Raw genomic sequence first — 144,179 nt, forward strand, 5'->3', positions numbered from 1 at the left:
TAATTTCTGAAGGAAGTCCAGGGACTGAAAGAAGTCCAAGGGGCTTATTTTTAAGTCCATGTGAAAAGTAGGTATGATTTACTAGCATGGGCTCTTGAATCAAATGGGCAGACTAAAATCTGTGTTGTACTTCCTATCTTTCAGAGAAAGGGAGGTAATAACCTCTAGTTTGTGGGTTAAGAATCGAATTAGAACAAACTATAAATACCTAGCCTAGCTTCTTCCTCATGGAAGATATTCAACGAATGTTTATTCTATTCCTTTTCAATGCCAATGGATTATGAAGCAACCCACAGCCAACCGGAAGAGAAACTATCTGGGAAAGAGGAGAAAGGGTAGAAAACACACTTGGATAGTTGGTTGAATTTGCCAGCTTATCTGGAAGATAAGTCAACTCATTAAACATTAAACATTCACCAAGTACCTATTAAATTTCTAGAAGGATCTTAGACACAAGAGACACATTAGAAATAAATGAACAGATCCTTGCTTCCCTGAAGCAGAGAGTCAAGTTAAAGAGACAGAACTAAAACTCGGGACCTATATAACTTGAAAACAATTTATGAAGAACTTGTCAGAGCACACAAAATAGTATATGGACTAAAAGCCCAAGTATAGGAAGAGTCTGGTACATTCCAGGAAATCCAGGAGATGAGGTAACAATGACTTATCTTCAGACTGAGGTCTACACCAGACAGAAATAGGCCACTTCCTGATAGAATCTGGAACCCCTTGGAGGGGGTGTCACTGCATGTTCACAAGGGGTGGAGTTCTGTTGACTGGGGGCTAAAATTCTGCCTCCTAATCAATCACAGTGGCAGGGAAAGCATGGCAACATGAGCAATGCTGGTGAGTATCTAAAAGGGATGTTTCTGAGGCTTTTAGCTCCCCCTACTTAAGGCAAACCTCTCACCTTCCCAGTCTTACACCACATATGGCTTTTATGTTTCATGCCCTTTCTTTCCTTTTTTCCCTCTTCTCCTCCCCAACTCCTACCCCCACTTTATGCCACCTGATCTTTAAGAATAGGACAGAGCCCCAATCATAGAAGAGTAAAGCAACTAAGAAGGAGGAAGAAAAACATGGATTGGGCTATCACGTGCCATGTCTCCTCCAGGGAGAAAACTAGCTTGAGGTTTGGGATTACCCAATGATCTCATTTGTTCCCGAGTCAGTATTACTGTATGGAATGAATGTTGAAGGCCTGTCCAAATTACTAGGAAGTTTCAAGGCAGAACAGGTGAAAATAGAAACACAGGAATGAAGACATAGTAGGATAAGGAAGGGAAAGATGTGGAAAACCTAGTTTCTATACCCTATTAAGACTATTAAGACAGTCTTATTAGTGGCAAATTCCGTCATAGTCAAGCCCCTTGTCACCAACAGCATGTATAGCTATGGAACACAATCAATTGGGAAATTTCTGCCAAACCCCACTTTCCTGCATTCAGATTGTCTCAATAATCTTATTAAAAAATCCATGCCAGGCTCTCTGAATGATAAATCAACAGTTGAACAAAAGCTCAAAAGACTGAAGAACTCTTGAAAGAACAGTTCATTCAACTTTTATAAAGCTTAGATATTAATGTAAGCACTTTAGTGCCTAGGAGAAGAATATTAAAAGACAGAGCTCCTCATCTCATTGAGCTCAGTCTATTGAGGAAGACAGATGATGCATCAATGGAAGAAAGCAGTGACTTGTTAATTATAATAATGGGAGATATAAATAATGGTGCAGGGGGTAGTGATTGACTTTACAATTGTGGTAGATTCTACCATGATTGGTTCACCAAGAAGATCATATGTAAACCAGTTCTTGATGACTAGTGATTTGCAAACACATGGGTTGAGAAGACATTTTAAGTGATAGGAATATGGGAACAAAGATATGGAGATTGAAAGTGAGAGTGCATAGCACATGTAGGAAAGAGCAATATCTTGGCTGGCAAACAGGAGGAAGCACGGTATGGTGCTGGCACATAACCCAAAGGCCAGATCTGGTGAAGCCTCAGATTTGTAGGACACTGAATAGTTTTGGAAGGGCTTTAACAACCACAGCATTAGAAGACTATAGTGGCAGTATGTGGAAAGCGCTTGGAAGGGAAAGTTAGGGAGACCATTAGGTGAGAGATGATAGGACCTGAAAAAAGGATAGTGACTTAATGGATGGAGAGGAGAGGATAGATTCCAGAGATATGTAGGAGAGACCACATAACACGGTCCTCCATTTCTTAGGGGAGTATTTGAGAGGAAGAGAAACAGAACAAGGGGGTAATCAAAGATGATTTTCAGGATTCTGATTTAGACAATTGAAAGAGTGGCGGTTCTAGTGATTGAGATTGAGAATACAGGGAAAAAGATCAGGTTAGGAAACAAAATGATCAGATCAGCTTTGAAAATGTTGAGATGGAAGTGCTGGTAGACGTCCATGGAGAGATGTCCTATAGCTCATTGGATATTTAGAACTAGAGCCAAGGAAAGAAGTCTGGAGTAAAAACATGTGTTTTGGAATCATTCATGTGGACTACATAAAATAGATCAGTGAATGCTTCTAAAAAGAAGAGAAGAGATATCTGTGTAGCAAAGGGCAAACCAGACATCAGCTGTACTGTAACAGAATTTGATTTGGGGTTCCTATTTCTATTACACAAAGACAATAGCGACCATCATCATCATGAAAAATGTTTATTTTTCTTATATTATCACAACTGCACTCTAGCAGCTGTGAGTGGCACTTCCTATTCTCACCAGACATTTAACTAGACTAAGAGACAGGACTAATACAGTATTTATATTGCTCATTTTATACATCATTCATTATAAACTTTGGGTATGATGGGAAAATGCTGGGCATTGATAAAACAACTGGATTATTCACTTGTTGAATATTGGGCATTAAAGAGCAAACACAGTGAGTTAGAGCAAACTTTGAGGGGGCACACAGTCCACCTGTGTTCTCTGTGCTTGGCTTCATGACATTCAACATTCATCCCCTCAGATTAAATTCTGCTACACAATGATCAGCCCTGACAGGAGTAATAAATACTTTGTGTGACCAAATCAGTATTCACAAAAGTTCTTGTTGGGTCTGAATCAACAAGATGAAATTCAAATGGAATAAATGGAAGTTCCTGCCCTTGGTTTCTGAAAAGTGACTGCATGAATAAAGGATAGTGGATAGTGGAGTTAATAGTGTAATATGGCAGCACCCAAAGCTAACCCCATTTGGGGCCACACCAATAGAACATATAAATGGACAAAGCTGTCTCTGCTCTTCCCTGGGAAGCATGCAGAGTGCTTGAGTTGCAGGTGCCACTCTAGTCAGAGAGGGAGGACCCAGGTAGAAAGGAAGCCATTTGAAGAGAGGTTGAGGAATTGTTTAGTGACGGATGAGCCAGAAGGGTTGGAGGTGGACAGAAGGTTGAGATGGTATTATAAATATGGGAGCATCAAACCATTTAAGAGGACTTAGATGAATTCTGTTGAGCTTCAGACGGCAGAATTTCTGCAAATGGAAAGAAAATAATAGAAGACAGTTTATAATAGGAAAGTCTTCCTAACGATTTCATTTCTTCATAAATGGAATGGGTAGCCCTGGGAAGCTGTGAGTGTTTTAGCAGAGCGATATTGCACAGAAGAGTCCTGGAGAGAAGGAAAAATCAAGATAGATGACCCTAAAGGTCATTAAATGCTGATATTTGGCCAAGTGAAATAATCTGTGCTATTTCTTCGTTTTTTCATCCCCAAAGCAACCCTGGTTCATGAAGTTTTATTTGTTTGTTTATTTGTTTGCTTTTTCTCCCCATATAGAGATAATCGGTTCTACAAATCTTATAATTCTCCTAGAGGATGAAATCTTTGCCGACTTTTTCAACACATTTCTTTCTCTTCCGGTAAGTATTCCCAGAATTAAATTCAAATGTTTGCTCAGTAGCCAAATAGTGAATCACACTGAGCTGAGTACATTTAAAAAATAAATAAACTACTAACTCAAGACTATTTAAATTTGAGCAAATAAGTAGGAACCAGAATCTCCTTTAAAATCTCTGGGAGTTTCCCATTACTGATAAATCCCAAACCCTCAGCTTTCTGGGTTGCGTTTGCTTGTCCGGTTATTTCCCATCACATCCTCTGCTGGCACCCAGATCTGCAGGGACAGCAACTGCACCCTCACGGGGTCCAGCCGGCATTCTCTCACCGCTGCACCCCTTCTTGCCTGTGTTGTTAATTTTTATAATTCCGCCTACCAAAGTCTTTCTTTTTTTTTTAAGATTTTATTTATTCAGATGGAGAGAGAGAGGGGGGGGGGAGAGCATAAGCGGGGAGGGACAGAGGGGGAAGAATAAGTCGATTTCCCATGGGCAGGGAGCCCTATGTGGGGATCGATCCCAGCATCATCACCTGAGCCGAAGGCAGCCGCTTAACCGACTGAGCACCCCGGCGCCCCACCACCTACCAAAGTCTTAACCATTTTTCAAATCTCTACTTAAATCCTATTCTTGAGAAATTTCTATCTCCTAATCGGAACTTATTTCTCCCTGCCTTTGAGTCCCATTGGCCTTTTCCAACCCTATTGTATTGTATGGGTGTGTCTCTCCTACTTAGTTGTGAGAATGTGAATTTCTGCAGGACAAGGACCTTGGATTATGTATTTTGCTCTATTTTTCTTACCAGGTGTTTGGCATCTAGCATTTTCTAAGCTGTTGCCTGAAACCGAACACGTATTTCCTTAACCCATGCAACTAAAATCTGAAACATCAAAATATTCTTAGATCCAAACCTAGACTGATCCTATATCTTTTTTGGTTTAAGTTTCTGGTTATATCTTAAAGTTGGTGCCTTATAATTTGTGGCTCAGTGTGTCCTTTCCCATATAACACTACATATTAAAAGGTGAAATTTCATACAACTGGGGAAAAAACATTTTGTGCTACCTCACAAATATTTATTGGATAGTTACTTTGTGCCCACCAGTGGGCTTGGTACTGGGGATACAGATATTAATGATGCCATTGCGGTTCTCAAGGAATTCCCAGTCCAATGAGAATAATATTTAAGGTAAGTGCAAAAAGGGTTCTAAGTGACGTGATAGGAGTGTCTAGAAGGCAGCAAGAGTATAAGTGCATCAGAGCTGTAGTCAGGAAAGGCTTCCGTGAATAGAAGACACAAGCACGTTTTTAAAGACAACATATTTGACAATTGGCTGGGAAAGAAAATGGGGAGCAAAATGTGAATAAAGAGGTAGGAGGAAAAGATGGGGGTGGGGGAGGGGTTGAGTATTAAGAAGCAGAGACCTTACAAACAGAATGGAGTAAGTAGAGGCACCAGGGAGAGCAATCTTGTGGTACTTGGGGAGAAACTCTAAGCAGCTAAGGCAGGCTGAAGAAGTTGTGACAGGCAGGCATAGCAAGACACAAAACAGCACAGATGGACTCTGAGAGCAGGCAGGCATCATCCTGAAGGTACTAGAGAGCCATCAAAGGGTTTCAAGTAAAGAAGTAACATGACCAGACTTTGATTTGGGCAAATTATTTCTGCTGAAGTCTGACCATAGGTTGGGCTGTCTGGGGGACCAAGGTAGAGGCAAGGAGAGCAGTTAAGAGATTATTTCAGTGAGGGAGGTCTAAAGGCAAGAGAATGAAGAGAATGGAACAAATAAGAGATTTTTTAGGAAGAAAAATATTGGACTTGTCACTGTTTCAATGCAGTGAGAGTTGGTACCTAGGGGAGGAGTCAGGTGCTACTGTCTTTTTTTTAAATGAAAGGTTACAGAAGTAATCGTGAGGCATTCTTGTTAATTCATCAACACAATTTATGCAGCCTATACGAATGTTCTAGAAATGGTGAGAATGGTGTGGAAAGTAGAATGCCGGCCAAGAATGTAAGAAAGTCTTGGCCATTTAGGCGGCTGTGGTCTATTTAGAGAGACAGTATTAGTTCCCGTTGAATACCACTGTCAATTTATAATTTGGCCATTTAATTTCTATAATCACCCTGGGTGATGGACACCATTCCCTTCTCACAGATGAATCTCAGAAATTAAATGACTTGCCTAAGAACATATGGCAAGTCTGGGGAAGTTCCAGGACCCGACCAGGTTTTGAGGCTCTATACCTGGCATGTTTTCCACATCAGCCTCATGGGCTCTGTGGTATCAACATCATGTGGTGAGACTGCTTCCGTGCGCTATACCCACAATAACCTCATGACTCCTCAGCCCTACCACACATCTCATTAAGACATTTTCACATGCTGGGCAGGGCGTGTCACGTCAAATCCCAAGTGCAGAGCAGAGAGGGGTCACTAAGGACTGAGCCTCCTTCACAGCCCGATATTTGTAAGGTACAATAGGTACCACTACCTTCCTTTTATATCTCATAGCCAAGAACAAAGGGGAGAGAAGGAGCAGGCCTCAGACTGACAAAATACAGGGCTGATAGTCTTGGGGAGATGGTCAGGCTGACATAAAGTGCTGAGAGTGCAGCCAGGAGTGAGGGCTTTAGACCCTCTAGTTTATCACAGTTGATGTGGGGATACTTCGAGACATGTTAGTACCTATGGTGAGAATGCTAAGCTTAGATACCTGTAAACATAGAACCCCATGCCCATTAGTCTCAAAGCTGGTTGTCCCTTCTCCAGGACAGTAACATAGAATTATCTATCAATTCTGGACACTCTAATTGCCTCCACTAAGTAATTTGTACCCCTAGTCCTCATATTCTTAGGCCTCTCTACTTTCTCCAGTTCAAGAGTTGAGGCAAATCCAAAGCTGTTTCTCTTTATAAAAAAAGCTTCAAGTCTTTGCTCTAACTCTCTAAATCCATGCAGAAATGAATAATGCAGAGTTTCCTGGGTGGCTTATCAGCTGAGTGTCCAACTCCTGGTTTCAGCTCAGGTTATGATCTCAGGGTCCTGGGATTGAGCCCTATATCAGGCTCTGCTCAGAGGGAAGAGGGAAGTCCACTTGAGGATTCTGTCTCTCCCTCTCCCCCTCTACACTTTCCCCCACTTGTGTTTTCTCTCTCTTTCTCTCTCAAATAAATAGATAAATCTTAAAAAAAAAAAAAAGAAATGAATAATTCAATGCAAAAATAATATTATGGGCTTTGGCCTTTGTACACAGACAAGATAACTCCCAGGCTGGGGAAGAACAGACCCAAAAGATCAATGAATCTTTCAGTTTAGTCTATTTTGGGTGCTTTTCTGCAAGGCAAGTTGATTTAGGGGAATGAATTTAAGAGTTAATGTCCCTTGAGATAGGAAATCAATGGAATCCCCTTGCCTTGTGGCTGCAATTGGAGTGTGACATATTTGTGAAGAGAAGCTCTACCTCTTTGGCTGTTTCCTAGCTTTCTTTTGCAGGTCTTTGGTCAGACACCATTTTATACTGTTGAAAATTCACAGTGGAGCTTGTGGCCAGAAATACCTTATAACTTGGTAAGATTCTTGAATGGCAGAGCCTTTGGGATGGGGAGAGAGGGACCTAAATCTGAAGTGTGAATTGAGAGATAGAGAGATAAAAGGAAGAGGAAGTCCAGAGGGTAACTCTGGAAGAAACTCTAAAGCAGGTGAGTAGGACCTTGTAAACAGCATCAAGCCACTTGTAGACTCTTCTCCTTTTTGTGTTTTTACCACTTGGGCAGACAATCGCTGGTGAATTATCCGCTCTGTATTCTAGTCTATGGTCAGCAAATGATATTCATCTTTCATGTCTACTGTTATAATTGGGTAGCAAATGTTTGGAACACCATTTAGAAGAACTCTGGGGCAGCACCTAATCAAGAAAAAGTCTGAGAACTGATTGACAATGCCTGCCATGCGAGCGGTATGGAAGTGTCAGCCTCTTGGCCACATAGTGATTATTTGCATTATAAGTTATAGCTTAAGGTAAGGTGCCACTCTTCAATTCCTAAGACTACCCTATGATTCTCCTTTAGAAACATGTCTTTCTCCCAATCTTTTTTTATCTCTTATATGTTCTCTTTGTCCACTGTCTTTCTTTTCTCCTCTTCTCCCTTCCTGTTCTCCTTTTCCACTACACTCACCTTAGACTTACCAGTGACGTCTGCATGCTGTACCAGTGGCAGGTGGGATCAGAAAGATCACTCTAAACCATACTCATAACAAGGTTTGGTTTTTCTCTGAGACCTGGACAACTTAAAAAGACACTCCCCTCGATTCTTATATCTGATTTCCCTAGAAAACCCCTAAAACTTAAAAAAATCTTTATTTTCTTGAAAGAGAAGAAATAACCACCAACACCACAGAAATATAAAGAATTATGAGAGACTATCATGAAAAATTATATGACAAAAAATTGGACAACCCAGAGGAAATGGATAGATTCATAGAAACATGCAATTTCCAAAAATGAATCAGGAAGGAATAGAAAATCTGAATAGAACAATTACTAGTAATGAAATTGAATTGGTGATCAGAAAATTTCAAATACCAGAACCAGATGGATTCACAGGGGAATGCTACCACATGTTTAAAGAATAATTAATACCTATTCTCCTCAAGCTCTTCTAAAAAATAGAAGATGAAGGAAAATTTCTAAATACTTTCTACAAGGCCAGCATTACCCTCATACCAAAACTAGACAAAGACACTACAAAAAGGGAGAACTACAGGCCAATATCTCTGAAGAACATAAATGCAAAACTCCTCAACAAAATATTAGCAAACTGAAATCAGCAATACATTAGAAGGATCATTTACTATGATCTAGTGGGATTTATTTTATGGATACAAGGACGGTTCAGTGCTTGCAATTCAATCAACATGATATACCACATTAACAAAATGAAGGATAAAAAAATCATACGATAATCTTAATAGATGCAGAAAACATATCTAACAAAATTCAACATCCATTCATGGTAAAAACTCTCAACAAAGTTTGTTGAAAAGGAACATACCTCAGCATAATAAAGGGCATATTTATATGAAAAACCCACAGCTAACATCATACTTGATGATGAAAAATTGAGAGCTTTTCCTCTCAGATCAGAAATAAGACACACATGTCCACTTTACTACTTTTTTTAACGTAGTACAAACCACAGCAATCAGATAAAAAAAAAAAAGCCATCCAAATTGGTAAGGAAGAAATAAAACAGTCACTATTTGCAGATATGATACATATGAAGCACTAAAGATGCCATCAAAAAAGTTAGAAGAAATAAATATAATTTATGTAATTCTGTAAAGTTGTGGGATACAAAATTAATAAACAGAAGTCTGTTGTGTTTCTATATACTAATAATGAAATAGCAGAAAGAGAAACTAAGAAAACAATTGCATTTATAATTATACCAAAAAGGATAAGATACCTAGGAATAAACCTAATCAAGGAGGTGAAAGACCTGTACTCTGAAAACTATAAAACACTGATGAAAGAAATTGAAGATGACACAAACAAATGGAAAGACATACTATGTTCATGAATTGGAAGAGTTAATATTGTTAAAAGGTCTGTACTACCCAAAGCAATATACAGATTCAATTCAATCCCTATCAAAATACCAATAGTATTTTTCACAGAACTAGAACAGATAATCCTGACATTTTTATAGAACCACAAAAGACTCCAGAATACCAAAGCAGTCTTGCAAAAGAAGAACAAAACTGAAGGTATCAGAATCCTGGAGTTTAAAATATACTACAAAACTGTAAAAATCAATATTGCACTGACACAAAAATAGACACATAGATCAATTTGGCTGGATCTGTGAATAAATCTACCCATAGATCTATCCATAGTACGTAGAGTCCAGAAATAAACCCACACTTTTATGGTCAATCTATGATGAAGAAGGGAAGAAAATACAATGGGAGAAAATATAGTCTCTTCAATAATGTTGAAAAAAATGGACAGTTACATGCAAATGAATGAAAGAAACCACTTTCTTTTGCCATACACAAAAATCAACTCAAAATGGATTAGAGACCTAAGTGTGAGACCCGAAACCATAAAAATCCTGAAAAAGGGTGCCTGGGTGGCTCAGTGGGTTAAGCCACTGCCTTCGGCTCAGGTCATGATCTCAGGGTCCTGGGATCGAGTCCCGCATAGGGCTCTCTGCTCAGCAGGGAGCCTGCTTTCCTCTCTCTCTCTCTCTCTGCCTGTCTCTCTGTCTACTTGTGATCTCTCTCTGTCGAATAAATAAATAAAATCTTTTAAAAAATCCTGAAAGAAAGCACAATCAATAATCTCTTTGACATGAACCTTAACAACATATTTGTGGATATGTCTCCTCAGCAAGGGAAACAAAAGCAAAATTAAACTATTGAGACTATACCAAAATAAATACCTTTTGCACAGCAAAGGAAACCATCAGGAAACAAAAAGGCAACCTAGTGAAAGAAGAAAATATTTGCAAGTGATATATATAAGAAAGGGTTAATATCCAAAAAAATATTTAAAAACTATACAACTCAACACCAAAAACAAGTCCAACTAAAAATGGGCATAAGACCTGAATAGACACTTTTTCCAAAAACAGATGTACAGATGGGGCGGCTGGGTGGCTCAGTCAGTTAAATGTTGGACTTAACAATTTCAGTACAGGCCATGATCCTCGGGATCATGAGATGGAGCCCGATGTAGGGCTCGGTACTCAGCAAGTAGTCTGTGTAAGATGGTCTGCCTCCCTCTCTCCCTCTGACCCTCCCCCTGCTTGTGCTCTTTCTCATTAAAATAAATAAATGCAATCTTTAAAAAAAAGGAGGTATAGGTCACCAATGTACATGTGAAAAGATGTTCAATATCATGATTCATCAAGAAAATGTAAATCAAAACCAGAATGAGGTACCACCTTATACCTGTCAGAATGACAAGCAATAACAAGTGTTGGTGAGGATGTCGAGAAAAGGGAACCCTCATTCCCTGTTGGTGAGAATGTAAATTGGTGCCACCACTATGGAAAACAATATGGCAATGCCTCAAAAAATTAAAAAATAGAACTGCCATAAAATCCAGTAATTCCACTACTGGGTATTTACCCAAAGAAAATGAAAATACTAATTTGAAAAGATATATGCACACCTATGTTTATGCCTTATTTACAATATCCAAAATATGGACATACCCTAAGTGTCCATCAATAGAATACTACTCAGCCATTTAAAAAAAAAGAAGAAGAAAGAAAGAAAGAGATCTTGTGATTTGTGACAACATGGATGGGACTAGAGACTATAATGCTAAATGAAATAAAGAAAAGCAAATACTGTATGATTTCACTTATACATGGAATCTAAAAAACAAAACCCCAAAGAACAAATAAAAGCAGAAACAGACCCATAATACAGAGAACAAACTGGTGGTTGCCAGTTAGGAAATGGATGAGGAGGGATGAAAAAAAAAAAAAAAAAAAAAACAGGTGAAGAGAAGTGAGAGGTACAAGTAAAAAGAAAAATTATATTCTTCTTCCTTTTCTGGCGGCTCAGTCCTTCAGGGATCCCACCCATACTCTAAATGACGTGAGTCTTTGTGTCTTTTTGTACATGTCACACATTTGATATGGGTTAGGAACTTGCGAGAAATTGTAAGAGTGCTTACAAAGAAATAAGTTGAATAGCGTTATGACAACATCACAAATCAAAATCTCTTCTGCTTCTCTTCTACCTAACAAGACTTAGATCTTTTCTTAAACAACTTCACTCAGGAATAAGGAAAATTTTTTGAAAAAAGACCAAGGTTTTTCTTGCCTACCAATTCATTCACTCCTTTGGGAGCCTCAGCTCAGTCTTCACTCCCCTTAAATATTTTTAATCAACATACCTCTTTTGTGGGCCAGATACCACAGGATGAAGTTATTTATTTCCCCTTGCTATGCTGCATTTCTTTGCATTCAGTTCCATTTCTCTTTTCTATTCCCATGTTGTTTGGACCCTAGATTGCGAAGTACAAAGGATTATTGACCTGGTTGGAAAAATACCGGTTACCTTTCTTCTGTAAAACCAACTTGTGTTTCCATTACATTCTCTGTCAGGAGCTCATCGGCTTCATTAACTCCCCAGAAGGAGGTAAGCATGAGAGTGTATGTGTGGAGATATATGGGAAACCAGGCTGCATAATGATCCTGTGCCTGTTAGTTCTATAGTAAGGTACAAATACTGGCCAGCTTTGTAGCCTTAGATGGGAGGGTACCTCAGCTTATAATGTAAGGCAGCAGTGGGTGAAATCTTGGGCTGAAATGTTGGTACCTAGAGCAATAAGCAGGGACCAGATAGGTTATGTGCATTAGTTGTTAGATATGAGAGAATTACTGGTGGACACACAACATGGAAACATTGCCTAAAATATATCCAGAATTAAACATAGCTCACTGCCTGGTCTAAGCCTCCATCATTTCTCACCTGGCTACTGAACTCATCTCTTAATTAATCTTCTTGCTTCTTCTCTTGTTCTCCTGTTCTCACAGCCAGAGAGAGCATTTTAAAACTTAATTCAGATCATGTCACTCCTCTTCTCACTGCTCCATACCTGACCAATGGCTCCAGTGTAAAATGGTCTCAGTGTAAAATCCAGTGTCCCTACAATGGCCTCCCGGATCCTACCAATGTGGTCCCAGTACTTTTAGGACCTCATCTGCTCCCACTCCCCCCACCTTGCTTACTCCGTTCCAGTTATACTTGATCTGGTTGCAGTTTCTCAAACATGCTGGATACATTCTCACTTCAAGGTTTTGCAATGACTGTGCACTCTGCCTGGAATGCTCTTTCTCCATATATCCACACTGGCTCTCACTCTCACCTCTTCAGATCTCTGTGGAAATCTCACCTCCTCAGTGGAGAACCACCCTGATGACCCTAAGGTCCACTCATCCAACTCTTGCCCTAGCACTCCCAACCCCCTTTACCCTCTCTTACTTTTCCATTTTTTCCTGTAGTGCTTATGACATTCGACCTCACCAGATAATGTATTTACTATGGTTATTATTTATTATCAGTCTCCTTCACCAGAATGTAAGCTCATTGAGGGCAGGGACTTTGTTTGCCGGTATATCCCAAACACCTAAAACGGTATGGTACTAAGTAGTAGACATGTAATAAATATTTATTGAAAAAATGAATTAATAAAATTTCCATCTAGAGCTGAATTGATCATTTGACTCTCATCTCCACCCCGGGGAAAGTCAAGATTCAGGAGATACGATTGATTAAAATGTAACAAAACACCCAATATACTCATATACTCATCTCCTTCATCCATCCCAGTATATATATATATATTGGAAAAATTGGATTGGCAAAATCACTGTCAGGTGGGGATTACAGAAGGCAAGAGGTCTTGGTCAGAGGGTATTTCTAATCTGTTGATTGTACTGTTTGTGGGTCCTTCATATTATGCATGTCACTAAGAGGGTCTTTTCCTATGTTCAGAAGTACCACATACTTATAACAAGCTCATCCAACTGGCCACTATTTTTCCTCACTCACACTGACTGAATGGGGGTCAGCTGTGCAAGGCTGACAGAGGTGCTGTGGGAAGAGCTCATTCTCTCTCTCATCATGAACTTCTCCTGGCAGCCAAGATGATGAGATGGAGAAAAGCAGACCAGTGGCTACTCCATAAGTGCATTGGTGGGGTCAGAGGGATGTGGCGCTTCTGTACCTACCTCACCAGCAGTACAGGTAGGTTCTTGAGTTGTTTCCGGAGCCTTTGTAAGTTCTCAACAGCTTCCAGAATGCCCCAGAACACTTACGGACAGCAAGGTATGTATATGGGAAATATCGTGTTTTATTATTGTTGTTTGCATGAAAGTCTTTGAAAATGGGTCCACGGTATAGATTAGGGCAAAAGCAATCAGAGTGCCTTTCTTTTATCCATCCATCCACCCATTCATTTAACAGTGTTTGTGGAGCACCACCTGTATGGCAGTCACTGTGAACAGAGCCATAAATCCCCACTTAATAAAGCTGCCACAGTGGTGGGGAAACAGACAAGGAACAAGTAGATAAACAAACATGAAGCACAAGTGTTGGGATGCACAGCTTTCTATTCTGTTGGGTCCAGTGGTTGATGAGTGCTGGGAGGTCAGCTGCCACACTAGCCAGCACTCCAGTTCAGCAGCATTGAGTTTCATCTAAGGACAAGCTCTCGTTTAAGGGTGAAATCCTGTGTTTCCAGGGAGGGGATAGGGAAGAACTAGACAGACCATCTTTTAGTTTGTCACTCAGACTCCAGCCCTGGCAAAGTTGTGAAACAAGGAACGTAATCTTTGACACCTTTGGGCTCCATTATTCTTCTTCTGGCTGCTCTCGGTCCACGTTATAGCAAATGTTCTTTTTTCCTTCGCATCTTCATTTTTTTTTTTTTTTGGATAAAACTCGAATGTCTCATGATCCATCCTTGGAGTCTTGCAGTTTTTCCCTGAAGTGACACTTTTTATCACAACAACAGAAGTCACAAAAGATCCCTACCCATTAAGCCCCTGTTCTCCATCCCTCCATCTGCCCCTACATTATGACACTACTAAAGACCATGCCTTAACCTAAAGAAGTGACTAATGGTGATATTGGTGGTGGGGAGTGGTATGAGTGGTATCAGCTGCTACACCCAGATGCAACCACTGCAGGGGCAAGACGGGGCTGTGGCTCTGGGCTCACCCTTTCTGATCTGTAGGTGAAGAGCTGGTGGACTTCTGGATCCTTGCTGAGGAGATCTTGAGCATAGATGAGATGGACCTGGAGATGAGAGACCACTACCTGTCCCTCCTCCTTGTGCTGAAGGCTACACATCTACAGGAGGGCTCAAGAGTGATAACTCTCTGCAACATGAACATCAGTGAGAATCACAGAGAATTACATCTGAGCTGAAATCACTGGGGGGGTGTGACAAAGAAGTCAATTCGGTGTCTGATAATATTCAGTTTCTCATTTTGCAGACTGCTACCCTCTCCATTTTCTATGTATCAGGGATGCCACTGAGAACCCTGAACAGGAAAGGGTTGCAAGAGACCTGTTATCTTTAAGCTTCTTCCTGAGATACTGATTGCCAGTAAAGGTTGGCTGGAAGGAGTGAGGAGGAATTGGGACAGGGTAATTAAACAGCTCCTGCATCTTCTGAGACTGCATGGCTTGTCTTTCTTTAAACTGAGATTCCCTAGAACAATCTACAGTTCACAGGCCAAACATAGTTCATGTAGCCTATGAACTAAGAATGTTTTTGTATTTGTAAAGGGTGAAGGAAGAAGACTATGCAGCAGAGCCTGAATATGGTTCTCAAAGAATATTTCACTTGATCTTGGCCAAAAGGCTGAGAAGCGAGCAAAGAATAATATTTTATTATCTGGTCCTTTACAGGTTTGCCAGCCTCTTCTCTAGAATATCAGATTCATCTAAATTTATTTGTTTGTTTGTTTGTTTGTTTAGTAAGTAAGGAGACATTCCTAACCCAAATATAAATGTGTTCCAGAATATTTGCTGTGTGGGAAATCAGGGCTAGTAATGACTTCTTCAAATTACCCATCTAAACCCCTTCCTCCAGGCAGATCTGACTCAGAAATCCCATTCTTAAACATGTTTTCATGTACCTTTTGCTTTTCCCTACAAAATATCACCCAGTTATCTAAAAAATAATTCAAGGAATCCATAAACTGGCTTATTGCTATGGTGAGGAAGGGGGGTAATCAGAGAAAGGGGTTACTGTTCCCTGAGAAAATCCTAAACATGTGTTTATTATATATTTGTCCTGTCCATACCCAAAGGTTGTATGAAGAACAAATGAAATGTTATGCACAATGATATTTGGAAAAATTCAAAAAACCACTCCCAACATCATCATCATCACCACCACTACATTATTTTCACCCTTCATGTCTCTTCTCTTTCCAGAGTCCCTCCTGAACCTCTCCATCTGGCATCCCAACCAGTCAACCACCAGGAGGGAGATCTTGAGCCATATGCAGAAAGTGGCTCTGTTCAAAATTCAGAGCTATTGGCTCCCCAACTTTTACACCCATGCCAGGACAATTATGGCCAAGGAGGAAACGTGCCAAGGTCTGATGCAGGAATATGAGACTCGCCTGTACACTATTTGCTGTACTCATGTAGGAGGACTCCCTCTAAACATGAGCATCAAGGAGAGCCACCACCCCCAGAAACAGTACTCGAGCAGGAAGACCAAGAGGAGGATGTGGCAATTGATAGACCATAGCACTACTCTGAAAATGGATACCAAGCCAGACACCAACATTACGCAACCCCAGAAGATGTGTTCTCCAGAGAAGGACAGATACAAATATAAACATATACAAATGCCTTCCCCAAAAGTGACTTCTTCAAAAGAGAAAATAATCAGTTCCCTGGAAAAGGATATTTTCTGTGCCAGGAAGTCTGACATGAAGAAGAAAGCCAAGAGCCACCTCGACATGGAGGGCCTCTTTGAGACAACGTTCTCTACACACCTGAGGACTGTCACCCCTATCATCAATCACTCCCCCCAGATGAAAGTCAAGAAGGCCATCAAGCAAACCATCTCCTTAGGGTACACCCACTGGGCCTTGTGTGCTGATGCCTGTGCAGGGAGTCCCTTCCGGAACCACCTGAAAAAGCAGAATTTGAAAGTGGAGACCCAACTCCTGGACCTCTGGCAAGACCTGCACCATTTTCTCAGTGTCCTGATGAATAACAGGAAGACTGGGAATGCCACCTTTCGGCATATGCTGGGCAACCGAATTTGTGAGCTCTACCTGAATGAACAGATTGGTCCATGCCTACCACTCAAATCACAAACCATTGAAGGCCTAAAGGAGATGCTGCCTTCTGGGGATATAAACCCCTGGATTCCCAGAGCCCAGAAGGAGATCTGCAAGGTAGGAATTGCAAGGTAAAAGTCTGCAATGTAGAAATTGGTTAGTATCTGGAAGATGAGGTCAAGACTGACCAAAAATCCTATCTGGTCATCTAGACTGGTTAAATTAATGATATAATTACCTACATAATTTTTCACATATTGAAGACTTGGATGATCTCTTAGGAAATAGCCATACAAATTCCCAAGAAATAGCCAAAATCCAAAGTAGAATGGAAGTGGGTGATTGGTCAACATCCACTTTTTATTTCTTCTTTAATTTCCCCCTATATGGAATCTCCCAAAACCATGAACCCAAGAGTGTTCTACTGAAGAAAGTTCCAAGAATTCTGTTCCAAACATAATGTATTGAAATGCAGGGTAGACTAGACCACCAAGAAGTAGCCAACCGGTAGGAGTTTATTCTTATCCCAAAACATTAGATAAAAGCATGTGACTATCCTGAAGACTCACAGCCAATGAGGCCCATAGCTTGGATATTTACGGTTAAGATCTTGGCAGAGACAAATGGCAGAATCAAGTTGGGTAGCAGATAAAAGTCTGATACAAGAGACTGCTTACAAAGGAAAGGGCACAGCGTAGGGAAACCATAAGAGATACTGTAACACCTCAGGGTCAGTAAGCGTGGGTCACTTTTTTCTCCCTCTGAAACCTGAAGAATTGAGGAAAGGGAGCAGTTACCAGAACCAGGAGAGAAAGAGCTGTTTGGGGTGCAACAGTTGGCAGGAACTCTGTCAGTAGAAATGTATAGCCAGTCCTTGGTGATCTGGCCAGGAGGGATCATGGGGAATAGCTAATTCCACGCTTACTCTCCTGCTTTCCCATCTCCTGTTAGGACTCCTAACTAGATGAACCCAACGTGAGGTCAAGGGAGCCTGTTGATGTGGTCTATACAGGTTAATTTCCCAAGGCACAAACAGTGAAGAAGAATAGAGAGTAGATCTGGAAGGGCAGGTGGACATAAACAACTTACTTAGTGCATTAAAATGTATATAAATGTATATAAAGTATATATTAAAATGTATTATAAATGTATGTATATACATGTATATGTATATAAATGTATTATAAAGTATGTTTTCACATATTACCTCTTTTAGGCTTCTTAGAACCTCAGAAGTAGTAGACAGGGTAGTGCTATTGCCACTGTTATGTAACTGAGGTAAATGAGACTGACCCTAGAAGGTAGGTGGGTTAGCCCAAAGGCACACAAGAGGCTAGTGGAGTAACCAAGATCAGAACCCAGGAGGTCTAAGCATGCCACCCCTTCCCTGTTACAATTGCTCTTGTCTAAGACCCATCCTGCTCTTGTCTAAGACCCATCCAGTGTCACCTAGAATACTGCAGTGGCCTCCTAACTAACTGATGCCTATGGATTTGTCCTTGGACATGACAAGCAGGCTCATTTCCACACTGGCTGTGGTGATTCTGCAAAAACATAAACTGTGTAATGAAAATTGAAAATAAGTAAAAGGAATTGAGTGGGGACCTTGAAAACAGATGGCTTTCTGTCTTCAGTAAAATCCAAAGACCTTGCCAAAACTGGCAAGGCCAAATAATTTCTATAAATTTCTCTATCTCCCTCTTTGGTTTCATCTTCCACTGCCTCTGGGTACACCACCCCAGCCATGCTAGGCATACTGCCTGCTCAGTGGCAGTGCTCCCACTCTGTGTAAAGTACAGATGCTCACACAGCTTGCCCCCCCTCCTTCAGCTGTTTGCTCAAGTTCTCTCAGCAAAGCTTCCTTACCCACCTCATATAAAATTTCATCCCATCCCCACTTTATTTTTCTCCTTAGCACATATCATCCAGATCCAACCGTCCATTCTTACGTACACCATTCTAACATACATATGTACATACATTCACTCTGTGTGAGTGTGTGTATAGTACACATATATTCCTTACAGTGTTCATGTATGCATATGTGCATACATATATTATATACACTTCTATTATATACACATATACTTGTATTATTTTTCAGATAGATGCATAATATGTATATGTATATATATACATGTGTTTATATGTATGTGTGTATATATACATATATTTATTTATTTAACTTATTTTGCTTATTTCTCCCTATGAGGGCTGGGATTTTCATTGTTTTGTCAGTACTGTCTCACCAAAATTTGGAACACTACTTGGGAGGGGGGGGGTAGAGTATTCAGTGCTTGATAGTGCTAATAGACCTTCATGCTCAATAGATGTCTGTTGAACTGATCAATCCCAGTTAGCAATGGCCCCCCTTTTGGCCTTGCCCAGAGCTCTTTTCTGATTGGAAACAACTAGATTCTTTTTTTCTTTTTTCTTTTTCTTTTCTTTTTTGAGACAACTAGATTCTGTGAGAACTCTGATTTTCATCCATCTCTTCAATCATTCTCCAATTATTTAGTCAACTTTTGTGAATTACCTATAGTATGTCCACTGATGTGTCCATTTCCTGACTTCTGACTCACCAATGTGGAAACATGTCTATGTGGAGTATGGGAAAAGTTTTTAAAGTTCTGGCTGTGTCACTGTTTGGCTATGTGATCTTGAACAACCCAAGTTTGTATAATTCTTGAATTTCCCTAGGTCTCTTTGCCTCATATATAAAATGATAAATGGGACAAAATCATATTTTGTCATTGTATTTGTGGATTTAATAAGTTTATAGATACATTGAAAATACTATACCATAAAAGGAAATGGGTAAAGAGAAGTAGGTGTGAACATGGAGGATAAGCACATCAGCTTAAAAATTGCCTTGGGTTCTAACCAAAGAGGAGAGGATTGAGAGAAGGTACTGAAGATGCTGGAGTAAGGAGTTCCATAGACACTGGAAAATATTTACTATCTGGCCTTTCATGCACTGCTTTCAGGATAGGGCAGGAGAGTTTACCAAGTGATGGGCAAACTGAATTCTGAAGGAAACCCTAATATCTTTTAATGAAAAACAATTATAGAGTGAAACCATGTAATTGTCTTTCTCTGCTTGACTTATGTCACTTAGCATAATCCCCTCCAATTCCATCCATGTTGATGCAAATGGTGGGAATGCATCCTTTCTGAGGGCTGAGTAATATTCCATTGTATATATGGACCACATCTTCTTTATCCATTCATCTGTTGGAGGGCATCTTGGCTCCTTCCACAGTTTGGCTATTGTGGACATTGCTGCTATGAACACTGGAGTGCATATTCCCCTTCTTTTCACTACATCTGTATCTTTGGGGTAAATACATAGTAGTGCAATTGCTGGGTCATAGGGTAGTTCTATTTTTAACTTTTTGAGGAACCTCCATACTGTTCTCCAAAGTGGCTGTACCAACTTGAATTCCCACCAACAGTGTAAGAGGGTTCCCCTTTCTCAACATAAGGAATAGTATGGAGGACATTAGGGGAAGGAAGGGAAAACTGAAGTGGGGGAAATCAGAAGGGGAGATGAACCATGAGAGACTATGGGCTCCATGAAACAATCTGAGGGTTTCAGAGGGGAGGGGAGGTCAGGGGATATGGTAGCCCCATGACAGGTATTAAGGAGAGCACATTGTTATCATAAGCACAACATGTGCTCATGGTGTTATAAACAAATAATGAATCATGGAACAGTACATCAAAAACTAATGATGTACTATATGGTGACTAATGTAACATAATAAAAAAACAATTACAGAAAAAGTACATATATATTAAAAATAGTAGGTCAAATTTTATTTAGATTCAATTAGCCAACATATAGTACATCATTAGTTTCAGATGTAATATTCAATAATTCATTATATAAACCCCTTACTCATGACATCACATGCCCTCCTTGCCCATCACCCAGGTACCCCATCCCCCTCACCTTCCCTCTAGCAATGCTTAGTTTGTTTCCTATAGTTAAGAGTTTCTCACTCTTTTTCTTTCTCCCTAATGACTTCCTATTCAGTTTTTCCTCCCTTCCCCCATGATCCTCTGCACTGTTTCTTATATTCCACATATGAGTGAAATAATATGATTATTGTCTTTCTCTGACTTACTTCGCCTAGCATGATACCCTCTAATCCCATCCCTGTCAATGTAAATATTAAGTATTCACTCTTTCTAATGTCTGAGTAATATTCCATTGTATTTATACACCACATCTTTATCCATTCATCCGGTGATGGACATCTCAGCTCTTTCCACAGTTTGGCTTTTGTGAATATAGCTGCTATAAAAACTGGGATGCAGGTGCCCCTTCAGATCACTGCATTTGTATCCTTTGGGTAAATACCTAGCAGTGTAATGGTTGGGTCATAGGGTAGTTCTATTTTTTTAAAGTTTTTTTTTTTTTTTAGATTTTTAACTTATTATTATGTTCAATTATCCAACATGTAGTACATCATTAGCTTTTAATGTAGTGTTCAACAAGTCATTAGTGCAAACAACACCTCCATTTTTAACTTCTTGAAGTACCTCCATACTGTTTTCCAGAGTGGCTGCACCAGCTCATAGTCCCACCAAGAGTGTAAGAGGTTCCCCTTTTCTCTGCATCCTCACCAACATTTGTTGTTTCCTGTCTTATTAATTTTAGCTACTCTGACTGATGTGAGGTGGTATCTCATGGTGGTTTTGATGTGTATTTCCCTGATGCCAAGTGATGTGGAGCATTTTCTCACGTGTCTTTTGACCATTTGTATGTGTCTTCTTTGCAGAAATGTCTGTTTATGTCCTCTGGCCATTTCTTGACTGGATTCTTTTGGGGGGGGGCGGTGTTGAGTTTGCTAAGTTCTTTAGGGATTTTGGATACTAGCTGTTCATCCAATATGTCATTTATAAATATCTTCTCCCATTCTGTCAGTTGTCTTTTGGTTTTGTCAACTATTTACTTTGCTGTGCAGAAGCTTTTTATCTTGATGAAGTCCCAATAGTTCATTTTTGCTTTTATTTCCCTTGCCTTTGGAGATGTCTAGCAAGAAGCTGTTGTGGCCAACGCCGAAGAGTTGTTGCTAGGATTTTGATGGGTTCCTGTCTCACATTTAGGCCTTTCATCCATTTTGAGTTTATCATTGTGTATGGTATAAGAAAATGGTCGTTTCATTCTTCTACAGGTAGCTGTCTAATTTTCCCAGCACCCTTTATCGAAGAGACTGTCCTTTTTCCATTGGATATTTTTTCTTTCTTCATCAAATATTAGTTAACCATAGAGTGGAGTGTCCATTTCTGGGTTCTCTATTCTGTTACTTTGATTCATGTGTCTGTTTTTGTGCCAGTACCATACTGTCTTGATGATTACAGCTTTGTAATATAGCTTGAAGTCCAGCATTGTGATGCCATCAGCTTTGGTTTTCTTTTTTAACACTCCTCTGGCTATTTAGGGTCTTTTCTAGTTCCATACAAATTTTAAGATTATTTGTTCCAGCTCAGTTGCATTTCTATATACTAACAATGAGACATAAGAAAGAGAAATTAAGGAATCAATCCCATTTACAATTGCACCAAAACCCATAAGATACCTAGGAATAAACCTAACCAAAGGAGTAAAGGATCTATACTCTAAAAACTACAGAACACTTATGAAAGAAATTGAGGAAGACACAAAGAACCAGAAAAACATTCCATGCTCATGGATTGGAAGAATATTGTTAAAATATCTACATTACCCAGAACAATCTACACATTCAATGAAATCCCTATGAAAATACCATTGACATTTTTCATAAGTCAAGTTTTAAAATGTAAGTTTAAGTTTAGATATTGCTTTATTATATTTATTATTTATTACTATTATTTTGCTGCAACTCTATTTCTTCTAATGGGAAATGCTTCATTAAACATTGTTGGTTAAGATACCAATTAGATCACTAGAGTCATAAATCTTTTAAACTAGAAGGAACATTAATAGGGTACTCATGTCACACGTTTATTACTCATATTTAATATATATATATATATTCAGAGATTATCGACTGGTCAATCACATCATATTACATTATATATTGCTAATATTCAATCACTGAGCTTAATTTTCTCAGGAATATACTTCACTCCAGTTCCCTAGGAACCCAGGAGATCTGATGAAGTTACTAAAACTCATACTCTTTAACTCACTCACCTTTTGGCAGCATGACTGAGGTGGTTTGCGGAAACAATCTTACATTCCCTAAAAATTAATGTTGTTGACTCATTCCCAGCAAACTAATGCCTAGACTACATACCAAGGCATTCAAGTCCTTCATGGATAGTCCCAACCAACCTTCACTGCCTCATCTCTTGCTACTACCCCACCCCTCTGCTCTCTGCAGGATGCTACAGCTCACCTCTGCTAGACAGTATTCATCATTCTCAAACCGTCCTTGCCCGTGTCTATGCCTTTGCTTACGTTCTTTCTACTGCCTGGAATGCCCTTTACTCAACTTCCATATGGTGAGCTCCTACTTATCCTGCAAAATGCAAATTCTGGTTAAAATTTCCTTACCTTTTTTAATTCTTTCTGAATCTCCTGGACTCTGCTCCCAGAGGACGTTCTTCACCCTTGTACTGTAGCATGTGCTATCCTATGCTAGTCATCATGCTAGAAGGTGCACTCCTTGAGAACAAGGTTTGTAATATATTATCCGTATATTCCCAGCCGTTTGCATAGTGCCTGGCAGATAGGAGGCCCTCAGAAACTATTTGTCAAATAAATGAATGAACAAAGGTGAGAGTACAGACAAATAAACCGAGCTGAGCACTAACTCTTAAGTGTTTTTGTTGTTATTTTTGGGTTTTGTTTGTTCTAATGTAGTGAAATATCCTTCACAAATGGGTAAGGTCTTCAAGTGGGAAATCTTGAGAGAAGTCACTGCAGAAAAGATCTTTGGTTTTCAGGGCCATTTTGAGGCTCAAATGAGATGGTACTTTATTTAGAAAAAAAAACAAGGAAGTAGGAAGATGCCAAGTTTGTCGTTCGGTAAGTTGTTATTCTTTCCTTAGGTAAATATCAATTACCATTCTCTGAGATTCAGAGAGAGACTGTGCAAGCTGCCATCTTCGGGGAGACAAATGTTGCCTCCTGGTTGGTTATGGCTAATGCTTGCTGTTCCATTGTATCTCCAAAGTAGAGAATGCAGAATCTGCAGCCTGCTCTTCTCCCACATAAACACTAGCACAAGAGATGCAGCAAACTGAGCATCACCTCATAGCGCTTATATCTTGTTTGGATTTCAGATGCTCAGCTCCTGGTATGATGAATTCCTGGAGGAAGAGGACCACTGGTTTCTCATTTTCACAGTAGGAGGGACTTTAAGTTGGGGAGGAATCATGAGGTTGTGGGAAGAAAAAGGAGTAACTGCTCTCTTAGAAGACTTATTTGTCAAAGTAAATGAAACTTTTATTTTTCCCAGAGGCCAGTGGACATTGACATGGTCTCCGATATTCTAAACACAAACCTCGAGGGAAAAGACTCAAGTGCAGTAGCTAATTGTGAAGAAGTCACATTCATATAGAACTCCTCCCTTATAGATATGAGTGTGATTAGAAGAGGGTGGGGGTTGGTGTGGAAAGGAGCAGTGGTTCCTAAGAAAAGCCCATGTGACGAGGAGGCTCAGGAGGACGGGGTGGTTACAAAAATCTTGCTTCTGGTCTAATTCCTATAGCAAATGTTCTTTGACCCCATCCCATTCTCTTAGACTCAGGCCAAGTTCATCAGCAGAAAATGGCATAAAAAGGGATCTATAAGTAAAGAAGAGAACATTCTTCTTTATAAGAGGTGTGAGGAATCCCTGGAGTTAAGCCAGGGGTTGGCTAACATGGAGAAAATGGATTCTATGCAGTGGCAAAAGATAGCAACCGAGGACCTGAAACAAGGCGGGTCTCTCCAGGTAGAACTAAAGTCTCCAGTGTTCCAAGCAGGTAAGGGCAGTCACCATAATTTTTGACCCTAACATATAGGCAATTGGGAAATATTAATATTCAACATTTAGTGATGATTTACTGTATATCAGCACTGTGCAATGCAAAGATTACCTCATCTGATCTTCAAAATAACCTATGAGGTAAGTACTGAGTAACTGAGTAACAGAGAGGTTAAATGACCTTCCCAAAGTCACACAGTAAGTGGCAGAGCCAAGGTCGGACTGACTGGCTATTTAAGTTTGGCCAGACTCCTGCCCATCAAAGCATCTTAGTTACAGAATAATTCTTTGTTGTTCATCTGATAAGCCTATTCCATCTTACCATACCTCCTCCAGAGTCAGGTCCAAAGCATTTCTACGAACATATTTTTAATAGCTACTCCTCTTCCCCAACATAACACAGCAGCTCACTCAGGCAGTAGAGAAGAGTGGTTAGGAGCACAAGGTTGTGCTGTCCCAGAGGACGGGGTTATATCCTAGGTCTGCCAGTGACTGTAAACTTGAGCAATGTATTCGTCCTCTCTGTAAGGCCCCGTTTTTTCATTTTTAAAATGGAACTAATCATGATAGGTTTGTTGCTGTTGTGAAGAAGCTCCAAGGTCACCTATGAAACCTATTACCACAATGTTTGGCAATAATTAAAGTTCAATAATGCTTCTAAATTGAACAAACTGCTTTAATTTTCTGTGCTGAGGCAGTCAGAGCACTGCAGTACTGCAATCCTCAATAAACACATTAGACCTCAGGGAACATGTACTTGTGTATATGTGTGTGTGTATATGTGGAAAAGCATTTTCACAAAGCAATACTTACCTTTACTATATAATATGATTTCCTCTAGTTTCTCTATTCTGTTTTGTTCTATTTCATTTTGTAAAGGCTGGCAACGACAATTTTTCGACATTATTGAGTCATGACCTGCACTTTTAAAAATACAGAAGGGGAATAAGCCAAAGCTTCAAAAATTCAATTTCACTGCTCCCTTGCTCAGTGAGCCTGGGCGAGTTACTTCATCTCTTTGAGCCTCTCATTTCCTCAGCTGTGGAGTGGGGATAATGGCCCCTGCTTGGTAGGATTGTTGAGGGGATTCGAGGCAATGCCTTTACAGAGCCAGCAGGTGCTCAGTAAGTACTTGTTAGATTATACTAAAAAACATTCAGCTTTTTCAAAACTTTGATGTGCACTCCATATACAAAACAAGATGCCTTGAATGCTTGCCTCTCATAGCCATGTTTGGGCATGAGTTATTAAATCTAGCATGAACAAACCCTGTGTTTCATATCAGAATTTCACCTTCTCTTTAACTACCGAACATGCCAGAACCTGTTCCAGAAATCAAGAGAAAAATGGAAGAAAGGATGGCTGGTAAATTTGACTGCCCACACACTTGGCAATAGGCATGGCTTTGGTGGTCTTGGAGTGCCAGGGATGGCCAGGAAGAGTGGGAACCACTCTCCATGAAGATGCTTCTTCCTTCCCTCAGCACACATCATTACTTCCTCCACCACTGCTTTTTGGAAATGCAAGTATGACCTGATAAAGGTCCTCCTGTATATTTGCCCAACCCAAGGCCCTGACTCCCAGGTGGGCTGATCCAGTCAGGGAATACCATAAACTCACAGCACATCAGAGCTAGAAAACCCTCAGCTGTCCTATGGAGAAAACGAGTCTCTGAGAAGTGGAAAGACTTGGTCAAGGTTGCTTAGCAAGGGAGGGTTTGGTCCAGAACTGGAAAACTGGATCTATTGCAGGAATGATCTGCTGCTCTTAACAACTTACAGCCAGATTCCCCTGGCTGAGAGATGATAATGATGATAATGACAATGCTGACATTTGTGGGTCCACACCCCAGCCTTCCTTCTAGACTCCCACCAGTATGATCTTCAGAAAGTACTAGACTGCCTTGGGAGAGTTTCTGGGAAGGAACTGTGCGCAATAAGACTTACTTTAAACCGCAGAACTCACCACATGATTGAGTGTTTTCACCTAGGTAGGAGGCAAGGTGCTGCTAATCTGTTCTATTGTTCAGTACATGACTAAAACTTCCCTTGATGTCTCAGCCGTCCTGTCTCATCGTATTTTGGATGCAAAAATGTATTCCTCTCAATCAACTGTGTATAGCTAGAAATAATGTATGACTTTTTCTAGAAAAAATAATTCACTCTCAAAGGACAATGATTTGCAACTATTAAGGACATTTACATATATGAGCTGTCAATTCTGAAAGTAATTCCCAAAGACAGAGCCAAGCAAGAGAGAAAGTTCCTAGCATGTTATTTGCCATATATTATCCCTAAGTGTATCAAATTCTTTGAAGCAATAGCAGAATGTTTGAAATATATTTGCAATTCCTTCACACAACAGATGGCTACTTTGAAGGGGTCAGTATTCATTTGAATAAATTACTTCTTGTATATGTGTCAACAATTAGTACCACTTTCAAAATTATATCTCAGTTACCCTAGTATCCCTCGGGCAGAAAATCTCCATGGGTCAGGTGTCCCCAAGAAGGGCAGAATCCTCCCATTCTGGAGAGGAGGGAAGGTTATACTTCCTTGCTTCTAATTTCCCTGAGGAACTTATATTTCTTGTGTAAACATTTTATTAAAACATTATTATCTTCCTAAAATAACAATTTAAAGGTAATACTGTCAATAAAAGCGTATGAATCTTTAAACCAGAGTGGACAACCAGACTCTATACCTTTTTTCCCCTACTTGATAGACATTAGGAAAATGTCCTTTGAGGAACTCTGCTATAAGTTTCCAACGGTGGCCATACAGAAGATCAGCGATGATTACAAAATATATTGTGAAAAAGCGCCTAAATTAGGTAAGTGTTTACAACTCAGAGAGTCATTTGAAACAATCAGGTAAGACTCTCCCCAACTGCAAGAGGCATAAGCCAGGATAGGAACCATGCTTCTTTTGAAATGAGGGATGGTCCGGGAAGAATTGCCACATCTTTTTTTTCCTCCTACATGGCCACAGGAGGGCATCATGAAACTGCCAGGCAATTATAAATGAATGAGAATGGTGATGAAAGTTGTTCATTCCAACCTCCTCACCTAGTTATTCTGGGACTTCCTAATTACAGATTTGTCCTCTACCATGTTTCTTAGAATCAGAGATGTGTGGAAGGTTTGTTGGTGTGTGTTCTTAGTAATAACCCTTTTCAAGAAATAAGGAAAGCAGCATTGGCAGAGGTAGATGCTGGTCAGGCAGTTACAGTAGACCTCAGCAGGGGTCCCATAGAGAAAACCCTAAAGCTAGGATGGCCTTTCCAAGTTGTGCCTCACTGAGACAAAGGATTTTTGGTTTTTGTTTTGTTTTGTTTTTTACATTCACATAGACTCGTAAGGGATTGGGCTGCTTGTAGGGAAGATATAACCTTGGGTCATGCAGCACCCTTTGGTTGAGGCAATGCCCACAGGGGGTCTCAACTATGAGCTGTCTGCAGGCAGCTGAGAATGAGTGATTTGGTCCTTAAAGGAGGATCTGAGCTATGCATCAGCTGTACACCATAGCACCCTGTTGACTTTCTTTGTAAGGAAATTTCACTCCATCTTGGAGTAGCTACCCCAGTAAATTCTGGTTGGTTTTGTTGGTGTATTTTTTCCCCTGGGGAACTTCGACTGGAAGGGCTGGCTCACACTCCTATAGCTTACCTGGAGACCACAATGAATACTCCTCTTCACCCTCCTTTGCTACCCATCCTAGAGTTCCTTTATTTTCAGCTAGTGTCTCTGCTGGTCTTGAGAGAATTAACTGAGAGGATGACGTAAACTGTCATCCCTAAGGGACCTGAGCTCCCTGGTCATCATCACTTCTCAGGCTATAGTTATTGCCCTTGACAATTTATCATTAGAATTAGGCAGCAGAATACCAAGAGTGCCAAATGAATTCTCCATTGTCCCTGCTGTGTTACTGATGACCTAGATGGTAAAAGTCAATTACCCTGTCAGTATAGTAACTCCTTTTCTTGCCTGCTAGCCTCTTAGCCTAAGGAGTTAAAAGTGACTGAGTGCCTACTCTGTCCTTGGTAGAAGCACTCCCCATCTGGAAACCAGGATCTTTTAGACCAGCACTGCCCAGTACAAGAACCACTAGCATCATGTGGCCATTGAACACTTGAAATGTATCTGATACAAATAGGTTACACAAATACATATTATTTAAATTAATTTTATCCTTTTGATTTTATCTTTTTTAATGTGACTACTAGAAAATTTAAAATTATATATGTGATTCAAGTTGCATTTCTATTGGACAACCCTGGTCTAGGCCCACAGAACCTAAAGCTGTAAGGATTAGAAATTTCCCTAAGTAAGTCATTGATACTAATGTTAAATGAATCACTCCTACTTTTATCCTTTGTTCCATACACATATACTCTAGTTATTGGGAACACAACACCTTCAGTTTAACCTGAAGGATGATGTTCTATGTCCCAAGATCATAATCAAGCTGCTTTCACAGCTGCACCTTCAAGGAATGGCTCCATTGCTCTACCAGGCCAGCACCTCTCACAGCTGATAGACCTAGTGGATCCCATCATCATATATCCATTGCCAACCTCCTGGGCTGTCAGTGTATCCCCCAAACGTTATATGGGATCTCATTCAAGGATCTTGTAAGCCCCCTGATAGCAATGCTTGCTGAGGCCTTACAGGCAGGAATCCTTGTCACTTCCAAGCAAGATGAATTGATGGCCTTTCCAGAGTAGAAGCGATCTAATGTCATCAATTTGTCACCAAGTAAGCAGTTGGTTTTCTCTGAGAGTTATTGAAGTATGTGGCCTTGGCATTTGTCCCTGTCACTGACAAGTTGAACATTTGGCAGCAGTGGTAACTAAATCAGCCTCGGTGAGTGTAGGGCCCGTGCCGTTGGGTACACATACAACTTCCATCCCTAGTAGTCCAATACCCATCTAGCCACTCTATTCACGAGTTCATTGATGGATTATGACAGAGATTTGCTGAAATCAATCATCCAAGTCATTTTGTCTACGTGGTTACTTGGTGCCCTATTTGACAGTGGTTGTTTGAGTGAACTTTAAGATACAACGCAAAAACTTTTGTTCTTCATGCTTACTCCCATAGATTCATCCACATGTGTCTTCCTTCCTCCCAGTATTCTTTTTTTTTTTTAAGGCTTTGTTTAGAGTAGTTTTAGATTCACAAAAAAATTAAGAGGGAAGTACAGAGATTTCCTATATACCCCATGCTCCAGCACTTGCACCACCTCTCCCATCATCAACATCCCCCGTCAGAGTGCTACATTTGCTACAATTGATGAACCTATATTAACACACGATAATTGCCCAAACCCATAGTTTACCATAAGGTTTCCTCTTGGTAGTGTGCTTTCTTTGAGGTTGGGCAAATGTATAATGACATGTACCCATCATTATCACACCATACAAAGTATTTTCATGGCTCTAAAAAGTCTCTGTGCCCTAACAGTCCTAATAACCTCTACCTATTCACCCCTCTCCATACTGCCAACCCCTAGCAACCACTGATCTTTTCACTACCTCCCTAGTTTTGCTTTTTTTAAAATACCACATAAATTGAAATCATATACTATATAGCTCTCCAGATTGTCTTCTCAGACTTTGTAGTAGACATATAAGCTTCCCCCATGTCTAATTTTGCCTTGATAATTTATTTCTTTTTAATACTAAATAGTATTTCATTGGTTCACCAGCATTTGTTTATCCATTCACCTACTGAAGGACATCTTGATTGCTTTCGAGTTTGGACAGTTACGAATAGAGCTGTTATAAACAACCATGTGCAGGTTTCTGTATGGTCATAACTTTTTATTGGGTAATACCAAGAAGCACAATTGCTGGGTTTCATGATAATAGCAGGTTCCTTTTTTTTTGTTTTGCTTTTTTTTTTTTTAAGATTTTATTTGACAGAGAGACAGCAAGAGAGGGAAAACAAGCAGGGGGACTGGGAGAGGGAGAAGCAGGCCTCCCACTGAGCAGGGAGCTGCTGGATGTGGGGCTCATCCCAGGACCCCGAGGTCATGACCCAAGCTGAAGGCAGACCACTTAAGTGATCGAGCCTCTCAGGTGACCCAACATGTTCAGTTTTATAAAGAAGTGCCAGACTTCTTCCAAACTGTCTTTGGAAATGTCTTCCAAAGTGGTTGCACAATTTTGCTTTCCTACCGGTAATGAGAGAGAATTTATTTTTTAATTTTTTATTTTTTATAAACATATATTTTTATCCCCAGGGGTAAAGGTCTGTGAATCGCCAGGTTTACACACTTCACAGCACTCACCAAAGCACATACCCTCCCCAATGTCCATAATCCCACCCCCTTCTCCCAACCCCCTCCCCCCAGCAACCCTCAGTTTGTTTTGTGAGATTAAGAGTCACTTATGGTTTGTCTCCCTCCAATCCCATCTTGTTTCATTGATTCTTCTCCTACCCACTTAAGCCCCCATGTTGCATCACCACTTCCAATGAGAGAGAATTTCTGTTGCAGATTTGGGCCATTCTAATAGGTGTGTAGTAGTATCTTACTATTGCTTAATTTGCTTTTTCCTAATGATATATAGTGTGAAGGTTCTTTGTAAATACTATTTTCAGGGTACCTGGGTGGCACAGTCAATTAGACATCCAGCTCTTCGTTTCAGCTCAGATTGTGAACTCTGGCTCATGGGATCAAACCCCGGGTTGAGCCTGACGCTCAGTGCAGAATCTTCTTCAGATTCTTTCTCCCTTTGCCCCTCCCAGGTGTGCAGTCTATCTCGTTCTCTCTCTCAAATAAATACATAAGTATTCTTTAAAAAGTTATGTTCTATCTGTATACTCCTTTGCCGAAGTGTCTGTTGAGGTGTTTAGTCCATTTGTTAGTCAGATTATTTGTTTTCTTATTGTTGAGACTTGAGTTCTTGGAATATTTTGGAAAAACAGCTCTTTATCACATATGTCTTTTGCCACTATTTTCTTCCTTTCTCTAGTCATCTGATTGTCTTCCATAGAGCAGGGTATTTATTTTAAATAAAGCACAGCTTATCAATTATTTTTTTCATGGATTGTGCTTTTGCTATTATCTCTAAAAAGTCATTGCCAAATCCAAAATTATCTAAATTTTTCCCATGTTATCTTCCAGGAGTCTAATAGTTTTGCATTATACATTTAGGTCTATGATCCACTTTGAGTTATTTTTTGTAAAGGGCATAAGGTCTCTGTCCACATTGATTTTTTTTTCATATGGATATCAAATGGTTTCTGCACCATTTGTTGAAAAGATGAAAAGGCTGTCTTTGGGGTATCTGGGTGGCTCAGTCGTTAAGCATCTGCCTTCAGCTCACATCGTGATCCCAGGGTCCTGGGATCAAGGCCCACATCAGGCTCTCTGTTCAGTGGGGAGTCTGCCTCTCCCTCTGTGCCCTCTTTCTTTCTCCAATAAATAAATAAAAATCTAAAAAGAAAAAAGAAAGAAAGAAAAAGGCTATCTTTGTTGTATTCTATTGCCTTTGTTCTTTTGTCAAATATCAGCTGTCTGGATTCACGTGGGCCAATTTTGGGGCTCTCTATTCTGTCCCATTGATCTATTTGTCTGTTCTTTCACCAAGATCACATTGTCTTGATTATTCTTGCTTTACAGTAGGCTGTTTTTCTTTTTTTTTTTTGTAGTAAGTCCTGAAGTCAGTTAGTCTTCTAACTGCTTTTCTCCTTCACTGTTGTGTTGGCGATTCCGGGTCTTTAGGCTACCCACAGGAAGTTTAGAGTCAGTTTTTCAACACAGGTGTAACTCATTTTGTTGCATTTCATTTTATTATGCTTTGCAGATGTTGCATTTTTACATATTGAAAGTTTATGACAACCCTATCTTGAGCAAGTCTATTGGTGCCATTTTTCCAAAAGCATTTGCTCACTTTGTGCATCTGTGTCACATTTTGGTAATTCCTAAAATATTTCAAACATTTTTATTATTTTATTTGTTATGATGATCTGTAATCAGTGATCTTTGATGTTACTATTGTAAGTGTTTTGGGTGCCACAAACCTCACCCATATAAAATTACAAACTTGATGATATTTGTGTGTATACTGACTAGGCCAATGACTGGCCACTCCCTTTTCCCTGAGGCACAACAATATTGAAATTAGGCTATTAATAACCCTACAATGGCCTCTAGGTGTTTGAGTGAAAAGAAGCATTACACATCTCTCACTTTAAATCAAAAGTTAGAAATGATTAAGCTTAGTGAAGAAGGCATGTCAAAAGCTGAGATAGGGGCACCTGGGTGGCTCAGTGGGTTAAGCCGCTGCCTTCGGCTCAGGTCATGATCTCAGGGTCCTGGGATCGAGTCCCGAATCAGGCTCTCTGCTCAGCAGGGAGCCTGCTTCCTCTCTCTCTGTCTCTGCCTGCCTCTCCATCTACTTGTGATTTCTCTCTGTCAAATAAATAAATAAAAAATCTTTAAAAAAAAAAAAAAAAAAGCTGAGATAGGATGAAAGCTAGGCCTCTTGCACCAGTTACCCAAGTGGTGAATGCAAAGGAAAAATTCTTGATGAAAATTGAACATGACACTCCAGTGAATACATGAATGGTAAGAAGGCAAAACCACTTTATTACTGATACAGAAAATGTTAATGGTCTGGATAGAAGATCAAACCAGACATAGCCTTTCCTTAAGCCAAAGCCTAACACAAAGCAAGGTCCTAGGTCTCTTCAATTCTATAAAGGCTGAGAGAGGTGAAGAAGCTGCAAAGACAAGTTTGAAGCTAATAGAGGTTGGTTCATGAGGTTTAAGGGAAGAAACCATCTCCATAACATAAAAGTACAAGGTAAAGCAGCTAGTGTTGATGTAGAAACTTCTGCAAGATATCCAGGTGTAGCCAAGATAATTCACGAAGGTAGCTACACTAAACAACAGATTTTCAGTGTAGGCAAAACAGTCTCATATTGGAAGAAGATGCCATTTACAATTTTTCATGGTTGGAAGAAGACAGCATTTATAATTTTTCATGGTTGGAGAGAAGTCAAGGCATGCCTTCAAAGCTTCAACAAACAGGCTAACTCTCTTGTTAGGGTATAATGCAGCTGGTCACTCTGAACTGAAACCGACGCTCTTTTACCTTTCTTACCTTTAAGTGTAGGGTCCTTAAGCATTATACTAAATCTACTTGCTTATGCTCCATAAATGGAACAACAAAGCCTGGATGATAGCACATCTGTTTATAAGATGGTTTACCAAATATTTTAAGCCCACTGTTGAGACCTATTGCTTGGAAAAAGATTCCTTTCAAAATATTACTGCTCATTGACAATGCCCCTGGTCACCCAATAGCTCTGATGGAGATGTACAAGATTAATGCTATTTTTATGCCTGCTAACACAATATTCATTCTGCAGCCCATGGGTCCAGTAGTAATTTTGATTTTCAAGTTTTATTATTTAAGGAATACATTTCTTAAGGCTATAGCTGCCATACATAGTGATTCCTCTAATGAATTTGGGCAAAAGAAGTTGAAAAACTTCAGGAAAGGATTCCCTCTGTATGTCATTAAGAACATTCATGATTTGGGGCACCTGGGTGGCTCAAATGGTTGAGCATCTGCCTTCGGCTCAGGTCAGGGTCTCTGGGTCCTGGGATAGAGCCCCAAGTTGGGCTCCCTGCTCAGTGGGGAGTCTGCTTCTCTGTCTCCCTCTACCTCTCTCACTCACACTGTCTCTCTGTCTCCCAAATGAATATCTTTTTAAAAAATTTCATGGGAAGGGCACCTGGGTGGCTCAGTGGGTTAAGCCGCTGCCTTCGGCTCAGGTCATGATCTCAGGGTCCTGGGATCGAGTCCCGCATCGGGCTCTCTGCTCAGCAGGGAGCCTGCTTCCTCCTCTCTCTCTCTCTGCCTGCCTCTCTGCCTACTTGTGATCTCTCTCTCTCTCTGTCAAATAAATAGATAAATAATCTTTAAAAAAAAATTTCATGGGAAGAGTTCCAAGTATCAACATTAGCAGGAGTTTTATAGAAGTTGACTCCAATTTCCATGGATGACTTTGAAGTGCTCAAGATTTCAGTGGAGGAAATAACTGCATATGTGGTAGTAATAGCAAGAAAAGTAGAACTAGAAGGGCACCTAAAGATGGGACTGAATTGTGGCAATCTCATGATAAAACTTGAGTGGATGAAGAGTTGCTTCCTATGAAGGAGCAAAGAAAGTGGTTTCATAAGATGGAATCTACTTCTGACAAAGATGCCATGAAGATTGTTGAAATGACAATAAGGAATTTAGAATATTACATAAGTTTTAGTTGATAAAGGAGTGGCAGGGTTTGAGAGGATCAACTCCAATTTTGAAAGTAGTTCTGTGGGCAAAATGCTATCAAACAGCATCATATATACAGAGAAATTTTTTGTGAAAGGAAGAGTCAATGTGGCAAATATCATTGTTGTCTTATTTTAAGATGTTTCCACAGTCACCCTAACCTTAAGCAACCACCACCTTGATCAGTTACCAGCCATCAACATTAAGGCAAGACCCTCTACCAGGGTCACAACTCACTGGAAGCTTTAATGATAGTTAGCATTTTTTAACAATTACATGTTTCTTAGTAAACTAAACAAACTACAGTATAGTGTAAACATAACTCTTATATGCATTAAGAAAAAAATCTTATATACATTAAGAAAAAATGGGGCACCTGGGTGTCTCAGTGAGTTAGGTCTTTGCCTTCGTTCAGGTCATGATCTCTGGGTTCTGGAATCTAGCCCTGTGTTGGACTCTCTGCTCTGTGGGGAGCCCGCTTCCCCACCTTCTCTCTGCCTGCCTCTCTGCCTACTTGTGATCTCTCTCTGTGTCAAATAAATAAATAAATAAAATCTTTAAAAAAAAAAAAAAAGAAAGAAACCAAAAAAATCATTTCATTCATTTTATCATGATATATACTTTATTGTGGCAGTCTAGACCTGCACCCAAAATATCCCTAAGGTATGCCTATATCCACAAATAAGTAACTGGAATTTTCATTGTAACTGCATGAATCAAGTTGGGAATAACTCACATCTTGACAATACTGAGTCTTCCTATCTACGAACAGGGAAAGCCTCCCCATTTATTTTATTCTTCTTTGAATTAGTTCAGTAGAGGTTTGGAATTCCTCATATGGGTTTTGTACACATTTTGTTTTATGTATGCCTAAAGGAAACAAAAGTATCTCAGTGTGGTTGTGCTAACATAAATGGCATTGTGTTTTTAATTTCAAATTCCATTCTTTGTTAGTATATACGAAAGATTGGCACCTGCATATTAACCTTATATTCTGCAACTTCACTATAATTGCTTATTAGCTCCAGAAGATTTCTTGTCAATTCTTTTGGATTTTCTACATACATAGTCATACATATACAAACAGGAAAAGTTTTAATTCTTCTTTTCCACTCTGTGTAACTTTTACTTTCTTTTCTTATCTTGTTGCATTTGCTAGAACTTTCAGCATAATGTTGAAAAGGAGTGGTAAAAGGACGTAATTGTCTTGTATGTGATGTTAGTTAAAAAACTTCCTCACCATTAATTATAGTGTTAGCTGTAAGGTTTTTTTGTATGATAGCCTATATTACACTAAAGAAATGCCTCTGTGCCAAAATCAAGAGTCAGACACTCAACCAACCGAGGTGCCCTTATCTTTCTCATTCTGTTCAAGTTCCCACACTTCATGCTGGTCTGCTCCTTTATGTCTCAATGTCGGTGCCTTTCTCACCGCAGCTGAACTCCATATGCTGGGCCCTCCTTTGTGCAGATATCATCCTCATCTTGCTTGAGTTCTGAATTCTCCAATCCAAGTTGCCCTTCATGGGGTTATGCTCCTCACCCAGCTTGGGCTTCAGCTCCCAGTGTAGGGCAGTATTTCTTTGCGGAAGTCCCCTTACCCTACCTGGAATCTTGTGGCTCTTTCTCCCTTTTTGTGCTGATACCTATCTTATCCTGACCTTAGTTAGGATATGAAGCCATCTCTTCAGTTTTTTAAGAGTGGCATTAGTCTCTACTATTATCTTCAGAATGTGATACTGTTTTTATCATCTTGAGTAGGAACATGGAAAGAGTTTCAGAGACTTCCACTTGATCTTTCCCGCCATAATAGCTCTTACTCCTTAGACCAAGGAAATAATGTGGAGATCCTACCCACTACCAAGTAATGCCATTCCAGTAGATGTGTAGGGATTGGAGAAATCACTACTGAATGGGTTTGTGGGCCCACTGGGCCCACTGTGAGCTACACCTAGGCCAGGACTCCATTTATTAGCTATCTTCATAAGTGTCTTCTCTACTGGGGTTGATGATGACATTCTGGGGATCCAGACAGTGTTAACTAGGCCCCTGTGTTCAATAGTCCTTGAAATGACTAGATATTTCCCTTCCAGTGACTGGAATAAATGCTCAAATGTCCCATTGAAGAGGGACTGCAAGTGTCATTAGAATTCACTTTCCACAATGCTGTAGGGTCTTCTTTCATGGAGACCTTTCTTCAGTCAGTGCATTCCGGGTCTGAAAATTGACTCATGTTTAGAAACTGAGCAAGTGATTGTGACTTTCATTGGTGCAAGTGCTCTCAGTCATTTGTCTTTGGTGTCTTTTTGTTGTATATATTAAGCAGTAATTTTTTTGGCTGCCTATCTATTTAACCTCCAGGAACACCATATTATATTAACCATACCCACAGCTTTCTGAGGGTCAGGTCCTCCTAGCTCCCATCCTTGTTCTATTGCCACTTTATATATAATATATGTATAATATGTTATATATATAATATATATGCTATATATTATATATATGTATAATACTAGCATCTTCCTTACTTTGGGCAGTAAATTGCTTCTGCCTCACCTCTACGATTCTGGAATTTGATTTCCATTGCTGTCAGAGACAGCGATTCAGTAATAGTTAGCCCTGACCTACAGAGAAATATGTGCTGGAAAACCCAGAGTTTGTGTGCTAAGTATATGCAGACTATGACTTGCTGAGTAAGAAGGCACAAGCCACCTTTACAAGGTTGGCAGGTAATTCCCTTGGCATCTGAGCTCATTTTGGGAAGAGAAAACCCTAGGACCATTTTGATTGAAAGCACAGTTTCAATACACTCATACAGAAGAAGTCAAGTCACAAAATGTATTACTTTCAAGACTCAAAATGGGGTGCAGCGAGCCAGAGGGAAAACATTCCTACATCCCAGGTCACCAGTGAGCGAGAGAGAGAGCACAAGCAGAGTAGCAAACACCTATTATTTATAAGGAGATTGGCGCAGCTGTCACTAGTATTGCATAGATCCAACTCTGAATGGCCATTATAAAAGATGTCCCAGGAAAAGCAAAGCAGGAACTTGGGGTGAAAATCCTAAACTTGGGTCCTTTTCTAAATGTCCAGACTAGGTATGAGCAAAATTGTCACACTGCAAAATACCTAGGCATCTACTCAAAATGGATGTTTTGTCATCACAGAAAGTCACCAAGAAGTTTCTCAGTGATGCTAATGCTGCTCTCATCAGGGGTTCCCACTCCTCCCCCACCCCACCCCACCCCCACCCCCCACTCTTTGGCTTTAGTAAAAGGATTGACCCCTCTGTGACCCGTTGTTGGCTGGTGGGTTTTTTAGGCTTACGTAATTTATCTTCCGTAGCAGGCTCAGTTCTATGAGCCATTTGATATCTTCCTTGCCTGTTTGTTTTGGCCACTAGAATTTCTACTTAGTATGAGCCATTGCTTTCTCCAAACTTCTAAGAATCAGTGTAGCAGTGTTGCACTACTTTCCAGGATCCTTACCAGGCTCTTAAATCCTATGTCCTAGGAGAACAATCCTATATTAATCAACTCTCCCTTAACCAAGTTTCTATTCTGTCCCCTTGGAGCCAGCACCCTCAGCATTATTCCCGTATATTGTCTCCTAGCTTCTGCCAATCCATGTTGGCCAGGTTCACTGTTCCTATGAAAGGTTCACTACCGTGGGTTGAGCAGCAACTCTTTCAGCTGAGGTCTTCAACTGTGCACCATCACCAGGCAAAATTTATAGCAGGTTAGGAGAATGAATGCTTCAACTCAGACAGGGTGGATGGGACCAGAGTTGCTACAACATCTACTGAAGTATTCTTGACCCAGAAGAAGCTTAGGATATATCAGTAGCATGGTTAAATCACTACAGTGACAAGGAGAACTTCTATGTCTACTCTGAGTGTGTTTCTCCAGGCTCTACTCTCATGTACATGGTTTATAAAACTTTATTCTGTGCATAGCTTAATAGTCTTAACATGATCTCGTGCCCTGATGCATGTAGCATGCTCCCATCCCAGTATCTCAGCTCTGTTATCCCTGAGAGAAGGGAAGGAAGAGCCAAAGCATCATGGCTTTTTTTCATTTTTCCCATTAAAAATTTCTACTTCAAATCACCTCTGTTCTTTTGTCTCTTCTTAGCCCTTATTTGCCTCTTTTCTAATAACTACTAATAATTGTGAAGAATAGGAAAAGGAAAAATATGTTTGATCTTCAACTGCCCTTTTGAACAAAGGTCACCTTTATGTTACCACCCCATTTTTAATCCTTCCCTATTTCCCAAGGATAATGGTAATTTAGTTTTATCTGGTTTTTTAAATTTACATAATTTTTTTGATATTTATATAAATTGAGTTTGTGAGTTCAATCATGTTGAATGCAGCAACTGTTGATTTTTTTTTTAGTAATGTGGCACAGTTGTGTAACCCTCACCTCAATTTTTTTTCATTATTGCACCCCCACAAGGAGCCTCTTTAGACATAAATTTTAATGCCATAGATATACTACATGTCAATGGTATATAAAGGAGTAAGACTCCTCTGACCCACGAAAACTAATTTTCACCTATTGGAAATAATAGCATCCTTTGAGAATGCATGCTGTGGAGTATTCTAATATATGAATGTACCATTTTTAATTCATTCAAAAGTGATGAATATTTGAGTTGTTTCAGTTTTTTAATGCTCCTATGAACATCTTTGTGCATATTATTTGATGCACATATGAACACATTTCTGTTGAATATGGACCTAGAATTTCTGGGTCAATAAGATACACATACATTCCACTTCGGTAACTAATTCCCAATACTTTCACAAAGTGTTTGTACATGTTTATCAACAGGATATGAGAATTCCAATTGCTCCACAACCTCACCAATATTTAATGTGCGAAATCTTTATTCTTAGCTATTTTTGTGGGTATGTAGTGATATGTCACTTGTTATTTTGACATCCATTTTCTTATTGAGTAATAACACTGAGTGCTTTTACATTTGTTTAATATTCAATTGGATAAGGTGTGTGTGTGTGTGTGTGTGTGTGTGTGTGTGTATGACATTCCTATTTAAGTCTCTTGCCTACTTTTCAATTTGTTTTCTTTCTTTTTTTTTTTTTACCAATTTGTATGGGTTATTTATATATTCTATACATGAGTCACCTATCAGTCACAAGTCATATAAGGATAATATTCTCTCTCTCAATGGTATCTCTAACAAACACAAGCTCTTAATTATAATCCAGTTAAAATGGACTTTGTTTCTTTACTCCAAGTATCTTTATTCTATAAAGATACTCATGTTTTTAACTATAAGCTTCTTTGCATTGCCTTTAATGTAAAGATCTATAGTCTTAACTCTTTAAATGTTATACTATAGAATTCACCAGTGAAGTCATGTGGTCCTTGGTTTTTCTTTGTTGAGAGGTTTGTCATTAGTGATTCAGTCTCTTGTTATAACATGTTCAAATTTTTTATTTCTTCTTGAGTCTGTTGGATAGTTGTACATTTGTCATTAGCGATTCAGTCTCTTGTTATAACATGTTCAAATTTTTTATTTCTTCTTGAGTCTGTTGGATAGTTGTACATTTCTTGGAATTTTTCCATTTGTCTAGATTATCTAATTTATTGGCATATAATTGTTTATAATCTCTTTTTATTTCTGTAATGTTGATAGTAATGTCTCTACTTTCATTTCTGAGCTTAGTAGTTTGAATCTTCTATTTCTTGGTCAGTCTAACTAAATATTTATCAGATTTTTCTTTTTTCTTTTCAAAGAAAAAGCTGTTGGTTTTGTTGATTTTCTATATGGGTTTTCTGTTCCCTATTTTGCTTACTTCCATTCTAATCTTCATTATTCTGTTGTACTGCTAACTTTGGATTTAGCTTGCTATTCTTTATTTAGTTCCTAGAGGTATAAGTTTCATTTACTGATTTGGCATCTTTTTTTCTTCAATATCTGCATTTACAAGAATAAATTTCTCTTTGAGCAATACTTTTGCTACACCTCATATGTTTTGTTATCTGATTTTTTAATTTCATTTAGCTCAAAATTATTTTACTTTTCAGCTACAGAATTGCTATTTGATTTCTTTTTGTCATTTCTATCTTTTTATTGATACTTTTTTGGTGAGACACCATTCTCTTGACTTCCTTTAGTTCTTTGTCCATACTTTCCTTTAGCTCTTTGAGCATTTAAGACAGTTGATTTAAAGTTTTTGTCTAATAAGTACAATGACTGGACTTTTCATGGACACTTTCTATTGATTTCTTTTTTTTCTGTGAATGGGCCATACTTGGTTTTTTGCATGCCTTATATTTTTTTTGTTGAAGACTAGACATTTTGGACATTATATTGTGGCAGCTCTGAAAATGAAATTCTCCCCTCCTCTTCAAGTTTGCTGCTGTTGCTTTTGTGGGTGCTGTTTTCTTTGGTGAAATTTCTCAACTATTTTTGTAAAGTCTGTACTCTTTGTTATGTGTGACCACTGAAGTTCGTGTTCTACTTGCTTGTGGCCAACCAGTGTTTTGATAGTTTCCTTAAATGTCAGAAAGAAAAAAAGAAAAGGAAATAAACAAAACAAAAAGAAAAATTACTCTACGGGCCTTTGCAGATTGGCTATGTGTTGGAATACTCTTTCAATGCTCAGCCAGGCTATTTACAACTCTGCCTTAGCCTTCATTTTCCATTTGCCTGGACCCTGGAGTTCAGCCAGAGGGGAAAGTTTTGGATCTTCTCATGACTTTTCTGAGCACACATCCAGTTTCGGGCATGTGAATAGCTTTCTTAATTCCCCAGTATATGTGGGAGCTTTAAAAGCCCTTATTACCCCATGTATACACTTCTTTCCCCAACTTTGTGTTGTCTGATGTCCCAGCTGTTGGCCCAGTCTACCGTACCCAGTACTTGTGCCTATAAATGCTTTCAACAAATGTCACATGGGATGCCTCTCAGCCCTAAAAATACTCCTAAATAGGGAAAAACAAAGGCTAGTCCTTATGCCAGTTCTTCAGGGAGCCAAGAGACAACTTCATTTCAAGAAACAAACACATTCTTTGAAAATTAGATCCATATTGCTATCTCTGGCAATAGAAGCCTGCAGCAAGAATGTAGGTTGCTGTCATATGGCCACCACTGATGTGGCATCACAAAGGAATGCAAGGTGGACAACTTAACAATGTCACAACACTTTCTTAGCAAACTCAGCCTCTTCTTTCCTTACTAAGCTTTTCCCTGGTTATTATAAGCTCTTGACCAAGTTCAGAATTCTGTAAAACCCTGATTATGAACATTTTGCCACATCTTTAGTTGTTTTTATGGAAGATGGATCCCTGGAGCTCCCTACTTAATCATTTTCTGTGATGTCATTCCCTATTATACTTTTTAATCCATGAATTTAGTGTATTTCTCCACTTATTTAAGTTTTCTTTAATTTCTTTCAATAATGTTTTCTGTTTTTCCATGTAATATTATTTTGTAGCTTCCATTACATTTGTGTTTAGGCCTTTGATGTTTTCTGATACACTTGTGAATGGTATAATTTTTAAAGTTTCATTTTTAAATTGTGTCTAGCATATAAAAATATGTTGATTTTTACATATTGGTCTTGTCATCTTCTGCTTTCCTAAATTATAAATTCTAAAAATTTTTTTGATTTTTATACACACAATTATGCCCTCTGCCAATAAAGAGTTTTATTTATTATGCTAAAATTTTTATACATTTGGTTTCTTTTCATTACTTCATTGTTCTTACTAAATCCTACATTACCCTTTTAGATAGAAATGGTGTTGGCCATCAGGGATGTCCATTATCACCACTGCTATTCAACACAGTACTAGAAGTCCTAGCCTCAGCAATCAGACAATAAAAAGAAATTAAAGGCATCCAAATCAGTAAAGAAGAAGTCAAAACTATCACTCTTTGCTGATGATATGATACTTTATGTGGAAAAAACAAAAGACTCCACTCCAAATCTGCTAGAACTTGTACAGGAATTCAGCAAAGTGTCAGGATATAAAATCAATGCACAGAAGTCAGTTGCATTTCTATACATCAACAACAAGACAGAAGAAAGAGAAATTAAAGAGTCAATCCCATTTACAGTTGCACCCAAAGCTACAAAATACCTAGGAATAAACCTAAAGAATCTGTACTCAGTAAACTATAAAGTACTCATGAAAGAAATTGAAAATGACACAAAGAAATGGAAAAATATTACATGCTCATGGATTGGAAGAACAAATATTATGAAAATATCTATGCTACCTAAAGCAATCTATACATTTAATGCAATCCCTATCAAAATACCATCCGTTTTTTTTTTTTCAAAGAAATGGAAAAAATAATCCTAAAATTTATATGGAAGAAGAAAAGACCTCGAATAGCCAGCAGAATGTTGAAAAATAAAGCCAAAGCTGGTGGCATCAAGACAGTATGGTACTGGCACAAAAACAGACACGTAGCAGAATGGAACAGAATAGAGAGCCCAGAAATATACCTTCAACTCTATGGTCAACTAATCTTCAACAAAGCAGGAAAGAATGTCCAATGGAAAAAAAGACTTCTCAACAAATGGTGTTGGGAAAATTGGACAGCCACATGCAAAAAAATGAAACTGGACCATTTCCTTAAACACCACATATGAAAATAGACTCAGAATGGATGAAGGACCTCAATGTGAGAAAGGATTCCATCAAAATCCTTGAAGAGAACACAGACAGCAACCTCTTTGACCTCAGCCTCAGCAACTTCTTCCTAGGAACATCGCCAAAGGGAAGGGAAGCAAGGGCAAAAACGAACTATTGGGACTTCATTAAGATCAGAAGCTTTTGCACAGCAAAGGAAACAGTTAACAAAACTGAAAGACAACTGACAGAATGGGAGAAGATATTTACTAGCAAACAACATATCAGATAAAGGGCTAGTATCCAAAATCTATAAAGAACTTATCAAACTTAACACCCAAAGAAACAAATAATCCAATCAAGAAATGGGCAGAAGACATGAACAGACATTTCTGCAAAGAAGACATCCAGATGGCCAACAGACACATGAAAAAGTGCTCCACATCACTTGGCATCAGGGAAATACAAATCCAAACCACAATGAGATACTACCTCACACCAGTCAGAACTAAAATTAAGAAGTCAGGGAATGACAGATGCTGGCGAGGATGTGGAGAAAGGGGAACCCTCCTACACTGTTGTTGGGAATGCAAACTGGTGCAGCCACTCTCGAAAACAGCATGGAGGTTCTTCAGAAAGTTGAAAATAGAGCTACCTTATGACCCAGCAATCACACTACTGGGTATTTACCCTAGAGATACAAATGTAGTGATCCAAAGGGACATGTGCACCTGAATGTTTATAGCAGCAAGGTCCACAATAGCCAAACTATGGAAAGAACCTAGATGTCCATCAACAGATGAATGGATAAAGAAGTGGTGTATATATATACAGTGGAGTACTATGCAGCCATCAAAAGAAATGAAATCTTGCCATTTGTGACGATATGGATGGAACTAGAGGGTATTATGCTTAACAAAATAAGTCAACCAGAGAAAGACAGTTATCATACAGTCTCCCTGATATGAGGAAGTTGAGAGGCAACATGTGGGGTTTCAGGGGGTAGGAAAGGAATAAATGAAACAAGACGGGATCGGGTGGAAGACAAATCATAAGAGACTCTTAATCTCACAAAACAAACAGGGTTGCTGGGGAAAGGGGGATAGGAAGAAAGTGGTTGGGTTATGGACATTGGGGAAGGTATGTGCTATGATGAGTGCTGTGAAGTGTATAAACCTGGCAATTCACATACCTGTACCCCTGGGGCTAATAATATGTTATATGTTAATTTAAAAAATTTAAAAAAAGTTTTAAGGGGCACCTGGGTGGCTCAGTGGGTTAAATCTCTGCCTTTGGCTCAGGTCATGATCTCAGGGTCCTGGGATTGAGCCCCACATCGGGCTCTCTGCTCAGCAGGGAGCCTGCCTGCCTCTCTGTCTACTTGTGACCTCTCTCTGTCAAATAAATAAAATCTTTAAGAAAAAAAAAGTATTTTTAAAAGAAGGAAATGGTGTTGGCAAGCTCACTTGTCTCAATCTCAAGGAGAGATTTAATTACAAACTTCATTTCTTTAAAATATGTAGGATTTTTCAGATTTTCTATTTCTTCTTGTGTCATTTTAATATGTTGCATTTTCTACAAATTTGTTGATTTCATTTGAAATTTCAAATATTTTGTTGTTTATGATACCCTCTTATTATAATTAATTATCTATCTCTAGGCATATAATTTTGGATGTAATATTCTGTATCTACAAGTAGATATATTTGATTAAGTATGTTCAGATTTTCTATATCTTTTTTTAAGGTTTTATTTATGTATTTGAGAGAGAGATAGCATGAGTGATGGGGATGAGCAGAAGGAAAGGGAGAAGCAGGCTTCCTGCTGCTGGGCTCAATCTCAGGACCCTTGGATCATGACCTGAGCCAAAGGCAGACACTTAACCAACTAAGACACCCAGACCCCAGATTTTCTATCTTTGATGGTAATTTTAGAATACATTTGTATCCATTATTGAAAGAGAAATTTTTTAAACCTCCCCTCTGGATTTTTACTTCTTTTTCTAAGACATGCAGTTTTGGGGGCCCCTGGGTGGTTCAGTCAGTTTAGCATCCAACTCTTCATTTCAACTCAGGTAATGATCTCAGCATCATGTGTTTGGGCTCCACTGGGCTTCATGTTCAGCAGGAAGTCTGCTTAAGATCCTCTTTTCCTCTTCCTCCACCCCTCCCTGCTCTCACTCTCTCTCTAAAATAAATAAATAAATAAATAATTCTTTTTGAAAAAACGACTTGCAGTTTTTCCTTTATATTATTTGAGGCTACATCTCTAGATACAAGCAAATTTGGAACCATTATAGATTTATGGTAGAAAATTTCATTATTTCTGATAATGCTTCTTTATTGTACTTTGTCTAATATTATCTGATCCAATTAGATATCTAATTATATCTAATAGTCATCACCTTTCTTTCTGGCTAGTGTTTGCTTGTTATATCCTTTTCCATTCTTTTATTTTTTTAGTATCTCCTTCTTTTATATCTAAGGTGAGCCTTTTTTTAATTATTTTTTTATATTTTATTTTTTTTAATTTCTTTTCAGGGTGCCAAAATTCATTGTTTATGTATACCACACCCAGTGTTCCATGCAACACATGCCCTCAATAATACCCATCACCAGGCTCATCCAACCTCCTACCCCCTGCCCCTTTAAAACCCTTAGATTGTTTTTCAGAGTCCACAGTGTCTCATGGTTCATCTCCCCCTCCAATTTCCCCCAACTCCCTTCTCCTCTCCATCTCCCCATGTCCTCCATGTTATTTCTTATGCTCCACAAATAAGTGGGTTCATATCTGGGCTCTCTACTCTGTTCCACTGGTCTATGTGTCTGTTTTTATGCCAGTATAAGGTGAGCCTTTTTTAAGCAGAATCTCTCTTTTTTGGTATTTGCATTTTTGTTTACTCCAATTTGAGAATTACCTTCTAATTATTTAGTCTGATCACATTCACTGTAACTTCTCATGTATTAGGTTTTAAATGCTACCTTACTATTTTCTATTTGTCCCTTCTGTTCTATGTTCTCTCTTCTCTTTTTGACTTTCTTTAAGATTACAAATTGTTTTCTGATAATTCCATATATTCTTTCTGTTAATGTGTTGTTTTTACATGTTTTCTTCTCTTACTGGTTACTATATAGATTTCAAAATGCATCCTTGACATTAAAGTTTATAAGTCACTACTTTTGCTACATATATATTACTATTTTATAAATTAAAATTCAGTTATGCTTACTCACAACATATTCACTTTTTCTTTCTTTTTCATCATTTCCTGCCCCTCTAAGTTGCCTCCAAGAACACCTTTTGGCATTTCCTTTAATGTAAATTTTAGAATTATCTGTATTTTGGCTCTGTTTGATAACATGGTCTTCAGCTGTAGAATTCTTGTTGGTATTACTTTCTTTTAGCACTTTGAAGATACCATTTTACTATCTCTTGGCTTCCTTAGTTCATTTTGACAAGTCAGCCTAACATCTTCACTGGCATTGTTTAGTAGAAGGAAATATTTCTTTTATTCATTGCCCACCCCCCCTTCATTTTCTCTTTGTTTCTACTGTCATGCAATTTTAATAAGACATATATAAGTATTTATACTACTTGTGGTTTCAGGACTTCCTGTATTTCTGATTTGATGTCATTTGTCAGTTTTAGAAAATTTTCAGTTATTATCTCTTCAAATATATGTCCTGCTCCATTTTATTTTTTCCCTCTTTCTGATAATCGTACTTCATTATTTTTTACATTATAGCCACTTGCTTATGTCTTCTATAATTTTTCTTCATTTTCCATATTTTTCTCTGTATGTTTCAGTCTGCATATTTTCTTTTGATCTAACTCCTAGTTCAGTAATTTTCACTTTGTTGTATATAATTTGTCATTAAAATGATTTATTAGTTCTTAATTTCATTAATTTCAGTCATTAAATTTTTTATTTTCAGAATTTTTTCTTTGTATGATACTTAGTCTCTGTTGATATTTTACTCCTTTTAATGCCATATATTATATTAATAACAGTAATTTTAAAAGTCCATATTTGGATTTCCTATGTCAATTTCAACTGTCAACTCCTCCTCCCCTCTTTTTTTTTTTTTTTTTTTTTTTTTTTGGTTAGATCTTTTTAAATACCTTGCTATTTCTGCTTTATTTTTTTAACATGGTTAGTTAGAAAAAACTGTAGAGATAATTTAAGGTTCTGGGTAATGTTATTTTCCTCCAGAGAGGATTTTATCTTACATCTGACATACACTAAACTAGTAACATCCAGATAACCTTAATCCATTTAGTAAATGTGTTGGTTCAAAGCTGATTTTTATTCCTTTTGATGGATGAGCTATTTCTGCTTTCCTTTATTTCTTGGGATCACAATTGAAAGACTGGTACTTATCAGAGCCCCTGCTCCTGCGTTGGTTTGAAATTTTGCCTTCTTCTGCCCTGAGACTCTGCCAAAAGTCTTGTTAAATTTTTCAGTAGCAACTATCATAATTGATGTGTGTTTTGAGAATAAAACCAGTGCCAGGGTTTTTTTTTTTTTTTTCCTTTTTCTAAAGGCCAGTGGCTTTGTCTTCTGACCTGTTGTGGTTTTAACACTGTGAACACCTCTAGGATGTCAGCTTAAACTTTCTGGTTTCTAACATCCTCCTTGTTTCTAATTTCTATGTTTTTATTGTGTTTTGTTGTAATTTTCTACAAACTTATATATGAGTTTTAAAATGTATAATTTTTTTATCCAGGTTTTATAAGTGTTTATACTGGGTCTTTGAGTTTCATTTGTGTGGATTTTTTTTTTATCTAGTCTTCCATCATCTGGATTTTATTTTTTTTTCACCAATTCAATTGCATTTATTTAGAAGATATATATATATATATATATATATATATATATATATATATTCATCCTTGCCCTTAATAATTTGACAGTCTATATATTTTCTTATACAATACTCACCCCAAAGGGCTTTCCTAAGATACTGAGATCCTTGGAATCTATTATTCTTCAATAGTAATGTTTTAATATACTTTTTGAAATAATGTTTTTATATAGTAATAGGGAACCAGACACCCACTCTAAACTGCGTATGGTGTGATAGAATAGCTTTTAAGAGCTTGCATTGTGGGGCACTTGGGTGGCTCAGTGGGTTAAGCCTCTGCCTTTGGCTCGGGTCATGATCTCAGGGTCCTGGGATCCAACCCCTCCTGCATCAGGCTCTCTGCTCAGCAGGAAGCCTGCTTCCCTTCCCCTCTCTCTCTGCCTGCCTCTCTGCCTCCTAGTGATCTCTCTTTGTCAAATAAATAAATAAAATCTTTAAAAAAAAAAAAAAAAGAGAGAGAAGCTTGCAGTGGAAGCAGTGTTCTCAGAAGAGAGAATGATTTCAGTTAAAGCCAGGAGATAGAGGGAACGCTTAACAAAGAGCTCCAGATTCTGTGAGAGTTTGCTGATTACAGAGCAGGAGCTCCTGAGGGCAAGTGAAAGGGCATAGGATGGGATAAGAGAGGTGTCAGGCAGACTGAATGTCTTGTGGAATATAGTCCAGTCAATATGGCTGATCAGAGGAAGGATAGATAACATTTGGTGTTAAAATGGGAAGAAATACAATAGGCTTGGTCTTAGGAGGTCTTCTGAGGAAGGTGGCTTCTTGGCCTAATGACCAACACACTTAGATAACACAATCTGGACTGAAGTCAGGGTAAAAATCATCCCCAAGTCTCTTTTCAGTAGTAATGTCCTGAGATGCTGGACTGTTGTGGGAACTGTGGTTCTTCCACATGTACTTGATGTCTGATAAGTATCTTTTTAAATTTGTCCCTTCTTATTCTCTGGAATATTCTTTATAACATGGTGTTACCTAACTGTGATTTTTCATTAGATATTGCACTGGAAGTTGTCAGAGAACCAAATGTGTTTTCAACCTCACATAGGAAAATGTCCTTCTTCAGAAAGGCTGGTGTAAGGAAGCCCTCGTTAAGACCCAGGTAAGACATAGGATCTGGTTACAGCAATATACTCCAGACACAAGTTCTCTTTAATCTCAACATGTTTAATGCTGAATTTATCTTTCTGTACATGGATATTTTGCTTCTTTCCACATGTCATACACATATGCAAGGCACACTTTATTATTTATTCATTTATTTATTTATTTATTTATTTATTTATTTTTAAGGTTTTTATTTTAGTTAGTCAACATACAATGCAATATTGGTTTCTGGAGTAGAAATCAGTGATTCATCACATACATACAACACCCAGTGCTCATCACAAATGCCTTCTTTAATACCCATCATCCATCTAGCACATCCCCCACCCACCTCCCTTCATCAAGCCTGTTTTGTTTTGTTTTAAGATTTTATTTATTGGGCACCTGGGTGGCTCAGTGGGTTAAGCTTCTGCCTTCTGCTCAGGTCATGATCTCAGGGTCCTGGGATCCAGCTCCACCCGCATCGGGCTCTCTGCTCAGCAGGGAGCCTCTTTCCTCCCCTCTCTCTTTCCTCCTCTCTGCCTACTTGTGATCTCTCTCTGTGTGTCAAATAAATTAAAAAAAAAAAAGATTCTATTTATTTATTTGACAGAGATCACAAGTAGGCAGAAAGGCAGGCAGAGAGAGGAGGAAGCAGGCTCCCAGCTGAGCAGAGAGCCCGATGTGGGACTCCATCCCAGGACCCCGGGATCATGACCTGAGCCAAAGGCAGAGGCCTAACCCACTGAGCCACCCAGGCGCCCCAAGCCTCAGTTTGTTCTCTATCATTAAGAATCTCTTATGGTTTGTTTCCCTCTGTCCTTTTTTCTTTTCTCTCTTCCCATATGTCCATGTTTTCTTTTTAATTTTCATATATGAGTGAGATCATATGGCATTTGACTTTCTCTGACTTATTTCACTTAGCAGAATATACTCGAGCTCCATCTGTGTTATTGCAAATGGTGAAATTTCTTTCTTTTTTTTTGATGGCTGAGTAATAATGCACCATATATATATATGGTGGAATACAAACACACACACACACACACACACACACACCACATATTTACCCTTCATCAGCTGATGGACATTTGGGTCTCTCCATAGTTTGACTATTGCTGATAATGCTGCTATAAACATTGGGGTGCGTGTACCCCTTTGACTCAGTATTTTTGTATTTTGTATTTTGTATTTGACTCAGTATTTTCTTTGGGTGAATACCTAGTACTACAATTGGTGGTTCATAGGGTAGTTCTATTTTTAAGTTTTTGAGGAACCTCCATAATGTTCTCCAGAGTGACTGCACCAGTTTGCATTCCCACCAAAAGTGCAAGAATGTTTTGCTTTCTCTGCATCCTCACTAACACCTGTTGTTTCTTGTGATGTTAATTTTAGCCATTCTGACAGGTTTGAGGTGGTATCTCATTGTAGTTTGGATTTGTATTTCCCTGATGATGAGCATCTTTCCATTTGTCTGTTAGCCATTGAATGTCTTCTTTAGAAAAGTGTCTATTCTGGGGCGCCTGGGTGGCTCAGTGGGTTAAAGCCTCTGCTTTCGGCTCGGGTCATGATCCCAGGGTCCTGGGATTGAGCCCCACATCGGGCTCTCTGCTCAGCGGGGAGCCTGCTTCCTCCTCTCTCTCTGTCTGCCTCTCTGCCTACTTGTGATCTCTGTCTGTCAAATAAATAAATAAATCTTTAAAAAAAAAAAAAAAGAAAAGTGTCTATTCATGTCTTCTGTCCATTTCCTAACTGGATTATTTTGGGGGGAGGGTGTTGAGTTTGATAAGTTCTTTATATATTTTGGATACTAACCCTTTATCAGATATGACATTTGCAAATATCTTCTTCCATTCTTTAGGCTACCTCTTATTTTTGTTGATTGTTTCCATTGCTGTGCAAACATTTGTTATATTTTTGAAGTCCCAATAGTTCATTTTGGCTTTTGTTTCCCTTGTCTTGGGCAACATGTCTACTAAGATGTTGCTATGGCTGAGGTCAAAAAGGTTCCCGCCTGTGTTCTCTAGAAAAATTTAGATAGAGTCTTGTTTCACATTTAGATCTTTCATCCATTTTGAATTTATCTTTGTGTATGGTATAAGAAAGTGGTCCAGTTTCATTTTTCTGCATGTTGCTGTCCAGTTTTCCTAACACTATTTGTCAAAGAGATTCTTTTCCATTGAATAATCTTTCTTGCTTCATTGAATATTAGTTGACCATAGATTTGAAGGTCCATTTCTGGGTTCTCTATTCTGTGCCATTTAATCTATGTGTCCGTTTTTGTGCCAGTACCATACTGTGTCAATGCCTCAAGATGCCTCCAAGTTTGTTTTTCTTTTTCAGAATTTTTTTTTTTTTTTTTTTTTTTTAAAGATTTATTTATTTATTTGACAGAGAGAGATCACAAGTAGGCAGAGAGGCAGGCAGAGAGAGAGAGAGGAGGAAGCAGGCTTCCTGCTGAGCAGAGAGCCCGATGCAGGACTCGATCCCAGGACCCTGAGATCATGACCTGAGCCGAAGGCAGCGGCTTAACCCACTGAGCCACCCAGGCGCCCTCAGAATTGTTTTTTTATTTGGAGTCTTTTGTGGTTCCATACAAACTTTAGGATTGTTTGTTCTAGCTCTGTGAAAAATGTTGGTGATATTTTGATAGGGATAGCATTAAATGTATAGATTGGTTTGGGTAATATAGACATTTTAACAATGTCTGTTCTTTCAATCCATGAGCACAGAATGCTTTTCCATTTCTTTGTGTCCTCTTCAATTTCTTTCATAACTGATCTATAGTTTTCAGAGTATAGATCTTTTACCTCTTTAATCAAGTTTATTCCTAGGTCTCTTATTGTTCTTGGTGCAATTGCAAAAGGTATCAATTACTTGAATTCTTTTTCTACTGCTTCACTGTTGGTGTATAGAAATGCAACAGATTTCTGCACATTGATTTTATATCCTGCAATTTTGCTGAATTCATGTATTAGTTCTAGCAATTTTTTTGGTGGTCTTTTGGGTTTTCTACATAGAGTATGATATTGTCTGTAAATAGTGACAGTTTTACTTCTTCCTTACCAGTTTGGATGCCTTTTATTTCTTTTTGTTGTCTAATTGCTGAGGCTTACACTTCCAGTACTGTGTTAAATAGTAATGGTTGAGAGTGGACATCCTTGTCTTGTTCCTGACCATAGGAGAAAGTTCTCAGTTTTCCCCCATTAAGAATTATATTAGCTATGGGTCTTTCATATATGGTCTTATGATGTTGAAGTATGTTCCCTTTATCTCTCTACTTTCTGAGGGTTTTAATCAATAATGGATGCTGTATTTTATCAAATGCTTTTTCTGAATCTATTGGCAATACCATATGGTTCTTTTCCTTTCTTTTATTAATGTGATGTATCACGTTGATTGATTTGTGAATATTGAACCACCCCTGAACCCAGGAATAAATCTCACTTGATTGTGGTGAATAATTCTTTTAATATACTGTTGAATTAGATTTGGTGAGTATTTTTGCATCCATGTTCATTAGGAATATTGGTCTGTAACTCTCCTTTTTTAGTGGGGTCCTTTTCTTGGAATCAAGGTAATACTGGCTTTGTAGAAAGAGTTTGGAAGTTTTTCTGACTTTTTTTTTTAATAGTTTGAGAAGAATAAGTATTAACCCTTCTTTAAAGTAATTCCCCTGAGAATATACCTGGCCCAGACTTGGGTCAATTTTCTTTTCTTTTTGATAGGTCTGGCTAGCAGTTTGTCAGTTTTACTAATTCTTTTGAAGAACCAGGTTGAGTTTTATTAATCCATTCCACTGGGTTTTTGTTTGTTTGTTTCTATATTGTTTATTACTGTTCTAAACTTTTATTTCCCTTGTTCTGATGGTTTTAGGCTTTATTTGCTGTTCCTTTTCTAACTCCTTTAAGTGTAAAGTTAGGATGCATGTGGGAGACTTTTCTTGCTTGTTGACATAGACCCAGTATGTTTTCCATCTTCTCAACTTGACCATGATTCTCTTGTAGACCATGCCATTCATTCAATAATTCATTTTTATTCAGTAATTACCTCTTAATTACTAGGTATATGAAAAGTCCTTAAAGAAGATAAAGTTATAGTAACACATACAAATTTGGTAGTCAAAGTCATTGGAAGAATATTTTGCACAGAGAAAGTTTTCTGAAGTATGCTTTCAGTTATTGATAACATTCCTTGAGTGTGGTAAGTCCTCTAACTCTTCTAAATACTCTAGAGAGACCTCCCTTCCCTTCAAGGAACTGAAATTATTCTCTGAGCATCAATCATTTATTCCTTTTGCTCTTCCAACTTGTACCACTCCCCACTCTCCATTATGTTTACAGAAATACCTATTTTCCAATATTTTTGAGTGTAAATATCACAGAAATCATATAGTCCAGTTTCATATCTTCAGTTAAGACCAAAGGAGAATGGCCCAGGGATACCATAGTTGCAATTCTCTTAAACTTTGTCCTAGCCCTCATTCAATATAATAAACAATTATTGACCATATACTGTGTCCCAGACACTCACGTTACAAAAAATAAAATATAATCCTTGCCTTTAATCTAATAGAGAATTAAATAAAATACAAGGCTGACCTTATAATGTTACAATAAAATATTGACTAATTACTATAAGAGTATAGGAAGGAGAAGGAAATTTTGAGTGAGTATTAGGAAAAGTCAGAGTATCAGAAGAGGCCTCAAACTACATGTACAAATTCATGTGCATGTTCAAAGAAAAGTGAGTATTTTAGGGGTAGGGCTAAATCTTCTAAGCTAAAGAAATGATACCAACATATAAACTCACAAATATAAAAGTACTTAAAAACTTAAAAACAGCCCAGTGATGTTAAGCATAGAATGCATAAGGTAAAGGGACATAAAGCATAAGATTAGAAAGCCATATTGAGATCAAATAATAGAAAGAAGGTCTTGAATAAATTATTAAGGAATTTGTATTGTTTAACTGGAAATAATAATTCCTTGGCATTTGTTAGAACAAGAGTACCAGAAATGCCTGTTATATAGATTTAAAAAACATTACCCTGGGGCACCTGGGTGGCTTAGTTGGTTAAGCGACTGCCTTCAGCTCGGGCAATGATCCCGGAGTCCCAGGGTCGAGTTCCATGTCAGGCTCCCAACCCCATGGGGAGTCTGCTTCTCCCTCTGCCTTCTCCCTTCTCATGCTATCTCTTGTTCTCTCTCTCAAATGAATAAAGAAAATCTTTAAAAACAACAACAAAAATTACCCTGGCAGAAATAATAATGATATATAAGAAGTCTGAGAATCAGAGACCAAAAACAGAAATAATAGTTAGAAGTCCATTGCAGTTGTTCAGACAAGTGATAATAAAAGTTTGAATTAAACAGTGGGAGTAGAAATGGAAGGGAAGATACAGATTTTAAAATGACTGAAGAGGAAGAATCAGATTTCTGGAATGGTGGAGTAAGAACATCACAAATAGCTTCCCCATAAAAGCAGTGAAAAACCTGAACAAAACTTTCAAAAGAATTCAGAATTAATTTTATTAGTAAACTAATTAATAAATTATTTTACCTAATGTAAGGTTTTCCGACGAAATAAACACAACACCAGGCAAAGTGGGTGCAAGGCAAGATTTATTAAAAACGCTCTCCGGCGAAGTTTCAGGGATCAGGAGAAGGGGAGCCAGGAAAGTTGCGCCGGGAGGAGGTGGGCACCCTCGGGCGAGGTTCCGCCACTCTGGAAAGCAGAGTGGCGGAAGTCGCGCCCAAGGCAGGGAGGAGGGGGCTTTTAAGGGGTCTTGGGGAAAGCTCAGGGGTCTTTTGGCAAGTTTCCCTTATTTGGATATCCCGCCGCTCATCAGGATCCCATTGGTCCACAGGAGCCTGGGGCGGGGGTCTCAGATTCCTGCTTGGGCCTTTGTTCTCCTGTCCGAGCTCAGGTCTTGTGGAGGGAACTTTCGCCATCTTTAGTAGCCCTTCCTGCCAGCCCAACACCTAATATGTCAGTTTTAAAGAACAACAACAAATTATGAGACATACTCCCCCCCTCTCCCAAGAAAAACACACACGAAAGTATGGTTCATACACAGAAGAAAAAAAGCATCAATATAAGCTGTCTCTGAAGTAATTTAGATGTTGGACTTACCAAAGTCTTCTAGGCAATATGTTTCATGAAATAAAGGAAACCATGTTTAAAGAATTTAAGGAAAGTCTAAGGATAATAACTCATCAAATAGAAAATATTAATAAGATAGAAATTGTAAAATAGAAACAAATAAAAATGTGGAGTTGAGAAGTACAATAATTGAAATGAAAAACTCACTAGAGAGAATCAACAGCAGACTTGGCAGAAGGAGCAATGAACTTGAGAATAGGTTGATATACATTATCCAGTCTGAAGAAGAAAGAATAAAGAAACATAAACAGAACCTCAGAGATCTGAGAAATTCCAGTAAGCATATCAACATGCAAATAAGGGAAATCCCAGAAAAAGAGGAAAGAGAGAGAAAGAGGCAGAAAATTTTTATATATATAATGGTTGAATATTTTCAAAATTTTATTACAACCCTAATTAAGACATACAAAAAGCTTCATGAACTCCAAATAGGAAAAACTCAAAGGATCCACATCTAGACATATCATAGTCAAAATGTTGAATGACAAAGAGAAAAATCTTAAATGCTACAAGAGAAAAATTACTTATATTCAAGGGAACTACAAAAAGATTAAAGTTTACTTGTCATCAGAAACAATGGAGACCAAAGTTGGGATGATACATTCAAACTAAATAAAAGCAGAAGGAAGTAAATAATAAATGTCAGAGTGGAAGTCAACAAATGTAGACCAAAAAATAGAAAAAAATCAAGGCACAAGTAGGTTTTTTGTAGAGATTAAAAAAAGAAGAAGACGAAAAGAAAAGAAAAAAAAGAAATGATAAACCATTAGCTATAGTGGCCAAGGAGGGGGAAGAAATTGAGATGACACAGATTCCCAAAGTCTGGACTGAAAGAAAACATAATCACTGACTCTATAGAAATTAATAAGATTTTAAAGAAATGTAAGGAACAAATTAGACAACTTTGATGAAATTAATAAATTTCTAGAAATACCCAAATTTCTGAAACTGACTCAAGAAGGAGAAAATGCAAATAAATCTATAACAAGAGAAAAAATTAAATTAGTAACCTAAAATATTCTCACAGAGAAAAGTCTAGATACAGATGGCTTCACTGGAAAAAATCTATGCAGTAATTAAATGACAAATAATACCAATAATAGTCCATAAACTCTTTGAGAAGATAGAGATAAGGAACACTTGCTAAATAATTCTATGAGGCCAAAAAAGTATTATCCTGATCCCAAAGTCAAACAAAGGTATCATAAGACATGAAAGTTACAGACCAATTTCCCTCTCAAATCTTGATATAAAAATCCTCAATGAAACAATAGCAAACCAAGTCCAGCAAGATATAAAAAATATTATACAACATGACCAAGTGGGATTTATCCCAGGAATGCACAGTTGCTCTAACATCCAAAGATCAATTAATACAGTATGCCATATTGATAAAATAAAGGAGAAAACTCCACATGATTATCCCAATGGGTGAATGAACGCATTTTACAAAATCCATCACCCGTTCATGATATAAATTCTCAATAAAATTAAAATATAAGTGTACCATCTTATTCAAATAAAGCTCATCTATTAAAAAAAAACTTAGGTCTAACATCATACTTAATGAAATAAGTATGTAAAGGAGGAAGGATAAGTTGGACAACATGTGGATGTAGGTATAGAGGCTTAAATAATAAGTATGACAAAGATGAGGTTGAGGGGCACCTGGGTGGCTCAGTGGGTTAAAGCCTCTGCCTTCGGCTCAAGTCATGATCCCAGGGTCCTGGGATCGAGCCCCGCATCGGGCTCTCTGCTCCGCAGGGAGCCTGCTTCCTCCCCTCTCTCTCTGCCTGCCTCTCTGCCTGCTTGTGATCTCTGTATGTCAAATAAATAAATAAAATCTTTAAAAAAAAAAAAAAAGATGAGGTTGAATGGACAGTTGAAGTTTTGAGGTAGAGGTCATGAGAACTGGTGATATGGTATCAATGAAAATCAAAATGAAATGAAACCACTTCCTCTTATCAATGAAAACTGAAAGCCTAGAAGATGCAGACATTACCCAGAGAGGGGGGAAATCATAAGGCAAAAGTAAAGAGGATTGAGAATAAAATATTAGGAGTATCTTTATTTAAGGAAATGTGAAATAAGTCAACCAAAGAAATTTAGAAATATTGATCAATAACAACTGATCACTAATGCTCTGCCTCATTGAAATGAGTGCCAATTAGAGGTTGCTTTGAATCAACAATGTAAAAAAAAAAAAATTATCTCCTTTAAAATACCTCTCCTCCTCTTCTATTGGGGTTGTCAAATAATTGGACTAAGCTTAGGGTAGATATATAAAAGGTTAAATTTATCTCCAAGGAGATAGGCATAGTAACCAATTTATTGACTCCACTTTTCACATATGGCTAAAGTCTGGGAGATGCCCCTCCACATTCCTTAACTGGAGCAGAATCTCGGGCTACCATCCTTTTCTCTTCACCAATGATGCTTTCTTATTTTCCAGAAACTTAACAGAAGTCCTCCTCAATACACACCACTTGGAGTTCTTCAAAGAGTTCCTCAAAGAACGGAAGGCTGAAAGCCCCTTGCAATTCCTGGTAGCCATACATAAGATCAGTATTGAGACAAACGAAAAAATGTACAAGTCTCTCTTTGAAAATATAATCAAGACTTATTTCCATGGCAAAAGTTCTGCTGGTATACACCCTCTCCTCCTGATATTGTTCCCTTCTCCCTTTAGTATGTTAGGGGTAGAGTTTGGCAGAGACACTGTCTCCTGTGAGACCCCTGAAAGAGCAGAACAGAGTAGTGGCCACATGGGCAGTACTGAGGCAAAGATTAAGAGGGACAGTAAAAGCAGAAAGCAACAAAAATAAATCTAAAGTAAATACTACTGTAAGAAGCCAAGTGCAAGACACTTGTACTTAAAAATGAAATTTAACCTCACATTTAAATCAATTCAGCACTGAAAATAGGATTTTATTTAATCTCTATAAGATAGGAAAGAATAGCTCCATTTTACTAATGAGGATGATGAAACACAGAAAACTTGAATTCAAACGAGTTATTTTACCCTTAAATCAACTAGACAGTAATTTAGATACAAAAGTAAGAGTCAGCTGTGTGTAAAGTTGGGGTGCTTGCCCACAGTAGATTGTAGAGAGAGTTGTCTTGGGAAGAACTGTCTCCCTGAAAATCTTTGTTTCATAAATTTTGTTTACTTGCCTGTGGAGGGAGGGCAATCTGACCCACGTAAATTCATCTTGACCAAAAACAAAAGTTGCAGATAAAGTGTTGACCTATAATTCTAGAGGGGAGAAAAAGGAGGTAAGCATAATCCCCTCCTCGAAGTTAACAAACCTATAGCAAAGCAATGAAGATTTTGCCACAAAATGAACAAACAGGTGTGTGTGTGTGTGTGTGTGTGTGTGTATTTCCTTGTGATAACCAAGATAAGGTTATACATTTTATGAAAGTAAAAAAAAATGTAAATCTGGCAAATGTTTACTTATAAGAAATGTTTACTTGTTGATTCTCAGGAAGAAGACAAAGATGAGTTTGCAGATCTTGTCGCTGATAAATGTTCAAGTCTTATTAATGAACATAGTAGTATCTGGACACCTGAGAATTATAGTGCCCTCATAATACTTATTTGTAATCTTGGATTCCCTCCCATCTGCCCCAACAATTTAACTTTAATCCTTTATTGTTCTGCTCTCTTCCTAAACCAAACACTTTAACTGCAGAAATGAGTCTTTTAAATATTTCCTTCCCTTGAAGCACTTGTTTTTGAATTTGAATGGAAGTATTTGCTCTACAATTATGCTTTTGAGATTTTCAAATTGTGGAGAGCTCAGAGTCTGACCAGATTAAGAATAAGGAACTGTGAGACTTTAAAATGAAAAACACACCAGATACCTCAGAAAAGGTAGACAAGTTGATGACTTTTTTCTCTCTCTTGGCATCTTTTTAGAAGAAATACTGCAGTGTGACGCCCCTATTATCAAAGAAATCTCTGGAATGCGCCATGTCAGCACAACCACACTGTTAATGATACAGGGCTTTGTCATGAAATCTCTGGAAGAGAAGTGGTGAGTATTGCTCCGAGAAGGTGATAATTCTTTCGGAAGCTGCTCATTGGCTTCTGAAAACTATCATACTCAAGGAGTCTCTAATTTACTCTTAGAGTTCACTGCCCGAGCTTCCCTACAAGAGAAAAATCAAATTTATCCTGAATCCTCTACCTACATACCTGTGCACACACACATTTCAGTTCATTTACCTGAACAAGGAACAATCCAGTATTGATCAGGAAGGATAGGCTGACATTAGCAAAGGATCGAAATGGTAAGAAGAGTCCTTGGGAGTGTCTCACCATTCCCCAGTTCCCACTCTGACTCCCTCCAAAAGCTGAGCTAGGTTTGCCTGGACCGTTACCTTGTTTGTACCAGGTGTTTGCCTTGATGTTCTTGGTTTCCTTCTGGCAGGTTTAAAGATTACCAAGAGCTGTTCCCACCTTATCCTGAAGGGCATGTTGAAGTACAAACTTCTAAGAAGCCCTCAAAGAACGCAGCTCACCTACAAGAATCCCAGGTCTGTGAGGAAGGCAGTGAAGACCACACACTGGGGGCAAGAACATCTTATGCTTTGTCAACCGAGCAAAAAAGACTTTCCCTGTTAGCTTCTTTATTCACCCAAACAACTACTCTTTGGCTATGTTTCTTTGTTTGTTTGTTTGTTTGTTTGTTTGACAGAGAGAGATCACAAGTAGGCAGAGAGAGCAGGAAGCGGGCTCCCCACTGAGCAGAGAGCCTGATGACCTGAGCCAAAGGCAGAGGCTTTAACCCACTGAGCCACTCAGGCGCCCTGGCTATGTTCCTTAATTCACATTTTACAGTGGAGGACCCCGAGGCTCAGAGAAATGGTTACAGTGGGAATTTGAGGAAAAATCCTTGCTTTCACTCTTGACTAGAACCAGTTAAGCAAAAGACACAGGGGTCAGATACATGGAGATCAAAATGTGAGGGAGTCTTTTTACTGCTAAAAGCTGGTTTGAAGGATGTGGATTGGCCATAATGCCCGATGGGTTTAATAATCCTCTCTGCACCCAAATTAGACTTAGTCAGGTATGCAGCCACTGGCATAATGGAACAACTTGGGCCTTCTGGGTGAACCCCTTATTGAATGACAAACCCCTTATGGATACCTGACATTTCTCCAGGTATCCTGCAAACAAGCCACTCCCAAAAAGAGAATGCAGAAGGCTGAGAGCAGAACATGCCCATTTTCTTCTTCCAAACTCACCCGTTATTGAGCTCACTCTTTCTCTATGCCAGCAGTGGGAAAAAAAAAAAAAGGAGGAGTGGGTGGGAGAAAGAAGAGACAGGATTTTTTTCCAGTTTACATAAAAGCATTTTAATGGACAGTATACAATTTTGCAAAATATAGTTTTGCAAGAAAATGGCAATTATTAAATATTGTCTTAAAAATAATTAAATATTAGTTTTACAAAGAAGTTTCATCAGTAAATTCCAGTGTACTTCTGAGGCCTGTCAACCAAGACACATGCTCCCCTAGACAGGAATGTTATTTGGGAAACTATCTTCATATGATTTGAGAAAAAAATACATGCTCCATTTTTAAATAATCACTTGTTCATTGTGTTGTAGAGTCGGTTAGTATCAGAAAATTTTGAGCCCAGCTGTGACTCCAAAAATCTTGCTAAGATATTTCTGAAAACAGACATGGACTATGCTTATATGAAAACGTCTACTCCCTCTTTTCTCTTTTTTTTCCCTCCATACATGAGTCAAATCTGTGTCGGGGTACCATGAATGCTCATGTAGGACATTAAAAGGAATATTGTACCCAGAACCAGACTTCATTTTAATTTCAGGTCTTCCAGTTGCTCTTGGATAAGAAAAGATAAAAATAAACTGACACATACTTAATGCCTACTTTATATCAAGCACTATATTAGAGTTTAAATACATAATCACTAACCCTCACCCCAATCCTGAAGGCTATTGTTTCTCTCTTATACATGGAGACACTGAGACACAGATTAAGTAAATTGACCCAAATTACATAATCAGGGAAAAGCTAGGCTCCAGACTCCAAGTTTCTGAACCCAGACTCAAGTGATTTTTGTATATTGCTACTGGCTCTTTAAATTCATGCTTGCCTTGGGGCGCCTGGGTGGCTCAGTGGGTTAAAGCCTCTGCCTTTGGCTCAGGTCATGATCTCAGGGTCCTGGGATCGAGTCCTGCATCAGGCTCTCTGCTCAGCAGGGAGCCTGCTTCCTCCTCTCTCTCTCTCTCTCTCTCTCTGCCGGCCTCTCTGCCTACTTGTGATCTCTGTCTGTCAAATAAATAAAATCTTAAAAAAAAAAAATTTCATGCTTGCCTTGAAGATCCCTCTTTGTGGAATGAGACAACTGATCTAGTTGATCAATAAGATTCTTTCTGCCTCCAAATATCAATTTGTCAATGGGCAAATGAATTACAGAATGGTCACTGGGCATTAAGAAACAGATAATGAACTTATAAAATGCATTTGGGTGTGTGTGTGTGTATGTGTGTGTGTGTGTGGTATGCATGTGCATGTAATTATACTTTTCTCTTTTTAATGATTAGAAATGATTTTATTCATCTCCTTATTTCTTCAACATTTCAAATTTTTCTGAGCTAATACTCCCTTCCTGTGAGTTAGGCATATCTCCCACCCCTCTTTCTTCCTATTTTTAGCACTCACACGCTCTCCTAATCATGTCATCTCAAATCTTACCGTTGAAAGTCTATGGTAGAAGGAGCATTGCCAGTGGCCCCGTGCCTGGGTAAAGCCAGAATCTTTTGCCCATTAGCCACTTAATTTGGAGAAGGTTTATGATTCTGTTTTTCCTCACCTTTAAATTGGAGTTTAAGATTATTCCTTACAAAGGAGGTATTGTGAGGACTAAACATAATGAATGTCAAGTTTCTGGCACATAGAAGACTTCCGGCGAACAGCAGCTATACTAATGAATATGGCGCACCCCTCTCTTTTCCCCCAGGGGAGAGGCTGGCGGAAAATGATTGGATTCATTAAGAGCTTTTGCAAGTACCGCAAATTTATGTCTGATCCCCATAAGCGCCAGGAATTTGAAGACTATCTTCACCTAGAAGTACAAAATAACAAGGAAAGTAAGTAATCTCTCTATTTACTGTCTTTCCTGTTGATATTTCAGACACAGGGTTCAGCCCTGATAAGAGGCTGCAGAGCTCTCGCTTTTTGTCTTGCCTGTGTTAGCCTGGGGTCCAGCAGGACTCCAGGTCCTGGGTGCAAAGCCAAGCTCAGACCTGCCTAGAGAGGATGTGAGTCCGGTGGCGGCTTCTCTCAGAGCCAGCAAGGGTGGAAAATGACTAAAGTGCAGCAAGATCTGACATTTCACAAAACTGTTGTCCATAGAATAGATTTACTCAACTACTTCATTTCTTAGCTCATTCATTCATTCACCACACTTTCTGAGAATCCACTACATGGCAGGAAATTTGCCAGGTGCTGGGGATGCAGTGGTAAACATGCAGGATAGGACATGTCTTCATGGCACTTACATTTTGAGGGCAAGACAAAGTAAGAGCCAGAGATGTTGGAGCCCAATATCCTGGATTAGAATATGCCTGAAGGACCTTGTGAAAGTGATTTTATACCTCAATTTTTTCACCTGTAGAATGGTAATAATAATTTACTTAACACCTAGATTGTTGTGAGGATTAAATGAGTTAATACATACAAAGTGTCTTTACCCATTACCATAAAAGTGTTAGCCGGTGTTACTGCTGTTATCCTATGGTGAATAATCCCAATGACAATTGTAGGGAGACCCTAGTTAGTCAGGGAGGAGGATCAGGGAAGACTGCTAGAAAATGACAAATCTGTCTTCATGAATGACAAGTTAAGCAGACAAAATAGGTGGGGAGCAATTTCAAGGTCTACATAGAATCCTAAAATAAGAAAGAGCGTGGCTTATTGCAGGAATTGCAATCAGGCCAGTTGGACTGGAGTTTAATGATTATGATTAATTAATTAAGATTAATGACATGGCCAAAGTGCCTGAGATAATACCAGAGGAATTGATGAAAATCTCATCACTCTTTTTTTTTGTTGTTTTTAAAATTTAAATTCAATTAACAGTGTATGATCAGTTTCAGAGGTAGAGTTTAGTGATTCATCAGTTGCATGTAACACCCAGGGCTCATTCCTTCAAGGGCCCTCCTTAATGTCTATCACCTTCATCTCTCTTGTTGACTTTTGAGTTGTTTTAATTGTCGGTATGACAAATAATGCTGCAAAACACACATATTTAGCAATCGTGTATTTCTATGAGATCAATTCCTTAAAATGGGAAAAATGAGTAAATGGTTAAAAATAGTTAAATTTAAAAACATTACACTAATTAAACTCTCACCAACCGTATAAATAAGTGCCAAGTTGTCACCAACCTCTGGGATATTAGGCACTTTTTAAAAACTGATGATCCGAGGGCACCTGGGTGGCTCACTGGGTTAAAGCCTCTGCCTTCCAATCAGGTCATGATCTCAGGGTCCTGAGCTCAAGTCCCGCATCAGGCTCTCTGCTCCATGGGGAGACTGCTTCCCCCTCTCTCTTTGCCTGTCTCTCTGCCTACTTGTGATCTCTGTCTAAAAACAAAACAAAACAAAACAAAAAACTGACAATCCAGTAAATGAAAACTAACGTGCCATTCTTATGTATATTTTTTTCATAATTGAGTACCCTCATTTGTTGGTCATTTGCAGTCCTATTTGAATTGTTTACATCCTTTGTCTATTTTTCTTTTTTTTAAAGATTTTATTTATTTATTTGACAGAGAGAGATCACAAGTAGGCAGAGAGGCAGGCAGAGAGAGAGAGAGGAGGAAGCAGGCTCCCTGCTGAGCAAAGAGCCCGATGCGGGACTTGATCCCAGGACCCCGAGATCATGACCTGAGCCGAAGGCAGCGGTTTAATCCACTGAGCCACCCAGGCGCCCACCTTTGTCTATTTTTCTATTGGAACTTTAATTTTAATATTATGATATTTTCTAATTTGCAAAAGTTTTTGTATGTATTTTTTAGGAACTGCTTTACAAACATTTAGGGTTTTCGAATAGTTCTAGTTCTTTTGTTCCTTCTTTTAAATAAAATTAGTTCAAACCCTCGTGCCCCAGAATGGTTAGAAAGTCTAATTTCACCCTACTTCAACTTCCCACATCCTGAGCTTTGGATAAGACAGCCCAAGAAGAGTGCTTCTATAGGTCAGTGGGAGATCTGTCTGCCAGTCGTCTGTTTTCTATCATTATCATTTACACTTTTCTGGGATTGTTACGTCCTTCAATCAATTGACCCATTAGTCATTACAAATATATATATATATATTTCTATCCTTGGTAATATTCTTTTCTCTGAAATCTACTTTGTCTGATATTAAGATAGTCACTCCAGCTTTCTTTTTATTAGTGTTAGCATGTATTATCTTTTTCATTTCCTTTACTTATAACCTATTTATGTCCTACAGTTAAAGTATTCTTATAGCTAGCATAGAGTTGGGTCTTGCTTTAAAAAAATAATACAACCTGACAAATCTCTACCCAATTGAGAGTTAACTGTTAAATATTCGGGACATTTTGTGAACCATCAATAGCTGAAACCAGCTACAGTGGAAGTATTTATTATAGAAATTGGCAAAGACACCAAAGCCAGTCTCCCCCCTCCCCTACCAGAGCTGGTTTACAAGTATATCACTGCTCCCAGATTTCTTGAGTGGATTTAGCATACTCTTTTCCTAAAATCCCTGGCCATCACACCAACTTCCACTACTATTCAAACTTTGTTTTCTCCTTTGAACTCAAGTCTAAGAGATAGATTATAAGACAGGAAGGAGGAGGCTTTGCTTTATTTGGTGCTGTAACCCTAGGACCTAGCACAAGGTCTGGGAAATAAGAGGTGCTAACTATTTATTTAGTGTTGTAGTACCCTCCCATTTTATATGTAACACTTCTCCAAAAGGAATCCCACTTACACCATAGGAAGCACCATACCACATCAGCGATTCCTGAACAGATATCCAGAATAACGGATTTTATAGGAAGAATTGTAAATTCTAGAGCTGGATTAGACAATTTTCTTAAACCCAGCCAGGCAATTAACCAGGGACTGCTTGCCAGATACAGTCCAAAACTGTTGTCTTCTCAATCCTAAATCCCAATGAATGGATTTCTTTGTGTACATCCTACTCAAGAAACTTTCTAAAATAAATGTCTTGTTTTTCTAGACACAATCCAAACCTTCTTGAATCTTCTATATTCTTCTTTACTCATTTATGTCTGTTTTCTACTCTAGCACCCTACTCTCTGTTCCATTAAACTCCTTTACTCTTGATATTTTGACTTTTTTGTTGCGCTGCTTTCCCAGTTTCCTTCTAAATTACTTCCTTGATAAACCTAGAATAAGCATCATCAGAACCACAGATTCCTGGGTGCCTGGGTCGCTCAGCTGGTTAAACAACTGCCTTCAGCTCAGGTCATGATCCTAGAGTCTCAGGATCAAGTCCCGCATCAGGCTCCCAGCTCCATGGGGAGTCTGCTTCTCCTTCTGACCTTCTCCCCTTTCATGCTCTCTCTCATTGTCTCTCTCTCAAATAAATAAAAAATCTTAAAAAAAAAAAAAAAAAACCACAGACTCCATTTTGAAGGTCACATCTGCATATTCAACTTCTGCAGAAATGTTAAGGATTGGCATAACTACAGTGCAATTATATTTCCATGAGACACGCACCAGGAAAACACCTTTCAGTACTCAGTTAATTTTTTTTTTTTTTTTTTTGGTGTGTATGTGGTCATACCATCTGAGCAGATGGCTTTTTTAGCAGTCCTTCAAGTCAAAGTAAAGCATTGAGCCCAAGGGTAGGAAATCACTATTTCAACAGCCCCAAAGATGGGTCCACACTTTCCTTTCTTCATTTTAGTTATGCCCAAGTCAAAGGCTTCAAGTTTAAGAGTAATATCATCAAACTAGATTTTAATTCTTTTGTCTTTCTCTCTCAGATTTCTCCACAACACCAAATGCACCAGGACGCCCAACCGCAAATGCCGCCAACGTCCGGAATGCAGACCTTGAGGATGGGGATATAATACTGATGAAGCGCCGAATACTTGGCCACAGAATTATCACCGTCAACTTTGCAATCAATGATTTGTATTTATTTTCTGAAATAGAGAGGTAAGTTTCCCATCTCTCCCTATCACGACTTCCCCTGGTTAGTACCTTCCTGCAAAGCCTGTAAGTGACACAGTGATTTCAGCCCTGCCAGGCAGGAATCTCCAACTGAAAATCTCACTGAATTCTGCCTGTCACCATATCAATTTCTGCCATCCTTCCCTTTAGGTCCTAGATGCTCTTCAGTATTCTGGAGTTGCCAATATTGAAATGATTGAAATATTGAAATGATATTTATACCCAGGAAGTGGAGCGCTTTTTTCTCCTTATTGTTTGCTAATATGATAGAAGTCCTCTTATGGAGCACCATAGAGCCAATAGTTCCTTAGTTAGAACAAAGAATTTTAGTAATAAAAATTGTGTGTCTCTGTGTGTGCATGACATTGAACAGAGACATATAGTTATAGATATAGATATTATTCGTTGCTTTATCCATGCATCTTATGAAAAAAGCAAGTAGTAGAAAAAAAATTGGAGATCTTTCCATTACAGCTTTGGTGAAATACAGAAAGGAAAACATCTTTCTGCCCTGGGTCAGATTATTCTTACCTGTTGTTTAGTACAGTTTCTACTTAGAAATATTTCTCTCGACAAAGAAAAACAGAAGGAGAGGGAGAGAAAGGAGCCTGAACAGGCTCTATATCCAGTGCAGAGCCGGACGTGGGGCTCAGTCTCATGACCTTGAGATCATGACCTAAGCCAATATCAAAAGTCAGGTGCTTAAGTGAATGAGCCACCCAGGCACCTCTCTACTTAGAAATACAGAAATACTCTTAACCAAGTGTGTCTCATGTGCAGCTCTTCAATTTGTGAGCCCAGGGTCTGAACTTGCAAAACAATCATCCTGGGGTAAAGGAGTTAGTCAATGGCTCTCAACACTGGTGCACATCAGGGTCTCTGGGAGCTGGTGAATACTGCCAATGCCAGGCCCAGAGATTTGGATTTCAGGGGTCCAGTGTGGAGCCTGGGAACTGGTACTGTCATAAGCTGCTCATGGGATTCTGATGGCAGCACAGTTGAGAACACAGGTCTAGCGCCTCTGAAGGAGAAAACTGACTTAAAATTGTCTCGAACATTTGCAGATAGAAACAAGTGACTCTAAGAGAAATAAGAGTTTCTACTTCTTTCTCTGTCCTCATCAAAGGGAACATCTTTGTCATGAACAGAAAGGGTATGTTCCTGGAGCACTGATTTGAAATTTGGAATACATTTCCCCCATAGAAATGATGTACTGCATGGTGATTAGGTATCTTAGGTACTAAAGTAGAATGGCTTATGAGTCTATGTTTTAGAATGTGGTGGGCTTTTTTTTTTTTTTTTTTGAGAACTTTTAAAAGTTCTGAACTAATTTAGAAATACAGATAGAGATGCATAAATGGCATTTAAGCTGATATAAGTTGGAAGTCTCCTGTACATGCATACAGGCTACTCAATCCTCTCTATATTACTTCACTCATTGTGTAACATTATTATTGTCATTTTTGCCTGCTTTTGGTTGATTAGCTTTATACCCTCTATCTCCATCCATGTTGTTGAAAATGGCAAGATTTCTTTCTTTTTCATGGTTGAGTAATATTCTATATTTTCTTTATCCATTAATCTGCCAATGGACACATGAACTGCTTCCATAATTTCGCCATTATAAATAATGCTGCAATAAACATAGGGGGTGCATTATTTCTTTGAATTAGTATTTTTGTATTCTTTAGGTAATACCCCATAGTGGGATTACTGGATTATATGGTAAATCTATTTTTAAATTTGTGAGGAACATCCATACTTAAATAGATATTATTATGTTAAATCATGCTAACATACTTCAACTCACCTGTCAAACTTTCAACGTAAAATCAAAGCCATTCCTCTAACTGGAGATCCATATATTTTTCTTGCATAAACTATATCCAAAATGCTATCAGCTAATTCTAAAATTTCTCTCTTTAAAGTGAGTGAGAATATAAAGGCAGTTTAATCCTTCTGAATTTTATACGTGTTTTTTCAAAGTTTTAAATTGCTTTGTCACACCTCACTCAATAGTGACCTTGTTTTTTTTTTCAACAGCAACTTTTTAAAAAACAACTTGCTTTTACTGGAACATTCCAACACATTCAAATTTATTTTCTGAGAAACAACAAATATCTTTTCCTTGTATGTTCATATTTTATTAATTTTCATAAATTACAAATTATAGGAACAAGTACAACAGGCAAAAATCTTTGAGAAGAGGCATGAATAATTCTCAGTATGTATGTGCCTCAACTCACTGCGAAAATGTGAGAGTATATTACAGAAGGTACAACCGGTGTATATGATGAGCATGTCGTAGGCATCAGTCGGTGTGTTTTGAGACGTGCAGAGTATCTGGTCATTCAGCACACTGGTTAGGGGAATTGGTTAAGAGATCTTCTTAATCTGCACCCCAATGAGGCATTTAGCTCAGTTCCACAAATGCTTACTGATTGCTTGGGCACTGGGTTTGGTACTGGAGATTCAAAAGATGTGTTATGGTAAGACGTGTTCCCTATTCTCTGAGATCCCGCAAACCAATCTGGATGGCAGACAAAACACAAATGAGAGTTAATAAGTAGGATGATAGGTGCAGGAAGTGCATTTAGACAACTAAAAAGAAGGCAGAACTTTGTTTACCAAGTTCACTGCTGAATCCCTGCTCTTGGTATGGCAAAACAAGATTATAATGGGAAAATCTTAGTATTCTACTCTTAGGAAAAGTTTCAGCTGGGGAAGATGAAAAAGTTCTGGAGGTGGATTGTGTTGATGGTTGCACAGCACAGTCAATGTACTTAATGCCACTGATTACATGTTTAAAAATGGTTAAACTGGTAAATGATATGTTGCATATATTTTACTATAATAAAAAAAAATTAAGAAAAGTAATAGGTGGCTTCAAAGAGTGGTGGTAATTGTGAAAGCATCAGGAGGAAGGTAAAGAAAGAGCAAGATAACTCTTACCCCTTAAAGTCTTCAGAGGCAAAACCAGTACAGAGGTCAGGACGGAGGCAGGATGGGATACCTAAGGGAGTTTATGGTAAAGAAATACACTTGAAGAAGCACTTAGCGTGTTACCTGGCATGTGGTAGGTGCTCGATTTGTATTTGCCTGTGGAGGTATTATGATTGAATGAATTAAGTTTCAACCTGGCCCAGGATTGGCCCTGTCTTTTTTAGTCTAGAAATGGGTCTGGGCTGGCTGCCCTATTTAGTTGCTGCTTTTATCTTCTCCTCACTGATTTCCTACTTACTGCTTCTTTTTAGATTTAATGATTTGGTGAGTTCAGCTCACGTGCTGCAAGCCAACCGGGCATACAAGGAGAATGACGTGGCCCTAATTAGGTCTAAAGTTAACATCATCCTAAAGCTCTACCTGCATTCGGAAATCCCTCCAAGGCTGAGGGTAAAGGAGATTCCTGTTCCTCTCTGGGCATTTGCCAAGAAGCATTTCTTCCTCAAGAACTCTGAAAGCTGATAGGCACCTCCTAAGTCTTGGGTCGACCAGATGTCCTTTCCCTAGCAGTTGCATGAAAAGCTTCTGGGGAGGGGGTGGTCTTATAAGTCCTGGGGGGTCAAGAGAGGTTTCCTGCCTTCCCTGAAGCCTCAGCCATTAACATGCTCCCATTCCATGGGTAGGTGAACATCTCTGAATCCCAGAAGGATGCCATCATTGCTGCCATTGCAGAGGGCCAACTAGATCGGAACATCTTCCATGGAACTGTCATGTCTCTCTTCCCTGTCATTATGTACTTCTGGAAAAGGTAACTCTTTCTCCTTGCCCAAGACCACGAGGGCAGAAAAAAACATTTGACTTTCTAGAGTAGCCCTCTGCTTCACAGTTTCCGGTCTCTTGGGGACTATAATGGTGTATTCTTATGCCACATAATACACCCCATCCCTCCCACTCTTATGTTGAAACTGAGTCAGAGGATGGAAGGCCAAGTAAGACTGGGGATCAGAGTACCTGGCTCTCTCCCAGGCACCTCCTCCTTGCTTAGCAAAATGATGTTAATTTTCTTAGGCATAGGTTCCTCACCTAAGAGTGAGTATGGACCTCCATACCTGGGAAGAAGTTCTGTCAAATTTAACACAACTGTAATTGTGCTTGAGGCGCTTCATGAGAGAGTAAGACACAAGAGTTCTACTCTGTTATGTCCAAATCCCATAATTACCATTAGAGGCACAGTTGCTACATATTACATTCTCAAGAGGAGCTTAGAAATTTAGGAGTTTTGTTGTTGTTGTTGTTGTTGTTGTTATTGTTATTGTAAAAGATTGATTTATTTGAGAGAGAGAGTGAAGGGAGGCAGAAAGGAAGAGAATCTTCAAGCAGACTCCCTGCTGGGCACAGACCCAGACACAGGGATCCATCTCATGACTGAGATCGTGACCTGAGCCAAAACCAAGAGTTGGTCACTCAACCAACGGAGCCACCAACGTGTCCCAGAAATTTAGGTTTTGATGTCCTATCTCCCAATGTTAAAGTGGCAAATGTGGCAACACACTCAAAACTAAAACATGGTGAGGAAATTACGAAGGCCAAAGAACAAAAATGAAACAAACAAAATATCTGCAGGACAAATGCAACTGTGGCCCACTGGTTTCTAACCTAGCCTGCCGAATCTGGGCTGAGACACTGGTCCAGGTTCTCCCAGCCGGTTATTCATTCCTATAGTGTATAGTGCCAACCTATACGTTCCACACGGGGCCCTGTATGACAGTGACCAGAGGCTGAAATGTTCCAAGACAGGGCTAATTAGGATATTTAGATTATTTTATGATTCTGGCTCTTAGGGGACCTCCCCTCCCACACACACACACACACACACACACACACACACGCATGCATGCATAAGTGTTACTTTAGTGGAAGAGAAGTGTAAAGGTTGCTTACCAACCTCCAACCTTTATTTTAAAACCTCTATGATAAATAGAACTATCCTATGATCCAGCAATTGTACTACTAGGTATTTAACCACAGGACACAAAATACAGATTCGAAGGGTTATCTGCACCCCGACGTTTACAGCAGCATTATCAACAATAGCCAAAGTATAGAAAGAGCCCAAGTGTCCATCAGTTAATGAATGGATAAACAAGGTGTGGTATATAGACACCATGGAACATTCCTAAGCCATCAACAAGAATGAAAGCTTGTCATTTGCAGTGATGTGGATGGAGCTAGAGTGTATTATGCTAAGCAAAACAAGACAGTCAGAGAAAGACAAACACCATGTAATTTCACTTACATGTGGAATTTAGGAAATAAAACAGATGAATGCGTGGGAAGGGGGAAAAAAGAGAGAAGGAGAGAGGGGTGAGGAAAACAATAAGAGACTCAATGTTAGCGAACAAATGGAGTGTTGATGGAGGGCAGTGGGTGGGACATGGGGTAAATAGGTGATGGGTGTTAAGGAGAGCCTTTGTTCACTTGTTACAATGAGCACTGGGTAGTACATGCAAGTGATGAGTCACTAAATTCTACTCCTGAAACAAATATTATACTATATGTTAATTAATTTGGATTTAAAGAAAACTTTGGAAGGAAAAAATAAATGTAATTCAGTTAAATTAAAAAAAATAAAACCTCTATGATAATACATTATTTAATACAGGATTAAAAAAGAATTAAAAATTGAAGTTCAAGATAACCAGTTTATCCTTTGAACATTAGTTGTTATCTAGCACCAAGTCCAGACTTGATTCTGGTTCTGCTAAGCAGGACTAAACAGAAATTTGTCCTGAAACTTTCTGGAGGATCAGAACCCTGAGAAATGCATGCTGCTCCTGGCTTGAGTCAGTGCTCGGCACTGCTTCACACCTATTTAGGAAGTATAGACTGCTTCAGGGAGACTTTGGATCCCTAATCCTTATGCAGCTGGTTCTTCACTTGCTTTCCTATACACTCCTATATAAAGAGTTTTATATTGCACAAACTGTGTCTACATATGTTATCCCAGATGAACCTCTCAACAGCCCTTTGAGATGGGTGGGGCAAAGTGTCATTATCCCTATTTTATAGATGAGTAAATTGAGGTTCAAAAGGGCTAAGAGATGCCTAGGAGCACTTGGACATGGTAAAACCAGGATTAGAAACAAGGTCTCTCAATATTTTAAGCACCATAAAGTATGCATTGTGGCATGCTGGGAGCTTCCTGATGGGACAAAGACCCATTATAGCGAGTGGAATGAGAGAAACAGCTGGATCAAATAGAATGCCCCTTGGGGGCATGGGAAAGAGGGCATGAGTTAAGACTATCAGAGAAAAGGCAGGATAGAAAATAAATCCAATCTTGGCCAAGACCAACCTCCAAGGGGTCCAATGCAAGAGTGGGCTGATGGACAGCAAGGCATTAGGGGCCAGGGGGGAACAGATGAAGAGAGTTGTGAGGGACTCCAGGGAGCAATAGTTCTTAGATTGAGTAAGTATATGAGTGCAAGTTCATGTGAGGAAGGGGTTTACTCAGACTGCTGGGAATGTGATGACAGGGTCATGACTTTGAGTAAGGGACAAGATAAAACCAGGGATTGGGACCTGAGAGGAAATCAGTCAGACACTCAGGCTGTACCACGTGGGATTAAGTGGAGAGCTCATAGTCTGATGCTCAAGCAAGCATTGGAGGGATTGACTCTTACTCAGACCTGGATAAAGCAGATTCTTTAAAGACTCCATTCACTGGTTCCGAAAGGGGATCCCAACATACTGCCCACACAAGGTCCTCACTGGAGCTAGGCCTGGACACAGAGAGGGCTCAGAAGAAGGGCCTCTGACAGGCAGCACTCCAAGGCCAAGTCTTTCCTCTTCTCTACTGCACACTTTGCTCTCTGTGAGGAGTGGCCCTGACCCAGTTGCCCTGTGCTCAGTGTGCCAGCCTCTTCAGCAGGTAACTTTTTCCACGTGACCAGAAGCCAATCTTCTCACAGGTTTTGTTCCTGGAAGGCAGCCCGCTCTTACTTCCAGTTCAAGGGGAAGAAACACAAGGATAAAAAAACTTCTCCTAAGCCCACACACAAGTCTTCTCCTTGGAGTGGAGGTAAGCTCTACCATGACCTATAGCTCCATTCTCTAAAGAATGAGACTCATAAAGGGAAAGAAAGCAAAGGTCCAAAGGACCAAGGTAAGACTTCATAGAGGGTATTTCCTGGAGGGGTGGGCATCTCATTATCTTGGCTCTCAGAGAAGCCTTAGAGTAGGTTTTGTCTGTTGATATCAGTAACAGCAAAACGGTACCCCACCCATGTACCACACTCCTCAGCAGTACCTCTCAACAGCCTCAGGATGTAGGTCATGGTCCGTGTGGTGGGTAGATAGGTGGTGACTTGCTTTACTGCTATTTAAAAGCCCCTGCTCCAACTATCTCCAGAAACCCTATCATTTGAAAAGCATCTGTTTTATGGTGTTAAATAAGAAAATTAAAAAATGGATTTGGGGTATGATTTTCATGTGGTAAATATATATATATCTTTATGCAAGTATGTGATTTTTATGAGAGCATGGGAAAATTTCAGAAATAAAGTATTAATAGGATTATCTCTGCATGGTGTGATTATGAGCGATCTACATATTTATTATTAATATACTCTTTATATGTCATTCATATATTGTATATTATTAATATGTGTATAAATAAACAAATAGATGTGTTTGAAAACAAACACAGACATGTTTTCTTAGCAGAGCAGTTAAACTCAATCCCTTTCTTAATATCTGCACTGAGATCAGTAAGGAAATATTAAAGAGGGGGAAGAGGGTGCACAGAGCAGTGTCTGGAGAGAGCAAGACTGGATGTCTCTGCAGTGGAAGGTTCTGAGAACCAAAGAGAACAGGTCTGTGAGTCTGAAACCGGTACCAGCATCAGAACAAAATAAGGAGATAGGACAGGAGTCTTAAAGACAGCAACAAATTGTCCTGTGAGAGAGCTGAGCATTCCATGGTTTTAGTTTAAGCCTATGCAGTTCTCAGGTCCATTTTTTCCAGATACTTAACCCTCCCTCCCTTCCAGCCTCCTCCCAAACAAGCGTCCCACTCCCTTTGGGGAGTACAAATGAGGCTTTTGAAACTTAACCCATCACTAGCTTGCATGAAGAGTGAGAGAAGCAGCTCTGGCTGGTTGTGGAGCCAAGTTCCTGCCCCTCTGAGAGGTTCACCTAAGTAGGAAATAAATCGCCTTTACCTCCCTGATCTCAAATATAGAGGCTTGGATTTAGATAATATCTGTCAGGAACATCCTATACTCCAAGGAATGTTGTCAAGAACTTCCTTGCTTACATATAAAGATTTATTTTGTTGGGTGTTATAAGGGATTTTAATGTTCCGTGTCTTTCTTCTCCAGGAGACCATGCCATCTTAAGATTCACCTTGCTCAGAGGTATTGAGTGGTTTCGGCCTCAACAGAGGGAGGTAATAGCAAGTCCAGGCCAAAATTGTGAGTTGGAATTAGAATCCCACTGATCTAACTACTAAGATGGTGACTCTAATCCAGTTTGGCCAAGCTCCTTAATGACCACAAGGAGACTGAGGTCCCTGAAATGTGAAGCGATTTGCTCCAAATCACCCAGCTTGTGAGTGACAGAGATGGGATGAGAAGCAGGTCTCCTGACTGCCTTTCTGGGGCTCTGTGCACAGCTCTCATCTGAATGATTGTATCTTCCTAATTCTTTTGTAGCCCCTTGAAGGCAGGTCCCTTAGGCTTGTCTATAGCTCTGCTGGCTCCTCTGTGTGTGTGGTGGTTCCAATGTGTGTGTGGACACAATTGTAACATCCCAGTTGTTGTTTCCCCCTTCCTCTGAGAGCACCTGCTGGCTTGAACAGAACCTCCATCCCATACCTTCTGCTTCCCGGAAGTGCCTGCTACAGATCTTCCTATCCCAGTAATAAACACTCTGGTCCGAGCCATCCGTATCGGAGCCACGTTACATCCTTTTTCTCCTCCCATCTTCAGCCTCAAGGAGTTAAGCCCTCTTCCAAGTATTAAAGTTGCCTTGGTTTCCACATGGTCTCTCCTGACAAGCTTTTTCTTTCCCCCTATACCACCTGTTTCTAGGTTGAAGATACTATTTCTTTCTGCTGCTTATGGGCATGAAACACCAGCTTGCCTTTTCTGCCCATTTGCATATGTTCCCTCAATCCTTAATGGGGGAGGCCACTATGGAATATTGCCCATAATCCATAGGGTCCAAACAGCCTTAAACTTTGTGATTCTAGTATTCATATGGCTTCATTTCTTTTTGTTACTTCCCTGGGTCTTTGGGGTTGGCATCATGACCTTTGCATCCAGACAAAGTGTCTCCTAAGACCAAAGGTACTGCAGCATTCAGACCAGGTCTCCTTAATGTCCCTGGAGCATCACTGCTTCACCTTCCATTTCCCCACTCCTTCCCTGAAGGTGTTTCCCCAGAGGTTGTTCTGCGACGGCCTTCCTGGGCTGCAGGCCCTCAAGTGAGTGCCTGTACCCTGAATTCTGATGCAGTTTTTCTCTACATTTGTCTTTAGCTTCATCTAGCAACCTTACCCCATCACCACTGTGCAGCTGTGTCCTGTCCCAGCATAGGCATGGGTCAGAAGTCCTCTTCTTCAGTTCAGAGCTGTGTTGTCCACGTGTACAATGGGAGATGGGGGAGAAATTTCCCAGAGACCTAGCTCCACATCCTGACACTCCTTAGCAGATGAAAACCAAGAAGTTGAGGTTGCTTCTTCTGGAGAGTCCTATCGTCAGGATAGTTAGGGAAGGGTTTCTCAGTGGGTTTCCTTACATGTCTCCAACTAAGGCACTTTTAGGAAGTTGGATCCCCTGACCCACCTTCTAGGAGAACATTAATGCTAGGAGAAGAGTGTCTCATTTGATCTTTTATTACCAGCCTCCCTGATACTCAAGCTTTTCAAGGTAAAGGGCATTAAATGGAAAGAAAAAGAATTGTTCTACTTGGCAGGATATTTTCAATAAAACCATAAAGGACTTGAGCCTGTCAAAATCTGATTCAGCGTGGGGCGCCTGGGTGGCTCAGTGGATTAAACCTCTGTCTTCAGCTCAGGTCATGATCTCGGGGTCCTGGGATCGAGCCCCACATCAGGCTCTCTGCTCAGCAGGGAACCTGCTCCCCCCACCCTCTGCCTGCTTCTCTGTTTACTTGTGATCTCTGTCTGTCAAATAAATAAATAAAATTTAAAAAAAAAAAATCTGATTCAGCCTAACTCACTTCTGTACAAGCACCAAAGTGGAATTCATGCTACATTAGAGCTCTGAGAAAATCACTAGTGGGTCGTGGAAGACCAAACTGAGCCAAAGAGCTGCTTGAAAGTCAGGGTTATAGACACCAGGCCATGTGACTGGAAGGCCTGGTTTCCTCAGCAGCCAGCCCATCTTCTCATATCTTCTACAAGGTCAACAGGAGTTTAGAGCTGCCCCAGTATCACTTGCCTGGAAGACAAGAACTTTGGAATTGTGTACAGAAAAGCAATACATAGCTTCAGGGATTATCAGTTCTTGGAGAGGAAGGTAAGAAGAAGAATTCAAGGAGCCTTACCCTGAGGTCAAAGGGTTTTGGTCTGGACACTGCTATTCCTAAAGGGAATGCCAGCAACAAACCAGCAGAGTATGCCAGTTATCTCATTGCCATTCTAATAACTGGCCACTCTCCTCTGTTCCTTCAGACCAAAATTACCTGACACCAAAAAGGAGAGAAAGTAGTCCAGTCAGACTCCCAACAGAGGCACATCATCTCTCAGAAGCCTCTTAACACTGACAAAAACTTTTCTGGTCAGAAATGAAATGGCCCAGTGTCATCTGCCCTGGAGTGATCAATGGGATGTCAGCCCAGACATGGTAGGATGGGACTTCAGTGGCTAAGATGTGAGCAGAGAGCATGAACAGAAGCACCTCTGTGCTCCTTGATCCTGGGGTTCCTGTCAGAGATGCTCTTTCTACAGTGGGCATGTAATATCACCTGACTCTTGGGGTCAAGAGACCTGAGTTCTTGATTCACTCTGGAGCTGCAAAGCCTTGAGCAGATCTCTGACTCATGAATGTCAACGAATCCCATGACAAATGTATGTAGATGGCATTAAACACTCTAGTAAACAAGGTGCTGTTTTTGTCAACAGTAAACAGATGGGTTCTTAATGCTGGGATCTCCAATTTGGACGATGACTCAGATCCATCCTTAGGAAATCCTCACAACCCTGTGAGTAACCATGTTAAAAATTACTTCTTTTTAAACAGATAAGGAAAGCCACACAGACGGTAAGTGTCTTTCCCCAGATCACCAGGTAGTCAGTGGCAGAGTCTGGACTATAACATACCACTTCCAAATCTTCGGCTAGTCCTCATTCCATGATCACCCTCTATATAACTTTTCATGCCCAAAAGGAATAGCTCTTCCCTAGAGTTCTGTTTAGTTGTCAATTAATAGATAAAGAGACTCTTTGGGAATTTTTTGAACTAAAGGCCCAAAATATTGTCATGGTTATAGAGCACTAGGTTCATTTTGAAGAAAATCAGGAGTAAAATGACCAAATGTCCTAAATGATCCTTCCACTTGAGATAATTGAGAAAAGATGGGCTCAATCCTGTGAGCTGCAGAACAAGGAAAGACTAGAAAGCTTACTGGGGATGCCTCTCAAATTTCCAGGCAGTTTCCTCCTATGTTCACATCTTTTATTTCCTAGACTTTTCTCAAGAATGAAAAATGTAATGTCCGCACACAAAGCCTGGGACAGTGAGATCATCTGAATGGAGCTTTGATTGTGACAGGCCAAGAAGACTCTACGCAGATGTGACTAAAAAAGGTGTTGCCTCAGATGACATGTGGAGAGCCTCAGGCCACTGGGAGAGAGTCCAATGAAGTAAAAATTCGGCCTAAGGAAGGCCCAGAAGAAAGGAGTGAGAATTTCCTCCCCTAATGAAGCTAAGTTTCCAAGACAGAATTTGAGTTAACAGATAGATCAGAGGGCATGAGACAGAATTATAATTTTTTAAAAATCAGGCAAGAAACTAAGGCAAGAAGAGAATGGGGAAGAACCCTATTAGAATTGAGCTGTCAGGAATGATCTTGGTCAAAGATAAACAAGTCAAAACCTTGCACAAGGAACCAGAAAAGATGTTAGGCCACAACAAAGCAATGATGAGGATCTCGTAAAATACTGATTCAGGGTCATGTACCTAAATATCCTCCCGTTGGACTGAGGCAGAACTGAAACTATAGATTGGTAGTAGGTGGGTCCCACTGAAGGAAGAGAAACCTCACTCAAAGAATTCATCTGAAACTGTGATTTTTGCCCATTTCATAATTCTCTACCTATATACACTCATCCATAAGTATAGTCGCACGCGGAGGTGCAAGCACACACATTATTCAGAAGACCTCACGATACTTCATAGGACCACCCTGAACTGAAAAAAGTAATTCTGCTCATTTATTGAGTCTTGCTGTTGCTTCCTTTGCTTTTGTATCCTCTCACTTCAGAGATCCCAGATTGAGTATGTTTTCACTCTAGATTTAGGCTAGTGTCACAAAGGCAATCAGCATGCAAACAGATCATATAAATGAGTAAACAAGCCATGAGAGGTAACAAGGAATGCTAGAAAGTGAACACTTGTCAAAGGGGACAGTAACAGATCCGGCAGCCAGCTCAGTGGGGCCAGACAGAGCTCCTTAACTTAAGGCAAAAATAAGGAAAGAAAGAAAAAGAAGAAAGGGAGGGGGAGGGCAAATACAAAAAGGAAGAGAGACAAAGAACATGAAATTTAAAGTTTTTATAATACTGTGCAAATCAAACAAAACTTGGTGCTCGGTAACCAGGGCCCACAGCCCAACAAATGCAAATCTTCGCGTTAAACTTTTTCTTTCCCCCTTGTAATTATATTTGGGTCTGGGGTCTATCTTAGAAAACATTAGGAGGGAGGAGGAGAAGTCCAAACATTAGACCGATGAGGGTCACTGGCATCAAAGTGAGGAGGGAACAGAACAAAGTGAGGAGGGAACAAAGTGCTGGCGGAAGACAGCAGCGGCATCCCCTGCAACCCCTCCCCACCCCCCATACCTGGGTGGGATGGTTGTGTCGTCCTTCCAGGACAATCTCCCAACTATCTAATGTTAATGCCTTGCTAGAGGAGAAAGACAAGCTTAACTTCACGACTGGCAAGGAGCTTCGGTATCTTGAAGGTCCTCTTTAGCATATGAAAGTTCTTTTAAAACCTCCCCTTTCCCTTACTTCTCCCAACCCCACAGTATATAATCAGCCACCCCTCACAGCCCCAGTGCAGCAGGGCTTTCTGCCCCCCCCCACCCCGGGCGCTGTCCATGGGCTTTAATAAACCACCGTTTTGCCCCCAGAGATGTCTCAAGAATTCTCTCTTGGTCACTGGCTCTGAACTTCACCCCACTGAAACCCACCTATATTCCAAAGCCAAATAAATCAAAAGGGAAAGGCCAGGGAAGGAAGGTGGCTTCTTCTAGTCCCTATATTAGTGTTCTAGCTATCATAACAAATTACCAGACACTCACTGGCTTAAAACAATACAATGTTACAATGTTACGGTGCTGTAGGTCAGAAGTCAGAGCTGGGACTCAACGGGTTAATGTCGGGTGTGCAGAGCTGCATTCCTTCTTAGAGGCTCCAGGGGTGAACCCATCCTCTCGCTCATTCATGTGGTTGGCAGAGTTCAGGCCCTGCAGGTGTAGCACCGAGGTTTGATTCCTTGCTGGCTGTCAACCCTTCTTTGCCTGACGGAAAAAGCCCCAACTCCTTAGTAACATATAAGACCACTGTCGATCTGACCCCAGTCTGGGTTTCCATATTCATCTCTTGCCTCTTCCTCACGTATTTCATTCCCCAGCAACATTGTGTAAAATGTCCTTCCTCTTCCCCTCCACCTGGTGATGCGACATTACAACAGTGACACCTCCTGGTTGTCTCCTCTCTCTTCCCACCCTTCTCTTTCTGCAACGTTTCTTCCCCTTCTTGAGATTCTTGTTTATATATATTCCTCACCTGCTAAACTATAAGCCTTTATAAGACAGAGACCATGCCCTGTTTTTCTTTATGCCTCTAATAGGTAGCAGAGTGACATGCAGATAACAGTTGCCCCGTAAAGACATGTTGAATGCATGAGTAAATGAACTGTGCTAGGTTTAGGAATGCAGTGGAAAAAACAGAACATGCACTTTATGCCTCTCTGACCTTACAGTTAATGAGGCTCACTTCACAATTAGTGTAGACCACGATGTTCACCAGAAAAATCAAATCAGTCATCAAATCTGATTGCGACTAGCCCATTAAAGAAGAAATATATAATTTTCTTTACGAATTTTTTTTTTAATGTTCAATGACTCTTGATGCTTTAAGGGCTCTGTATTTTTTTTTTTTTAGGAAGTTCTTACAGCCCATTCAGACTGAATAGTAATGAAAGTGGCAGGGAAACAGCAGGAGAGACAGAGGTCCACCTTCCACCTTCAGAAACCTTCCAGTTGCACGTCTGGAAATGACATAAAATCTTCCCTCTTTCTACAAAAGTTGGAAAAGATGTCTGTCCTTCATTCTGAAAGCCTCCAACTGATCCAAGTGTTGCTGCAGAGGAAGGGGCAGCTTGTGTGCAGCACTTCGGGGTGCCAGTCCCCACCCCTACACTTCAACCAGAGCTGCAGATCATTAACCAGAATAAAGGACGTCCATATTCACAATGGGAGGGCCTCCCATACTCTTCTTAAAGGAAAGGACACAGCAAAACAGTATGTCACTCCCCAGGGGCTCTTAAGGTCATTTTCAATTCAAGAAATTAATGGAAATATTACTCCCCCTTCTGGATTAAGACCATGGACCAGCCAGGCTCATCCAGAAGCTCTGACACATGGCCCACCCCTGACCAAGAGTCCAGGCCAGGAGGCCCGGCTGCCATTCCTATGAGCTCATGTTTTTCCATGAGGCAGGCTTGGTTTTAAATCCCATCTCCACTCCTTTGAACCTTGGCAATCATCAGCAAATTACTTAATCTTGTTGAGTCCCAACAGTGTAAAATAAAGATAGTAATGTCTGCCTCCTCGGGTTGTTTAGAAACCGTTTGGGATCATATAGGCCAAGTGCACTTCATGGTGCCAGGCACAGAGCTTGCATTAAGGACATTAGTTGCTCCCCCTCTTTCTACCTTTTCCCTAAATTTCCTGGAACATGAAGGAAATGATTGACCCAGAGTGACATAGTTGAAGAGTTAAATCCTGAAAAAATTCCAAACGCTTTTCTTCATGTTGTTTATTAGCATTGAATAGCCGGGACTTCCACAAACCCATTAATTTCTAATGTGTAATTTCTACATAGTCATTTGGAGGATTTCTTTACGTTGTATAAATCTACTATTTATAGGAGGCTTAAAAAAAATTTTTTTTTTGTTGTTCCTCCCGAGCCCCTAACAGATACTTCACAATATTCAAGACCCTTCATTGAGCATTTACTATGTGACAGGTAGGATAGGAATCACAAGATTTATTTTACAGGTGAGCTGATGGAGGTCTGCAGAGAAGTCTCTTTCTGCCTCTTGCTTGTGTGGTTACTGAGAAGTAAGATATAACTCTTATCTTTGTTCCTATATAGATTAAGTGTTTTATTCCTCAGGCTTTTTTCAAGATTTTTTCCTTTATCTTCGATATTTTATAGTTTGGGTATAATACGCTTAAGTATAGTTTCTTTTGGCAGTTATTCTTCTTGGCTTTCTTTAAACTTCCTGGATCTGTGGCTTGACATCTAGCATTAATTTGGGAAAATTCTCAATCATTATTGCTTCAAATATTTATTTTTTTCCTTTCTTCTTTTTCTGGTTTTCCCATTACATGAGTGTTACACCTTTTGTAATTGCCCCACAGTTATTGGATGTTCGCTTCCCTTTTTCCAGGGTTTTTCTCTTTTTACCTTTTAGTTTTGGAGGTTTCAACTGACAAAACCTCAAGCTCAGATTTTTTTCTCAGCCATGTGCAATCTACTAATGTAGGTATCAAAGACATTCTTCATTTCTGTTAGCATTTTTTTTTTAATCTCTAGCATTTCCTTTTAATTTTTTCTTAGAATTTTCATCTCTCTGCTTGCATTACCCATCTGTTCTTGCCTGTTGGCCATTTTCTGCATTCAATCCCTTAGCATATTTAGCATAGTGGTTTTAAATTTGTGGTCTGATGATTCCAACATCCCTGCCATATCTTGGTCTGTTTCTGATACTTGCTCTGTCTTCAGACTGAGTTTTTTTGTCTGTTAGTATGCCTTGTAATTTTTGGTTGAAAGCCAGACATGATATACTTAATAAAAAAACAAAAACAAACAAACAAACAAAAACCTGTGGTTGACAGGACTTTTATAAGGTAGAGGTAGGGTGTAAAAGAACAACATTCTACAGACACACCTTGTTTTATTGCCCTTCACTTTGCTGCACTTTGCAGACATTGCACTTTTTAAAAGTTGAGGTTTATGGCAACCTTGTGTTAAGTAAGTCTATTGGCACCATTTTTCTCTGACAGCATTTGTTCACTTCAGGTCTCTGTGTCATATTTTGGAATTCTTGAAATTCTTACACTATTTCAGATTATTCCATTACTATTATATGTATTATGATGATCTGTGATCAAGTGATCTTTGATGTTATTATCATGACTGTTCTGGGGAGCCACAAACTGTGCCCATATATGACAGCAAACTTAATCATAAGTATCATGTGTATTTTGATAGAACAGCTCTACCAATTGGCTGTTCCCCTCCTTTCTATCCTCAGGTCTCCCTGTTCCCTGAGACACAACAATATTGAAATTAGGCCAATTAACAACTCTACAATGGCCTCTAAATATTCAAGTGGGAGGAAGAGTCACATGTCACTCACCGTAAATCAAAAGCTAGAAATGATTAACCTTACTGAGGAAGCATGTCAAAAGCTGAGGCAGTCTGAAAGCTAGGCCTCTTGTGGCAAGGAGTTACTCAGGTAGGTTGTGAACAAGAAGGAAAAGTTCTTGTAGGAAATTAAAAGTACTATCCCAGTGAGCACACAAATGGCCTTTTTACTGATATGGGGAAAGACTCAGTAGTCTGGAGAGAAGATCAAACCAGCCACAACATTCCATTAAGCCAAAATCTAATCAGAGCACAGCCTTGACTGTCTTCAATTTTATGAAGGCTGAGAAGGGTGAGGTGACTGCAGAAGAAAAGTGTGAACCCAGCAGAGGTTGGTTCATGAGGATTAAGGAAAGAAGCCATCTCCATAACACACCAGTGCAAAGTGAGCCTGCAAATGCTGATGTCAAAGCTGCCGCAAGTCATCCAGAAAAATCTAGCTATGATAATCAATGAAGGTAGCCACACTAAACAGATTTTTATTATAGATAAAACAGTCTTATATTAAAAGATGCCAGCTAAAAATTCCATAGCTAGAGAGAAGTCAAAGCCTAGCTACAAAGCTCATTTGTTAGAGACTAATGTACCTGGTGAATTTAAGTTGAAATCAACATTCATTTCCACTCCAAAAATTCTAGGACCTTCAAGAATTATGCTAAGTCTTCTCTGCCTATGCTCCATAAATGCAACAACAAAGCATGGATGATAGTATATCTTTTTATAACATAGTTTACTGAATATTAAACCCACTGAGACCTACTGCTCGGGGGCTGGGGGGGGCGGAACATTCCTTTTAAAAGACTCCTGCTCACTGACAATACACCTGGCCACCCAAGAGTCCATGGAGATGTATAATGACATTAATGTTGTTGTCATGCCTGTTAACACAACATTCTGCAGTCCATAGATTAAAGACTAATTTTGACTTTCAAGTCTTATTATTTAAAAAATACATTTCTTAAGGCTATAGCTGCCATACATAGTGATTCATCTGCTGGATCTGAGCAAAGTAAATTGAAAACCCTCAGGAAATTGTTCACAAATGAACTTTAAGAACAGTCGTGATTCATGGGAAGAAGTCCAAATGTCAACCTTAGCAGGAGTTTGGAAGAAGTTGATTTCAACCGTCATGGATTACTTTGAAGTTCAAGACTTCAGTGGAGGAGATAACTGTAGGTGTGGTAGAATTGGAATTGGAGAATTGGAAGTGGAGCCCAAAGATGTAACTGAATTACTTCAATCTCATGGTCAAACTTGAATGGATGAGGAGATCTTTCTTATGGGCGAGCAAAGAAAGTGGTTTCTTGAGATGGAAACTACTCCCAGGGAAGATGCTGTGAAGGTTGTTGAAATGTCAACCCAGGATTTAGAATATTATATAAACTTAGTTGAAAAAGCAAGAACATGTTTTTGAGAGGATCCATTCCAATTTTGGAAGAAGTTCTCCTGTGGGTAAAATGCTATCCCAACAGTATTGATGCTACAGAGAAATCATGTGTGAAATAGTCAATCAATGTGACAAATTTCATTTTTGTCTTATTTTAAGAAATTGCTTCAGCCACTCCAGCCTTCAGAAGCCACCACCATGATCAGTCAGCAGTCATCAACATGGAGGCAAGACCCTCTGTGGGCCAAAAGGATTATGAATCTATGAAGGTTTCAATCACAGTTAGCATTTTTAACAATAATTTATTTTTTTAATTAAGGTATGGATATTTGTTATTTAGACACAATGTTACTGCATACTTACAGACTATAGTATAGTGCAAACATAAATTTTATATGCACTGGAAATAAAAAAATTCCCTTGACTCACTTTATTCACTTTATTATGGTGGTCTAGCACTGAATCTACAGTATAGCCAAGGTATGCTTGCAGTCTTACCATTCGATCAAAAATTTTGCAAATGCTTCACAGTTTTTCTTCCTCCTCCTCCTCCTTCTCCTCCTTCTTCTTTTTTTCTGTAACCATTTGCCTGGTCCAGGATGGCCAGAGGGGGCCGGATTTGTGTATTGCCTTCCACATGGAAGGCTTGAGTAGCTGCAGTTGGCTATTTGCCTTTCACCTAGGCTGGTTAGACTCTGATAAAACCCCAATACGTTAGGTCTGGTAAAATAGTTTCTCTTGTGGGCCTGCCTTTCTCAGAATGCACTGGTGTGTTTCAAAATGCTTACTTTTTGCCTCCCTCTCCTGAAAGCCCAAAGGTATTTTTCTCTGATCTTTACTGTGAGAACCTGGTAAAGCTCCTGGAGGTAAAATGCACAAAGTGTGAATCTTGCCCCTGTGATTGAGTCTTCCTGGGTTTTGCTTTGTTTTGTTTTGTTTTGTCTCCCCAACTTGTCCATACAGAACCCCCAGCAATTTATCAGTTACAGCTTAGATTTCTTCCCCCATATTTGGTCTCACTGAGGTGGGTTTCTGCTCTGGTACGCTGAAATTCTCTCTAATTCAAGGAGCAGCAGTTTGCCCTGTGATCTTGCTCCTTTGATAGATCTAAGAAAGTTTATTGATTTTTTTTTTCAGTTTGTTCATTTTTCCCTTATTGATAGAATGGGATGATGGCTTCTAAGTTCCTTACATGCTGGATCAGAAACCTGAAGTCCTGGGGGAGATTTTTTAAAAGATTGAACCCGGGGCCCAGACTTAATTGGTCTGGGATGGGGCCCAAGCGATTCTAACACAGAGCCAGGGTTGAGAACTACTGACAGGTACCACGTACACTTTTCTACTGAAGGAGAGAAATAGGCAATGAGAATGAGTACAGACGGCTTTGTCTTCTCGGTCACTCTAGTCAGTCTTCTCCGGGCTAGATCCAGTTCTTTGGGTATTATCAAAGGAAATAGCTACATGACATTTGTGGAATTTTACACTTTTTAAAATATATTCACAGGGTCGGGCAGTCATCAACACAAACTAATTTTAGGACATCTTTTGTTGATCTGCAGTTCAACTTGGGGAGTACTGCCATCTTAATATTAAGTCATCCAATCCATGAATCCATTTAGCATAATAAGCATAAGACTGAGACTTATATAATCCTAAAAATCAGCATTGTAGGTATGTCTTGCTCTCTATAACAGCTGAATTTGGCAATAGTTGAAGAAAAACCCATCTTTATATCAAATTACTTTCCTAATTAGGGCTATTTTTAGAGCAGTTTTAACTTCACAGTAAAATTGAGGGGAAGGTACAAAGATTTCTCATATACCCCTACCCCACACACATGCATAACTTCTCTATTATCAGCACCCCTCCCCACCAGAGTAGTACATTTGTTACAACTGATGAACCTACATTAACACATAACTACCCAAAGTCCATAGTTTTCATTAGAGTTCACTCTTGGGTGTTGTACATCTAAAGGGTTTGGACTAATGTATAATGACATACCATCATTATGAGTATTCTTACTGCCCTAAAAAGCCTCTGCTCTGCCTATGTATCTCTTCTCCCCTGATAGCCCCTGGCGACCAATGATTTTTTGACTGTCTCCATAGTTTTGCCTTTTCCAGAATGTCATATAATTGAAATCATGCAGTATGTAGCCTTTTTATATTGGCTTCTTTCACTTAGTAATATGCATTTGAGGATCCTCCTTGTCTTTTCATGACTTGATAAATCATTTAATTCTAGCATTGAATAATAGTTCATTGGATGTCCCAGTTTGTTTATCCATTCACCTACTGAAAGACATCTTGGCTGTTTCCAGGTTTTTGTAATTATGAGTAAAGCTGATATAAATATCCACGTGCAGGTTTTTGGGTAGCCATGTTTTCAGTTCCTTTGGGCAAATACCAAGCAGCGTGACTGCTGGATCATATGGTAAGAATATGTTTGGTTTTGTCCAAAACGGCTGTACCAGTTTGCATTCCAGTCAGCAATGAATGAGAATTCCTTTTGCGACACACCCTCCCTCGCCAGCATTTAGTGTCATCAGTGATCTAGATTTTAGCCATTCTAGTAGGTATGTAGTGATACCTTGTTCTTGTTTTAATTTTTATTTCCCTGATGACATATAATATAAAACATCTATTCATATGCTTTTTGTCTGTATATCTTCTTTGATGAGGTGCCCATTAAAGTTTTTGCCTATTTTTAATTAAATTATTTCTTTTCTTTTCTTTTTTTGTTTTTTTAAGATTTTACTTATTAGTTTGACAGAGACACAGTGAGAGAGGGAACACAAGAAGGGGGGAGTGGGAGCGGGAGAAGCAGGCTTCCCGCTGAGCAGGGAGCCTGATGCAGGGCTCGATCCAGGACCCTGGGATCATGACCTGAGCTTAAAGCAGATGCTTAATGACTGAGCCACCCAGGCGCCCCAAATTATTTGTTTTCTTATTGTTGAATCAAGAGTTCTTTGTAGAATTTTAGAGAACATCCTTTATCACGTATGTCTTTTCCAATTTTTTTTTTCTGGTCTGTGTCTTCTTTTCCCATTCTCATGATAACTGTCTTTCACAGAGCAGAAGTGTTTAATTTGAATGAGGAACAGCTTATCAATTTTTCTTTCATGGTTGACATCTTTGGTTTTATATCTTAAAGTCATTGACCCAAGGTCATCTAGGTTTTCCCCTGTGTTTTTCTTCTAGGACTTTTATCATTTTTAACTTTAAATTTAGATCTGTCATATATTCCAAGTTAATTTTTGTGAAGGGTTAAAGGTCTGTGCTTACATTCATTTTTTTGCACATGGATTTCAGTTGTTCTGGCACCGTTTATTGAAAAGACTATCTTTGCTCTATTTTATTACCTTTGCTCCTTTGTCCTTCATGGGGGTCTAATCCTGGGCTCTCTATTCTAAAAAATTTATCTATTTGTCTGTTTTAGCTACTGATAACTTTGTCTGTTGTGCTGATCTATTTGTTCTTTTCCAATATCACATTGTCTTGATTAGTGTTGCTTTATTGTAAGTCTTGAAGTTAGGTCCTCTGACTTTGTTTTTCTCCTTATATATCATATTGCCAATTCTGGGTCTTTTACTCTGTGTATAAACTTTAGAATAAGTTTGTTGGTATCCACAAAATAACTTGCTGGAATTTTTAATGAGTATACATTTAACACAGAGGTCAAGTTGGGAATTGACATCTTGATAATATTGAGTCTTCCTCTACGGAAACATAGAATATCTCTCTACTTACCTTCTTCTTTGATTTAATTCAACAGATATTTGTAGTTTTCCTGATATAGATCCTGAATGTATTTTGTTAGATTTATATCTAAGCATTTCATTTTGGAGGGTGCTAATGTAAATGATATTGTGCTTTTAATTTCAAATTCCACTTGTTCATTGCTGGTATATAGGAAAATAATTGGTGCTTGTATATGAACTCCATGCTGTTTTCCAGAGTGGCTACACCAGCTTGCATTCCCACCAACAGTGTAGGAGAGTTCCCCCAAAATGTATACTTTTTATTTCTTGTTCTTCTCTTACTGTGTTAGCTAGAACTTATAGTATGGTGCTTAAAAGGACTGGTGAGAAGGAACCCTGCAACTTTACTATAACTATTATTTCCAGTAGATTTTTTGTTGATTCCGTCAGTCGTCCACATAGATAATTATGTCATCTGCAAACAAAACAGCTTTATTTCTTCTTTCCCAAAATGTATATATTTTTAAATTTCTTATTAATAAATAATGTATTATTAGCCTCAGGGGTACAGGAATCGATTCACACGAATTGTCAGGTTTACACACCTCACAGCACTCACCATAGCACATACCTTCCCCAGTGTCCATAACCCAACCACTCTCTCCCTACCCCCATCCCCCCAGCAACCCTCAGTTTGTTTTGTGAGATTAAGAATCTCTTATGGTTTGTCTCCCTCCCGATCCCATCTTGTTTCATTTATTCCTTCCCTACCCCCCAAACCCCCCACGTTGCCTCTTGAATTCTTCATATCAGGGAGATCACATGATAATTATCTTTCTCTGATTGACTTACTTTGCCCAGCATAATACCCTCTTGTTCCATCCACATCGTTGCAAATGGCAAGATTTCATTTCATTATCTTTAGGGTAAATACCCAGTAGTGCGATTGCTGGGTTGTAGGGTAGCTCTATTTTCAACTTTTTGAGGAAACTCCATGCTGTTTTCCAGAGTGGCCACACCAGCTTGCATTCCCACCAACAGTGTAGGAGGGTTCCCCCAAAATGTATACTTTTCATTTCTTGTTCTTCTCTTACTGCTTTAGCTAGAACTTATAGTATGGTGCTTAAAAGGACTGGTGAGAAGGAACATCCTTGCTTTGTTTCTAATCCTAGTGAGAAAGCTTAAGTTCCTCACTACTAAGTAAGATGTTGGCTATAGCATTTTTGTGGATATTAAGCTGAAAAAGTTCTCTATTCCTAGTTCACTGAGGATTTTTATCATGAATGGTACTGGACTTTTCAAATAGTTTTGGTATTACTGATCTTTTCAAAGAATCAGCTCTTAATTTTATTGATTTTTCTCTATTAAGCTCCTGTTTTCAACTTCATTGATTCGGTTCTGGTTCTTGTTTCTTTTTTTTCATGCCTACTTTGGATTAAATTTGTTTTTCTTTTTCCAGTTTCCTAATGTGGAAACTTAGATTATTAATTTTAGGTCTTTCTTATTTTTTAACATGACCACTCAATGGTATAAACTTCCCTCTAAGTGGTGCTTTTTACAGAACCTCATAAGTTTAAAAAGTTGTATTTTTTATTTAGTTAAAAATATCTTTTTTTTAAAGATTTTATTTATTTACTTGAGAGAGAGACAGTGAGAGAGAGCATGAATGAGAAGGTCAGAGAGAGAAGCAGACTCCCCATGGAGCTGGGAGCCCAATGCGGGACTCGATCCCGGGACTCCAGGATCATGACCTGAGTCGAAGGCAGTCGTCCAACCAACTGAGCCACCCAGGCATCCTGAGTTAAAAATATCTTAAAATATTTTCTGATATATCTTCTTTGACCTGTGTATTGTTAGAAGTATGTTGTTTAATCTCCAAGTATTGGGGGAAGTTCCAGATCCCTTTCCATTACTGGTCTCTAGTTTCAATGCATTATGGCCTGAAAGCAGACATTGTATGATTTCTATTCTTTTAAATTTGTTAAGGTGTATTTTATGACCCATAATGTGGTCTATATTGCTAAATATTCCATGTAAACTTGGGCATTAGGAGTGTTCTGCCACTGTTGGATGAAGTAGTCTATAGATGTCAATTATACCCAGTTGACTGATAGTATTACTGAGTTCAACAATGCTCTTTTTTTCCCCCATTCATTCATTTATTCATTCAGCAACTTTTTATAGGATAGCTCTCTTATAGATTGGGCTTTGTCTAAGCACAACAAGAAGAATAAAGATATTATATCCTGGCCTTCTGTTCTTCTCAACTCCTACTATCCTTGGTACTTACCTTGATTTCCAGTGGTTACTCGAAAATCCTCAGCTGAAAACAACTTCCAAGGGTTCGTGCATTCAGTCCAACCCCTGCCTCCATACAGAATGTCATTTGATGCAGGTTTGTGTGAATACACATTATTAATTAATGAATAGTGAATACACATTATTAATTAATGTTAAGTTACAACAATGTCCGTCTTTCAACAAGTTTGGCACTCAGACCACAAAAAAGCTTTATCTTCTGCCTCAAAGTGAGAAACATCTCTATGGTGATCTCTGACATCAGAAAGGCAGGAATACTTCTTTAGATTTTGTTCCCCAATGTTAACAGCCCTGGGAATACTTGCTTCATTTCTTAGAAAGAACCTAGAGCTGTGGGTGCCTAAGGGAGCTGTTTCAACAGAAACTAGAATTTCAAGAGAGAGAAAATGTACCCAGCTGCCTGTCTGGTGCTTTGTCTTTTTTTTTTTTTTTTTTCCCACTGTTCCCAAATTCATTGTTTATGCACCACACCCAGTGCTCCCTGCAATAGTGCCCTCCTTAATACCCACCACCAGGTTCAGCCAACCCCCACCCCTCTCCCTTCCAAAACCCTCAGTTTGTTTCTCAGAGTCCACAGTCTCTCATGGTTTGTCTCCCCCTCCAATTTCCTCCAACTCACATCTCCTCTTCCATCTCCCAATGTCCTCCGTGTTATTCCTTATGCTCCACAGGTAAAACCATATGATAATTGACTCTCTCTGCTTGACTTATTTCATTCAGCATAATCTCTTCCAGTCCCATCCATGTTGAAACAAAAGTTGGGTATTCATCCTTTCTGATAGAGACATCATACTTCATTGTATATATGGGCCATATATTCTTTATTCAGTCATCTGTTGAAGGGCATCTTGGTTCATTCCACAGTTTGGCGACTGTCGCCATTGCCACCATGAACACTGGGGAGAGGAGAAGTGAGTTGGAGGAAATTGGAGGGAGAGACAAAACATAAGAGACTGTGATGGCCCTTCTTTTTACTACATCAGTATCTTTGGGGCAAATACCCAGTATTGTAATTGCAGGGTCATAGGGTAGCTCTATAAGGAATCTCCACACTGTTTTCCAAAGTGGCTGCATCAGCTTGCATTCCCACCAACAGTGTAAGAGGGTTCCCCTTTCTCCATATCCTCTCCAACATTTGTTTCCTGTCTTAATGATTTTGGCCATTCTAACTGGTGTAAGGTGGTATCTCAATGTGCTTTTGATTTGAATCTCCCTGATGGCTAATGATTATGAACATTTTTTTCATATGTCTGTTAGCCATCTGTATGTCTTCTTTGTAGACTTGTCTGTTAATGTCTTCTGCCCTTTTTTTGATGTGATTACCTGTTTTGTGTATGTTGAGTTTGAGAAGATCTTTATAGATCTTGGATATCAGCCCTTTGTAGTGTCATTTGCAAATATCTTCTCCCATTCTGGGTTGCCTCTTTGTTTTGTTGACTATTTTCTGAAATCCAAAATTATACAGGAGAGTGTATTTTTTAACTAACAAATTAACAGGACTATGGGGGTGGAGGGGAGCTGTTCTACTTTTTTTTTAAATGAAGAAATTGCTGCTTGCCAGCATGAGGGAAAAAAGAAACCCTCATATACAGAAAGGAGAAGTTTACCTGATACAACTCTTCTGGAAAGCAATATTGGTAATATAAAACAAAAATATGAAAATCCTTAGATCAGTTATTCCAATTCTAGAAGTTTAATTCTAAGGAACCAATTATAAGTGTTTACAAAGGCTAATTCCAAAATAATTGTAGTATCATCAACTACAGAGAATTTTTAAAAAACCACTAAGTGTCCAACAAGAAGGATGCAATTAAATAAATCATGATGCAAGATACAAACAAATATTTAATAAAATGAGAAAACATTCATGAATGGAAGCAGATGCAGAAGCAGTATTATGCTATGACTCAAGCTGTTACTGATTTTATATATCTATATCTATATATATCCCAAATATTATTTGATAACTATATAAAGAATGTGCATCTTTATAATATCAGAAGTTTCTATGCGTTGGGATTACAAGGTGGTATCTATTGTGTTCTTTCTTCTTTCCTAAAATTAACTTTCCTGGAACTCTGGGGTGGCTTAGTCCGTTAAGCATCTGCCTTCAGTTCAGGTCCTGGGTCCTGGGATTGAGTCCCACATCCAGCTCCTTGCTCAGCGGGGAGCCTGTTTCTCCCTCTGCCTGCAGCTCCCCCTGCTTTTTCCCTCTCTCTCTGACAAATAAATAGATAAAATCTTTTTTAAAAAATAAAATTATATTAACTTTCCTTCAATGAACTAAAATTAAACATATACATTTAGACACATATTTCATATATTTCAAGCGACAACTACAGTTTTATTTGCAAAAGGATGAAGTTATGTGCTTAGAGTAGCTTCTTGGAGTGTTATTCATATTAATAAGAGGAAGCAAATAAAAATAAGTCAAAAAGATGATGTTTAAACAATCTTTGATAACATAATTGATAGAATATTATAGCCATTTTAAGTAATTATTATAAATCAATGTAATGTGCTTGTAGTATGTTAAGTTTTTTTCAAAAGCAGCATCACAGTGGAGCAATACAATAGAATATCAATTATGCAAAACTCTCTTATGCATGTAAATAAAGTCTGAGGTAGAATATAGAATATTAAAATAGTTTGTTATCATAATGAGAGTGGGTTTTTTTAAATTGCTGATGCTTTCATGGTATTATTTATCAAAAAATATGAATTATAATATAAATTTGACTTATCATAAGATACAACTATTAATCTTTTTATAATAAATTTGACTACTCTTTTTAAAAATTAATTTGTTTCTTAAAACTCAAGTTTATTTCCATTCTGGCTATTTTTGACTCACCTTAGTTATTCAAAAAAAAAAGGAACCTTACACCCAACAAGTCTTGTCTTGCTTTTAATTCCCTTCCCATCCAAGAATATCCAAGGAACTGAGCTGAAGTCTGGAAGGACCCTGACCTTGACCTGCCTTGGCACTGGCTGTGTGGCATTGGGCAAATTATTGAGCATATCTGAATCTGTTTTGCATCCATTGAATGGGCATTACACCACCTAACTTGGGAAAGAGGCAGGATGGTTGCTATTCATACCTTGGGGCCAGTAGAACTTTACCATGGAGGACCATGACTTATTCCTTACCTTGGGTCACCAAAGTGGAGAAGCAAACTGAAGACACAGTCCAAGGACAATGGCAAATAAGCTCTGCTCTCTGGAGGCTCTTTGCCACCATGTGTAAAAGACACACCAGCATATAAGACCAATGTTTTTTTGGCGGGAGGAGGGGGGGTTGGTTTGCATTATTTCCCACTTGCTAGTCTTTCATGTTGCTCTAAATGGCATAGGAGAAATGCCAGTCAGTCAAGAAGACTGACTTGTAATTCTGGAGTGGGGGAAGAAGCTTCTTTTAAGGATACTGGCCTGCCAAGACATACATAGAGGAGATCCTGGGGAGGTGGCATCCAGTCTAGAGCAGAAGTGAAGAGAAGTGTAATACTGTGAAACAATATATTCCATATATTAGTGACTTCAGAACCCTGGGTACAGCCACCATCTTCAAGTGGACGGGGTGGTGATGTCACACACCCCTTTGGAATTGCTGTCTTCTTTATAGATTAATTCAAACCTTCTAATAAATACCTTTATACTTCTAAGTGGGGTCACTTAGTTAAAGTCAATAAACAAAATCTTGGAGGGAGCCAGCTTGGCATTATGTTGACAAGGATGATTCCACGAAAGAATGCAAGTATTCTAGGCTGGAAAGCATTGTGCAAAAATAATTCTCAGCCAGATAATTAGTTTATATAACTGCTAATCTAGTGAGAGAGGGACATGAATACAGAGGAAAGACCATAGGTGTCTGAGCCAGATAGAGTTCCATTTCTGTTTCTTAATAGCCATGTGATCCTGGACATATCATTTACTCTCTCTGCTCCTTATTTCCCCACTGTAGAATGGAGAAATAAAACTATCTTTCAGGGGGCGCCTGGGTGGCTCAGTGGGTTAAGCCGCTGCCTTCGGCTCAGGTCATGATCTCAGAGTCCTGGATCGAGTCCCGCATCGGGCTCTCTGCTCAGCAGGGAGCCTGCTTCTCTCTCTCTCTCTGCCTGCCTCTCCATCTACTTGTGATTTCTCTCTGTCAAATAAATAAATAAAATCTTAAAAAAAAAAAAAAAACTATCTTTCAGGATGATCATGTCAACATAGAAAATATGTAACAGCCTAATAAAATAGGAGACTTTTCAGCATATGTTGAATAAATGTTTATCTCAGCCCACCACCACACCACCCCGCACCACAATTCTTGTGGATTGTCTCCTTATTTTCACAAGACCAGAAGGAGACATGATAAAGCATGTAATTCAGCCATGTCTTGGGATCTCTGGGAGGGAAAATTAAGTTCTTTTTTTTTTTTTTATAAACATATAATATATTTTTATCCCCAGGGGTACAGGTCTATGAATCACCAGGTTTACACACTTCACAGCACTCACATAGCACATACCCTCCCCAATGTCCATAACCCCACCCCCCTCCCTCCAGCAACCCTCAGTTTGTTTTGTGAGATTAAGAGTCACTTATGGTTTGTCTCCTCCCCAATCCCATCTTGTTTCATTTATTCTTCTCCTACTCCCTTAACCCCCCATGTTGCATCTCCACTTCCTCATATCAGGGAGATCATATGATAGTTGTCTTTCTCCACTTGACTTATTTTGCTAAGCATGATACGCTCTAGTTCCATCCATGTCGTCACAAATGGCAAGATTTCATTTCTTTTGATGGCTGCATAGTATTCCATTGTATATATATATACCACATCTTCTTTATCCATTCATCTGTTGATGGACATCTAGGTTCTTTCCATAGTTTGGCTATTGTGGACATTGCTGCTATAAACATTTGGGTGCATGTGCCCCTTCAGAGCACCACGTTTGTATCTTTAGTATATATACAGTAGTGCAATTGCTGGGTCATAAGGTAGTTCTATTTTCAACATTTTGAGGAACCTCCAAGCTGTTTTCCAGAGTGGTTGCACCAGCTTGCATTCCCACCAACAGTGTAGGAGGGTTCCCCTTTCTCCACATCCTCGCCAGCATCTGTCATTTCCCGACTTGTTAATTTTAGTCATCATGACTGGTGTGAGGTGATATCTCATTGTGGTTTTGATTTGTATTTCCCTGATGCCAAGTGATATGGAGCACTTTTTCATGTGTCTGTTGGGCATCTGGATGTCTTCTTTGCAGAAATGTCTGTTCATGTCCTCTGCCCATTTCTTGATTGGGTTATTTGTTCTTTGGGTGTTGAGTTTGCTAAGTTCTTTATAGATTTTGGACATTAGCCCTTTATCTGATATGTCGTTTGCAAATATCTTCTCCCATTCTGTCAGTTGTCTTTTGGTTTTGTTAACTTTTCTGTGCAAAAGCTTTTGATCTTGATAAAATCCCAATAGTTCATTTTTGCCCTTGCTTCCCTTGCCTTTCGCAATGTTCTAGGAAGATGTTGCTGCGGCTGAGGTCGAAGAGGTTGCTGCCTGTGTTCTCCTCAAGGATTTTGATAGATTCCTTTCTCACATTGAGGTCTTTCATCCATTTTGAGTCTATTTTCGTGTGTGGTATAAGGAAATGGTGCAATTCCATTTTTCTGCATGTGGCTGTCCAATTTTCCCAACACCATTCATTTATTGAAGAGCCTGTTGAGGGTCTATTTCTGGGCTCTCTATTCTGTTCCATTGATCTATGTGTCTGTTTTTGTGCCAGTACCATGCTGCCTTGATGATGACAGCTTTGTAATAGAGCTTGAAGTCCGGAATTGTGATGCCACCAACTTTGGATTTCTTTTTCAATATTCCTTTGGCTATTCAAGGTCTTGTTCCATATAAATTTTAGGATTGTTTGTTCCATTTCTTTGAAAAAGATGGATGGTACTTTGATAAGAATTGCATTAAATGTGTAGATTGCTTTAGGTAGGATAGACATTTTCACAATATTTATTCTTCCAATCCAGGAGCATGGAACATTTTTCCATTTCTTTGTGTCTTCCTCAATTTCTTCCATGAGTACTTTATAGTTTTCTGAGTATAGATTCTTTGCCTTTTTGGTTAGGTTTATTCCTAGGTATCTTATGGTTTTGGGTGCAATTGTAAATGGGATTGACTCCTTAATTTCTCTTTCTTCTGTCTTGTTGTTGGTGTAGAGAAATGCAACTGATTTCTGTGCATTGATTTTATATCCTGACATTTTACTGAATTTCTGTAAAAGTTCTAGCAGTTTTGGAGTGGAGTCTTTTGGGTTTTCCACAATATAGTATCATATCATCTGCGAAGAGTGATAGTTTGACTACTACTTTGCCGATTTGGATGCCTTTAATTTCCTTTTGTTGTCTGATTGCTGAGGCTAGGACTTCTAGTACTATGTTGAATAGCAGTGGTGATAATGGACATCCCTGCCGTGTTCCTGACCTTAGCGGAAAAGCTTTCAATTTTTCTCCATTGAGAATGATATTTGCGATGGGTTTTTCATAGATGGCTTTGATAATATTGAAGTATGTGCCCTCAATCCCTACAATTTGAAGAGTTTTGATCAGAAGAGAAAATTAAGTTCTTCACGAGGTCCTGAGTCATACACAAAACAAAAAAGACATTTCATTTGGACATCCTGAGGCCATGTCATGCTCAGTTTTAGCTGAGATTTCTACAAAATGAATCTTTGCATTTGTGACCATATACAGGACAAGCTTTGCCCATGCCTGCCTGACTAAATGAGATGTCCGTATAACATTTCCAGATTCACTATTTTCTATGCCAACACTCCCTTTACTCATCCATGTTAGGACTTTATGATCAAAAGTCATTCTCCTCTGTCAAGGGAGACAGAATAGACTGCTGAGGTTAAGTATAATTAGCTTATTTTCTGTTAGTGGCTCTGTATTTTGTAGAACCTTATTGAGTGCCCAGGGCAGACTTTCAAATGACTGGTATCTGTTCTTAGACCATGGGTACTTAGCCCAAAAGGGTCCTGCATGGTTTTATCCTCAGACACCATTTGCAATCCTTTATGAACATAGGTTATTTCATTTATATTAGGAGTCCTCATTAGCTGGTACCAATGTATTAAAATTGGTAACAGCATTTCTAAGTTAAGGTTGCCTCTTGAGTCTTTGTCCTTCTGAATTCCCTTCTTAAATACCACCCCCTACTTTTCCTAGTTATTTTATAAATGTGTTTTGATATGGTCTTCTTATGTGGTATGTGCTCTTTCCAAAATTGAAATAGTCCTATCAGTTTGTGACCTGCTGCTTTTGTGATAGGAGTTTATACGCTATCTTCTTTATAACTGGGTCAGTTCTTTCTCTGCCTTCAGAGGACCAGATTATACTTAGAAATTATACTGTAGTGTGGGGTCCTTGGACATTATTTGAGTCATTTGTCCATCTTCTGAGTGTATGAGTCATTTGTCCATCTTCTGAGTGTAAGGGATTCCATTAACTATAATGGGACTCGGGGCGCCTGGGTGGCTCAGTGGGTTAAGCCGCTGCCTTCGGCTCAGGTCATGATCTCAGGGTCCTGGGATCGAGTCCCATATCCGGCTCTCTGCTCAGCGGGGAGCCTGCTTCCCTCTCTCTCTCTCTCTCTCTCTCTGCCTGCCTCTCCATCTACTTGTGATTTCTCTCTGTCAAATAAATAAATAAAATCTTTAAAAAAAAAAAACTATAATGGGACTCTAGTCTGTTGTTCCAAGTTATCTCCATAAATAGGGATGTCACGGTTAGAAGAAATGATGGTTTGTGTGCGTGTTGTGATTTCCTGGAAGACCTGGATGTCTTGTGTTAGAAGGTTGTGGGCTATTACTGGGTTGTTAATGTATGTTGTTGATCAGACCTAATGTATTTGATATCATAGGAATGTAGTCATGGGTTGGCTCTCCTCATCAACCGGAATAGCAAAGAACATGTTGGATAAGCCCATCCCCATGTGATCAGTTTCAGATCCAGTGGTGGTGTTGCTGATGATAGCACCTATATCTGGGTTCCCCACCACCACCAATCTGGGGAGGTTGTTTGTTAAATTCCTATAATCTATAACACTCGTCCAGCTTTTTAATAGGCTGGATTGGATTTTTTTTTTAAGGTTTTATTTATTTATCTGACAGACAGAGATCACAAGTAGGCAGAGAGGCAGGCAGAGAGAGAGAGGAAGGGAAGCAGGCTCCCTGCTGAGCAGAGAGTCCGATGTGGGGCTCGATCCCAGGACCCTAGGATCGTGACCTGAGCCGAAGGTAGTGGCTTAACCCACTGAGCCACCCAGGCACCCCAGATTGGATTATTATAACGTGAAACAGTAGGCACAATAATTTATTCCTTTAGGAGTTCCTGAATCTGTTTCCCTCAAATTTTGTGTTATTACCTTCCTTCCAAGAATGTTTTCTAAATTGGGATTTATAAAGCATGTAGCCATAATGCACAGTCTATCCTCAATTGTTAGACTCTATATACCCATGTGCCCCTGGTGTTAATTTCCATCCTAATCATTCAAGTGCATTTGTTTGTTTGTTTGTTTAAATTTCCTAAATGGGAAACCCTGTGTGGCTCAGTCAGTTGATGGGCCGACTTTTGGTTTCAGCTCAGGTTGTGATCTCAGGACCCTGGGATTGAGCCCTGCATGGAGCTTCTCTCTCCCTCTCGCTTCCTCTTCACCCCTCTCCCTTTGCTCCTCCCCTGGCACAGATGCTAACCACCCCCTCAAATAAATAAATAAAATATTTAAAATTTTCTAAAGTAGGATAGCCCTGTATCATTGTTACTTGGGCCTCTGTATCTAACAACATAGTGGTATATGCAGTATTTCTGCTTGCAAAATAGGTTTCTATTGATATGGTCTGTGTAATATATGGGCAGTTATCTCTGGCTTAGGCCAAGAGACAGTGGCCACAGAGTCTCGGGGGGCAGGGGTGGCTCATGAGGTTTACTTTCCTTTGACTATCAGCGGCTTGTATATTAATGGAATTAGGTTTGCTAAAACAGTATTTATAGTAAATGGGGTAGTGGGTATATGTGGGCTTATTTTCTGTAGGTCTATCTACCATAAAAGTGTGGCTGTTTCCATTTCTTTGCCACTATACATGCTTTCTGGGGTTCTTATTTGAGTTTCTGTTTTTATAATTTGTGTTCAAGGGTGGTGGTCTAAATGGTTTAGGAAGCCCAAACCGCCAAAACAAAAAAGCCAGAAACTTAAGTCTAGATAGTCTGTTTTGACTTGGTTTATTTTCATTAGGTGTAAGCCTGTTTTGTCTATAGACAGGAGGTTTAACCTTTATCTTCACTTAATTCCTCAGTTGGTCTTATCAAGTCAATCAGTTCAGTTTTTCTGGCTTATGCAAATACTATAAATAATGATGTTCTATCCTGCAGGGCACAGATTTTTTTTTTTTAAGATTTTATTTATTTATTTGACAGAGAGAGCACAAGCAGAGGGAGTGGCAGGCAGAGGGAGAAGGAGAAGCAGTCTCCCTGATCAGCAGGGAGCCCACTGCTGGCTCCATCCCAGGACCCTGGGATCATGACCATGGAAGGCAGACACTTAACCAACTGATGGCTCCATCCCAGGACCCTGGGATCTTGACCTGAGCGGAAGGCAGACGCTTAACCAACTAGTCACCCAGGTACCCCTAGTGTATAGTTTTTAAGCTGACTTTTTAATTTGTTTTGTTGCTTCCACATGTATCAGTGAGGATCTATGTTCTCTATTACAGATCAGAGTTAATAGTCCTAGTTTCATAATATGAAATATAATAGTGAAATGAAATATATTAGTAGTTTCCACTGAAGTTTTCTATGGAGATGTTTTAAGGGATAATATATCAGGCGTTGGTCATCTTAATCTCCAGTTTGCTGCTACCCAAAGATCTTTGTAAGTTAATATTGTTTTTTCCAGATGTTCTGGGGTATTGATTCATTTTAGCATCAGTGGTAATGGGTTTGAAGTGCATGATCTCTACTCTGGCAGGATCAGGTTTTGTCCTGTTTGGACCGTCTGTGTCCAAATGAGGTTGTTGTGATTCCATTCTAGTTTTTGTCATTTCTTGTCCAGTATTAGCATTCTCTTCATTGACTCTGATTTGGTTTCATATTAATCATTTGTTGTAGTTTTGTCTATTTATCACGGGCTTTTAGCTTCAGGTTAACGTTACTGTTGCAGACTTCTTTTCCTTTGGTGCCCACTGTTCTTGGTCATGCCATTCGGGGAATGAAGAGGTAGACCAGAGAAAGAGTGGCGGGCAACAAAGCAAGGTGTACTGAGTGGGTAGTACCACACTCCTAAAGAGGGAGGGGACCAGAGAGGGTTGCCAATTTGGCATTTATATGTAGAAACTTTTGGGGGCTCTTTATTATGGGCTGTTTTAATCTGATTAACCCTCCCTGCACCTGTCACCAATCAAGTTTTTGACCATGAGCTCATCTACTCCCAGGTAGTTGTTCTGTGGGAAAGGGTGGAGGGGTCCTTCCAGAGTGGTGTTTCCTAGCCTCAGGGATCAAGAGGGTGGCCCCAAGGCAGGCCAGCCCACTCAGGCCACCAGATCAAGCTCTTTAATTAAATATCCCACTGGCTGCTGAGCTGGCCCCCAGGCCTGAGTTAGGACACCCAAGGCCATTCATTTCCTTTCTTCCTACCCTGGGGATAACTTTTTGTGATCGCACTTTTCCATTCTGCCTGTTGGCATCTGTGTTAACGAATGCTTGTTACAGTAGCACTGGATTATCTTCCTTGGTTGCTCTTTTAGGGACTGGATCGGGTGACCAGGCCAATATCTGGAGGTTTCTTGATTTTAAGTTTTTCCCAAAGTCTTCAATAGGTCTTAGGGATCCTCAGACATTAATAAATAATCCATTCTACCCATACACCATCTCTTGAATAATTTTGGTAAGGTTAGTAAGTGAAGTGTATATTTGCTATTGTTCTGCTGCCTTTAACAACTGTGTTCAATGTATGTTTCATCATAGAGTATGCGTAATAGGATTCCAGATCATTTATAATATGGTAAAGCAGAGTCAGATAATTGTTTTGGCGACCACTAGCATCCAAATTGTAGTAGCTCTATCAATTTTATCTATTCAAAGGCTGGTTATAATCTCAGTAGGATGCCATAGATAGTAAATCATATATTAAGTTTAAATTTTGTCAAGCCATTAATGGGCTTTATCAGATTCTGGTTAATTATACATGTATTATAATTTATCACCTGTTTTTAATTTACACAGAATACGACATTTCATAGCAATGACCAAGGTTCATTACTATTACTTTGGTTCCAGTTGCAGATTATACCATTTGTTTTGTTTGAGGATGTGAGTTAAAGCTCAGATACTGAGGGGCGCCTGGGTGGCTCAGTGGATTAAGCCGCTGCCTTTGGCTCAGGTCATGATCTCAGTGTCCTGCGATCGAGCCCCGCATCGGGCTCTCTGCTCAGCAGGGAGCCTGCTTCCCTCTCTCTCTCTGCCTGCCTCTCTGCCTACTTGTGATCTCGCTCTCTCGCAAATAAAATAAATAAAATCTTAAAAAAAAAAAAACCCTCAGATACTGAGTTTGTCTTTGCCAAAAATTTACTCGATGTAGGTGATGTGGGAAGCAAAGGCAGAAGAAGAATTGTTAAATTTCCTTACTCTCTACAGACCATTAACAAGTCCTTGAAACGGGCAGAATGACTTTCCTCTAGGGACTCAACTGCTTTGATGTTGATATTTTGCAAATGGCAATCTCAACCCAACCTCTAGGCCCTTGTGAATCTACTTAACAGATAAAAATTCTTTTGGAAAACTTCCTTTATTTCTAACCCCCCCTCATTAAGGTTGATGAATGTTGGCATTCATCCCCCAAGCACATTGGCCACCAGTATACATTGGAAGGAAGGGTCTCAAGACTAAGGTTTTATTAGATGGTAAAAAATGACTTTTTCCCAACAATAGCTAGCCCCTTCAAGGTCCTGGAAACCTTGCTTCCAAAATCCCTTTAGAAACTTACTCTATCCCTAACCCTCTCCCAACTTGAGAAGTGTAGAATCAACCAATCCTCACAACCCTGGTGCGGCAGCTCTTTCTGCCCATGGGTCCTGTCTTTGTCCTTTAATAAAAATCACCTTTTTGCACCAAAGACATCTCAAGAATTCCTTCTTGGCCATCAGCTTCAAACCCTTATGTCTTTCCTACATCTGTGAAATTTTCCACTGTGAAATTTTACAAGCCAACTGCACACAGGATAATGTGATCTACTAAACCAATAAAGAAATACCATGGTCCAAACCAATGATAGATGAATCACACTATTGTTCCAGGAAAGGGGAGATGAAAGGAATAAAGTCCAAATTTAGTTTTGTACTTTTGTTTAAAAAAATTATTTTTTTAAAGATTTTATTAATTTATTAGAGAGAGAGAGATCACAAGTAAGCAGGGTGGGGGGGGGGCAGGTTCCCTGCTGAGCAGAGAGCGGATGCGGGCTCGATCCCAGGACCCTGGGATCATGACTTGAGCAGAAGGCAGAGGCTTAACCCACTGAGCCACCCAGGTGCCCCTGTTAAAAAAAATATTTAACCTAGTAAGTTAGAATATCTAATTGACTTTATTAAGCAATTTATGAATCAACTGAGGAAGCAAGTAGAGAGACGTTCTGAGGAGCTGTATAAAATGGACAGGTTTTAACCGGAAGGAGGGTGGGGCAACGAAGCTATTAGCAAAAGAAAAGAAAGGATTGTTTCAGGCCAGGGCAGCTTCTTTTAAGGCGAGAGGGACCAACGGGGTTTGTTATCATGCAGATGACCTCACCTGAAGCTGATCAGGATATTTCAGATTGACTTTTTTTTTTTTTTTTAAGATTTTATTTATTTATTTATTTGTCAGAGAAAGAGAGAGAGAGCGCGCACAAGCAGGTGGAGTGGCAGGCAGAGGCAGAGAGAGAAGCAGGCTACCCACTGAGCAAGGAGCCCGATGTGGGACTTGAATCGTGCACAAGTGGGAGGGGCAGAGGGAGCAGAAGAGAGAAAATCCCAAGCATACTCCATGCAGACCTCAAATTTCCACAGCCCTGGCTTGATGTAACCACCCTGAGATTGTGGCCTGAGTGGAAGCAAGACCCACACACTTGAGGGTGCCACCCAGGGACCCTGGATTTCTCTTTCTATACACTTAAGAGGAGTTGAAATCGAGAGTCTTAGCCAGGTTGAGAGCTGACATCCAGCAGCCAGTGCAAAAAAAAAAAAAAAAAAAAAAAAAGGTCCTCTGTTGCTATAGCGTGTTGCTAGGCAACAAGGGCACTTGTGTTGTTTGGCACGATGATCTTCACAAGGAGGATACCTGGATGTGTTTAAAAGAGACTTGCCTTTACTGGGGCAGAAGCTAATTGTCCTAAGTTCTTCGAGAGCTATTTTTTAAAAAATCAGCCCAGGTTTTGATTGTTCAGAGCAAGCACTCTCCAGGAGCCCCTACAGCTCTCAGTATTTGTATTCTGACGTCTCCACGCCAGTTCCGTCACGTTTTCCCCCATACGCCGCCAGCCAGGTGCCGCCAGCTGCTGAGTTCTCATGGGTGAGAACAGAGGAGATAATGATGATGGTGACCTGAAACGACTTACTTCATTGTTGTGCCGAGAAAACTCTACCTCTAAAGACTCTACCTCTATGTCTTTGTCATAAACAAGTGGACTTGGAATCATATCAAACCAACAGACGACATAGGCAGAGCTGGAGGAATGCGGATTGCCTGGCCATCCTCGCGGGGAGGGTTGTCATTGTATTCTTGGATAAGAGACACCTGGGAGGCCCCACTGCTGGAGAAGCCCAGGATCCCCCCCAGGCAGCCAATCCAAATGAGGACAACCTGTCTCCAATTTAAAGCTGCTATGCCTCCGCCCCCCCCCCCAAGATTTTCTAGTAGTGGTTTCCCTACAGCCCGGGGCAATTTTGGCCCCTGGGTTCTGACCAGAATTTCATGGGCTTAGTGTCCCCTGCAGCCCTAGTCCCGCTAACAAGGCATGGACTGCACGTCCCCACTGCGCAGGTCAGGATAGCCAGGGCCCTGGAGCAAAGCAACGTTGAAGGAGGCCAGGTCACAGGGCGGGGCTGTTAGGAGGACAAGTCAACAGCCTACACGTGCAAGGCCTACCTACCCATTGTGGAGTTCTCCCCAAAAGGCAAAGCTGGAGCTTTCCTGCTTTGCCAGGGAGGGGCCACGCGGGCAGAACAGGGGAGCCTCCATTTAGACCCATTTAGAAGTCCTGGTCCCTAGAGAAGCCTAGAACTCCACTGACTGCAAGTTCCCATGGTGGCTATCCCCAATTTGCAGCTTTGGGGGCAGAGTGATTTTCAGATGGCCTCCCTCCACTGCTGAAGGCTACTTAGGTGATTAGGGCCCGTCAGGAGGTCGACAAGTTTAAAGGGCGGGGTCTGCCCATGTCCGGGTTCCAGGTGCATACTGCGCATGTGCAGGCTGCACTGGCCAGGGCGATGATGGACAAGGCTCTGAAGGGGCATTCGGAGGTACCCAACATCTGCCTAATCCCAGACCTTCGCCTATGCAAATAAACATATTCCCACTGAAAGCAGACTTGGAGTACTCTGGAGTGAGTGCCTTGCATCGGCGGGCTGGCTGGGGCTTCCTCCAATAAGGACACCTGGGAACCTTGGCTGCTGTAGAAGTCCCGGGCCCAGCTGACGGTAAGTCTCCGTGGGGTCTGAACGGTTCCGTGGCAGTGGTTGTTAAACAGTGATTTTCAGGGTGTTGGGTCCCTGCACCCTTGAGGCTGTGCAGGTGTTTGGGGTTGAGTTCTACCTCCGAAGGCATGGTGGCCTCAGCTGCCAAAAGGATGGCTAACCCGGCACATACCTCAGGCACCTGCGGAGGACCTGAGAAAAGGTGTCTTGTGAGGCCAGGTCACAAGAGCAGACTATTGGAAGTACCAGGCATCTGCCTAATTCTAAGGCTTAACCTACCCAAATGTGTGTCTTCCCCCTCAAGCAGAGTTGGAGAAATCTGGATTGCCTTACTAAAACCAGGTGGGACGCCCCCTTATAGGACACACCTGGAATCCTTAATCACTGGAGGAGCTGGGACCCCATCAGAGAGCCAGTTCAAATGGGGACTAACAGGTCCCAGTGTAACCTAGAGTCTCAAAGATTTTGGGGATTTGGGCTCTCTCTCCTCTTGTTAGGTCCGTAATCAAAGGAGTGAGACTGATACAAAGCGAAGGTCAAGCAAAGCTTTATTTCGTGCCAAGCATCAAGAATTAAACCCACCGGCTGGGGTCCCCTCTTACATAGAGGGCAACCCCTCCCTGCCTTGCCCACTAACTTTTAAAGGGCAAAGGCCATGTGCTTGGGCCTGGCGACGCACAGGTGGCCAATGAGATTGTAACACACAGAGAAAGCTGCACAGTCATGCTAGGTCACACACGAGTGGCCAATTGAATTACAATTTACCCTAGCAGGTATTTGAACTAGCCTATCACCTGGGTTAGAATTGGCACCCAAAAGGTGGGGCCCACACTCCTTGGTAGCAGTATTCACCCCCACTGATTGGATGTCTCCACCTGGCCTGACCCACCCTTGTATTTGGGCTTTGTTACCTGGGACTAGTTTCCCGGACTTGCTTTTTTTTTTTTAAGATTTTATTTATTTGTCAGAGAGAGAGCGAGCGTGAGTGAGCACAGGCAGACAGAGTGGCAGGCAGAGTCAGAGGGAGAAGCAGGCTCCCTGCAGAGCAAGGAGCCGGATGTGGGACTCAATCCCATGACGCTGGGATCATGACCTGAGCTGAAGGCATCTGTTTAACCAACTGAGCCACCCAGGTGTCCCTCCCGGACTTGCTTTTAAGTGGGGGGCAGGGTCAGTTTGAGTTTTACTGCCTAAACAACAAAATCACTGTTTAACTGGATGGAATCGCTCTGGCTAAATACGACCTTACACTCTGAGGGCTAGCAGGTAATGGGCTAGCAGGTAATGGGCTCTTCACAGGCCTGAGGGACTCCCACGGCCATAAGCTGGCAGGGTGCAGAAGGTCCATTGCAGGTCCCCGGTCATGACTGCCAGGATCCTGGAACAGGGCAATGTCAAGTGTGACCGGGTTCCAGGAGGGGGTATCGGGGCTACAAGGCATTGACCGAATGCACAAGGCCTACCTATGCACTGTGGGAATTTTTCCCTCTAGAAGGTAGAACTGGATGTTTTTCAACTGCTTTGCCAGGGCGGGCACCTGCCTACAAGACAGCTTATCCTCCATTTGGGGGCCCCTAGAGGTCCTGGTCCCCTAGAGAAGCCCAGGATCCCATCCAGCAGCCAGCCCATGAAGGAACTGATTGTGACCCATTTGCAACTTTCGGCTCTGAGCAATTTTGGGGAGATGGGCTCCCTCCATGCCAAAGGCCATGTAGGTGATAGGGGCCTGGCCAGAATTTCACAAGCTGGGAGGGTCTCATCTGCTCAGAGCTAGATTACAGGGTGGGGACTGTGCCTGTGTGGGTCACCAGGTGAGGGTAGCCAGGGACCTGTAAAAGGGTGAGTGTCCCGTGAAAGTGGCCTGGTCACAAGAGCGAGCTATGGCAGGTACCTGCATATGCATAGGGCAAACCTTAACCCACACAAATGCACATTTCCCAGCTGAAGACGGAGCTAGAGGAACCAGGACTGCCTTGCCAGGGTGGGACCCAGGGGGATGGCTAGGGTAACCTCTAGTAACTGACACCTAGGAGCCTTGATTCCTAGAGAAGCCCAGGACCCCAACAGGCAGCCAGTCCAAATGGGGACTGTCAGTACTTTAAGCTGGAGCCTCAGAAAAAATTTTCTGGAGGTAGGCACCATCCACCAGGAAGCCGTTTGGGTGGTTGCAGTTTGGCGGGAGCTCCCCAGGCCTGGAGGGCCCAGTGCAGCACATTCCCAGCCAGCGGTACGCGGACGACACGTGAGCAGGCAGTCGGGTCCATGGAGCCAGAGATCTGGGATGGGGCAATGCTTGAGGAGGTGCATTCACAGGAGGGGCTATCGGGAATACAGGGTATTGCTGGGGGATTTTCACAAGGCCAGCGCCTCCACACTGGAATCTGTGCCGGTGTTTGGGGCCTGGCCAGACTCCTATAAGCTTGGCTCCTTGGGTCTACTCAAGGCTAGTTTCAGGGGGTTATGGCCTGTGCAGACCACACAGGTCAGGACAGCCAGAGTCACGGGGCAGGCCAATGTTGGGCAAATTCCAGACACCCGGGGGGGCTTCTGAGGGTGCCTGGCATCTGATTCCAGGATTTTGCCCACCCAAACGCATATGCTCCACTAAAAGTAGACCTGGAGGAATCTGGACTGTCTTGCCAGGCTTGGATCGGTGGGCTGGCCGCAGTAGTTTCATGCCAGACGTCTGGGAGCTTAAGACTGCTGCGGGAGCCTAGCACCCATGCTGCTAGGAAGTCTGAGTGGAGTTTGACTCCCCCATTTCCGAGGGCCAGCTGCCTAAAGCTGGCTTAGGAGGTGGGTCCTGCCATGGGTGGGCCTCCGCTGTCAGGGTAGCCAGTACTTGGAACCGGGCAAGCACCTGGAAAGGTCCCGTCACAGGACGCGGATGATGTGGTACCTGGCATCTGTCTCGTTTCAAGGCTTAACCTACATAAAGGCTCGTCGTCCCCCTGAGGGCAGAGCTGGAGGAATCTGGACTGCCTTGGCATGGTGGGCTTGGGCAGGATGGCCTGAGTACCATTCAATAAGAGTTACTTCAAGCTTTGATCAGGGGAGAAGCCCCAGACCCCAGTAGCTAGCCGGTTCAAATGCAGATAGACAGTTGCTGGCTTAAGCAAGAGTCTCTGAAAAACGTTCAGTTGTGGGGTCTCCCCACCTGGAAGTGATGGGCATGAGCTCCCGCAGCCCAGGCAGCCGGACAGGGTGGCTATGGTGCACATGTGGGCTGTGCAGCTCGGTGGTTGCCAGGCACCTGGAACAGGGCGATGTCAGGGGAGGCCGAGTCACAGGTAGGGCTTATTGGGGGGAACTGGCATCTGCCTAATTCCACAGCTGAACCTACAAGAATGTTTATAGTCTCTGGGGAAGCAGAGCAGGAGGAATCCTGAATGCCTTGCTGGGGAGGGACCTGGAGGCCTGGCCCCCCCAGTCTCCTATAGGAGACATTGGGCAGCTCGCCCACCTGGGGACTGACTGTGGTCAGATGAAAGCTGCTGCCTCAGAAAGAATTTGGGGGTGGTTCCCTTTACCCTGAGGCCATTCAAGTATTTTCAGCTTAGCCTGCACTCTGTAGGCCTGGAGGGTGCTGTGTAGTTCAGGGTCTGGGGACCCTGTGCAGACTATGCATGCCAGAGACAGCCGAATGCCTTGATTGCTAGGGAATCCCAGGACCCCACCACGAAGACAGTCCAATTAGGGCAGACTGTTGAGAGATAAAGCTGTTGCCTTAGGAAAATTGGCTGGGGAGGGGTTGTGGGGGGATAGAAGGGTCTGGGAGGTGTTGAGCTCTTTCACCCTGAGGCCATTCAGTTGTTTTGCTCAGGCCAGAGCTCCAGAGGCCTGGAGTGCCCTCTGCAGTCCAAGACAGGTGACAGGGTGGGGACTGAGCGTGCACGGGGTGACAGGCCAGAGCAGCCTAGGACCTGGAACAGGGCGATATCCAACACAGCGGGGGTTACAGGAGAAGGCTGTTCAGGGTGTCGACCTCAAAATAAAACTGCCAGTTATTTTTATTAACGAAGTGAGGTTTTGGGGGGGAGTAGCAGAGGAATTGTGATTCAGGGCAAGCAAACCACGGCAAATCATAGGCAAGCTGGAAGAAAGAAAGGGAAGGTCGGCTTTTATCAGGTTTCAGGAGGAACTGGGGAGGGTTTCTGTACCAAAGTCCATTGGTGGAAAGTGTGAGGTTGTGGTGGTTTCTCACTGGTGGTGAGGAGTGGTCAGTGCGTGGTGCTGGGGCAGGGAGAGCTCCTCCTTCCTTAAAAGCGGGGATGGGAGGGTAGATTCCTGTATAAAAAGGGTCCTCTCTTGTCAAGATAAGAATTCTCTTCCTTCCGCTGGCATGCAAGCTGCGAGGAGGAGCACAGGAGCATGACCACTCCCTCTTTGGGGCATCCCCCCTTCAATTTTTGATGAGGCTGCCGGTTCGCTGTTCCATGGGGGAAGCTGGATTCCACCTAATTCCAAGCCTTAACTTCCTCAAATGCAAATAATCCTCCTAAGGCAGAGCTGGAGGAATCTTGAGTGTTGTGCCAGGTTGGATGGGGGTGGAGGGGCTGCTGGCTGGGGTGTCCTCCCATAAGACCAGGAGGTCTGGTTGCTGCGGAAGCGCAGGATCCCAGCAGACATTAAGTCCTCAGGGTCTGACTGTCGCCCGTTTGAGCAGTTGCCTTAGAGTGATTTGGGAGTGGTGGGCTGCCTCCTCCTGAGAGCACTGCAGGTGAGGGATGCTCCGAGCTCCACAGGCCTGGAGAGCCCTGGTTGCACAAAGGGGACATTCTGGGCTTATGGCACATGTGCAACCCCCCAGCCAGGGACCTGTCACTGGGCAAGTGTCAGGGGGAGTCTGGGTCCCATGAGCTGGGTGGGGGTACCTGGGTTTCACCTTACTCTGAAGTTCAACCGACACAGATGTACACAGGGGCCCTGAAGGCACAGCTGGAGAAATCTGGACTGCCTCGCCAGGGCATGGCTGCTTGGGATGGCCCGGAGTCTTGGTTGCTGGAAGAGCCTGGGACTTCATCAGGAAGCCAGTCCCAAAAGGAACAGACTGTGGCACAGCTTAAACACCCAAGCCATTCAGGTAGTTGAGTCATGGCAGAAGCTTCACAGGCCTGGGGATACTTCCTGCATCCCAAGGCCAGGATACGAAGTATGAAGTGCACTGACACGAACCCCACAAACTAAAACAGCCAGGGACCTGGAACTAGGCAGTAACAGCACGACTGGCTCGTAGGAGGGGTGCTATTGGGGGTACAAGGCTAATGCACCAGGCCCACCTACCCATTGTTTCCTAGTCCTCCTGAAGGCAGAGCCGGGGCTTTTCTAGCTACCTTGCTGGGGAAGGGCCATGCCTGCAGGAAAGGGTAGACTCTATTGGGAGCCAGCTGGGAGTCCTGCTTCCTAGATGAAGCCTGGGGGTCCCATCAGGCAGCAGGTCCACATGGGGACAGACCACCCCCAGGTTAAAGCTGCCACCTCCGGCAGATTTCCAAGGCTCCTTCCATCCTGAGGCCATTGGGGTGGTTGCATTCCAGCCAGAGTTCCCTAGGCCTGGAGAGCCTTTTACAGCCTGAAGTTCACAGACAGGGTGTGAAGGTCACTGGCTGTGCAAGTCAGGGTAGCCAGCTACCTGAACTGGGCCGTGTCGGGAGAGGCTGGGTCACCAGAGGAGGCATTTAGGGTGACAAGGAGTAGGCCTGATGAGCAATGACAACCTGCCCGTTCTGGAATACACCCCCTGAAGGCGCCTTGCCACCAGGACAGGGTCCCCTCCTTTGGGAGACTCCTGGGAGTCCCGCTTCCTAGAGAAGCCCTGAATCCAATAGGCAGCAAGTCAGCACGGGGACTGACTGCCACCCATTTGCAACTTTCTAATTAAAGTGATTTTCAAAAGGTGGGTTCCCTCCAGGCTGCATAGGGGCTGGGGATGGCCAGAGTTTCATAAGCTTGGAGAGTCTGGTGTGCTCAAGGCTGGCTTACAGGGCACAACTGTGCGTGTGTGCTTCTCCAGGCCAGGGTAGTCAGGTATCTGGAACAGGGTGAGAATCCAGAGAAGGCAGCTCGTGAGTTCAGACTTGTGGGTTACGTGGCACCTGCCTAGTTACCAGCCGTAACCCACATGAGCGCACATGCTCCCACTGCGGGCCAGGCTGGAGTAATCTGGGTCCCCTTACAGAGGCTGGATATGGCTAGCTAGCTGGGTGTCCTCTGATAAGACCCCTCTGAGAGGCATGATTGCTGTAAACATCTGGGCCCTCAGCCGACAGTAAGGCTAAATGGGGACTGAACTCACTGTTGCAGTGTTTGGAAATGAACTTTAGTTCCAGAGGCCCAGAAGGCCCGGACCAACCAAGGGTGACTTTCAGGGCATGTACTGTGCATGCGTGGACCAGGAAGGTCATGGCAGCCAGAAACCTGAAAGAGGGCAGGATTTGGGACAGGGCAGGTCACAAGAGCATGCTATTGGGGTCTGGTATCTGCCTAATTCTAAACCCCAGCCTACTCAAATGTGCGTATTCACACTGAAGACAGATGAGGAAACTAGTCTGCCTTGCCAGGGGAGAACCAAGTCGGGTTACTGTAGGGTACCCACCAATGAAAGATACCCAGGAGCCTTGTCGGTGCAGAAACCTGGGACCCCTGCAGACATTAAGTCCACATGGGAAATCACCATCTCTTATTTTAGCAGCCGCCTCGGTGATTTTCATGAAATGGGTCCCCTCTAGTACTGAGGCTATGCAGACAGTTGTGGGGGGGCCCTAGCTCCGCAGGTCTGGAGGGCCTGGCTTGCTCATGGGCAGCTGACAGGATGCATACTGCGCATGCCTGGGACACACAGGTCAGGCTTGTCTGGGGACACAGGGTCATGAGAGTGGGTTACTGGGAATTCCTGGCATCTCTCTAATGCCAAGCATTAAGCTACACGAAAGTGCATCTTGGCACTGAAGGCCGAGCTGGAGGAAGCAGGTGGGATTCCTGGGGTGCCATCTGGAAAGATACACCTGGGAGCCTTGATTGTTGGAGCCACTCAGGATCCCATCCAGTAGCCAGTCCAAAAGGGGATGACAATTGCCAGGTTAGGACGGAGCCTCAGAAATACTTTCAGCGGGGTGGGCTCTCACCACACTGAATGGCAGTTTGTGGGACACTGACCGAAACTGTACAAGTCTGGAGGGTTCTGGCTAACCAGGGCGAGATGACAGGAAGCTGCTGAGCACATGGAACACTCCGCTCAGGGAAGCCAAGGACCAGGACCTGGGCAATGTCAGAGGATCCAGTTCCCAGGAATGGGCTTTTGGAAGTCCACGGCATCTGCCTAATTGCTAATATGACCCTACACAGGTTTGCCTGTCTTCCTTGAAGATAAAACCGTTAACCTGGACTTCCAAGACTGAACCAGGTGGCCTGGCTGGGAAACCTTTGCGAACTACACTTGAGCCCGGGTTATCGGTAAGCCCAGGTTCCCATCGGGTAGCTGGTCCAAATAGGAGCTCTTTCCACCCTGAAGCGAATGCCTTAGAAATATTTGGGGGGATTCTGCCCCGCTGTGCCCTGCGGGTATGTGGGTGGAGGAGGGCTGGTTGGAGCTGCAGAGGCCTGAAGTGGTCTAGCTGCCCAAGACGGGTGGGTGCATGGTGCACATGTGCACATGCGCATGTACCTGTCAGGTTAGACAGGACCTGTGACAGCAAAAATGTCAGCAGAAGCCTGGTCACGTGACGGGGCTGCTCCGGGTACAAGGCATCTGGCTGTTTCTGAGCCCTTAATTGAAACAGACATTCCTATTTCCCATGAAGGCAGATCAGAAGAAAGATGTACTGCCTTGCCAGGGTGGGGTCTGGCAGATGGCCTGATAGCTTCTAGTAGGAGACACCTGTTAGCTTAGATTGCCAGAGAAACCTGGAACCTCATCAGGCAGCCAGCCCAAGCGTGGACTGACTGGTCTGTCTAAAGCAGCCTCCTCAGAAAGATTTTTGGGTAAGGGATCCTCCTACCCAGGAAGCCAGGCAGGTGGTTGGAGACTAGCCTGAGCTCCAGGTGCCTGGAGGGCCCTGGCCGCCTGTGGCTGGATATTGGGGGGCATACAGCATATGTGTAGGCCGTGCAGGTCAGGGCAGCCGGAGACCTGGAACAGAACATCGCCTGGAAGATGCCATGTTATTGGTATGCACTTCTGTGGGTCAGAAGCATCGGCCTAAGTCCAAGACCAGACTGTCTTTAATGTGCATATTTCACCTGAAGTTATGCTTGGAGGAAACTGGATGCCTTTCCAGGGGAAGCTGGGCAGTCTAGCAGGGTATCCCTCAGTAAAAGACACCTGGTACCATGGCTCCTGGAAAACCTGGGTCCTCATCAGGCCACTAGTCAAAGGTGGAATGACTGTTTAAAGTTGATGCCTCAGAAAGACTGCGACAGTAGGTTTCCTCTGCCCTGGAGGCTATGCCAGTGGGTGTAGACTGGTCCCAGCTCCCAAAGGATGGCTGTTAAAGGGCATACTCTGCACACACGTGCTGCACAGGTCTGAGAAGCCAAAGACCCGGGCAAGGTCTGTAATATCCTGGTTTCAAGAGACTGCTCTCGAGGGTTCGTGGTATGTGCCTCATTTCAAGCCCTGACCTCCACAAATGTGCATGTGGGGTCATAGTCTGCCCCCAAATGTGCCAATTCAGCATACTGACTATTTTACATTAGAAGCTATTTAATAAATAGCCAATGCAAGAACAACACCCAGACCCCCATTGGCCTTGAGAAAGCAAGAAATAGATCTCTCCTATGAAAGTACCCTTTCTGTACAGCAGTTTGAAAGACCTCTATCGCCAGAAAGAGAATTCAGTGCAGAGAAGGTTATTTAAATAAATATGGTTATTTTTACTAATTTACTACCCTAGTGCAGATTCCATTTAGAGTTCTTTATTTTTTTCCTATTATTTTTATTTATTTTTTTTATAAATATGTAATGTCTTATTAGCCCCAGGGGTACAGGTCTGTGAATCGCCAGGTTTACACACTTCACAGCACTCACCATAGCACAGACCCTCCCCAATGTCCATAACCCCACCCCCCTCTTCCTACCTACGCCCCTCCCCCCATAGAATTCGTTATTAATTGAAGCTCTCAAACATTAGTTTTCTTTTTACGGTCAATTCCTTACAAGTTTATGGTTTCTTTGTCTAAAAAGCATGAAAGCTTCCTGCCCTGATCACTTCTTTGGGTCTCAATTGTAACATTGGGCCTGTCACTATTAAATTAATAGGTCTCATGTCCATTTACTTCTTAGGCCAGCTAGAAGAATTTTGAATGATAGAGGAAAATTTTTCCTCCCTGACAGTTGGCATAGTTAGCAGGATAAACTTCTCTGGCTGGACATGACTGCAGCTGAGAGATCCTGGGACAGCTGACAAAAGTCAGCACAAGGAGTTCTTACCACATGAGCCCTGGGGAGAGTCCTCTTTCTCTAAATTTAGATCAGGAGGAGAAAATGTCTGTGAACTCGTTTCTTGGGTTTAGCAATTCTGGTAAATTTGGTGGCATACTCTTGGTCTGACTGATCCATTTTCTCCCAGCGATGGTCACGGTTTTTCTTTTTCCATTTGTGTCATTTGCCATAAAGAGGAATTGCCGTAGAGAAAGGCAGGTGTAGGATTCATCAGCCTGCTGTTTGAGTCAGCTTCACAAAGAACAGAGTTCTTGATTCTCATGAAACTGGCTGGCGTCTGCTTAGACAAATTTTGCTGTGGGTCTTGTATGTAAAAACTGGATGAGATTTTTCATTTCACCTTGTTCTATGTCCTGAGAGCCTGGATAATCTGACCAGTAACATAATCTCTCTGGTCTCTACCATGTGGAGTGGTTACTTACTTGGATAGACCTTATCAGCCGGTGAAATTGACTAGGGTTTCAAGACACAGAGTTGCAAGCAGTACTATTTGCCATCTGGCTATTTCTGAGCCCTAACACAGAAGAGTTTGTTATAGGAAGCTCCAGCCCCTAAGGGACCTTTATCTTAATCTGTGTTGCTTGTCGATGCTGGAAAGTCTCATTTCAGTAGCATGTGCCCAGTGCCACAAGTTAGCAGGTCTGCGATTAGAGGTGTCTCAAGTTTTCCTGGGACCAGAAATACCATGTTTACTACACCACCCTTACTGCCTGTGCAACAAAGGCTTTTGCTTTCTTAAACTATTTTTGAGAGCAAACTTCTGGATCATTAGGCTACATCATCTCTGCCCTCTCTAGGGATGCCTCTTGCATCTATGATCTAAGCCTGGAAAATTGTTTCCATTCCATAGAAAGGCTTATCGGTTTGATTGGCTGTTGAGGATAAGCAAGATTCTACTTGTCAATGGCCAGACGATGGATCCTTTAAAATGGCTATATTTGAAAGGAAAAAATATATATATATTACAGAGCTCTTGAAATTGTTTTATGAGTATTAACAGCTGGACTTAGGGACTCCCTTGATAAGATGACAGAACAGAAATTAGTCTTAAGACCAAATCTAATGTCCATATCCAACTTAAATCGCCCTTTTCACAATCTGGCACATCTCCCTGTTTTAACATTCTTTTCCCTATATGACTTACAGAGAACACTCTGGCCTAATCTCTAGGTTCAAAGTACACAGATTACTCATGTATGTGCTGAGAGCTAGGAAATGAATTTCATACAAGCTCCTGAGACTGGTAGTTAAGTAGGGCTGTGCTCCTACTGTCCAGGGCTCTGTAATAGGGCTCTGCCAGCTTCCGGCTTTCCTATGCAGTGTCCTTTGCAGGTGGATCCTAGACCCCCACCAAAATGAAATTCATGTCCCCTGAACAGCAGCAGATCTCTTAAATTATAAAGGCCTTTTACCTCCACTTTCAGAAGATCCTACCAAATCAGAGAGGGATTAGAAAAGTTAATGGCCACTCAAACATTCTGCTCACAGATAAAACAGGTGACTATTATGCCCCAATAATGGGTCCGTGATTAAAGGAATGAGACTGATGCAAAGCGAAGGTCAAGCAAAGCTTTATTTCGCGCCAAGCATAAAGAATCTAACTGAACGTTCAGGGCTTCTCTGTTTCACAGTCTAGCTTTTAAGGGCAAAGGCCATGCGGTGGGGCCTGGCCACACACAGGTGGCCAATGAGCTTGTAACACACACAGGAAACTCCACAGTGATGCTAGGTGACCAAATGAGTTACAATTTACCCTAGTAGACATTTGAACCAGCCTATTACACCTTGATTGGGATTGGTGCCCAAAAGGCTCCCAAAGGGCAGGGCCCATACTCCTTGGTAACGAGGGAGATAGCATGCATCCCCCCCTCACTGATCGGATGTCTCCACCTGGCCTGACCCACCTTTGTATCTGGGCTTTGTTACCTGAAGCTGGTTTCCGGGACTTGTCTCCAAGTAAATCCCCTGGGGGAAGGGGAGCAGGGACAGTTTCTAAATAGGTCCTTAGAGTGACCAGAATCTCTCCTGGGCCCTCCTACAAAAGATCAGCAGAAGGAATGTTTAGGGACTAATAGAAGCCAATGTTGAATCATGTACTCCGAAACAAGGCTTTTGTTAAAATGCTTTATATAGATTTCCTATTATAGTTAAAAATCTTTCTGATATAAAGTGGAACATTTGAAAATGTAGTCAGTCCTTAACACTTGGGCTGTAATCCAGTTCTTTTGGGGGAGTTAAAAATAACTTTATCTTTCAAATATCTACAAAACCAGAAATGCAAGTCTAGAAACAAGTCAGAGTCCACCTATCTTTACCAACCTCCAAAGCTTGCCTATTTCTGTCAAAATGGTGAAGTTTTAGAATATAAGTGAGGTTCGGTGGGGTGAGGTCTGGAGCCGACGACCAAGAAAGAATTCTTGAGACATCTTTGGTGCAAAATGGTGGTTTTTAATTTTTTAAAAATTTTTAAAGATTTTATTTATTTGACACAGAGAGATCACAAGTAGGCAGAGAGAGAGGGGAAAACAGGCTCCCCGCCGAGCAGGGATCCCAATGCGGGGCTCCATCCCAGGACCCTGAGACCATGATCTGAGCCAAAGGCAGAGGCTTTAACCACTGACCCATCCAGGTGCCTCCAAAATGGTGGTTTTTTTAAAGCCCAGGGACAGGACCAGTGATCCCGAGGAATGGCTCAGGAGCTGGGGAGGCAGAGGGGATGTTCAGAAGGGCTGACATATGGTAAAGAAGACTTTCAGGATATTGGAGGCCTGGTTATTGTCAAGCCAAGCAGTGTTTTGTTTGTTTTCTCTAATGAGGTACCAATTGGGAGCTTCCTGGTGGGATGCCACATTTCTCCCATCACACATCCTTGTCAGTGAGTTTTAGGTTTAGAAGAAATTCAGCTTGATTTACATTTCCTTTCACCTCAGCCTCCTTCGGTTTCATGGAGGGGAGGGCAATGTTAGGGCTTCCAGAACTGCCTTGTGGGTCTTTGGAAGTTAGGCTCTTGGTAAGAAAGCCTCTTCCTTGTAAATCACTGAGACATTTGTAAACGGAGGGAGGGAGACTCAGCTCTTTCAGGACTGTGGTCTCTGGAAGCTGTTTTTCCTTGAGGGCAGCCAGCAGTTCCTAAGGAATGTCACACATGTCACAAGGTTGTGGGGGGAGGGTGTAGGGTGCCTGCTTCTGCTTTGTCCTTAGCTAGCCTTTTGCTCCCTCAGCAAAAATGTTTGTAGATAAAGACCAGGATATTGAAACAAAATTGCCCTATATTTCAAAAAGATATATTATATATTACCCTGGAACTCCTGGGGGGGGGGGGGGGATTGCATTTCTTCTCTGTTCCTTAAAGTTACAAATCTTCCATCTTTCAAATGTGAACCCAGGCCACCATCACGTGAGACTGAAGGAGGAAAAAAGGAAAGAGGCCTTTTTAAAACACAGAGACCTAACCACTCCTTGGGCCCAAACTCAACCACAGCTTAAGATCATCACTTCCAAGGACAAATACAAACCTTAAAAGTCATCTCCAGGGTGCCTGGGTGGCTCAGTGGTTTAAAGCCTCTGCCTTCGGCTCAGGTCATGATTTCAGGGTCCTAGGATCGAGCCCTGCATTGGGCTTTCTGCTCAGGAGGGAGCCTGCTTCCCCCTCTCTCACTATCTGCCTCTCTGCCTACTTGTGATTTCTGTCTGTCAAATAAATAAATAAAACCTTTAAAAAAAATTCATCTCCATATGTGTACGTATGTCCACTAAATATATGATATTTTTCTACCTTCCGTTTGTAAACCAACTATTGAATTGGTTTAAATTTAAGCACATAAAATTCTCAGAAATAAAACACTACAGATGAATTTCAGGTTCATATGATCTGGGGAAATATTTGGTATTAAAACTATTTAAGTTTGTTGGTTTAATTAAAATATACCATCTCAAAAAAAAAATTGGTGTGTTGGGTGTAAGGTTTTACAGGCGAGATAAACAGGACACCAGGCGAAGTGGGCGCAAGGCAAGATTTATTAAAGGCGGCTCTCCTGCAAAGTTTCATGAAGGGCCCAGGAGAAGGGGAGCCATGAAAGTTGCAGCGGGAGAAGGTGGGCACCCTTGGGCGAGGTTCCGCGTGGCTCTGGAAAGCAGAGCAGGGGGGGGGGGGAGTCGCACTGGGAGGGAGTTGGCGGGGATCTTTAATCGGGCCAAGGCAGGGCATGGGCTCAAATCCATATATGGTAGGGTATTTGGTGATCGGAGGGTCTGGGGTGGGGAGTCCTGATACTTGTTTCCTCATAGGTATCAGGTTACCTATGGAGCCATGACCTGGGCATGCGTCCTTTTGGCCTGAGAGTCAAGGGTTAAGTAAGGAAAGGTGGGGGTTGGGGCTGGAAGATGGAGGACCCCGGGGGGTCATTTCTATTGTTCCTCCAGCATTCCTGGAGCCCACTGACCCAATATTAGGGTGCCTAGGTGGCTCAGTCCCTTAAGCTCTGACTCCTAATGTCAGCTCCCATTTGATCTTAGGCTCTTGAGTTCAAAGCCTGCTTTTGGGTGTGGAGCCTATTGGGAAAAAAAGTCGACAGGTCTTTAGAGTTACCAGCATTAATATACTTCTGTCTAGGTGTATTAATCAAATAAGTTCATGCTATCCCTGCTACAAAATTTGTGAGCAAATATCTGAGACTAGTAATGGACTTTATCTAATGTCTCATGAATTTTTTGTGGGTAATCTAAACAGAATTCTTGAGAGCAAAGGCTAAAGATAGATGAAAGTAAAATATTTATAGATTAGCTTTTAGCAACAACAGTTATATTTGATGGTATGTGTACTTAAAAATAGCTTCCAAAAATTTTTGGTTACCTGCAACTTCACAATTTTGCTAAGTTAGGTGATGAGTTCATTTAAATTCACTGAATATCTATATAATTTCCAAATAAGACAAAATAATGAAACATTAATGACTGAATGTATGTTTATCTACTTTTGCTTCCTAGTTAAACTAATGATAAAGTTTGGGTTTGTAAATAGACATGTTTTGTATTTATTTAAACAATTGTACTATGAAGACACAGACACATGTATGTCCAGAATAACATGTATTCACAAATTTATCTAAAAAAAAACAAAAACAAAAACAGGTCTAATGGTTCACAGTTGCTTACTACTTAGATCTCACTAGACATTAGTTTCTAAGGGTTAAAAATTCAAATTAATCTATATGTTTAAAGCTACTAGAAATAAGAAAGGAAACATCTCCATATTAAAAAAAAATGTATGCTTTTGGTTAAAAGAAGGTATGAGAAATGGGAATACTTTTTGTTAAGGGAAAAAGAAAACAATTTTGTTCAAACAGAGGCTGGAAAAGAGGGACAGCATAAGATAAAATTTGAGTGTAAAAAAGTTGTAAAAAGTGTACAGAGGGGCACCTGGTAGCTCAGTCTCTTGAGCACCCGATTCTTGGTTTCTACTCAGGTCATGAGCCCATGGATTGTGGCATGGAACCCACACCTGTGTCTGTCTGTCTCTCTCAAATAAATCAATCTTGAAAGGTTTATGGAAAAAGAATCTTTAAAAAGGAAATTGATCTCTGGCCTATACTGGTTAAGATGGGAGTAAATTTAAATGAATTTTAATATCAAAAGTATACTGATATAAAATAAAATTGGGGTTTCTCTGTTAAAGACCAAGTTTTCTTGGTCTTTCAGTCTAGCAGACTATCAGTCTGCTCTTAATAAGAGATTATGAAAGGTTTTTTTCCTTTTATTTTTTATTACTGGAGTGTAATTGGCATACAATGCTATATTGGTTTCAGTTGTACAATGTAATGATTCATTAATTCTGTACCCTGCTCCCCGTAATAAGTATAGTCACCATCTCTTACATGCAACATTATTACAGTGTTACTGACTATATTCCCTGTGTTGTATTTTTCATCTCCATGACTTTTTATTTTATAACTGCAAGTTTGTACCTCTTAATTCCCCTTATTTTATCCTCCTCCTCCATTGCCGCCTCTCTGGCAACCATGAGTTTGTTTCTTGTATTTAAGAGTCTGTTTTGTTTTTTTAGATTTTTTTTTTTTTAAGATTTTATTTACTTATTTGACAGAGATCACAAGTAAGCAGAGAGACAGGCAGAGAGAAAGTGGGAAACAGGCTCCCTGATGCCGGGCTCAATCCCAGGACCCTGAGATCATGACCTGAGCTGATGGCAGAGGCTTAACCCACTGAGCCACCCAGGTGCCCTGTTTTTTAGATTCTATGTATAAATGAAATCCTATGATATTTGTCTTTCTCTATCCGACTTCTTTCACTTGCTTTTTTTTTTTTTTTAAGATTTTATTCATTTATTTGACAAAGAGACAGCGAGAGAGGGAGTACAAGCAGGGGGAGTGGGAGAGGGAGAAGCAGACTTCCCACAGAGTGGGGAACCTGATAGATGCGGGGCTGGATCCCAGGACCCTGGGATCATGACCTGAGCCAAAGGCAGATGCTTAACAACTGAGCACCCAGGCACCCCCAACTTATTTCACTTAGCATAATACCTTCTAGGTCCACCCATGTTGTCACAAATAGCAAGATCTCATTTTTTTATGGCTGAGTAATACTGTAATACTCATACACACGCGCACACACACACACACACACACACACACGCGCACACACATATATCTTCTTTATCCATTCATCTATGGATGGACACTTGGACTTCCATATCCTGACTATTGTGGATAATGCTGCAACAAACACAGGAGTGCATATATCTTTTTGAATTAGTGTTTTTGCTTTCTTTGGGGAAAATACTTAGAAATGAAATTATTGGATTGTATGGTATTTCTTTCTGTCTTTTAATTTCTTGAAGAAACTCCATGCCGTTTTCCATAGTGGCTGCACCAATTTACATTCCCTTTGCTTCACATCCTTGACAACACTTGATATTTTGGGGGGTTTTGTTGTTGTTGTTACTCGCCATTCTGACTAATATGAGGTAGTCTCATTATGGTTTTGATTTATATTTCCCTGATAATGAGTAATGTTGAGCATATTTTCAAGTGTTTGTTGCCCATTTGTATGTCTGTCTTTGGAAAAATATTCAGGTCTTCTGCCCAATTTTTAATTGTATTGGCTTTTGGTTGTTGATTTATATAATTTCTTTATATATTTTGGATATTACCCGTTATCATAAATGTCATTTCTATTTAGTAGATGGCCTTTTCATTTCGTTAGTGGTTTTCTTCACTGTGCAAAATCTTTTTATTTTGGTACAGTCCCAATAGCTTATTTTTGCTTCCCTTGCCTAAGGAGACATAACCATAAATATGTCGCTAAGGCTAATGTCAGAGATTACTGCCTGTGTTTTCTTTTAGGATTTTTATGGTTTTAAGTCTTACCTTTAGATCTTTATTCCATTTTCAATTTATTTTTGTGTATGGTATAAGAAAGTAGTCCAGTTTCACTCTTTTGCATATAGCTGTCCAGTTTTACCAACATTTATTGAAAAGACTGTAAGCTTCTAGGAATTTATCCATTTTTTTCTAGTTCCGTTTGTTGGCATATGATTTCTTCATTGGTGGCCTCTCATAATCCTTTGTATTTCTGTGGTATCAGTTATTATCTCTCTTTTATCTCTGATTTTGAGTCCTCTCTTTTTTTCTTGGTGAGTAAAACTAACATTTATCAATTTTGTTTCTCTTTTCAAAGAGCTAGCTCTTGATCTTTTCTGTTGACTTTTTTCTATCATTTTCTTTGTCTCTATTTCATTTATTTCTGCTCTAATTTTTGTTATTTCCTTATTCTACTAGCCTTGGGTTTAATTTGTTCTTTTTGAGTTCCTTTAGGTGTAAGATTAGGCTGTTCATTTGAGATTTTTCATATTTCTTGAGGTGGGCCTGTATACCATAAACTTCCCTATCAGCACTATTTTTGTTACATATTAAAGATTTTGGACTATTTTGTCTCCATGTATCTCTTAATTTCCTCTTTGATTTTTTTTTCACTGACTGTTTGGTTATTTGGTAGCATGTTGTTTCCCCTCCACATGTTTGTGGGGTTTTTTCTGTGTTTTTTTTTTCTTATAATTGTTTTCTAATTTCATACTATTGTGGTTGGAAAGGGTGGTTGATATGATTCCAGTCTTCTTCAATTTATTGAAAACTTTATGTTCTAACATGTGGTAATATGTGGTTTGACCCTAGAGAATATTCAATGTACACTTGAAAAGAATGTTTATCCAGCTCTTTTTGGATGGAAAGTTCTTCATACACCTGTTAGTTTTATTTGGTCTAATGTGTTGTTCAAAGCCAATATTTCCTTGGTGACTTTCTTTTTTTAATTAACATATAATGTATTATTTGCTTCGAGGGTACAGGTCTGTGAATCATCAGTTTTATACAATTCACAGCACTCACCATAGCACATACCATCACCCAGCCACCCTATCCCCTCCACCCCAGAAACCCACAGTTTATTTCCTGAGATTAAGAGTCTCTTATGGTTTGTCTCCCTCCCCAGTCCCATCTTGTTTCATTTTTCCCTCCCTTACCCCCATGAGCCCCTGTCCTTCCTCTCAAATTCCTTATATCAGAGAGATCATATGATAATTATATTTCCCTGATTGACTTATTTTGTTTAGCATAATACCCTCTAGTTCCATTTATATCACTGCAAATGGCAAGATTTTGTTTTTTGATGGCTGCATAGTATTCCATTGTATATATACATCACATCTTCTTTATCCGTTCATCTGTTGATGGACATCTAGGCTTTTTCCATAGTTTAGCTGTTACGAGCATTGCTGCTATAAACATTCAGGTGCACATATCCCTTCGAATCACTTCGTTTGTATCTTTAGGGTAAATACCCAGTAGCACAACTCTGTTCTCAACTTTTTGAGGAACCTCTGTCCTGTTTTCCAGAGTGCCTGTACCAGCTTACATTCCCTCCTTGGTGACTTTGTCTGGATGATCTATTCATTGGCATTGTTAAAATTCCCTACTATTGTATTACTGTCAATTTCTCCCTTTATGAATATTAATATTTGTTTTATGTATTTAGATGCTCCTATGTTAGGCATATATATATTTACAAATATTTACAACTGCTCTATTCTCTTACTGGATTGATCTCTTTATCATTTTGTAGTGCCCTTCTTTGTGTCTTGCTACAGTCTTGGTTTTAAAATCTTTTTTGTCTTGGTTTTAAATCTATTTTATCTACTATTGAGTATTGCTATCCTGGCTTTTTTTTTTTTTCTAACTTTCATTTGCATGGAATATCTTTTTCTATCCATTTTCTTTCAGCCTTCCCTTTTTTTTTTAGGTCTGAAGTGAGTCTCTTGTAGGCAAGAAATAGATGGGTCTTGTTGGTTTATATATTCATCCACCCTGTGTCTTTTATTTAGTCCATTTATACTTAATGTAATTATTGATAGATATGTATTTACTGTCATTTTATTGTTTTGTAGTTATTCTTGTAGTTTTTCTCTGTCCCTTTCTTCTCTTGCTCTCTTCTCTTGTGGTTTCTTTGCTTTCTTTAGTGTTAGGCTTAGATTTCTATTTTTTGTGTATCTGTTACAAGAGTTTGACTTGTGGTGACCATTGGGTTCATATATAATATCTTATGTATATCGAAGTCTATATTAAGTTGGTGGTTACTTAAGTTTGAACACATTCTTTTTTTTTTTTTTAAGTTTTTTTAAATTTATCTGTTAGAGAGAGAGAACACGCACACAAGCAGGGGAAGTAGCAGGCAGAGGGAGAAGCAGGCTCCCTGTTGAGCAAGGAGCCTGATGTATGACTGGATCCCAGGACTCTGGGATCATGACCTGAGCCACCCAGGTGTCCCAAGTTTGAACACATTCTAAAAGCACTACATTTTAGTTCCTGCTCCATGTTTTATGTATATAATGTCATATTTCACATCTTTTTTATTTTTTTTCCTTGATTAATCTTTGTAAATATAATTGATTTTATTATTTTTGTGTTTTAACCTTCATATTGACTTTATAAGTGATTAATCTGTATTTACCATATGTATGCTTTTTTAAAATTTTTTTAATATGTATTCTTTTAAAGGTAATTTTTCCTTTCATAATTTTCTTCTAGTTGTGGCCTTTTCTTTCCATTTAAGAATTCCCTTTAAGAGTTCTTAAAAGATTGGGTTAGAAGTGATGAACTCCTTTAACTTGTTTGGGAAACTTGTTCTCTCTCTTTTCATTCTGAGTGATAATCTTTCTGGGTAATGTACTCTTGGTTATATTTTCTCTTTTTTAGCACTTTAAATATATCCTGCCACTTTTTTCTGGTCTGCAAAGTTTATGCTGAAAAGTCAGCTAATAGCCTTCTGGGGTTTCCATTGTGTGTAACAGTTTTCTTTTCTCTTGATACTTAAAAAAAAATTTTTTTTTAAGATTTTATTTATTTGAGAGAGAGTGAGAGAGAGCAAGCATGAGAGGGAGAAAGTCAAGGGAGAAGCAGACCCTTGCTGAGCAGGGAGCCCGAAGTGGGACTCGATACCAGGACTCCAGGATCATAACCTGAGCTGAAGGCAGTCACTCAACTAATTGAGCCACCCAGGTGCCCTAAATTTCATTATCTTTACATTTTGCTATTTTAATTATTGTGTGTCTTGGTGTGGTCCTCCTTCATTTTGTTAGAAACTTTCTGACTTCTGGACCTGGGTGTCTGTTTCATCCCACAGATTAGAAAAATTTTCAGCTATTACCTCTTCAAATAAGTTTTATGTCCCATTCTCTCTTCTACTTCTAGTATCCCTATAATGTGAATTTATTGTGTTTGATGATGTCACCAAGTTCCCTTAACCTATTCTCATTTTTATTATTGTTTTCCTTCTGCTCTTTGGCTTATTTTCTTTCCACTACCCTGTCTTCCAGATCACTGATATGTTCTACTGCATCTCCTAATCTACTGCTGATTCCCTCTAATAGATTTTTCATTTGTTATTGAATTCTTCAGATCTGACTGGTCTTTTTTTTCCCCGTCTCTTTGTTGAAGTTCTTACTGAGTCATCCATTTTTTTCTCAATCAAGTGAATATCTTTTTCATAATTACTTCGAATTCTTTCTCAGACATATTATCTCCATTTCATTTAGTTCTTTTTCTATGATCTTGCCTTATTCATTCATTTTGGACATATTAATCTGTCTCCTCACTTGTCTAGTTCTCTGTTTGTTCCTATGTATTATATAGATCAGCTATGTCTTCTAGTCTTGAAAATACTGACCTTATATAGAAGAACTCCTGTGGTGCCCTAGAGCACAATTCTCCCCATCTCTCACTCACCAGCTCCAGGCACACCAGGGTGTCCCCTGGACACTCCCCTGGGTGGGTAAGTCTTCTTGTTGCGAATGAGCCTCAATTTCCTTCAGTCCAGCAAGCTATAATAACCCACTCTGCCTTCTGTGGGCACACTGGACAGGGTTTACTCCCCATTCCATTAGGAGGCCTAGTTGTGGCCATTGCAAGCTTATTGGTGGATGGGGGCAGCAGTCAGCCTAGGCGTCTTGCAGTTAGCCTGTCTGCCACAGCTGCAGGCACACCAAAGGGGAGGGCTTGCTCCCTGTGCAGCCACCTAAGACATCTGGCCACAGACACTGTGTGTATGCTGGCATGTGGTTTTACTTCCCACCACCCCTCTAACCCCAGGGCAAGAGTCACTTTGCAGTGCTACTTATCCAGGCAGTAGGGCTGCCTGCCAGGGATGGGGCAGGAGCCACTTTGTAGGGCCATATATTGATTTGCATAAGATTAAAAAGAATATAATCTCCTTGTAACAGGATATTATTGGAAGCATTGTTTTTATCTCCAAGGCTTTGACTAGAATATCACATGCAGGTTGGGACAGCTGGGGCCCAGGAACAGGGCAGCACTGGGTGAGGTCAGGTCCTTAGCATCATACCCTCTAAGTCCCTCCATGTTGTCACAAATGGCAAGATCTCATTTTTTATAGCTGAGTAGTAGTCCATCATTATGTACATTTACCAACTCTTTTTTTTAAGATTTTATTTATTTGACAGAGAAAACATAAGTAGGCAGAGCATCAGACAGAGGGAGACAGAGAAGCAGGCTCTCTACTGAGCAGGGAACCCAGTGTGGGGCATGATCCCAGGACTCTGGGATCATGACCTGAGCCAAAGGCAGCCGCTTAACCCACTGAGCCACTCAGATGGCCCTTATATACGAATCTTTTTATACATTCATCTATCAACAGACCCTTAGGTTACTTCCATATCTTGGTTATTATAAATAATGCTACAATATACATAGTGGTGCATATATCTTCTCAAATTATTGTTTTTATGTTCTTTGGGTAAATACCCACTAGTGAAATTACTTACCATTTGGTATTTCTATTTTCAATTTTTTAGGAAACTATATACTGTTTTCCATAGTGGTTGTACCAACTTATATCCTACCAACAGTGCACATGTTCCCTTTTTTCCATATCCTTACTAATTCTTGTTGTTTCTTGTCTTTTGGATATTAGACATTCTGACAAGTATAAAGTAATACCTCATTGTGGTTTTGATTTGCATTTTTTTTTAATCGGCTCTATGCCCAGCATGGGTCTTCAACTCATGACCCTGAAGTCGAGAATCACATGCTGTATGGACTGAGCCAGCCAGGCACCACTGATTTGCATTTTCTAGATGATTAATGATGTTGAGCACCTTTTCATGTGTCTGTTGATCATCTGTATTACTTAAAAATTTTTTTAAGACTTTATTTATTTGACAGAGAGATAGCACAAGTAGGCAGAGTGGCAGGCAGAGGGAGAGGGAGAAGCAGGTTCCCTGCTGAGCAGAGAGTCCGATGTGGGACACTATCCCAGGACCCTGGAATCATGACCTGAGCCAAAGTCAGAGGCTTAACCGACTGAGACACCCAGACACCCTGACTTAAGATTTTTCATAAAAATAAAATTTTTTTTTGGTATAGAGTTGCCTAAGTTCTTTATTTATTTTGGCTACTAAGCCCTTATTAGATATATCACTAGCAAATATCTTCTCCCATTCAGTAAGTTGCTTTTAGTTTTTTTAAAGATTTTATTCATCTATCTGACAGAAGTAGGCAGAGAGAGGAAGCACGCTCCCCGCTGAGCAGAGAGCCCAATGCAGGGCTCGATCCCAGGACCCTGGGATCATGACCTGAGGTGAAGGCAGAGGCTTAACCCACTGAGCCACCCACCCAGGCACCCCAACGCCTTTAGTTTTAAAGTCTGTTCTCATTACTAGGAATGTATGTACCCATGTGTGTGGGGTTAATTTTCCTTCTCATCCTCCAATCAGTCCCTCTTTATCGCTTAAGTTTTCTAAATTAGTAGGATATCCTTTTGTCTTTGTTATTAGGATCCTGTATCTGACGACATAGTGGGTTATATAGTGTTTTATTTGCAAAACAGGTTTCTGTTGTTATGAGCAATGGTCTCTAGCTTGAGCCAAGAGGAGAGACTTCTGAATCCCTAAGGGGAGCTCAGAGGGTTTGCTCTCTGGCTAGCAGTGATTTGTCTATTAATGGGTTTAGGTTTTATAAAGGGACAATATTTGCAGCAAATGGTTGGATGGTATTATGTGGGTTTATTTTCTGTAGGTCTGTTTACTGTACCAGTTGGTGGTTTCTGTTTGCTCCTCCTATGTAGTTTCTGGGGTATCTGTTTGAGCTTCTACTTTTATGATTTGTTTTCAAGGGTGGTGGTCTAAATGGTGTAGGTGGCCAGAAAGGCCTTGTAGATTTGGGTCTAGATGGTCTATTGTGGTTTGGCCTATTTTTATTATGTGTAGGTCTGTTTTGTCTATGTACATGAATGTTAAAGCTACAGCCTTTATTTTTTGCTTTAACGTTTATTTTTCTTAGCAATCTCTACATCCAAAGTGGGGCTCAAAGTCCCAACCCCGAGATCAAGAGTTGCACACTCTTCCAACTGAGCCAGCCAGGTGCCCCTCTGGCCTTTATCTTGATCTTCTTTCTCAGCTATTATGTCCTATAGGGGTGTAGCTTAGAAAATGACCTCTTAATCTGTTCTGTTGCTTCGACCTATAGCAGTGTAGGTGTCTGTCGCTTAACGTAAATCATAGTTAATAGTCCTAATTTCATTATTATATTAGCTTCCCCTGCTGTTTTCCATAGAAATGTTTTAAGGGATAATAGGTAGAGGCCATCCTAATCTCCAGGTTGCTGCTACTCCATCAAATGAAGATATTTGTAGATTAATATTATCTTCTCCAGATGCTCTAAGGGATTCAGTGTAGCATCAGTGGTAATGGGCTTGAGGTACACAACCTTTATTTCTGTGAGGCCCAAGTTTTGTCCTCCTTTATAACATAAGTCCAATAGCCACTGGATTTCTATGACCAAATCAGTTTGTTGGAATGGTTTGTCATCATTTCTTGCCTGGTGTAAGCTCTCCAGCGACTCTGATTGGTTCCATATTATCACATTTGTCCTTTTGTCTATTACCATGGGCTTTGCAGAAGTTCGTTAATGTCCTGTGTCAAAAGAGTTAAAATGATTATCATCCTCACCATGTGGATCAGTGCCCTTAGAGGCAAAAGGATCTGTGTTTCTTTCTACCCTGGAGATGCCTTTTTGGTGCCAGCGATGGCTGCACAAAGGATAGAATTGTAATGTGAGCCACAGGAGGTGAAAACAGAGTAAACCAAAGGCATATACAGAATAAAGATACAGACAGAATATGTGGGAGTCTGAGGTTTTTACCAAGGATTGCGGGTTTGCTGTATGTGTCCTCTCGGGCATCCAGGAACTGGTGAGAACAGAGGCGAGGGCATAGGTGTTAATCCTTGGAGCCAGGTCTTGGCATTGAGATGTCTAGTGCTGGTGTTCTAGAATGTGCATACCAGGGCTTTATCTGGTCCTTCCTTAGATGTTATCTGTTACAGAGAAATCATTAACTGCTTATCCCTTAGAAAGAAGACCTACAGTAACTGCATTATGCAGCCAGGTGTTAAGTGAGGGTGCATGTTCTAGCAAAAACAGAAGCAGGAGAAGGAGAAAAACAGATTTTTATAGCATTCTTCAGTTTCCCCATCTCCCTAGCACTCTTCTGCCTGTAGGCCTCTGTGTATCTGAGCTCTGTACTGTCTTCCTTAGTTGCTCTTTTTAATACAGGATATGACTGACTGGGTTGGATCATCAGATCAACACCTGGAGTTTCCTTAATTTTAAGTTTTGCCCAGACTAAGTCCTCAATAGCTCTTTAGGGATCTTCAGAAGTTAATACATAACCCATTCTACCCCTAAACCACCTCTTGAGTAATTTTGTCATGGTTTTTTAGTATGACACATTTATTATTTCCTCCTGCCAGTCACAAAGATCTATGATATCTTATCATCAAGATGCTTACTAGAGCATCCCAAATGGTTTATAATATGGTTAATCAGCAGTAAGATAACTGCTGCATGGTGGTGCCTGAGTGGCTAGTTGGTTAAGGGGCCAAACCTTGATTTCAGCTCAGGTCATGATCTCAGGGTCCTGGGACCCAGCCTCATGTCAGGCTATGTGCTCAGGGGAGTCTCCCTGAGGATTCTCTCTTCTTCCTCTGTCCCTCCACCTCCTCAGATAAATAAATCTTTTTTTTTTTTTTTGTAAGGAACTATTGTGGGCAACATTAGCACCAAATTGTCATAGAGTTCTATATTTCAATGTGGAATGGTATAAGCCAATAGCATATACAATAATGCCTTTTAATAAGCCAACAAAGAAACCTCATATTCCAAATTAATGATAGATTAATCATAATATGGTTTCCAGCAAATGGCAATGAAAGGAATAAAGTCTAAATTTTAGGTGAGGTGAACATTTTGTTAAAAAATGAAATTCACCCTAGTAAGTTAGAATAGCTAATTAGCTTTATTAAGCAATTCATGAATAAGGTATCATCTCATCTAGCAAAGACCCGCTCTAAGGAGTTGTACAGAATGAAAGATTTTTATAACAGGGAGGTAGAACAAGGAAATTATTAGCAAAAGAAAGGATTGTGTTTCAGGCCAGGACATCTTCATTTAAGGGGAAAGGGACCAGTACAGTTTATAATCATGTCACCTTATTGGTGCTGATCAGAAAATTTCAGATTGAAGATCACACTCCTGGGATAGGGTAAAACTTCATTAAGTCTTGGTTTGCTGTGGTTGAGGGCTAAGGACTCCATTTTGGACGACTTGTTTCTTTTTTTTTTTAACATATAGCATATTATTTGCCCCAGGGGTACAGGTCTAAGAATCGCCAGGTTTACACACTTCACAGCACTCACCATTGCACATACCTTCCCCAGTGTCCATAACCCCACCACCCTCTCGCTGGCAACCCTCAGTTTGTTTTGTGAGATTAAGAGTCTCTTAGAGTTTGTCTCCCTCCTGATTCCATCTTATTTCATTTTTTCCTTCTCTACTCCCCCACATCCCCCTGCCCTGCCTCTCCTATTCCTCATATCAGGGAGATCATATGATAATTGTCTTTCTCTGATTGACTTATTTTGCTTAGCATAATACCCTCTAGTTCCATCCACATGGTTGCAAATGGCAAGATTTCAGTGGGTTTTGATGGCTGCATAGTATTCCATTGTATATATATACCACTTCTTCTTTATCAGTTCATCTATTGATGGTCATCATCAACACTTTAGGTTCTTTCCATGGTTTGGTTATTGTGGACATTGCTGGTATAAACATTGGAGTGCATGTGCCCCTTCGGATCACTATGTTTGTATCTTTAGGGTAAATACCCAGTAGTGCAATTGCTGGGTCATAGGGTAGCTCTACTTTCAACTTTTTGAGGAACCTCCGTACTGTTTTCCAGAGTGGCTATACCAGCTTGCATTCCCAATAACAGTGTAGGAGGGTTCACATTTCTCCTCATTCTCTCCCAACATTTGTCATTTCCTGACTTGTTAATTTTCACCATTCAGACTGGTATGAGGTGGCCTCTCATTGTAGTTTTGATTTGTATTTCCCTGATGCCAAGTGATGTGGAGCACTTTTGCATGTGTCTATTGACCATCTGGGTGTCTTCTTTGCAGAAATGTCTGTTCATGTCTTCTGCCCATTTCTTGATTGGATTATTTGTTCTTTGGGTGTTGAGTTTGATAAGTTCTTTATAGATTCTGGATACTAGCCCTTTATCTAATAGGTCATTTGCGAATATCTTCTCCCATTCTGTCAGTTGTCTTTTGGTTTTGTTGACTGTTTCCTTTGCTGTGCAAAAGCTTTTTATCTTGATGAAGTCCCAGTAGTTCATTTTTGCCCTTGCTTCCCTTGCCTTTGACAATGTTTCTAGGAAGAAGTTTCTGGGGCTGAGGTTGAAGTGGTTGCCTCAAGGATTTTGAAGGATTCCTGTCTTACACTGAGGTCCTTCATCCATTTTGAGACTATTTTTGCATGTGGTATAAGAAAATGGTCCAATTTCATTCTTCTGCATGTGGCTGTCCAATTTTCCCAACACCATTTGTTGGAGAGACTGTCTTTTGTCCATTGGACTTTCTTTCCTGCTTTGTTGAAGATTAGTTGACCATAGAGTTGAGGGTCTATTTCTGGGCTCTCTATTCTGTTCCATTGAGCTATGTGTCTGTTTTTGTGCCAGTACCATACTGTTTTGATGATGACAGCTTTGTAATAGAGCTTGAAGTCTGGAATGGTGATGTCACCAGCTTTGGCTTTCTTTTTCAGCATTCCTCTGGCTATTGGGGATCTTTTCTGGTTCCATATAAATTTTAGAATTGTTTTCCATTTTTTTTTTAATGGTATTTTGATAGGGATTGTGTTAAATGTGTAGATTGCTTTAGGTAGCATGGACATTTTCACAATATTTGTTCTTCCAATACATGAGCATAGAATACTTTTCCACATCTTTGTGTCTTCCTCAATTTCTTTCATGAGTACTTTATAATTTTCTGAGTACAGATGCTTTGCCTCTTTTGGTTAGGTTTATTCCTAGGTATCTTGTGGTTTTCAGTGCAACTGTAAATGGGATTGACTCTTTAATTTCTTTCTTCTGTCTTGCTATTGGTGTATAGAAATGCAACTGATTTCTGTGCACTGATTTTATATCCTGACACTTGACTGAATTCCTGTGTGAGTTCTAGCAGTTTTGGAGTGGAGTCTTTTGGGTTTTCCACATAAAGTATCATATCCTCTCAAAAGAGTGACAGTTTGACTTCTTTGCCGATTCAGATGCTTTTTATATCTTTTTGCTGTCTGATTGCTGAGGCTAGGACTTCTAGTACTATGTTGAATAGTGGCGGTGATAGTGGACATCCCTGCCATGTTCCTGATCTTAGGTGAAAAGCTCTGTTTTTCCCCATTGAGAATGATATTCACTGTGGGTTTTTCATAGATGGCTTTTATGATATTGAGGTATGTACCCTCTATCCCTACACTTTGAAGAGGACTTGTTTCTTTTTTTAACACTTTATATGAGTTGATACTGGGAAGAGACAGGTTAGCCAACAGAGAGCTGACGTCCAGTGGCCAGTGCAACAGTGGGAGTCCTGTGTTACGAGAGCAGGTTGCTAGGGATTGATGGCCAGAGTGTTGATAGGTAAGATGGTGGTCTTAGCCAGGCCTCTGCATGGTTTTTGCCACCATTACTAGAGGAAGCGCCTTCATCATGGTGAGAATTAATTGCCCCAATGTTTTCTGAAAGAAATTTTAGATCAATGAAGTGTAGCCTTGTGCAGATCAACCTCACAAACTCTCAGTATTCATGGTCTAATGTACCCTTGCATACTTACTTCTTCATGTGTTTTTTTGATAAGCCCTCAGGGGGGCCCCTCAGGTGCTGAGCTACTGGTTCTTATCAGTGAGAACAGATAAGATGTTGACTTCCTGACACAATTTATTCTTACAACAAAACAACAAAGCAACTTACCTCTGCAAACACTTGTTGTCTGTCATAAGTAGATTTGAAATCCTATCAGACCAATACGCAGCAACAGAGGAATCTGACTGCCTTTCTAGGATGAGGCCAGATTGGCTCGCTGGCCAGGGGATTGTGCACCTCAGTGGTAAACCCAGAACTTCATTAGGTAACCAATCCAAATGGGAATTGGTTGCTGTCTCAAAAAATTTATGAGCAGGGGAATTCCTCTGCCCTGGAGACTATACAGGTGGCCAGGTACTGGCCTCAGCTCCATAGGCCTGGCGGGCCTCAGCTTTCAAGTCTGGCCAGTGGGCTATGCACTGAGTGTGTGGTGCAGCTCACTTCAGGGTAGACAATGAAGTGGAACAGGGCACAGGACTTGAGAGGCCAGGTCACTGAAGAGGGCTTTTGGGGTAAAAGGCATCACCTCAGGAATTCCCCTAAAGACAGAACCAATGAAAACTGGACTGCCTTGCCAGGATGAGGCTGAGCAGACCAGACCAGGTATCCTCCAGTAAAAGACACTTGGGACCCTGTCAGGCAACCAGTCCAAATATGTACTGATTGTAGCCATTTTAAAGCTGCCGCCTCCAAAAGATTTTTCTGGAAACTATGGAAGTAGGATACCAGCCCCTGCTCCACAGGCCTGGGGGCCTGGTTACCCATGGCTGGCTGGCAGGGTACATACTGCACACATCCTAGCCACACAGGCCAGGGAAGCCAGGGATCTGGAACTGGACAAGTGTTGAGAGAGTCTAGTTGTCAAAAGCAGGCCCTTGGAGGACCACGGCATCTGCCCCATTCCAAGTTCTGACCTAAGCAAATGCCCATATTCCTCCTGAAGGCATCACTGAGGAGACCAGACTGCCTGGCCAGAAAGGAACCAGTTACCAAGGTTCCCCATAATCTCTTGTTGGCAGCTACTCCAGCAGTCCACCAGGCCACTGGCAAGGTGGGCCAGTTTCCCACAGCTCTGCTGTTGAGAGAATATGCATCTTTGTGTAGCTCAGAGTTTGGAATGAGGAAGGTTCTTTATACCCCCTGTAACTCACTGTGGTTGCCATTGCTTGACACCTTGACATATCCATGCATCCGATGCTCACTGAGTACCTACCTCTTAGCTGGCATTGGGCAGCCTCGGGGCTCTATAGCTGCAGCCTTCCCAAACCCTTGCAGAGCCTCCAGCATAGAAAAAATTCACACCCAGAAAATCTTTCTGGGAAGGCAGCTTTAAACTAGACAGTCTTCATTTGATCTGCTGCCTGGCAAGGTCACAGGTATGCCAGTGCAGGGTTCCAAGGCAGCCCACCCCAAAACATTCACCAACTACATATTAACAGTTTTGATTTAAAGTTAATTAAGAATTAGGGGCGCCTGGGTGGCTCAGTGGTTAAATCTTCTGCCTTCGGCTTAGGTCATGATCCCCGGGTCCTGGGATCGAGCCCCGCATTGGGCTTTCTGCTCGGTGGGGAACCTGCTTCCTCCTCTCTCTCTGCCTACTTGTAATCTGTCAAATAAATAAATAAAATCTTTTTAAAAAATAAAATAAAATTACTTAAGAAATAGCCAGTACTGTAGGAAGAACCCTGATTCTCTTTTTCTCCAGAAACCAATGAGTAAATCTCTTACAATCAGCACCATCTTCCTGTTTTAATGTCCTTTTCCCTATATGACTTACAGAGAGCACTCTGGCCTGATCTCTAGGTTCAAAGTACACAGATTACTCATGTAAGTCCTGAGAGCTAGGAAATGAATTTCATACACGCTCTGGAGACTGGCAGTAAGTAGGGCTGTGCTCCTACTCTCCAGGGCTCTGTAACCAGGTCTGCCAGATTCGGGCTTTCCTATGCAGTCTCCTTTACAGATGGATCCTAGATCCCCAACCAAAAAGAGATGCACATCCCCTGGGTAACAGAAGGGTAACCGCAGAGCTTTCCAATCATAAAGACTTTCTACCTCCATCCACCTCCTTCCCAAATTTAGAGAAGAATTAGAAAGGTAAGTGCCCATTCACAACACTACCTCTGCACACACACACAGAAAACAGGTGACCAGAATATCTCCTAGATCTGCCTACAAATGAACAGCAGAATATGGATGTTCAGGGACTAATAGAAGCCAAGGTCAAACTGTGTACTCAGAAGTCTTTTGTTAAAATACTTTATACATACCTTACAAAGTCCTAAGTCTTTTGATTCCCATTTTAGGTAAAATCTCCCTGATACAAAGTAGCTAGTTGAATTTAAAAAGGTGACTCAGTCTTTTAGTATTCAGGCTGTACTCCAGGTCTTCGGAGGGAATTAAAACCAACTGCCTTATAAAAATATATGTTTATAAAAAATTTAAAAATTAAAAAAAAAAATAACTGCCTTGCCTTGCAAATCTCCACACCAGAAATACAGCTCTAGAAACAAGTCAAGGCCCCCTGGTCTTTACTAATCCCCAGACTCTATTTCTCTCAAAATGCTTGCAGATGTTCAAAACATCAGGATATCAGAAAAAAAAATACGCTGTGCTTCAAAAAGATAAATAACAATTACACTGAATCTCTTTAAAACGACAACTTGCATTCTTTCTCTATCCCTTGAAGTTATGAACCTTAGGTCTTTGAAATGTAAACACAGCCCCCAGTCACCTGAGACTGAAGGGAAACAAAGGGAAGAGGACTTTTGAAAAATACAAGCTGCTACAACAGTTGGGTATTCATCCTTTCTGATGGAGGCATCATACTCCATAGTGTATATGACCACATCTGTTGTAGCAACATGGACGGGACTGGAAGAGATGATGCTGAGTGAAATCAGTCAAGCAGAGAGAGTCAATTATCATATGGTTTCACTTACTTGTGGAGCATAAGGAATAGCATGGAGGACAAGGGGTGTTAGAGAGGAGAAGGGAGTTGGGGGAAATTGGAAGGGGAGGTGAATATTGAGAGACTATGGACTCTGAAAAACAGTCTGAGGGGTTTGAAGTCGGGGGGGGGGGGGGAGGTTGGGGTACCAGGTGGTGGGTATTATAGAGGGCACGGATTGCATGGAGCACTGGGTGTGCTGAAAAAATAATGAATACTGTTTTCCTGAAAATAAATAAATTGAAAAAAAGAAAGAAAGAAAAAAAATACAAGCTGCTGAAATAGCTTGTGTGCCCAACTCCAGCACAGCTCTGTAAGATTAATTCCAAGGACAAATACAAATCTTAAAAGCCTTTTCCACAAATAGTAAAACATCTGAGCAAGTAAACTTTATTGCAATTGCAACTGTTTATAAACTAGTGAGTTTTATATTGTGTATGTATGTGCATTATAAATACGGTGTTTTTCTATCTCTCAGTGTTATTTCCAGAGTTCATTTGTAAAGAGTTCTGTTTAATTGGCTTAAAAATCAAATGCGTATTAAAATTTGGTATTATGAAAATTCTCAAAATAGAAACAGTCCAAATGAATTTCAGGTTCACATGATCAAGGAAAATATTCATATGAAAACTAATTTATCAGGTTTAAAATGAAAACTCTTATTCTGCTTGGGTTTACTGGAAGTCAGATAAGTTCATATTAAGTAGGTTACAAAATTTTTCAACAGGAACAGAATAGCTTGGAAGGATGGCTGATTTTGTGTGGTACCTCATGAAGTGTTTGTGGGTAATCTAACCATAATTGTTAAAAACAAATTGGGGCACCTGGGTGGCTCAGTGGCTTAAGCAGCTGCCTTCTGCTCAGGTCATGATCCCAGGGTCCTGGGATCCAGCCCCGAATCGGGCTCCCTGCTCAGCAGGGAGCCTGCTTCCTCCTCTCTCTCTCTCTGCCTACTTGTGATCTCTGTCTGTCAAATAAATAAATCTTCAAAAAAAAAAAAAAAACCTATTTTGAACACAGTTGTGAAGGGCAAGAGGAAACAGAAAATCTGCCTTGCTCACTAACCCCACCAAAATTACCCAAGAGGCGGTTTAGAGGTAGAATAGATTAGATATAAACTTCAGAGGATTTCTAGAGACCTATTGAAAACAGGCTGGAAAAAACTTAAGGAGACTCCAGATGTTGGCTCGATCATCCAACCCAATAAGTATCCTAAATTAGAACAACTAAAGCTATTACCATACTCTTAAGAGGAGCATTAAGTCACACAGATGTCTGTAGGCAGAAAGGAGAAGTGTTGGCACAAAAAGTGATCTCCAGGGGAGGGAGAAAACCAGACCCTTTTGCTCCTTAGGGCACCAACTTAGAAGCGAGCTAACAATTATTTTAACCCTTTTTGTCGGAGGCAGGCCCCTGGCCAGGGCGCCTCCACCATTAAAAGATGGCGCCTGGCTAGTTGCCAGGTTAGGATTGCCTCGTGAGACTAAGCGGAACGCCCAAAGAGGAAGTAAACAGCATTGGTTGCTAGCGAAGTTGTTCGTTTAGGTGCACCGCCTAATTCGCTCGCTCCTGTACCCTGCTCGCTGATTGGTCATGTAAGCGTATATAAGTGTGTAGACTTGCGGAAAGAGAGAGAAGATGCATCCGAACCAGGGTTCTTGTCGTCCTTGCGGGGCGAGGGCGATAAATGGCGCCGGCACCCGGGAACCAAATAAAGGAATCTTGCAAGGTAATCCGCAGGAAAGCGGGGAGTAAAGGTCCGCAGGTAAGCGGGGATATTAGCCATGTTCAAAAGTGGGAATTCCGCGGTAAAGCGGGGAGTAAAAATAGAAAAACCGTGCAAGGGAGAAGTCCGCAGGTAAGCGGGGTAAAACCACGACAAAGGTGGTGGGAAACTTGTACAAGTCCGCAATAAGAAGCGGGGCGGCCTTAGAGCCGGGATTTAGCGAGTCCGCAATAAGAAGCGGGGCGGCCTTAGAGCCGGAATTTAGCGGTGAGTCTTTAACGTCCGCGTCTGTTGTCTGTGTGTTCATAATGGGATCTGAAGTATCTAAAGTGCGGTTGGAAGGGTCTTTAGAAGACCTGCTGAAAGCCAATGGAACTCCACTAAAAGCAAAAACTGCTCGGGCCTTTTTGAATACAGTGGAAAAGGCGGCTCCATGGTTCCTAGATGAAGGCTTGCTAAACATACCTCAATGGGACCACTTAGGGGAGGATTTGAAGAAACAGGATGCTTTAACTCTTCGCCTCAAATTTAACATAACAAAAGCACAGGCACAGGACATAGTAGTCTCCTGCAGAAATTGCGTGATCTTACTACCTGCACCGTCCTTGGGGGTTAATCCTAAGGGTTTGTTACCTAATTATATATGGCATATGGATGTCACATATGTTTCAGAATTTGAAAAGTTAAGATATGTTCATGTCTCTGTAGATACCTGCTCTGGAATAATTTTTGCCTCAGTACATACGGGGGGGGGGGGAATCCAGAGATGTTATTGCCCATTGCCCACAGGCTTTCGCGGCATGGGGAAAGCCACGCCAATGGACAGATAATGGTCCAGCCTACACCTCACAACCCTTTAAAGCCTTCCTACAACTTGACATTCACTTGATACATGGAATACCCTATAACCCACAAGGACAGGGTGTTGTGGAGCGCGCGCACCTTACAATTAAAAATCCGCTTTATAAACAAAAAGGGGGAATAGGGGACACCTTCAGGTCCCCTAAAGATAAGCTCAACACCATTCTCTTTATTTTGAATTTTTTAACGTTGGACAAAACGGGAAATCAGCTGCAGACAGACATGCAAGTGATGCTGCTGCTTCCCCTAAGCCTTTAGGGGAAGGCTTGGTTGGACATCCTCACAGGAAAGTGGAAAGGACCAGATCCAGTGTTAGTATGGAGTAGGGGGTCTGTATGTGTTTTTCCACAGGAAAAGGAGGCTCCAATTTTGATCCCAGAGCAGCTGGTGCGTGCAGCCTTGCCTCCGAACACCAGTCATGATGCTGAAGATGCTGATGATAACTCGGGGGATGCTACACCTCCTGCGGCAGACTCAAGCCAGAGAGCCGTGAGCAGTGGTTAAAGCATGGCTATATCCTTTACCAGTGACTAACTCTTCTCTCCTATTCCCTCCTCTCCCTTTGATGCATGGCAGGTCTGTAACTTGCTAGGAGCATGTACTGATATCTCAGCAGTGTCCATGTTAAATGGTGGCAAATTCCTCAACTGTTCTTATAAACAAAATGACTCTAGTACCTTTGAGACAACAATTAATGTGTCTTGTCCCAATAATATTACTTATCAGCCCACTCCCATATGGGTCTCTCCACCATTCCTTTTCCTCATAACAAATGCTAGTGAGCTGAATGATACGTTGAATTGCACTAAGAATTGCTATCTTTCCCAGTGCTGGAATGTCACGGCCTTCAAGCTGGCTGTGATTATACGTATCCCTACCCATGTTCCTATCCCAGTTTCCATTCCAGAGGACAAGTTACCGGTGGTGCTATCCAGAAAGAAGAGAGATTTTGGTATCACAGCCACCATTGTGACAGCATTGGCTATATCTACAGCAGCTGCCACGGCAGCAGCAGTCTCGCTTGCTGCAACTATACCCACTGCGGAAGCTGTGAACACCCTTGCAGAAGGAACGGCGGCTGCCCTTCAAACACAGACTCAGATCAATGCACATCTGCAAGCAGGAATCCTGATAGTCAACACCAGAGAGTGGATTTGGTTCAAGAACAAGTGGACATATGGGGGGCCCTATTGGGACTGGGATGTATAGTACCCTTCCTGGCAATTTGTGTAACTCCCATAGCCTATACTAATATGAGTGACTAACAGAATGTCTCCCGACAGCTCTCCCAATACTTGAGGGGGAATTAGTCCGCAGAATTCCAAAACTATACTCAGCACCTGCTACTAGGCATAACAAGGATAAATAACACCAGAGTTGAGCTTGCAACCCTCCCAGAGATAATCAAAACATTGCAAGATGTGTTAACCTTTATGAAACAATGGGCTAGCGTAATTGGTCTAATGACAATCCTCGTAGTGGGCTTGATTCTGCTAGTAAGGAAACTGCAAATTTGGAGGCGACAGCAACCTAGGCAACAGCAAGCCATGGTGCAGGCCTTGTTAGCCATCGAGGCTGGAACATCCTCCCCAAGTGTGGCTAAGTATGCTGGATCGGTAGTCAACGACGGGTAAGATTGGTGGGGGAAATATACCAACCTAAGACAGGACGCAGATCATTGATATCTGCCATCTGATGACGGGTAAGGATATTCCCCGCCACTGACAACCTAAGACAGGCACGATCCCTGCCATAAAAGAAAAAAGGGGGAGATGTCGGAGGCAGGCCCCTGGCCAGGGCGGCCTCCGCCATTAAAAGATGGCGCCTGGCTAGTTGCCAGGTTAGGATTGCCTCGTGAGACTAAGCAGAACGCCCAAAGAGGAAGTAAACAGCATTGGTTGCTAGCGAAGTTGTTCGTTTAGGTGCACCGCCTGATTCGCTCGCTCCTGTACCCTGCTCGCTGATTGGTCATGTAAGCGTATATAAGTGTGTAGACTTGCGGAAAGAGAGAGAAGATGCATCCGAACCAGGGTTCTTGTCGTCCTTGCGGGGCGAGGGCGATACCTTTTGACCTTGTTTAAGTAACTAGAAGCTAAGCTCATGAAAACAGATAAAACAAATGATAATATAGAACTAATCATTCACTGAAGAGAAAGCTTATACCACAGAAGAAATAACAAATTAAAATGGGATCCCAACATACTGATTGTGACACATAACCTCAGTGACTGTTAGATTTATGGCCCAAAGGAGAACAAAACCTGCTCCCAGGAGCAGATACCACACCTCAAGCCCATTCCTAGCGATGCTAACACTGCATCGGCCCCTTCGAGCATCTGGAGAAAATAGTAATTTACAAAATCTTTGGTAGCCGCAACCTGGAGATTAAGATGGCCTATTCCAGATGTATCATCCCTTCCAACATCTCCGTGGAGAACAGCAGGGGAAGCTACTAATGCGATGAAAGTCTTAACTATTAACTATGATTTATAGTAGGAATAGACACCCACACTGCTAGATGTGGAAGCAACAGAACAAATTAAAGAGTGTGAAAGCTGCACCCTCACAAGACAGAACAGCATTATTTATGTTCTTTGCAGGCACCAGAAACACAGGAGAACTGATTGAAAAGAACAGCTGAGGAAGTCAGATAACGGGCTGGAGGGGTGCCTGGCTGGCTCAGTTGGGAGAGGATGCAACTCTCGATCTCAGGGTTGGGAGTCTGAGACCCACTTTGGGTGTAGAGATTGCAAATAAATAAATAAATAGCCTTTAAAAGCAAAAGATAAAGGCTGTAGCTTTAACATTCATGTATGTAGACAAAACAGACCTACACCCAATAAAAATAGACCAAACCAAAATAGACCATCTAGACCCAAATCTACAAGGCCTTTCTGACCACCTGCACTTTGAAAACAAATCAAATTTAGACCACCACCCTTGAAAACAAATCATAAAAGTAGAAGATCAAACAGATATCCTAGAAACTAAATAGGAGAGGCAGAGAAACAGAAACGACCACCCGGTACAGTAAACAGACCTACAGAAAATAAATCCACATAATACCACTTCTCAATTTGCTGTAAATACTGTCCCTTTATAAAACCTAACCCCACTAATTGACAAATCACTGCTAGCCAGAGAGCAAACTCTCTGAGATCCCCCTAGGGATTCAGCAGTCTCTCCTCTTGGCTCAAGCCAGAGACCATCGCTCATATCAACAGAAACCTGTTTTGCAAATAAAAACACTAAGTAAACCACTATGTCGTCAGATACAGGATCCAATAACAATGACACAAGGATATCCCACTAATTTAGAAAACTTAAGCAATAAAAAGGGACTGATTGAAGGATAAGAAAGAATATTAACCCCACACACATGAGTACATAGATTCCTAATAATGAGGACAGACTTTAAAACAAAATGCCTTACAAGTCCCAATTTAGAAAACATTCTTGGATGGATGGAATAGGACACACAAATAACACGGAAACACTCGGGAACTTCTAAAGGAACAAATTCTTGTGTCTACCCTTTCACCATATAAATAACTTAATCTGGCCCATCAAAAAGCCAGACAGTTCATAGAGATTTACAGATTTTTAGGAATTGAAACAGATAATCTCCCCAAGCTGGGGGAGCACCCCCCAAATCTAGGTGCTATCATCAGCAACACCATCATTGGACCTGAACTCACAGCAGGGGGCAGAATTTACCTGGCCTATTCTTTGCTATTCCAGCTGATAAGGAGAGCCAGCCCACCACCGCATTCACCTGGGAAGGCAGATACATTTACTAGGTTAGCAAGAGGATAACAGCTGGAACAACTCGTTCCTATGGGTGCATGCCTCCGTGATTTGTCCTGCATAATTGATCATCTGAACTTGCATGCATGCAAGCAGGCTAAGAAGTGTTTCTGAACTTCATGCTATGTGAATAACGTTGGCGGCCTGGTTATTTAAAATATATTATCTGGCCTCCAGGTCAGAACTGGCTCTTCTATTCTAGATGCCTAAAGTCAGACATCCTGCCTCACCTACCCTCTTGCTCCAGGCTGGGCTGTCCCCCTCCCCCCGGGAATGAAATCTGGGAGGAGAGGCACACAGCCGAGGCTCCTTAAAAATATAATGACATGATAACAAAGAAATGCAGCTCGCTCCATACTGCACATAGGCAAACGAATGTTTAACTTCAAATCCTGCTGTTTGGCCTATGAATATGGCCCTATGGGGAGGGGCAGTTGGAAGTGTCCCCTGAGGGGAGGGCACTGCCCAGGCCACCCAGGGACTCCAGCCTGGCTGTTCCTACCCCGCTTTCCCAGCTGGAGGAGACCGGATGTCGTAAGTACCTGATTTGATGTGACTTTGCCTTCTTCTCATTGCCTGCCTACTATTACCTTCATCTGCGGCAGATTCCTTTCCTCTTTTTCTATTAGGAGTCTATAATAAATTTTCCCTTTTCAAAAAAGAAACACAGCTGATGTGGATCTTTTCAGAGAATAACCTAGTACTAGCCCACAACCTTCTAACACAAGAATTCCAAGCCTTT

The 144,179-nt window shown here is 40.7% G+C and overlaps 1 protein-coding gene across 2 annotated transcripts; it reads left to right on the forward strand.

Annotated features, from left to right (window-relative positions):
• Positions 1–745: 745 nt before the first annotated feature.
• Positions 746–75,892, forward strand: RGSL1 (regulator of G protein signaling like 1). Of its 2 annotated transcripts, XM_045074335.1 has the most exons (21): positions 746–849; positions 3,811–3,893; positions 7,363–7,437; positions 11,898–12,027; positions 13,534–13,638; positions 14,630–14,791; positions 15,841–16,820; positions 23,985–24,047; positions 24,446–24,668; positions 27,395–27,502; positions 49,440–49,545; positions 58,147–58,340; positions 59,617–59,734; positions 60,131–60,236; positions 62,695–62,824; positions 66,723–66,897; positions 70,167–70,305; positions 70,539–70,663; positions 73,827–73,936; positions 75,236–75,328; positions 75,696–75,892. In XM_045074335.1, exons 1-21 carry the CDS (start codon positions 837–839, stop codon positions 75,875–75,877), a joined length of 3,420 nt encoding a protein of 1,139 aa, XP_044930270.1. In that variant the 5' UTR covers positions 746–836; the 3' UTR covers positions 75,878–75,892. The 2 variants fall into 2 exon arrangements, with proteins under 2 accessions (XP_044930270.1, XP_044930271.1); XM_045074336.1 differs by lacking the exons at positions 746–849; positions 3,811–3,893 and adding an exon at positions 7,644–7,887 and having other exon boundaries at positions 7,362–7,437.
• The last annotated feature ends 68,287 nt before the right edge of the window (positions 75,893–144,179 follow it).

Source organism: Mustela putorius, unplaced genomic scaffold (genome assembly GCF_011764305.1).
Source record: "Mustela putorius furo isolate JIRA1106 unplaced genomic scaffold, ASM1176430v1.1 tig00537335_pilon_pilon_pilon, whole genome shotgun sequence".
In the NCBI taxonomy this organism is placed as follows: Eukaryota; Metazoa; Chordata; class Mammalia; order Carnivora; family Mustelidae; genus Mustela; species Mustela putorius.

Coding starts and splice junctions, on each gene's coding strand:
- RGSL1 (XM_045074335.1), top strand. Junction 27,503..49,439: donor TGAAAAAGCGCCTAAATTAG/GTAAGTGTTTAC, acceptor ATTTTTCATTAG/ATATTGCACTGGAAGTTGTC. Junction 49,546..58,146: donor AAGCCCTCGTTAAGACCCAG/GTAAGACATAGG, acceptor CTTATTTTCCAG/AAACTTAACAGAAGTCCTCC.